Genomic DNA, 144,179 nt, shown 5'->3' with positions numbered 1-144,179 from the left:
GATTGCTGATAAATGTGGTTTTGCGAAGTGTCACTTTTGATGACATGTCCTACACTATAGGTGTTTTTGCCAACTTTTATAACGTCCGCGCCAGACAACGTCGACTCCACGCAAACTAATGATGTTTCATTACTTTGTATCTGTTTGGTTACTGACACGAATTTGCAGCTGCTTCTGTTGTTAATTACATTGCAGTCACTATCGCCATTAGACATAGGGTTTAACCTATTATTGTGATGCAACCGTGTACTTTGAATTCGCACAGCTACTTGTATAGGTATTTCCATCGTTTCATACAAGCTTGTCAATTACTTAATCCTAATAGCTTAGATTCGAATAGATCGTAGGGATGTAAGAAAACAACGATGCATTAAAGATGTAAGAACCCTCTATGAATCGTACATCGACGATGTTTTAACAAGATGCATCGATGTTTTTTTTTGCTTGATATACATTGTCAATCCATCGATGTTTGTCAAAACATTGAACATTTTTGTTCTGTTGGGCGGTCACATTTATTTTGATTTATTTGAGATTGTTATTTGATTTGTATATAATGCCGATGTGTATAAATATGTATAACCACACTTATTATTATTAAAAAGCGTAATTGCGGATTGATTTTTTTTAAAAATACAAATACATTAAAAGTCAGCATAACAATTACTTTAAAAGTTATTCACATTAAATAAAATACTATTACAGTTTATCTTGCATAATACATCGATGCACATCGTCATCGATGTTTTCTCTTCGACTTACATCCCTAAATTTCGCATCGATGGTTAGATTTTTTTATATTATCGATATATATCGTAGATGCATCAATTCTTGCATATTTCATCGGACATTTTCTGCTTTTGTGTTTGTTTCTATATAGAGCTGGGGAAACATCGATGTTTACCAACATCTATGTATCGATGCATCGAAATTCCACTAACAAATTTTCAAACAAAAATTAATTTACAGCATAGGGCACTTCGTTTTGATTTGTCTTATTTATAAAGGCACAAAAGGTTTTAAAATAAACGATATTTTTACAACTTCAAATAATAAACTAAAACAAGAGAAAGTATAACAAAAAAACAAATTATAGCTTTTACCACTAACCATACAACATATACATAGATGCGTCATTTCATACAACGAAAACGTCCTATCAAAATTGTTAGCGACAGCTCCCATAGCTGTTCGGGTATTTGCCGAATGGGAGCTGTCGCACTTCGGCTATGAGCCGACTGGGAGCTGTCGCATTCGTGCACTCTGTGAGCTAATTTCTTTTCATTCGCAGAGAGGCAGTCAACAGAGAAGGTCGGTTCACGCCGCTTTTGCTCTTTGTATGTGTGTTTGCACATATATACATGTATAAATAATTATTTGGATGTATATGTTTTGTTGTTAATTTTGGACATAGTCTGGTTGAATTTTTTGAATCAATTTCAAATAAATCTTCTATTACTTTCCATGAAACAACGCCATTAGGCGTATTTAAATTTCTTTTCAATATTATGTTTCTAAGCGATTTTATAAGATGTGGAACATCTTATATCGCAAATATTTCTTTTTGGTTTACATGGAAACTGGGATTATTTATCTCAAATCCCTATCTTTTAAATACAGCTCTATTGTTTGAGCCTTGGTCGCAAATAGCAAATACAATATTAGATCGGTAACAAATTTGAGCGGCGAATTAAAAAAAAACATATGTACATACATACATATAAACATATATGTATTTTTGTTTATTTGATTACACTTGTTTTACAAATTTTACCACATTTTGCGACCCTTAAATGTACTTATTTTCATATTAAATATCGGCTAATTTGCCAACCGACATTTTTACCAAGAACATAAATAAAATAAAATATTTTTAAACTAATATTTTTGAATTAATTTGATTTAAATGCCAACTGACATTTTTACCAAATATTTTGTAATTAATATGCAAGTCAAACAAAAATAAGAAATAGCCTATCAACAAAATTGCTTGTGCATAAATACATATATGTAAGTTGAGGCAGGTCATGACAATGTCAAGGCTACTGCCACACGTTCATATATGAAGTGTCTGCATATGAACACAACATTTGCACACATACATATGTATGTATGTGATTGTATGTATGTGTGCTTTTATAGGCATTATGAGAAACCCATACACTATTGACAAACTTCACTTGCATACGCATCCCAAAATACAATGCGACAGAAATATGGAAACAGTGTATGAAATTCTCATGCCCATGTAGCAGGTAAAATCTGAAAACGAAATTGAAGCTGCTGCTCGCAAACAGCAAAAGACCAAATGCACAAATACATATAAGCATATACATGTATATATGTGCACGCACACATACAAAGAGCATAAGCGGCGTGAACCGACCTTCTCTGTTGACTGCCTCTCTGCGAATGAAAAGAAATTAGCTCACAGAGTGCACGAATGCGACAGCTCCCAGTCGGCTCATAGCCGAAGTGCGACAGCTCCCATTCGGCAAATACCCGAACAGCTATGGGAGCTGTCGCTAACAATGGTGGTGATGGGACGTTTTCGTTGTATGAAATGACGCATCTATATGTTGTATGGTTCAGTGCTGCCATTTTAGCTTGTTTCCCGCTAGATCTGGCTTTATATTTAATGCCAGTGCGGGAAAAATTCAATAATTTCGGGTTGCGGGAATTCTAGCTTTAAAAAAAATTTTTTAGCATTTTTCTAGCTTTACTTTTTTTTCACCATATATTTTGTCCCTTTATCTTTGTCAACACTGAAAATCATGAATATAAAAAGCGATAAGCGACTTTCGATAATAAACTCGATTAAAATCACCTTGATGCTCGATTATCAACTGTTTTTGTGCAAATTTGTCTTCATTGAATTAAGAAATGTCTAAATTATACAAACAAAATGTTCGCGAGGTGTGGCTGCAGAGCGCCGAGTTTAAAGAGTGGCTCCGCAAAGATATTACGAATTCCACAAGGGCTTACTGCAGCTACTGCAAGTGCGGGTTAACTGCAAAGCTTTGCAACCTGCGTGTCCACGCGGCAACCAAAAAACATAGGGGTGCACGAAGTGGCTTTGCACAAAAAGAAAAAATTGGTTTTGGGCAAACGCCAACAAAAACAATCGAGCAAGAGATAGCACTTTGCCTCTTTGTAACAAAGCACACTGCAATTGCTCCCATCGACCATCAAGGCACCCTTTGCGACCGCGATACCGCGTCTAGAATTAAGCTGCATCGCACTAAATGTACATACATTATTAAAAATGTATTGGCTCCTCATTTTCGTGAGGACCTCAGAAACGACGTTGGAAACGCTAAATTTAGTTTGATTTACCAGGTAAACTTGGTAAAATCAAAATTAAGGAATGGAATGAATTTAAATACGCTTAACTCCATTTTAAGCGTAAGGTAAGGGTTTTTATAAACAAAATAAAATATTGTCATAAATATATCAATTTATTTTCCATTAAAGATAGGGACTAAATCGTAAAAACAAATGCTGTTTTGAGTATTCATTGCCTCAAAAATGGTTGCGAGCAGTAGGCAACCGAATTTATTACCCTGACGAAGAGGCAGTGAGCTTAGATGAACTAATCGAGTTATAGAAGAGAATTATAGAATTGAACATTTTCAATTTTAATTTATTGTGAATCTTCTATAATTTTTTTACATTACAAGAATCTCATGTTTTATTATAAGCTATAAAATAAGAATATATATAGAATTAATATGAAAACTTTAAAACAGATATTTCCTTAAATTTAATCAAGAAAAAATTGTTTTTAAAACCGGTTTTTTTTAGCTTAATTTGCCTTGGATTTAGATTTTTTTAGCTTTAATTTTTTGACGATCTAGCTACTTTTGCTCAGAAAATTATGGCAGCTCTGGTATGGTTAGTGCTTTTACTTACCTAGCTTTTCCCGAGATTTTTTTTCAAGTAGTAAAAATTATCGAAAATCGGAAATAAAACATCGATGTTTGGAAAAAATTACAAAACATCGATGTATCGATTTTACATTGATGTTTCGCCCAGCACTAATCGTATTGTTGTAATACGATCTAGATGAATTGGTTAGATTTGTTTAATATTTAAACTTACCTACCCTAGTTCATTAGCCTACCAGATACAAGCGAAAATATACACCCCTTTAGGCGGTGTTGGGCATTATGGCGTAAATTTTCCGAAATATGTACATATGTATGTAAATTCATCATACATATGTTTAATGGGGTAGTAGTTATATTTATTCTCTTTTTTTTGAAACTTAAAAATACAATTTTTATGCACATAACGAATGAGTTTCAAACATTAATATTTTTATACTCTGTACATGAAATGTACAAGAGTATATTAGGTTTGCAGGAACTGAAAAATGTAAGACGCAAAAGGAGGCGTGGCAGACCCCACAAAGTATAACTATTCTAGACGAACATGACAAGACGAGTCGATCTATGTCTGTCGGTCTGTCTGGCGGACGGTCGGACCGTATGAACTCCTGGATCTCAGAGTCTATAAAGCTAGGTACACACGATGCAAACAATTTGCAGCAAGTTGATTGCTGCAATCAAATTTGCACGTATAAACACGAGTGCAACCATTTTGCTGCAAACAAAGAACTTGCAAAAATTGTTTGCAGCAATATTTTTTGCTTGTCGTCTGTATACATTATTTTACCGTTTCTTGGTTGCGTCAGTTGCTTGCTTGCTTGCATGTGCTGTTTGCTTTCAGTCGCAATATTGCAGCAAGCAAAGCAACATGTGGGATCGCGAGGAAACGATAAAATTAATTGAATTTTACGAGAATTATTCTGTTTTATGGGATGTCTCGGCAGCAGAATAGATAGAACGCTACAGTCGAGCAAGCCCGACAGTAAAATAGCCTGTACTCTCCACAAAAAGGAAAAATTAAAAAAAAAAAAATTTAAAAAAAATTAAATTATTAAAAAAAATGAATGATTTAATTAATTACAAATCGAAAAAAAAACTCAAACTCGTACTTTCTCGGTCTTAGGAGAATATGGAAACCAAGTTTGGTTATTCTAGCTCTTATACTTTCTGAGATCCTTGCGTTCATATGGACAGACAGACGGACGGACGGACAATGCTCTGCATCTCATCCTGATCAAGAATATATATACTTTGTGGGGTCTGCCACGCCTCCTTCTGTGTGTTACATACATGCGCACAAAACTAGTATAGCCTTTCACCCAAATGAGTGTCACTTGCAAGCACTGCAAACAAGAAATGAAAACACGTGTAGACATTGACGCAATATATTGCACGAAATAGCCATGCAAAAGTTTGCATGCAAAACAAAAATTGATTGCAGCAAGAAATTTTCTTGCAATATTTGCATAGGTGTAAACATTGGTGCAAACTTTTGCTGCAAATTATTTTTAACTTGCTGCAAATTGTTTGCATCGTGTGTACCTAGCTTAAGAGCTAGAGACACCAAATTTTGCACAAAGATTAAGTGTGTGTTTTATGTGTGTACACTGTGCAAGTTTGTTTAATTTTTTTGATTACATTATCTATTTATATAATCGCCTATGTCTCAGGTACTATGAGCGCTTGGAACACCAAATTTTGGAATTTACCTCCTTCCCTCACTATCAGTGATTGTCCATAGCTCCTGTATTTCTTCTAATATTTAATTGAAATTCAGAAAATACCTCCAGGCAGGTCAAGTTTGTTTTTTTATTCTGATACACCTCGCACTCCTCCGTTATTTGTGATTTTTTTTATAACTTCCGTAATTCATGGAATAAGGAAAAAAATTGGTAGTTTCATCTAGTTAGTGCTTATGCGTCCTTCCGCATTATGCCTTCAAATTCTATATTTGCTCCAATAATTAAAGATTCTTGTATTTTATCTAATATACAATCTGTAAAAGCTTCATTCTCTCCTGGGCCTGACAACATTCCTAGTTGTGTGGTTAAAGAGTGTATTACTTCCCTCTGCAAACCGTTGCTTAGGCTTTTTAATCTATCCCTTGGGAGCAGAATCTTTCCTGCTTCTTGGAAAGAATCGTTCATTATACCACTCCACAAAAAGGGCTGTAAGTCAGACATTTCCAACTATACAGCCATTGCTAAACATTCTGCCCTTCCTAAATTATTTGAAACAAGTAGAAAAGCTAAAGTCGGGTGTCCCGACTTTTAAATATTCTGTACACATGTTTAGATTAATTAAATAATAAATAAAATAATAAATAATAAGAAATTAAAAAATTAAGATAATTACAAAAAAATGTTTGATCAATTTTACCTCTCTTGGTATTCGAACTCACGTAAATTGAAAATTTACATACCAATTGCGTCTATGTGAGTGTATGTATGTCTATGCGCGTCTATTCGTGTCTGTGTTGTCAGTGAAAGACGTGTTTTCTTGAGCTCTGTGTTTTCTATTATTTTTGCCTTTTAAAGCAGCTTTTAATTTGTAATTATTGTTTTACTTTGTGAAGTTAATGTCTATTTGGCCCGTATTGTGCTCAGTTTAGTGGTTGTGCATTTAACAGGTATTTATTTTATAATTTTATAGTTTCGGCGTCAGTGCACTGCATTTTGTTTTTGCAATTATTTTGCTTTAAGCAGCTCCCTTTGCGTGCAAAAGGTTTGTGTGAGTGTTCGCGGTAGCCCTCTCATTGTGCACTTGGCTCTCACTCAGCCTTCTTGTTGTTGTTTGCTGTTTGTCGCAGTACCTAAAAGCTCATCTTAGTGCCGTTCAGTTTTTTGTTCAGTTTTTGCTTACAGCATTCTTCTTAAGCTTTGCGCTAACTACGTTATTTAGGTCATTCATCCTTATATTTATTCTGCCCACAATGTTTTTAAAAATGCAATTGATTCGGATCAGCTTCGATTTGTTAACTGTTGGTTGCGCGAGAATTTTATGCATATTAAATGTGCAGGATTAAGTGGTCGTGACCTCGGCAAAGTTTACTCACCTAAAAAAGGCTGTGGTGGTTTGAGGTGATCATGCCCTTTATGCATTGACGTGCGAAATAAATTTTCTGGAGAACAGTTGCTAAGTCAATATAAGTTTGTGTCTCCGCCCAAACGTAGTTTAGAGCCTCAATTTCTTGAGGTACCGCCTTGCTCGGCGCCGTCAACCTCATTACGCCCAAGTTCTCCAGTAGATCTTGGTCTATCGCCAGCAATCTCGTTGTCTGCTTCCCCTGGAAATTTGTTTGAAATTTCCCCTGTGCCTTCTCCTGCTCAGGTCACCTTAGCCCCGTTGATAGAACCTCCTGCAGTAAGCAAGACAGTAGTGGCCTCGAAAGCTCCTAAGAAAGCTTCCTCTATAAAATTTTGTGCAATTTCCCCCGCAGTCTCATCACGAGCTGCAGAAAGTGCGTCAGTTGTTGCTCTGGCTCAGCCCCCGGCTCTTACTGTTATAGCTCCCACAAGACAAGTTTTTGTATCAAGATTATCTTCCGATACCACTTGTGAATCTATAGCAGCCTATATTGCCAGTAAATCGACGGTTAGTGTATCTATTTCGAAGTTAAGTTTTTCTGAGCCCAGTGAAATAGCCTCGTTTAAAATAAGTGTTCCGCCTGGGGCTTTTACAATTATATGTGATCCAAAATTTTGGCCACATATGATTGTTCATGAGTTGAGGCAGAAAAAACGAGTTTCGTCACTGCCTGTCGTCGAGGCGGAGGGGTACTGATTGCAGTCAAATCCAACCTTCGGTCGGAAATCATTGATGGTGATGTGCCAAATGATGTTGAATTTGTTGCTGTTAAAGTAACTTTTCCTTTTGCTCTTTACATCACTTACTCGCAGAAGAGGTGGGAAACTGTTTCCTCCTCTTCTTCGTCTCTGCAACTTCTACAGAAGTCGTTGTATTTAAGACCTAGTCTGGCGACATGGGAGCCCATCAGCCAGTGCCCCGTGATGGCTCTGATTACGGCAGAGCATTGGCTTCTGCTCAGCCTACAGAGTTCTAAAGTCCGTTTCCTATCGCGGATGGGCCACGTTTGACGTGAGATTTTGTAGTTGCTTGTGTCATTGGTCCACATTTGATTTGCCATGAAATCGAAGTGGTTCCGAATGGACAGTTTACAGCTGGCCATATACCGATGCTCTCCTTGTCTGAAAGGAGGGGAACGGTGGTACCTTCTCTTGCCAGTTCGTCGGCTATGCAGTTTCCCAGCGAAGGTTCGATGCAGAGTCTGCGGAGGCCGTGTTCGCTTCGCTGGTTGTGGCGGCGTGTCTTCTGCCGACCCCTGCCTTTTCGGGGTATTTTTGTATCTTCTTACCGGAGTTGCCTTGAAATCCGGTAAGATTTTCTTTGCCCATTCTACCATCATCCGACCATCTGGTGACGACTAGGGGGCAGAATGGTTCTTTTGCAGTATGTCTGCTGCGCGTCTCTTGTCTAGAAACGACGTTTGTGTTTTCGGTGGTAGCATCGCCGAAGTGCCTGGCTCTGCAGAGTTACCAGCAATCTCCCCTTCGACTGCTGGCTTAGCTGCTTCGCATTCGAGGTGGAGGGTGTCTGATGCTCTCCAGATTCTGAGACAACCGATTGTCGGGTTGTCAATCCTGGGAATTCAAATCCTGGTGACAGTCAAGTCTGTGACCGTTTGGTTTGAGGGATTAGAAATCCCGTCCGGTTTATGACGAGTTCCGGTCTCAGTGTTTTTGTTTGTTTTTGTTTTCTTTGAAGGTCCCACGAGTAGACGGGAAGGGGTGGGTCACCCGTGGCATAGCCCGGGTACCACGGGAAGCCTGACTTAAAACTGGAGGTCGGCAGGTATTCAGAGTTCGCATAGTAGCCGCTGAGCACCCCCTCAGCCACGCATCTATCAGCCTACGCTGTTCCGCCTTGGATTGGGGAAAGTTTATAGAGCTTTCAGCTCTTGCCCGACTTCCATTAGTCAGCACCACGAGGCAGAGAGATGACCGTGCCAAGGGCCTGCTTCCAGCCGCGCTCGCGAGGAGAGTATTGTCGCACTTCCACTGGTGTATCACAATTACGGCGCGTACCACCTGGCTTGGTGATTACATGTTGATCTCCTTGTGATACCCATTGGCTGACGGCCCTGTTGGAGCTTTCTTTGTTTCAAATTAATTCTATACCTAATCACCTGAGCAAAATGCTTGATCTCGTCTATGTCACTGACCCTAGTAGCGCTGTAGTCTCTAGGTCTCTACCCCTGTCAGTGCCTGAAGATACTTACCACCCTACTTTAGAAATCTCCCTATCATTTTCAAATCACACCTTTATTCCTACACTTAATTCTAATTCTTAATTCTTTCGTAAAGGAAATTTGCCTTTGCTTAACGAATTTATTTTAGCAACTAATTGGTCATTTTTGTATAGTGCGGTTGATATCAACATATCCGTCAAGTTTTTCTCTTTTTGATGTCTGTATGCCAAATAGTGTCATATCGTCTGGTCATCAAAACCTCCTTGGTTTACACCAAGACTTTCAAACTTTAAAAATGTTAGATCTAGATGCTTTAAAAAGTATAAGCAGTCGGGCCTATCTCTTGACTTCTATAAATACTCTATAGCGAAATCAAATTTTGTTCTTCTTAATTCACGATATTATAATAATTACCTTGCCCGATGCAAGATGCAATTTGCACAGGATCCTAAACAATTCTATAAGTTCGTTAATTCTAAACGTAAAACTGCTTCTCTACCTTCATCATTTTTCCTTGGTGACAAAAAAAGCCAGCAACGATTCTGAAGCTGCTGACTTGTTTGCCAACTTCTTCCAGTGAACTTATTTCTCTGTCTCTATTAGTAATACCTCTTATCCTTATAGCATATCATCTTCCCACACTATTTACGCTCCCATAATTTCTACTCTCTGCTATCAAATCCTTAAAATCTTCATACTCTCCTGGAGCAGACAACATTCCTAGTTGTGTTCTCAAGGAGTGTTCTAGTTCCCTTTTACAACCATTACTTAAACTTTTTAATCTGTCACTTGGTTCCTCAATATTTCCAACTATTTGGAGAGAATCTTTTATTATTCCTCTTCATAAAAAGGGTGGTAAGTCTGATATTTCAAACTACGGAGGAATTGCAAAGTTGTCTGCCATACCGAAATTATTTGCAGCACCTCTGCAAATCTGTCATATCTCCGGCTCAACATGGTTTCATAAAGAGACGGTCTACTACGACCAATTTGCTGGAATTTACTTCCTTGGTAAATGAAGCATTTACTCTTAAAATGCAGACTGATGTCGTTTACACTGACTTCAGTAAAGCATTTGACTCTGTGAACCATGATCTTCTGTTCTTTGAGCTAAGTCGTATAGGATTTCCCTCCGCTTTTTTGTGTTGGATTTCATCCTATCTAAAAGACAGATCCCAACGGATCTAGCTTAGGTCGCACATTTCTAAACCTGTGTTTGCATCATCAGGTATGCCTCAAGGTAGCCATCTTGGCCCCTTACTTTTTACATTATTTTTTAATGACCTCCCCGCTACCTTGTCACACTCTCATATTCTTATGTATGCTGATGATGTGAAACTTATTCTCACTTACAAAGACCCTTCTCATTTTCATCGCCTGCAGGATGATCTGAACTGCATGCAATCTTGGTGCTTAGCTAACCACTTCCACCTCAATTGCTCAAAATGTAAGTTCATGACATTTCACTGAACCTTGCCTCATTTAGGGACGTATACGATTGACAATGTACCATTGAAACGTATATCGACTGTTGAAGACCTTGGGGTTCTTTTTGATTCCAAATTGAACTTTAACCTTCACATATCTAGTATTGTCAATAAGGCCAAGGGATTACTTGGACTCATTAAACGTTGGTCCAAGGAATTTAATGACCCTTATACCACTAAGCTTCTTTACACTGCTCTAGTACGCCCTGTGCTTGAATACTGCTCATGAGTTTGGTCTCCGCAGTATAGAACGCATCAGGAAAGTATTGAGTCTGTTCAGAAGCAATTCCTTCTTTTTGCTCTACGTGGTTTAAGCTGGGATCCCAATCTCTGCTTGCCATCGTACTCTAGTAGACTGATGCTTATAAACCTTCCTTCCTTAGTAAATCGTAGGACGGTTCTTGGAGTAGTTTTTCTCCACAAGTTGGTTATCGGTGAGGTTGACTCCTTTGCCCTCTTAGGTCGCCTTAATTTTTCAGTTCCTTGTAGACCAACAAGGAATTATTTGCCGTTCATATTGGCAAGATGCACAACTGATTACGCTTTGCACAATCGTTTTCGGGTCATGTGCAGACATTATAATGATCTTTCACATTTACTTTCGACAGGGCTCTCTCTATCAAATCTATTCTTTATAATTATCTTCTTATCTTCTGACCACTTACTGCTGTGAGTTGGGGCATAGTTTGCCGGACTGCCATTTAAAATTTCCCCCACTGGGTTGGAGATTTCCCTCTTTTTCTTTTCGTCTCTCTTCCACCTTTATCTTTCCCGGTTTCTATATCTCTCTTTCCTTCTTTTTTTCTCTTTTTCTCTTTCTCGTTCTACTTCGTACTTTTTCTAATTAGTTCTTAAATAGAATAAATTTTCCTCCTATATACTTTTTGTGTAGTTTTTTAGGTCTATAATGTAGAGACCACATATGGCTGTGAATCGGGGCATAGCTGGCCAACTGGCAAATAAAATTCCCCCAACGTGTCGGAGGCATTAATAGATGTTATTGTACAGCTTTGTGTTAGGCTTTCTTATCTTTTAAGTTTAGTTTAAATTGATATATTAAGTTATATTATATATTCGACAGAATTATTGCTGATATTCTGAATAAAAAATAAAATAAATGTTTGCAGTCAACCACAGCATCAGCATCAACAACAGCTGCAGTGCTTGGGCAGCAAATATATTTATGGTTATAACTTTCTGCTAAATCGGTCTATCATGATGAAACTTGGCATACGGACACATAATCACTAAGTGGAGTGCCAAATTTGAGTACAAAATTCCAGAAAAATTCCGGCATCGAACACAAACTGGATGTCTTCATATTTATGCAACAGAACTCAACGCGTATTATATCAAAATGCACTGTCCAAAGTCGTTAACGTCACCTCTGGTGTGCCCCAAGGTAGTCATGGTTTTTGGTTGACCTTTTTATAAATGACCTGCCGCAGGTAGTATCCTATTAAAATATTCTAATGTATGCCGACGACGTAAAAAATTTCATGCCGTACTTTAGCCTATCATCACATCTAAATCTTCAAGCTGACCTAAATGAATTGCATTTATAGTTTTCTAATAAGCTTCTGTCGCCTAAGCTTTCGCAATGCAACTCTATGACCTTCCACCGTTCTGCTGCCTATTTCGTTTCCTATACTCTTAGGAATTCTACTTCAAATCAAATAACCACAGTTAATGTAATTAACTGTACTTTTTGATAATAAATTATGATTTACCAGCCACATTTCAGTTATATTGCGAAAGCAAGAGGACTTCTAGCTTTTATAAGACGTTGGTCGAAAGAGTTTGACGATCTTACACTACGAAATCATCGTACATATTGCCCTATCTTAGAATATTGCTCTGGTGTATGGAGCCCACAATACAATGAACAAAAAATGTTGATTGATTCTGTCCAAAAACAATTCTTACTGTTTGCTCTTTGAAGTCTAAATTGAGACCCGCGCAGCTGTTTGCCTTCTTATATATCTAGGTTAAAACTTACAGCACCGTAGAATTTGTTCAGGAGTCACACCTTCACAAACTTCTTTCTGGTGATATTGACTCCCCTTTCCTTCTTAGCCTCGTAGACTTGGAAGTTCCCTTAAGATTTACTCGTGCATTTCGCACCCTTCGATTGCCTATTTGTAAATCTAAATGTCCTTCACATGAACCCTTTCATGTGTTGTGTCCTAATTACAATTATTTTTCACACAACATATCCTTCGAACACTCCATTAAGACTATTTCATCAATAATATACTTGCAACTTGATACCGACAGTCTCAAATCCTATCTTACTCTACTACTTGTTTCACTTGCTGAATTTTATTTAAAGTTATAATATTAAATATTTTGAATTCTTTTGTATATTTATAAACATTTTTTCTTTCCTTCTTTTTCTTATTATTTTATATTCTGTGAATCACGACCTCCTCTTGAATTGGATTTCCTCGTACTTAAAAAATGGAACACAGAAGGTACTACTCAGGTCAAATATTTATAAACCTGTTCTCGTAACTTCTGGTGTACCTCAAGGTTGGCCCCCCAATATTCACTCTATTTATTAATGACCTTCCGTCTATCCTGCTGCATTCCCGCATACTAATGTATGCCGATGATGTGAAGCTAATCTTAATGCAAGTTTATGACTTTTCACCGGTCAGACCATATCTAGGTACTTATGTGATTGACAATATACCATTGCAATGTATATTTACAGTTGAAAATCTTGGAGTTCTTTTTGACCCCAAATTGAATTTCAATCTTCACATGTCCACTTTCGATAACAAAGCTAAGGGTGTTCTTGGTTTTATTAAACATTGGTCCAGAGAATTTAACGACCCCTACACCACCAAGTTACTGTACAGTTCTCTAGTACGGCCAGTGCTAGAATACTGCTCATGTGTTTGGTGTCCTCAGTATAAATTGTATCAGGATCGCATTGAGTCGGTTCAGAAACAATTTCTTCTTTTTGCTTTTCGTGGTATAAGCTGGGATCCTAATCTGCGAGTAGGATGGTTACTCCAGTAGACTTCTCCTTATTAACCTGGCTTCTTCAGCTTCCAGGAGAACAAGGAACTTTCTGCCTCTTCTACTTAACAGATTCACTAGTGATTACGCCATGCACAATCCTTTTCGAGTATTATGCGCTAATATAATACTTTTCACTTTTTAATCTCAAGTGAGCTTTCTCTCCCCTCACTAAAATCTTCTATTTTCAGCTACCTCAGGCAGAATCACTGATCACTACTGCTGTGAGTAGGACTTGCCGGACTGGCTAATAAATTTTCCGCCAACGGGTCAGTGATTCTTCACCTTTAATTTTTAATTATATTTTATCTTTTAGTATTTCAGTATTTTAATTTTAATTTGTTTTCTTCTATCTTTTTTTGCTATATTTTTTCATCTCCACTTCTTTTTTCATAGGTCTAATAACCTATCTGACTACTCTCTGCTGTGAATCGGGGCATAACTGGCAGTTTGGCAAATAAAAATTCCCCCATGTCGGATTTGTTATTAGATATTTTTGTCCTTTTTATACGCTTTTTTATTGCTTTAGTTTTATTTAGTTTAAGTCAAGTTGAAATAAATAAATATTTATTTGTATGTTGTTCTTGTTTTGCAAAGTTAGCAGTTCTTTGTTGACTATAAATAAATAAATAAACATTTTCGTGACCGAACCCCACTAAAAAACCGTATATTGACGAGAAGAACAAACGTATACTTCTAAATATGCTATTTCTCTTGCGACACTCTGTAAAGTTTGTAATCAAATTTCTTTGGTATATAATATGTATAAAATTATTTGATAATGAGCTTAAATGAAACTTTGAAATAAGTCGTCGCCTTAAAATAACGTTGTAATCGTCTGTATCCCCTTTATCCCGTCTTTTCGTCTTTAGCTCTTCTTTTCCACTCCTCTCAGCTCACTTCGCTTTTAACTTTGAATCTAACGATACTTCTCTTAACGTCTTTTCAGGGATGTGGCGGACTAGCTGTGCATAGTTCCCAGACCAATCCCACAACTCAGCCACCCTCCTATGCATTCGTCCGGATGTTGCGTCGTCGTTGTCAATGTTAAACAAGGACTTCATGAACTCTGCCCAAGTGGATGTGCGCCGATGATCATCGCCGGCTAGCGACTCCTTGACCACATCGTAGGTATCGTTAGAATTGACTTTGATGCGGTATGTCGTAGCAGTGGGCTCTTGCATATTTACACATAAACGGTTTTGCTCACGATACCTTTAATCATAACAAGAAAGGAATGCTCAAGTCGAGCAGGCTCAACTCTTAAATACCCTGTACCACCCCACAAAAAAATATATTAATTTAGTTAATTAACTAAATTAAATATAAAATATTACATACATGCATACATACATTTACATTTACATCAGAATCGTGTCTATGCGTGTTTGTGTACTTGTACATATGTATGTATGTGTGCATTGGGCATGGTTATATGGCTATAACTTTCTTTCTGACCAACCCATCATAATGAAACTCGGTATACGGATATATAATTACTAACTGGATGTGTCTACATTACAATTTTAGTTTAAAATTCCAAGAATTACGGGAGGTCCAGAAAATCTTGAATAGGGGGAGAGTGGGGGGGCGCATCGGAAAAAATGAACAAACTCGTCCTTTCTCGGGCTCAGGAGAATCTGTATACCAAGTTTGGTTATTCTAGCTCTTATACTTTCTGAGATCCTTGCGTTCATACAGACGGACGGACGGACGGCCGGACAGACGGACATGGCTATATCGACTCGTCTTCTCATCCTGATCAAGAATATATATACTTTGTGGGGTCTGCCACGCCTCATTCTGCCTGTTACATACATTCGCACAAAACTAGTATACCCTTTTACCCTTTGGGTACAGGGTATAAAAAGTGGGACCGACACCAGTATATGAAAAACAAGTAGGTTTAGCCGTCTTTGTGTATTTACTCTATGATATTTCTCTTCCGACACTCTCTAAAGTTTCTAAAGAGTTCATTTCCCAAATAGCAAGTATAGTACAATAAATACTAAATATGGCTATACGTACATACAAACTGCCAGTCCTAACTTATCTGTACGCTTCCTTAGCACGCTGCCACAAATTCCACCACAATACCACCGTTCGACGGACGATACGTGAACTGGCCCGCATTCAGTGATCTGTTTCAAGAGATGATCCATGGGACCACTTTACCAGAAGATGTGGTATCTAAAATCCTGCGTATCTGGAGATGCAGCTGAACTCATCAACCATATATGCGGAACAGCTTCAAACTATTCAGTGGCCTGGGAGACATTAGTGCAACCCTATCAAAACCCATTCACAACAGCTGTCTTGGAGAGATTTATGGAGCAGCCCGTGGGGGCAAACGACACAAAGGCCATACGGTCACTGCACAAGTAGGCCTAGATCCCGTCAAACTTCAGGACAGCATGCTCCTGTATGTCCTGCGTAAGAAGATGGATAAGTTCAACCTGGCGCTACTAGAACAGGAAACGCAAGACTCAACTGAGTTCCAATCGGTCAACGCGTTTCTGGATTTCCTCAACCGTCGCTTTCGAGCACTGGAGGTAAAAGGAACAAAAACAGACCTGCCATGTAAGTAAAGGCTCTGGTTCTAAACACAATTGTGCCCGACCAACCGTCAACGACGATCACCAGAGATGAAGTACAAATTCCGATGGGAATAGAGTTAGCTGATCCTGAGTTCTACCGGTCAACCGAAATTGACTTGTTGATTGGAGCCGAATTTTACCACCGTCTGATGCAGCCTCATCAGATACCACTAGGAATTGGCCAACCCATATTACAAAGTACTGTACTCAGATGGATTCTGTCGGGACCAGTAAACGTTCGGGAAACATCCAAGACAGTCTGCGTTGGCGCTGTTACAAAGGGTCAATCAGAGCAGGCTGTCACAGTAGCAGAACATTCAGGGAAATGCTCCAAGAAGCCTAAACGGACATCTACACCGACCATCCCTAAATGAATCTATGAGCCACGCATCCTATAAACGTGGATCGCTCCACCAGAAGCCGTCGACCGGTCATCAAAACCGACAAATCAAGACCGAAATCGACCAATAATGAACCTGCAAACGATGACAACATGAGAGTCAGACTGACCGCACCAATCAGTTTATCACCCATAAGATGGATCAACGTAATGCTGTTGGCTAGTTATTAGAATCAAATGCAATTGACAGACAATGTCTATATATGCCTCATGCATAGCCAAAAGTGATTGCGAAAGAATCCGGAATTGGGGTAGTGGGGGGGGGGGGGGTGAGAGAATGTTGCGCGATATAAACAGTGCCGGCAATTCAGTGCACCTGTAGGTACATGAATTGACCGTCCAGGGCACATGAAATTGTATAATAAGCACAAGAAATGCGATTGACAAGCCATATTCACGCACCATGCTTAATAAGTTCATAAATTGCGAAAGGTCGCAATTTAGGGGGGGAGAATGTCTGTTTGCGTCGTGTCATATATGTCATATACTCATATATATATATATATATATATATATATATATATATATATATATATATATATATATATATATATATATATATATATATATATATATATATATATATATATATATATATATATAATAAGCAAGAATAACCACATATTATTCTGCTCAGCATAAGCAATAATAATCAAGAATAAGACACATATTATTCTGCTACCTCAGCATAAGACCAACAATCAGGTCATAGTCTACGAACCAAATTGGGCTGACACCAGCATACTTAACCTAATAATATATTTTTGGGCTTCATTATTGTGAAACCACCAACAAATACAAATAGTAAATATAAATATTTATAAGCTAGTTTTAAGCATGGCTATATAAGCCATGATTTGTAAAAATAAAATCAATGTGCAAATTATCAAGGAACGGCCTGTTACTTTGGGTCAGGAACCGCTAATCTTTATCACGCCGACTACCACGTTGACTACATGCTCCCAAGGATTGTCATCCGGTATCCTTGGTCACTACAAACGTCCTGCGTCGTTCTCTAATATGTTCATCTCGCATCGGATTTTTGGTACACTTGGTCTTGCTGCATTAACATAATTGTTTTCTAAAAGTCGCGTGAGCTTGCATCTGGTTTCGTACCCAACATTTTCGCCAATGTTGTAGAGCTTATCGTTCTCATCTAAATGGTATATTCTCAGCATATCTGACGCGAAACAATCTTCTTCTAAACTAATCTCTCTCGATTTTCCTAACATCAGCAGCATCCGCACGCTGCCAAAACTCATACTCTCTGTCTACTGTTATTAGCTTCAACTCATTTGAGTCAAAGCTCAAGTTACATGCATTGATAAAATTTCTACCAAGTACTGCATCATACCCCATAGACATATCTGGATAAATAATAAATCAAATTAACATTTATTGTTTCCTTCTTAAAAAAATTTGGTTTTTAAAAAAATTTTAATAGGCTTCCATTGAGCCCCCAATACCAACTTAAGGCACTCTGAAGTTCCACTTCAATAGGAACGAATGTTTTTTTAAACAAGTAAAAAATCTAAAGACGTGTGTATGCCACCTCCACATCCACATCCGCGAAAAAATATCCAAGTGGATTTGTCACCTTGTTTCCCAAGCCACGTAAATTATGGTCAGATCTCCAGTGTCGACCAAACACTCCACTCGCTGGTTAAATTTAACATTTCTCATACGCGTACTGTTTATAACGATTATTGCGGCGTCTACCATAGGTCATTTTGTCGAAATGTGCCCGCTCTTCTTGCAACTAAAACACTTCGCCAAATCTTTACTTTATTTTCCCCATATGATCCGGTGACCCACAATTAAAGCAACCTCTCTTTTTTCCAATGATTTGCCGCACGTAACGTTGTCGCAGTAACGTTGTTACTCTGCCGCGGGTATACTCGCCGGCCAGAGTTTGCTGAAATAAATTAGGCACCCCAAAGTGCCAAGGTGTCCACCAAATAAAAGAGGGCGGTACGCCAAGTGAATAAATTCCACGTGTTTTAATTCCAAAATGTACCCAAAAAGGTGGGTGCGCTTCAGTACGACTATCTCTCCCTCTCAGAACTAACTCAAAACTCCTCTCCAACTCCAATTTCAAACTACTTATTTCTTCTAATACTTAAACTACTTCTTAAAACTACTCGCCTACTCAGGTATCGTGACGACGCACAGCTGGTTGCTGCGCAACGCGTCGTTACACCTCCCCCCTTTCCCCAAGGGGTGTAGTGTACAGGTTTCAGTAGTGATGTTAACTAGCTGAAGAGAGGTGTTAATGGTGCTGTTAAGCTCAGAGGGTGTGCACTCTTGCTATACTCGGTATTAGCTCGTCGGAAATGTCGGGGTTCTTTTCTGGCCTAAACAACAGGAACTACTACATTTAATTAAGTGCACTGTATATATATTGGTATATTTAACGGGAGGGGAATTTAAATTGGAAGCAATTCGTAAAACGCGCATCAAGAGCAATTTGGTGAAAACCTTAGCGCCGACACGCCGATTCGGTGCATACTGGGAAGACTACCTATCTGAGGGAACTAGGTGAAGTCGTCCCTCGTCTTTACCCACCCTACCATGGCAATGTGGAGTTTATGTTGGCATTGCCCCTTATCTTGCTACAATTTACCTATGTTATTTTACATCGTTCCGGCAAAGATAATCGACAGACCATTAGTTACACTTTAGAAATTCATCTTACTAATTTATATTTACCAAAATTTTCATAAAAGTTCAGGGTTTTAGTCATCATTCAAAATACAAATATTCAACTTATTATACATCGGAGCATTTTAACTGAGTACATTTAAATTATCAAATTAGGAATTCTTTTAAACAAAATTAATTTCAAGTTCATTTTTCTTAATGAGTGTAGCAATTGTGAACCATAATTTGTTTATATGTATGTATATATATAGGTGATTTTAACATAATTTACAATCATTTTCTAATTTGTTTATAAATGGTCTTTTCTTTTCTTTTTAAATTCCAACATATATAGTTTTAAATTCGGTTTGTTGTATTTTAACCATTTTATACTTTTACTTTTTTTTTTTTTTTTATTGTTTTGATTTACTCACGCAGCTTTACCTGTATCCTGTATTCGTAGTTATCGTTGGGCCCAATGATGACGTAGACGGCGGCATTAAGCTGTATGTTAGCGCACAAAAATCAAATATAAGTTGGAATTCAATAATATATACATATATAATTCCTATGAGGTTCACTTACAAGCCAGAAGAACTTAAATTAGTTAAGCATTTACTTTTAAATTGATTTAAGTAAATTTTATGTATGTCTAATTAAAATTTGGGATTATTAACATTTTCATTTTTTTTTTCTTTTTTTTTTTTTTTTTTCACTGTGCCTGGGGCTACTTAAAGCTCTTTCTTTTTTTGTTTTTAGCAATAGACTACATTAGAGTATCAGAATATGGGGTGGTTCAGTCACTGGCTGGTATGTAAAACTCTGTACTTATCCCAAATTCCTTCGGTCTGCTCAAACTATACCCAAATAAGGGGTGTGGTCAACTGGGTGCAGATTACGAAGATCCGCTTCCCAAGTGGTTTGGAAGCTTCGCATCTGGTCTCGATCGGGGCGTGTTCTGTGGCGGCGTTACACCTGACCAAAAGGCGTCTCCCAATTCTTGGCCGTTCGCCCGTGTTTTGGGGACTGTGCCGTGGTGCGAGTTGCAGCGGTTGGACAGTTGTCCGTGAAGTGGCGAATGTGGTTAAATAATAATGTTGCCGGAACGGCAGATGTTGCGGACAACTATGGCTATTACATCCATGGTTTCCGGCTCAAACATCGCCAGTTGCCTTGGCCAGTGCTTCTCAAAAAAATAAGCCTTTTTCTTCTTTTTAAATAATGAACACTTTCACTTATAACCCTCTCTGGGTCAACACTCGCGTGGTTGAGGAATTCTTAGTCGTTGTCAGATTTTCTAATAAGTTACGTTCCCCGTCACTGACGTCTTGTTGGTTTTTATTTCTTCGACTGAATGAACTAAAAAGTTCTGCAACCAAGCATATGTATAGCTGCACGCATAAAGCTTTTAACGGCATTATCGTACGATGCTTAGATCAAGGGCTTACAAGGTCAGGCTTCCAATGAAAGCTCGACTTACACGAGGGTGTGTCATGCATATGCCAAATTTATTTTATATATATTTTTATAGCATATTTTCAAAAAAAAATAGTTGGTAAACGGACACTACAGCGCAGATAATGGAACAAGACATGTTCGAAGAGGCATTATCTGAAGACTTTTGTTATTTCCTGACTTGAATATCTTTAAGGTGGAATACTCCTAAATGTTTATTTTGTTCATCCACCAATTCGTAATAATAAGAGCTTCGTTTTTTATGAACTCGAGCCGGGATAAATACTGGTGCTAGCTTTGAATTAAACCTTTTAAATGCATTGCTTTGAATGAAATTCCTCGCATAAACTGTATCTCCTACTTTCAGTTGAATACTTCGACAACGTAGGTTATAACTATGTGCGTTCGCGTCATGTGCTTTATTTATGTTTTCTTTTGCTATTTGACGGGCTAATTGCAAATTATCTGCCTTGTCTAATCGAGTGTTATCATTTAACAGATCTAAGCTCCGCAAAAGATTAAAATCTTTGCCATTTAAAATCATATTTTGCCCGAAAGTTAGAAAATAGGGAGAATATCCTGTGCTTCTATGAAGAGTGGCTCTCAAAGCTCCACTAATAGCATTTAAGTTTACGTCCCAATTAGTGTGTTCGCTCCCGATATAAGCTCGTATCGCCGCTAATACTGATCTATTTAGTCTCTCACTTGCGTTAGCTTGCGGAGAATAAATGGCAGTACACTTATGCGCGATACCAAAACTAGCTAGGAAGCTTCCAAAATGACTGGATTTGAATTGTGAGCCATTGTCGGTTAGTATCTCCTCTGGTACTCCAAATGTATAGAAGATGGATCCTTCCAGGTACTCACAAATTCTAGGTGCAGTAAACTTTTTCAAAGGACATAAAAAGTGGAATTTAGTGTTGTGGTCGACCACTATTAGCAAGCCTATGTTTCCTTTCTTCGAACGCGGGTAAGGTCCTAACAAATCTATGTATAGTTTTTGGAATGGTCTATCCGAGGTAAGTGGTTTCCCCATAGGTGGTTTTAAAACACTGTTTGGACTTTTGGTAGTTCGACACACTTGGCATTCAGATATATATTCACGTATCTGACTGACCATGCGTGGCCAAAAGAAATATCTTTTCACTTTTTCCACCATGAGGAGTCTTCTTGGCTTGCATCACCAGATGCGAATTGGGTCCTCTTATAAACATATTTATCTACTACCTTTAAGTCAGGCAGCCTATCCTGGTTGTGATTGATCTTTTCAATTAAGTTCTGATATTCGAGTGAAGTAAATTCGTCTGATTCCAAATCGATTATCGGGGATACTTTATCTATAGATTCAATTTCCAGTTCATTTTGTCTCGACAAAGTATCTGCGACTACATTCTGAGAACCACTGCGATGCAAAATTTCAAAAGTGAAAGAACGGAGTTTCATTGACCACCTGGCCAATCTGCCAGACAAATCTTTTTGGCGCATGAGCCATTTTAAAGATGCGTGGTCGGTTATTACCGTGAATTCTTGCCCTTCTATATAAGAACGAAATTTCTTAATGCCTTTAATCACTGCCAAGCACTCTAGCTCCGTAACTGAGTAGTTCCGTTGTGCTTTTGACAATTTTTCGGACATATAAGCGATTGGCAGTTCGACTCCATATCGCTTTTGTGCTAAAACGCAACCGATGCCATACGTACTAGCATCGCAAAGTAAAACAAATGGTTCTGCGAAATTAGGAGTAATTAGAATTGGTGCAGCAGTTAAACTGGATTTAAGAGTTTCAAAGGATTTCTGAGCATTTTCATTCCAGGAGAAATTCTTCTTCTGCTTAAGCAGCTCTGTCAAGGCGAAACTTACAGTAGCGTAATTTTCAATGAAGCGCCTATACCATCCTGAAAGACCTAAAAATCTGCGTAATTGCTTCACTGTAGTGGGTACTGGGAACTCGGTTATGGCTTTTATTTTATCTGGATTTGTTCTGATTTGCCCATTGCCGATAATAAATCCTAGATATGTAATTTCTTTCATGCAAAATTTGGATTTACTAATGTTAATCGTGAGATTGGCTTTGCGAAGACATAATGCAATTTCACGTAATAACACTAAGTGTGAACTGAAATCGTCAGACAGAACAAGCAGGTCATCAAGATATATGAAAACGCGTGAACGCAAATTGGCTGGTATAACAAGATCCATCAAACGACATAAAGTTTGAGCAGCATTACATAAGCCGAATGGCATCATTTTATACTGATACAAAGGTCTATTTGGTACCGTAAAAGCTGTGTATTGCCTTGATTTTTCATCTAAAGGTATCTGCCAATACGCGTGTTTCATGTCCAATCCTGTGATGAAACGTGCTGGTGGTAGTCTGCTTAGAATACCGTCAATATGTGGAAGAGGGTAAGCGTCACGTCTAGTAACTTTATTGACTTCTCTAGAGTCGAGACATAAACGATATTTTTCCCCTTTCTTGACCAAGACACAATTACTACTCCACGGGCTTGTGGATTCCTCTATGACGTCAAGTGCTAGCATATTGTCCACTTCAGCAAACATTAATTTTTCAATGGCTGGTGAAACTGGCCAATGCCGTTGCTTAACCGGAATTGCATCACCAACGTCTATAGAGTGAGTTGCCAAGCTCGTTCGACCTAAGCCTTCGGAAGCAAATGATGGAAAAGTAGCTATAACTTCCTGCAGACGTTGTCTTTCTTCTGATGACAGAACATGGAGTTTATGCAAATCCCGATCTTCCTCATTAGTGCCAACGTCAAGTTCAGAAATATGTGCGGAAGACCTAATTCTGTCTGAAAGTCCGGCTTTATCCCAGAAATCCATTCCAAAAATGATTTCTTGTTTAATTCCAGGGATGATAAATAATTCTATGTCAAATATGCGGTCATTATATTTAATTTTGCCGCTCGCACGACTCCACAACACTTACGTCTTCGGGGGTTTTCTAACAAATCTATGGCTGCTATACCGCCACTGCAGCTAATTGTAGCGCCTGAATCTAATAAAGCCACATATTCTTTGTTTTCAATCTGAACGTTAGTAAATATTCTGTTATCAGACTCATGGAAAATAGCGGAAATAAATTTCTTCCTGTCCTTACAGACTCGTTTCCAAAAAGTACGTAGCCGTCTCGTTGATCGTTTAGGCTTCGTAATTAAATTAAAGCTAGAAATTTCATTAAAAATCTTATTACGAATAAAGTTATAGTTCTCCAATCTTTTATGTAATGGTATAAATGAAAAATGTTTTGTATTATCTAAATGGGTTTCAACAGTCTGTGTACTAGTGTGACAACTGCGTGAGTGACTTTTATCTGTCACGACAACATCTGGTTCAATAATGGAAGTTTGTGTTGTTATGGATGTGCCTAGCTGTGGTGACTCGACACATCCCTCTTGTGGTTTCCCGATTGGGTACATTTAGTACAAACTGGCTTATAGGTATCTTTGGCTCCACAGCCGTAACAAAAGATGCTACGTGGACCTACACAATCTATAAATTTGTGACCTTTAATGTCACAATTCCAGCAAGTTGGAGTTGAAACACGTTGAAGTTGCAAAACTTCTTCTGTCATTTCTCCTGGCTCTGTGCTACTATCAATATCGTTAGAGCTGATTAACTCTGAAACATGTGGACGTAAAGCTCTCGGTTTGAAAAATTTCAAATCATTATAAAACTTTTCATGTTTGCGAATCTCCCTTCGGAGCTGTGAACGATTTGAAATTGGCAAATGGAGTAATTCATGGTGAACGGTAGGTTTGGCATTTCTAATTAACAATTCTACTAATTCATTCTCCGATACTGGATTTTGAAGTCTGTCTATAAGGTCTTCTATGGCATATTGGTAGTCATCGAAAGATTCACTTTCGCCCTGGCGACGTTTTCTAACCTTTTCCCATATGTCATAGTCAGTTTCAACTTCTTCGAACCGTCGCCTGAATTCTTCACAAAAAGTATTCCAAGTGAAATTCGAGTGAGTACGGTGGAATTTCCAATACCAATCGTTGGCTTTTCCAGCGAACAAAAGATACAAATGGTCGCAAAGCAAATCATAATCGTTGTTCAGATTTTGCTTTGTTAGCGAACGAACACGATAAATAAATTCATCCATTCTCATGCAATTTCTGGTGCCATCAAACTTGATGTGCCAACTCTGCATGATGTTGGGTACTTTTTCTGGTGCTACTCGAGAATTTGTGTTACCACGGGAAGCACTAGTTCTCGGAGATGACAAAGGTAAATCTAGGTGGACTTCCTGCGATCCTTCATTGTCTCTATTAGCCGACTGACTTGGTTGCGGCGTACTTTTACGTTGTCCCAAGTTCAACGTGGCTAACTGATTTTGAATTGAGGTTTCTAAGGACCTACTTAAAAATGATGTGAGGCTTTCAAATAAGGCCGATTGATGTGCGCTCACAGTAGATTGGACGTAATTTGCTATCTCTACCGGAGTACTAAGAGAAAGGTTTGAACTTTGTGGAGGTTCGCAAAGGACACGATCTAATCTACCACGATATGTGGATCTAGTGGACATGCCTGGTTTAGGACTGGCTCCTCGAGATCGGACGGTTTTCTGACCTCTTTTGGATATATTCTGTCTATTGTCGGAAGTGCGACTACGCCAAGATTCATTCACACTAACAGGTCGTTCTTGATCTGCCGTAAGCTCAGCAAACAAAGTGTTGTTTGAAAATGTAAGGGCCATGGCTGTGCAATCGCCTTGACAGATCGGACATGCTGGGTTTGTTTTTAACTGCTCTAGTATACAAAGTTTGTGGAAACTATGTTGACAGGGAGTTTTAGCTATAAGGTGTGTGCATGACATTACTTCATTACAAATACCGCAAAATGGATCTGCCGCTTCTAAAGCTGACGTAATGTCTTCTGTACTGTGTCTTACAGACATTTTCGTAACTACAATTTAGTTTTACAACTCAGAATTTATGTGAAATAGATACAACTGGGTTTTACTCACACTATATAGAAATAATTCGATTCTGATTATATAAATATTAAGGTCTGTCTTTCTCTATTGCCGAAACAAGATATAAAATAACGATAGATAGGGTCTCAGTATGACTCGCTATTGTACTAAGTGTGGTTAGAACGGATTTAAGCATGCTTTGGATTATTGGACAAAATCCGCAAGCCTGCAGTATTTTGTAATCCAAACAATCCGAATACAATGCTAAAGTTTATTTTCATACAGCTATATCAGTGAATCGTCTAGTTCTATTTTGGTCGGTCAATCCCAATGGAAAGAATTGTAACCGCAAGATCCTAAAATAGAGTCAAGCACGTTTACTTTATAACCTTTTGAAATGTGTAACCAAAAAAAAAATTGTTGTAGAACGATGGATTATCTAGCCGAAAATTGGAGAGCGAAGCCAGCTTAAGTTTTTTTTTTCCAGGAAAATCGGATCCTGCTTAAATAGTTCAACAACTACAAGCAACCGTGTTTTCTTATAAGCTGTTTCGGGCCTCTTATGTTGGGCGCCATAAATGTGTAGTGTACAGGTTTCAGTAGTGATGTTAACTAGCTGAAGAGAGGTGTTAATGGTGCTGTTAAGCTCAGAGGGTGTGCACTCTTGCTATACTCGGTATTAGCTCGTCGGAAATGTCGGGGTTCTTTTCTGGCCTAAACAACAGGAACTACTACATTTAATTAAGTGCACTGTATATATATTGGTATATTTAACGGGAGGGGAATTTAAATTGGAAGCAATTCGTAAAACGCGCATCAAGAGCAATTTGGTGAAAACCTTAGCGCCGACACGCCGATTCGGTGCATACTGGGAAGACTACCTATCTGAGGGAACTAGGTGAAGTCGTCCCTCGTCTTTACCCACCCTACCATGGCAATGTGGAGTTTATGTTGGCATTGCCCCTTATCTTGCTACAATTTACCTATGTTATTTTACATCGTTCCGGCAAAGATAATCGACAGACCATTAGTTACATTTTAGAAATTCATCTTACTAATTTATATTTACCAAAATTTTCATAAAAGTTCAGGGTTTTAGTCATCATTCAAAATACAAATATTCAACTTATTATACATCGGAGCATTTTAACTGAGTACATTTAAATTATCAAATTAGGAATTCTTTTAAACAAAATTAATTTCAAGTTCATTTTTCTTAATGAGTGTAGCAATTGTGAACCATAATTTGTTTATATGTATGTATATATATAGGTAATTTTAACATAATTTACAATCATTTTCTAATTTGTTTATAAATGGTCTTTTCTTTTCTTTTTAAATTCCAACATATATAGTTTTAAATTCGGTTTGTTGTATTTTAACCATTTTATACTTTTACTTTTTTTTTTTTTATTATTTTGATTTACTCACGCAGCTTTACCTGTATCCTGTATTCGTAGTTATCGTTGGGCCCAATGATGACGTAGACGGCGGCATTAAGCTGTATGTTAGCGCACAAAAATCAAATATAAGTTGGAATTCAATAATATATACATATATAATTCCTATGAGGTTCACTTACAAGCCAGAAGAACTTAAATTAGTTAAGCATTTACTTTTAAATTGATTTAAGTAAATTTTATGTATGTCTAATTAAAATTTGGGATTATTAACATTTTCATTTTTTTTTTCTTTTTTTTTTTTTTTCACTGTGCCTGGGGCCACTTAAAGCTCTTTCTTTTTTTGTTTTTAGCAATAGACTACATTAGAGTATCAGAATATGGGGTGGTTCAGTCACTGGCTGGTATGTAAAACTCTGTACTTATCCCAAATTCCTTCGGTCTGCTCAAACTATACCCAAATAAGGGGTGTGGTCAACTGGGTGCAGATTACGAAGATCCGCTTCCCAAGTGGTTTGGAAGCTTCGCATCTGGTCTCGATCGGGGCGTGTTCTGTGGCGGCGTTACACCTGACCAAAAGGCGTCTCCCAATTCTTGGCCGTTCGCCCGTGTTTTGGGGACTGTGCCGTGGTGCGAGTTGCAGCGGTTGGACAGTTGTCCGTGAAGTGGCGAATGTGGTTAAATAATAATGTTGCCGGAACGGCAGATGTTGCGGACAACTATGGCTATTACATCCATGGTTTCCGGCTCAAACATCGCCAGTTGCCTTGGCCAGTGCTTCTCAAAAAAATAAGCCTTTTTCTTCTTTTTAAATAATGAACACTTTCACTTATAACCCTCTCTGGGTCAACACTCGCGTGGTTGAGGAATTCTTAGTCGTTGTCAGATTTTCTAATAAGTTACGTTCCCCGTCACTGACGTCTTGTTGGTTTTTATTTCTTCGACTGAATGAACTAAAAAGTTCTGCAACCAAGCATATGTATAGCTGCACGCATAAAGCTTTTAACGGCATTATCGTACGATGCTTAGATCAAGGGCTTACAAGGTCAGGCTTCCAATGAAAGCTCGACTTACACGAGGGTGTGTCATGCATATGCCAAATTTATTTTATATATATTTTTATAGCATATTTTCAAAAAAAAATGGTTGGTAAACGGACACTACAGGGGTCGAACGGCCCGATCCGTGGTGTTTTCGAATTTTTCTAGCACCGCACCATAATCGAAAGGCAGATGTGTAGCAGCTGGGTGGCAGCGCTGCCACCCCTCGCGTTTGGCCACCTGTCAAAGCCACCTGTACCTTCACAGTCAGCTGCTCGCGCTGTCATTCTGTCGCCTCGTTGTTTTCGCTCTCCATTTCCGCCGCGTGTTGCTGGCGTGTCGTCATCCTCTGGATTCTGTTGCTACTGATGCTCGCGCCTTGCTGCTGGGCTTGTTGTTGCATCCGCTGTCGTGGCCGTTGTAAAGGCCGTTGCGGAATTGGCCGCTGTCGTCGTAGCGGTTGTACCGCCAATGGCACGGTCGCGGTACTGGTATATTCGGCGCTGTGTGTGTATCTCAGGCGGTGTGGTAATCGACATCGCTTTACGTGGCCTGAAACAACAAACAACAACAAACTTCGTTTAATTATGTTTCTAGGCTTACATGGCCATCTTCTTCGACTAGAACGGCAGCTTTGCTGTTCCCGCTGTGGTGGACGCCGGTTGGGTTCCTGTTGTTGGTGACGGTGTGGCTGCTAGGGGCCTGGTTGCTGTTGCTGCTGTTGTGTCTGCTGTGCGGCTGCTGCGAAACTGTCGGTGGTGTGGCCCTGGTGATCATACTAACGCTGCCTCTGTCGTCGCTGCCTTCGTCGGCTTCGCTGTCTTCTGCGTTCACAGCTTTTAGATCTCGCACATGTGCCGTTCTACCTCTGCCGCCCGCTACTGGTCGCACACGCACTATAACTGGGGATATGAATGCTCGCACCGTGAATGGTCCATCGAAACGAGGCGCCAGTTTGGCCGCAAACTGCTCGGCTGCGTTGGACAGGTGATGTTGTCGCACGAGCACCTCGTCGCCCAGTTTGGGTCGCCACTCGCGTCTCCGCAGATCGTACTGGCGTGCCTGATCCTCGCTGGCCACCCCTTGGTTTCTTCTTGCTATACGGGCAACAAACTGTAGCAGCGTCGCGTGTGTTTCTGGGCTACCTGGTACTGCCTCAGGGGCGTCAGGATCCCTGCCGTACAGTGTGTGTGGATGCCTTGGTTCTCTCCCAAATAGGATGAAAGCCGGTGATTAGCCCGTTGCGTCTGAAATTGGTGTATTAATAGCCAATTGTGCTTCCGGCAGTTGTTCGTCCCACGTGTTGTGCTGCCCGTCCGCCAGCTGAGCGATCATTGATTTGACCGTTCTATTGGTCCGCTCCGTAGGATTCTCCTGAGGTGTATATGGTGCCGTCAGTTGTTGCTGTACGCCTGCCTCAGCGAGGAACTGTTTCAGCGCGCGACTTGTAAACTGGGCTCCATTGTCTGTGATGAGTTTTCGCGGCGTCCCAAACCGCGCCAGGATCCGCTCTCGTAGGGCCAGCTTCACTGCCGCTGCCGTCGCCTTGCGGATGGGGACCAGTTCTGCCCATTTACTGAACTAATTCACCAGGACCAGTAGATACGCGTTGCCTTGTTTGGACCGCGGCAGCGGCCCACAAATCGGCGCTGGTTTGAAGTGCATCTTGCCGGCTGTCAGTTGTTCCTGCGCTTTGTAACGTTGGCACAGCAAGCATTGGCGCACATACTTTGCGACATCACGATACAGCCCAGGCCAGTGGTAACGGTCTGCGACACGCGCTAATGTTCGACGCACTCCCATATGGCCGGCTGTGGCGTCGTCGTGGCACTCTCTCAGCACCTCCTGACGTAAAGGCGTGGCCACGCACAGCCTCCACGGTGACACCTCATCTTCTCTCAGCACGTGGGCGATGCGGCTGTATAGCCTTTCATTCTGCATGGCGTAATCGGGATATTTGCTGGGGTTCTCCAACACCGCTGGCGTCGCCTCTGGCTCCACGCGTGCGCGACCTGCCACCTCGCGCGGCTGCCGGGACAGCGCGTCGGCCACCACGTTCAAGGATCCTTTTCGGTACTGGACATCGAAGGTGTACTGCTGTAGCTCCAAGGCCCAGCGTGCGATGCGGCCGGTGGGGCTCTCGATCAAGTTGAGCCAACGCAACGCCAAGTGGTCGGTCACGACGGTAAAACGATAGCCCTCCAGATAGTGTCGCAGCTTTCGGATTCCCCAAACATTGGCCAGGCACTCCTTCTCGGTGGCGCTGTAGTTGACCTCTGCCTTCTGCAGTTTCCTACTGGCGTAGGAAATCACGAGCTCCTGGCCGTCGACGTTCTGCGTCAGCACCGCGCCCAGCCCATGCTCGCTGGCGTCAGTCTGTAGGCAGAAGCGTTGCGTGAAATCGGGGCACGCTAACACCGGCGCTTCTATGAGCTGTGTTTGGATGCATTCAAATGCCTCCTGCTGCGGTGTTCCCCAACTCCACTTGCGGCCCTTTTTCAACAGTTTGGTGAGTGGGCCGACCGTTGTGGCGAAATTTGGCACAAAGCGTCGGTACCACGAGGCCATCCCGATGTACTGCCGCAGTTGTACAGGTGCCATGTCCGGGCCGATGACGCTGTCCAACGCCCTCTGGAATGTCGCGGGAGCCGAATGCAGGCCAAACGGCATCACTCGCCACTGGAACAGCCCGCGTCCTGGCACCGTGAACGCTGTGTATCGCTGGCTTTCGCGCTCCATTGGAATCTGCCAATATCCATTCCGCAAATCGATGCTGCTTATGTATCTGGCCTGGCGCAGCTGCTCCAAAATGTGCTGGATCCGCGGAATTGGGTACGCATCTGGTTCTGAGCGTTCGTTCAGCTGTCGATAGTCGATGCACATCCTCCAGGCGCCTGTCTTCTTGCGCACCAACACAATGGGTGCGCTGTAGGCACTGTCGGAGCGCTCGATGCAGCCCTTTGCCAGAAATTCGTCGACTTCTTGGTTGATCACTGCTTGCATGGCCGGATTCCGGGGGTAATACCGCTGCTTGATGGGACGCTCGTCTTTCATCCGGATTTTGTGCACCGCCGCCGACGAGACTCCTGTGACGCTCTCGAAGCTCGCCAGTTCCCCCTCGAGGAACCTGGTTACCGTCTGGGCCTGCTGCTCCGTTAGGTGGGCAGCTATAGTGGGCCCCGCCTGCGCATTGGTCACCAAAGCTGCATGCCGGGCCCTGCGGTTCTGCCTCCGCCGCCTGCGTGGCCGGTGATCGTCCGCTCGCAGTTCTACAGTTTGGCCGCCCACAGTCACCGCCCCGTTGGCCATATGGACGTAATCTAATCCCAGTGTGAGCTCGTCTACGCATCCGGGGAGTGTGAGCAGCGGCAGTACTACGCGAATGTCGCCCGCCATGATCGTTGCCTTCATCTCTTCACGGACCGTCTTCTGTGTCCGGTCAGCCATGGACACAGTCACGCTCACGGACCGTACATTTTTTCCATCTGGCGCCCGCAGGCGTTGCGCCAGCCTCGGACTCACGAAGCTACGTGTCGCTCCGGTGTCCACGACCGCCTCTACTAGTACACCATCACAGTCTACTGATAGCGCGGCCGCTAACCTGCGTGTTGTTGTTAGTTGGAATTTGCCTGCGTGGGCTCGCCGGCTGTATGCTTCCCGCCGGCGCTCTTCTATATGCAGCTGCCACTCGTTGGCATATTTCATACTATCATTCCAACTCTTTGTATGTTTTATAGTTATACAAGTTGTATTTAAAATCGCTTTTAAAATTAAGCTCATCAATTACGACCGAGGTAGTGTCCACTTTCCCAAGCGAAGCAATTTTTTTTATTTGCAAAATATATTCTTTGAATGTCTCCTTTCAGTTTTTACGTCCGGGAAAATCAGCATTTACATCGGCGCTGCACACTAATCTACCTCCTCTTCCAATAACTCCTCATAATTATAAATATTTCCAGACTCAAGTACAAGTTTTGCCGTTTGCGTTATTTTTGCCCGAGTTACCATGTCGACCCTTTCCGCAAAGTAGGTTTATTTTTACCAAGTACGAATAGCAGCTCGTTAATTCAGCTTCACCTTAAACGTAGAATGGAATACAGTCATAATTTGTTGGCTGAACCATTAAGCCTTCCAAAATTGAAAGTGCACTCAGATATTTGATTAATACAGATCTTTATCGAAAGCATAATGTAAAAATTAATGTGCAGTGGATGATTACAATTACAATAAGTTGGAGTTGATTAACATACGTAATACAGACGGACATGGCTAGTGATTTTCCACAAATCCCGTAATTCTTGGAATTTGGTAATTACTTCGCGTTGGTGATTATGAGTCCGTATGCCAAGTTTCATTACGATAGGTTTATTATGAAGAAATTAATAGCCATAAATTTAATCTCTGCTCAAGCTCTGTCCGCGGCTGTTGTTGTTGTTACTGCGTTGACTTAATTAAACACGCATAGAAACGATTCTGGTGTAAATGTATGCTGGTGAAACTGTAAATAAACATATGTCTCCACCTCAGTATGTAGTTGTATGTATTGAAAATTGTAATTAATAAAAATAGTTTTTTTTTTATCTATTTTTACTTTTTTGGTGTGGGTAGAGTTGAGCCCGCTCGACTCTAGCATTCCTTTCTTAATTAACAACAATTTATGTCCCAACGAAAATAAAATGAAGCCTGAATGAAAATAAATGGGTTCAAGACTACAAATCTATCATACTAAGGAATTATTTTATACTATCGTTTCCGGCTTGTGTTGCAGCGCCACTGAATTGTAGTGCTTTTTAAGATTTCCGACGTCACATCTCTCCCAATACGTCTTTCGCATTTTATGGCTTTGATTAGGTCCTTGAGTATAGTTGAGTACCTACTGTTGACCACCTTTCTTTGTCTGTACAAAGGATATACATCGCTTTCGGTTTGTGTTTCTTGGGTCAGATGTGGATACACTTTCTCGCATTTGGCGAAACCACGACTCCCGTTCTTCTTCCGTTTATACAAGGTGTTTTCCAAAGTAAACAGGACTTTAAAAAAAAAAACAGAACAAACGGTTTTTTGGCAAAATCAATTTACTTTATTCAAATAGTCTCCTTCTGCTTCAATACAGCTTTTTCGACGATCCAAAAGCATGTCGAAATGCATAGGCAAATGCATTTTTCCGAAAAAGTAGAAATCGCACGGTGCCATATCAGGTGAATTCGGCGAGTGTGATTTTTGGTCAAATAATCGGTCACAAGCGTAGATCGATTCGATTCTGAGCAATTTTTGGTCTTCAGTCAATTTGTGCGGAACAAACCGTGCACACACCATTCGTAAGCCCAAATGTTCGGTCAAAATACGATAAATCGATGTTTTGAGATGTTCAATTCGATTTCCATCAATGATGATTTCGGCTGATTTTCGATGAATTAACGCACAGTTTCGATGGAATTTTCGGTGATCACGAATTTTAATTGGCCCACATGTTGATCGTCATTTATGTCCTCACGACCACTTTGAAGACGTTGAAACCACTCGTGCACTCTGCTACGGGATATGCAATCATCGCCATAAACTTGTGCCATCAATTGAAACGTTTCGGTAAAAGTTTTACCAATTTTAAAACAAAATTTAATGTTGGCTTCTTGTTCGAAGCTCATTTTCGCACCGATAACACAAACATACTGACACTTAAAACGCAATAACTTCACTTCCAATCGATGAAATGTCATGAAATTCTCACTGGAAAATCGATAAAGATAGCAGATTCTAACGCACCAGTCGACATATAGAGAGCGCCACCAGGGGGCGCTAGATTCAAAAAGTCCTGTTTACATTCGAACACACCTTGTATATCCATGGTTCTCGATGTAGATTCCCTTTCGCGCATTTACCGAAGCCGCGACTCACGTTCTTGTTCCGTTTCTATGGCTCTAGACGTAGATGCTCTTTCGCTCTTTCTTTTGCCGTTCATCGGCATTTTTAGCTGCTATTTTTTCGCTCAGCTTTTTTGATTTTGTGGTTTTTTTACCAATAGATGTTTTTTGGTGGCATTGTTTTGTATTCAATTTTAAAATTTTATTTATTACGAAATCGCCACGAAACTTCACAGGTCACCCATTGACCTATTTTGAATATTGCCACAAAATTTTATCAAAATCGGTATAGAGGTTTCGGAGTCTATACGGAACATATATACAACAGTGGACAAAACTATTTTGACAACACATTGCAAAATTTAATACCGCTTATTTCTGCAAACTTAGAATAGTAACGTTATCCATTCAATTTTTAAGAGAGAAAAGATATTAAAAGCTTTAAGAGAATAAGAGATCGCACTAATCCAAGAATCACCAACAAGGGGTGACGGACATTATTTGTACAGACGACGAAAGGTGGACGTTATCGAAACCATAAAAAGCGAACGACGAATTCGGAAAGATATGACGTCGGAAAGATTATAAAGCACTACAGTTCAATGGCGCAGCAACGCAAGCCGAAACGCTAGGACATACATATATATTTGTGTACTAACCTGAGATCTGCAACGAGTATGTTCAATCAGCTCCAAAGGGGGGACAACAGGTCTTACGTTTGTATGAAGAATCTACAAATTTCATCTGATCAACTTCAAACTTAGTTTGTACACTCTTAGAAAAAATCCAAAATCTATACTAGTTTTGTGCGCATGTACGTAACACACAGAAGGAGGCGTGGCAAACCCCACAAAGTATATATATTATTAATCAGGATGACAAGACAAATCGATATAGTCATGTCCGTCTGTCTTGGTATCGAGGTTCCCCTAAGCCCTAGGCATGTAAAGTTTGTTTTTTTATTTTGATACACCCCCCCCCCCCCATTCCAACGCAATTCGTGTTTTTTTATAACTTCCGTATTTCTTGGAATTTTGAATTTTGTTAGTTACATCCAAAATTCTGTAGCGGGGGAAGGGGGGGGGGGGGGGAATTAAAAAAAATAAAATAAACTCGTCCTTTCTCGGACCTAGGAGAATCTGGATGCCAACTTTGGTTATTCTAGCTTTTATAGTTTCTGAGACCCTTGCGTTCATCCAGACGGACGGACAGACGGACGGACAGACGGACGGACAGACGGACGGACATGTCTAGATCGATTTCTCTCGTCATGCTGATTCAAGATATATATACTTTATGGGGTCGGAGATGCTTCCTTCTGCATGTTACATACTTTGCACAAACCTAATATACCCTTTTTACCCTACGGGTACAGGGTATAAAAAAAAAAATTTTTTTTAATTTTCCTTTTTTTGTGGAGAGTGCAGGCTATTTTACTGTCGGACTTGCTCGACTGTATCGTTCTCTCTTGTTTTAAATAAAGAGGTGCATAATTGAAATGAAACATATTTATACTCTGTACATAAAATGTACAAAATTATATTAGGTTTGCGGGATCTGAAAATGTAACAGACAGAAGGAGGCGTGGCAGACCCCACAAAGTATACTTGTATATATTCTTGATCAGCATGACGAGACGAGTCGATCTAGCCCTGTCCGTATGAACACCTGGATCTCAGAGACTATAAGAGGTAGAGGCACAAAGATGAGTTATGTGTGTGTGTGCTGCTCAAGCGCTGCCAGCGGCTGTTGTTGATGTTGCAGTTTGGTTGACTGCACACATGTTTACACAGACACGAATAGATGCGCATAGGCATACATACACTCACACAGACGCAATTGCTATGTAAATGTGCAATTATGCACCCTTTACGTGAGTTCGAATACAAAGAAAGGTAAAATCGATCAAATTTTTTGTTTTTTTTTTTTAATTTTCTTAATTTCTTTTTATTTTCTATAATTATTGTAAACGTGTGTACAGAGTATTTCTAAGTCGGGACACCCGCCTTTTAGATTTTTTACTTGTTTTGTAAAAAGTAAAAAATCTAAAAGGCGGGTGTCCCGACTTAGAAATACTCTGTACATACGTTTACAATAATTATAGAAAATATATATATATATATATATATATATATATATATATAAAGTAAAAAATCTAAAAGGCGGGTGTCCCGACTTAGAAATACTCTGTACATACGTTTACAATAATTATAGAAAATATATATATATATATATATATATATATATATATATATATATATATATATATATATATATATATATATATATATATATATAATTTATTTATTTATTAAATAAACAAATTAATACAAATTAAAATTTCATAACTATTTTTAATTTTAATAAAAAGGAAAGTATTTCTTTTTGCTAATAGTTTTGTTGGTTTGTTCCTATTCTTTTCCCTATTCATCGATCGTCAATAAGTCTGTTTCGTTCGCTACTTTGATTGGTCATTGGGTCAGAGCCAGCGCTTACGCTGCAAGTCAAATGGCGCACTTAGAGCGTTGACACTTGCCTTGCAGGAAGTCAGTGGGCTGTAATCCTAAACCTTTCTTTCGCGTTCGTTGCTTGTGACAGTGGGCACTAGGTATTGATGAACCGTGGCTATGCTACAAAAAGGTCATGCTGTTTAATTTTGTACATATATTTTTGGAAACCGCGCCATTTACTGATTTCCGGGCAGTGCGACGGCTGATGGGCGACGCGGAGATGTCTGCGGAGGAGCAGCTGGCTGGTGAAGAGGTACACACGCTCGACGAATACGCACATGCGGCGAAGTGTGTACAGAAATCAATCCTGACAAGGGCGCAGTCGAGCACCACGCTCCCCGCGCAGGTCACACTGGGGCTGGATTATATCCATAGAGCCAGCGGTGCAGTGATCGTGGGTGGCCAAACACTGGAACTGGGGACGAGCGGCAGCCACGTGAGGTGATTGCTCGAGTCCACGGGAAGCAGAAGGCAGAATTGGAGAGACTGACTGCAGCAGTGATGGAGAGCGCCGGCAAATATCCCAATTACGCTATGCAGAATGGCCGACTGTACGGACGTAGCGCGCAAGTACTGGGAGAGAAGATTGTGTCACCATGGAGACTGTGCGTGGCCGCGCCACTACGACAGAAGGTGTAGGGAGAATGCCACGCCGACGGTCATATGGGAGTGCGTCGAACATGTGCGCGCGTCGCAGACCAATATCACTGGCCTGGTCTGTATCGCGACGTCGCAAAGTGCCGCCAGTGCCGGATGTGCAGGCGATACCAGGCCCAGCAGCAGCTGGAAGAGAGGGCAAGAGGCACTTCAGGCCAGCGGAGGCAGCTTAGGACGTCATAGTGCGCTTGCGACCATTAGTGCGGCGATGCACCAGCAGCAGCAGAACAGAAGAAGTGGTAGTGGCGAAACCCAAAGGGTGGTGAAGCATCCAGCAGCGGCGTCTGGTACAGGGACAGACCAGCAGCAGCGGGAACAGCGTTGACAGAGGCAGCGGCGAATTGGAATTCAAATACGCGGCGGAAATGGCGAGTTGCCAGAGTAAAGACAATGAAGCGACAGAGCAGCTGGCCGTGAAGTTACAGATGGCGTCCACAGGTGCAAAAACGCGAGGGGTGGCAGCGATACACCCAGCTGTTAGACATCTGCCTTTCGATTGTGGCGCGATGCTGGCAGAAATTCGAAAACACCACCGATCGTGCCCGTTCGGCCCTTTGGGTTAAGGGGGAGGCGTGACGACGCGCTAGCTGGATGCTTCGACACGCAGGGCATCGTTACGAGCGAGATGGCTGTAGGCGCATAAGGCGTGGATGTATTTGTAAGTAGTAGTGTAAGTAAGAAACGTGGCTTGAGTTTAGTTTTAGGTTAGTCGGAGTCTGAAGGCGGTCAAGAGTGGACGTGGAGAAAAAGGTCATGCTGTTTTAAAGTACATATATTTTTGGAAATCGCGCCTTTCAATGATTGCACTTTGGAGTGTCCATGCCCCATTCCCGCGGCAGAGTACAATCGTTACAGGTTTTTTCAATATATATGCATATTCTTGTATATGAAGTAGCTATTGAACTAATAGCCGAAAAAAGGAGGTAGGACCCGTTGCAGTGCTCTGACACATACTGGACATCTGCATAGCTCCACTCATAAGCTACGTTTAAAAGAATGGAATCGAATTGAGTTAAGTAGAACGCACAAAATGAAATGAAATTGGATCAATATGAGTGCGTCTTGTGTCATACGACATTCAGTTGAATGAGTGAGAATACAACAAGATAGAACGCTACAGTCGAGCAAGCCCGACTGTTAAATTTGAATTTTAAAGAAGCAAAACGTTTATGTTTATCGATTTAATGTATCGAACTATTCAAAGAACATTTCATTTTTGATTTAGAAGTTCAGTTCACACAAGATCGCTGTGCAAAAGCTAATTTAAAAATAGTTACATTTAAACACTGCAAATAAAGTTAATCATTGAGTAATTAATTATTAGTGTTTTTATTGTGAATGTTGTTATTGTGAGGTGACGAAAGAATTACAAAGGAGATTGTCACTTGTGCGTCCGAGTGCAACATGGTCCCTCAAGCCGGATCAATTGTTAATTAATATTTCGCAGGTAAAGTGCAACATGGTCCCTCAAGCCGGATCAATTGTTAATTAATATTTCGCAGGTAAAGTGCAACATGGTCCTTCGCAGCCTTTTTTGAACGGCTCTATGATTGCACAAGTTCGACAATTCCGGGAATACACAAAAGACTCTCACATTTAAAAAAGTTTTCAGTGTGCGTATTAAAAAATTCAGGCATACACAGAACACGACGACCAACGGTAAAATATTAGTACGGTAATATGGCACCACCAAGCACAGCAAAGAAGAGGAATCAAAGTGAGAACAAAATTCCAATGAATTCGTCGCTATTCGATGACGAGACAATTCTGCCAAATGCGTCGACGCCGTTGGAATTTAAGCAATGCATAAAGGTGCTATTTAAGAGACACTCATTTGTAAAGGCGCCATCTGAGAGACACTCATTTGTAAATGCGCCTTCTGAGAGACACTTAATTTTAAAGGCACCATTCGTAACGGCACCATCTACTCACTCGGCAAGAGTGAAAAAACTGGAAGGTGAATTAGAGATCATGAAGAAACAAAAAGATCTGCGACAACAACGTGCCTTATTGGAAATTCAAGAGAAACAGCTGGAACTAGAACTGACAATGTCTCGTGACGTCGAGAGATTTATGGAAAACAGCAACAACGACGACGACATCTCGGAAGGAGTAAATGATGCAGTTCAGAGAACTGAAGAATGGGTACAGGAGCCACGTAAGTTGTTCAATGAGGCCAAGAACAATGAAAAGTTGGTAACTCAATGGCTAGACAAACTATTAGTCAGGACTTGCCCACTTTCTCTGGCGACCCAATAGAGTGGCCAATTTTTTAAGCTGAATTCGTCAATAGCTCTGAAATGTGCAACTTCAATAATTATGAAAACATTAATAGACTAAGAAAAGCATTGGCAGGTCGTGCCAGAGAATGTGTACAGGCTTTGTTAATATTGCCACAAAACGTAAATTGCATAATGGAAATATTAAAAGACAGATTTGGCAATTCAGATCACACAATTAAGTTATTAATCAATAAGATCAAAGTATTTCCAAGTATGACAAGCTTGAAAATTTAATAGCCTTTTACGATACAATTACAAACCTCATTGACACATTATTATCATTTGAGGGCGTAGATCACATTCGCAACCCACTTTTATTTAACGATATATTGGAGAAGATTCCTTTGTCTTGCATTTGTGAAGCATGCTCAGGAGTCAAAAAGTAATGAACCTAAGTTGATCATGTTTCATAAATGGCTTGGAAAAACCGCTAAAGCCGCTCAACTACTGGGTTTTGGCCAAAACAAATCAAAGGTGTCTGCTCTAATAATATCTAGCCAACAAGATTATTCAACAAAAGAAAAATCAAAATCCTTTTGTAACTACTTGTATTGTAAGACATCTGGTCACTTTGTAACAAATTGTGAAAAATTTAAAAACCTAAATATTGACGAACGTTGGCAACATGTTTCAAAATATACAAGTAGTTTGTGCATATCATGTTTAGGTAAAAATAACAGAATGAGGAATGGCAAACGAAAAAAGAAATGTAACGTAACCAACTGCACACAATTGCACAATAGCTTATTGCACAAAGATAGGCCAGAAGAACAGACAAAAATCGATACAGCACTAAGCTCAGATCCAAACAAACAGAACTCAGACACAAACAACAACTTGAATATAAACATAAAACAAAGTAGAGTATTATTAAAAATAATACCGGTTTGCTTATAGGACCCAAACAAAAGATTGACACTTATGCATTGTTGGATGAAGCCTCGACCGTGTCTTTAATATATCAGAATTTGGCCAATGACTTAGGACTAGACGGACCCTGCAATCCTTTGCGGATGCAATGGACAAACAATGAAGTTTATGAGCAGGAAAATTCCAAAACTGTTAGCGTCCAAATTCAAGGCAAGTCCATGTCTAAAAAAGTTTTTAACTTGCGACGAGTCAAAACAATTTCAAACCTTAATTTGCCAGTACAATCAGTATGCATTGACGACATGATTAGAGACTTCAAGTTTTTAGAACAATTTAAAGAGTGTTCATATGCAAATGCCCAACCAAAAATATTGATCGGACAGGATCATTGGTCCCTGATAGTGTCTCGCGGGTTCCACTATTCATCAATTTATGGCCCGGTTGTCAGCAAGACATTGTTAGGACATGTCATTCATGGATTGGCAGATATGAAGAATAGTTACTCTTTAACAGGCTTCTCTTTCACATACACGACAAAGGTATTGAAAATAAAGATGATTTAGCTATTTTGCATAATCTCGTAAAGTCCTATTGGTCCGTTGAAAATGAATTGACTATAACAAGCAACCCTCTAATGTCCATTGAGGATAAACGATGCATGGAAATCATAGAAAAAACTTTAAAAAGAGTAGGAAAACAATTTGAATGTGGACTTTTTTGGAAAAAAGACAATTTTACCCTACCTGAAAGCTATAATAATACATATTCAAGAATGTTATTATGTGAAAGGAAAATCGATAAAGACCCTAGTTATCTTATATTAAAAAAGGATATATAAAAAAGTTAACTGACATAGGCTTACAAGTTGAATCAGCACTCACTTATTATTTGTCTCAACCCAAACAAACCTGATAAACTCAGAATTGTTTTTGACGCAGCAGCAATAAGCAACGGATGTTGTTTAAATGATTTCCTATTGCCCGGACCTGACTTATACAATCAGCTTTCTTCTGCCCTAATGAATTTTAGAGAACATAGGATAGTATTTATAGGAGATATTAGGGAAATGTTCCTTCAGATTAAGGTAAAAGAATCAGACAGATTTGCCCAAAGAATCCTATGGCGAGAGGATCGCAATAGTAGCCCGGACGTACATGAAATTCAGGTATTATTTTTCGGCGCAAATGCAGCCCTAGTATTGCTGAACATGTAAGAAATAAAAATGCACTAGATTTCAAAGATAAATTTCCCATTGCAGCCAGTGACATTATTAACAAACATTATATGGCCGATTATTTGGGAGGAGCTGACGACATAATTAGTGCTGTGAAATTAATAAATGAAATTACACAAATACACAAACTTGCCAGGATTGATTTGGGATTATGATAAAGACACCTTCAGTTATAACTTGAGATTTTCAAAAGTCTATGATGACATTTTCAATCTGACAAAACGTCCCACTAAACGTGAATTATTAAAAATCACAATGTCTATTTTCGATCCTTTAGGATTCGTTGCACATATGCTCATAGCCAACAAGATTTTATTACAAGCGATTTGGGACAGTGGTATCCATTGGGATGACCAAATAAATGACGAACATTTTGAAATCTGGAAAACTGCGTCACCAATTCTATTAAAAATCAGGGAGTTTAGTATAAACAGAAAAATGACGACACTGCCCATTGACAAATGTAACGTTCAATTGCATATTTTCTGCGATGCATCCAAGCTCGCATACGCCGCTTGTGCCTATTTACGATTTGAATACAACAATCAAATCGAGAGTACTAATCACTGCAAAGTCGCGAGTAGCACCCTTAAAACCAATTACACTACCCCGATTAGAGTTGCAAGGAGCATTATTAGGAGCTCGACTTAGTAAAATGACATCAGATACTTTAAACATTAAAATACATCAAACCTACTTGCGGACAGACTCGGAGATTATCTTGTATTGGTTAAAATCGAGTAGTAGCGTTTTAAAGTATTTGTAGCTCAAAGATAAGGTGAAATTCAAGAACTCACAAACACCACTGACTGGAGATATGTGCCGTCAGCCTTAAACCCCGCTGATAAAGCAACTAAGATTTTCAATATTGATCCTTTGTTAAATTCTTTTTGGTTGACAGGGCCTTCCTTTTTGAGCGAAGATGTTTCACATTGGCTGAAGGAAAAAATTATTTTGAGTAAAGTCAACAACGAAACTGTTTTAAAAAAATATGTTAATATTGTAACAGAATTAAAAGATTTAGTTGTCGTACCAGATTTTATTAGAACTATGGCTTGGGTCTTAAGATACATTTCACAATTAAAATCGAACAAATCCACAAGCAATGAATTGACGACTGTTGAAATTAGAAAAGCTGAAATTCTTATTATTAAAAGGATCCAATCAGATAGCTTCGCTTCAGAATTAAATTCACTAGTCAAAGAATATCCAATTGACAAGACAAGCAATCTTAAATCACTTCCATTAATACTTTCGGATGACGGATTACTGAGAGTAAAAGGTAGATTAGATAATATAACTGACCAAACTTATTGTTTTGATGCGAAAAACCCTATAATTCTCAGCAAAAATAATCCAATTACAGAGCTATTAGTCCAACATTTTCATGTAAAATATTCGTCATCGAATGTTGAGCGACGTCGTGTAACAAATTTAAAGTGCAATTAACTCCAATTTAATTCGCGAAAAGACGCTTAGGGTACGCATGAGCACCTGTGATCGTGTGACCCATATAAATTATCTGTTAAAGGGTGGAATATTGCTTAAAATAAAGCAATGCTGATGAGTAAGAACGCAATGCTGTTGAGTAAGAGCACAAGCTCGGTAAACACCAAAGAAAAAATGAGAAAAACTCGTGCTCAGCAGCAACAACAACAAAACGACCGTCGACTTTCGGCTGTTCATACCAACAACGCATACTTCACCATACGCTCACCAAAGGTAACGGCACCTGAATCAACTGCATCACTGCAAGTTGACTCGGAGAGAGCACGCTCTCTCTCTCTATAATATGCTCAGTCACCACATTGCAAAGTGAGTCATGGAGTGCCCAGTGCCCGTCCCCAGACCCCTGCACCCTTACCAACGAGCTTCTGATAACAACAACGACCAGTACATTGCCTTCGCTTACAACTGTGTCTTCGACTGTAACAACGACAACTACAACAACAACAACGGCAGTCTCTCAGCGCCCGGTATTGTCAACTTAGTGCGACCAGCTCCCCCTCTTTAAACCGAAAAGTACAAAGAGCGCAAGCAGAACGCTAATACAGGCCGGGCTCGATCGCTATGTCCAAATTAAAAGAAGGTTAAGCCCACAATCAACTAAAAAAACCAACGCACCTAAAATAACAAAAACATCGGAAAACACTGTGCCAAATGAAGCGCTGAAAAACAATAGATTCGCGATTCTCAGCGAAGCCGAAGAAAATAGCGTTGAAACACCAAAGGCCAAGCAACTAAAGCCGCCACCTATTTATGTGCGTCAAGCAAATTGTACAGATTTGGTTAAAAAACTCAGTAATAAAATTGGCGAAAACAAATGCTATGTTACGTCGATAAGAAGAGGTAACATCAATGAAATTAAAATACAAGTCAACGACGAAAAAAACTATGGATCAGTGGCCAAATACCTCAACGATGACAAAATGAGTTACTACACGTACCAACTTAAAAGTAGCAAGGTGGTACAAGTGGTCATCAAAGGAATAGAGCCAACCGTTCCAGTCGAAGAGATAAAAGATGCACTAAAAGATAAGGGCTTTGAAGTCAAAATAGCCATGAACATAATAAACAAAAATAAAATTCCCCAACCAATGTTCAAGGTAGAATTGACACCTGACTTCATGCCTAAAGGTAACAACTAAGTTCACCAAATTTATAAGCTGCAATATCTACTGCACCGTAGAATTACAGTTGAGGAACCGCATAAGCGAAATAGACGTGTCCAATGCACAAACTGCCAGGAATATGGGCATACAAAAACCTATTGTACCCTACGTGCAGTCTGCGTTGCCTGCGGGGATGTACACCCCTCTGAGCCCTGCCCCGTAAAAAAGGAGGACCCATCTGCGAAGAAATGTAGCAATTGTGGGGGAAACCATACTGCCAACTATAGAGGTTGCCCTGTGTACAAAGAGTTAAAAAGTCGCATAAGCCAACAAAAAACCGCAGCTCGAAACCCTGTCATCCGACAAAACTTGCCGTATATACCACCAACTACGATTCCAGGAGTATCTTTTGCTCAGGCGTTAAGTAACACTAACGTCGTATGCCTCAGTTTCTAAACCGAAACTTCAACAAACCACTGCAGGAATAATGCACCATCAGGTACCGCAACATAGGCCAGAAATGACTGCTCAGCAGCCCAATGCGAATCCATCCCAATTGCCTAGTGGAATTGAATCAATTCTGGCAACTCTCACCAATACAATGGTAGCAATACAACAAACGATGCAGGAAATTATGCGCAATCAAAATCTCCTCCTGGAATTACTTATCAAACAGAAATCTAATTATATGGTCTCTCTAAAAATGTGTTTCTGGAATGCAAATGGCATTTCACAGCACAAATGCGAGCTCTTGCAGTTCCTCGATCATCATGACATTGACGCCATGCTCATATCAGAGACTCACCTAACAAACAAAAATTATTTTCATCTCAATGGCTTCAATGGTAAGGCTTATGGAGGTACTGGCATTCTTATAAATCATCGCATCAGACACTATCCGCTGCCATCATTTACTACAACTTATTTACAGGCCACAACAATTCAAATCGAAACTCAAAGCGGCTACTTAAGCATATCCGCAGTATACTGCCCACCGCGCTTCTCTGTTTCTGAAGCAGAATTTGTTAAATTCTTCGATCTGTTAGGTGACCGGTTTATAGCAGCTGGTGACTACAATGCCAAACACACCCATTGGGGATCCCGACTCATCACCCCGAAAGGAAGACAACTATATAACGCCATAATAACAACAAGAAACAAGCTTGATTTTATTTCTCCAGGCTGGCCTACATATTGGCCCACAGATCCAAAGAAGCAACCCGACTTGATAGATTTTGCTGTTACAAGAAGAGTGCCACAGGCTCAGATTCGTGTGGAGCACTTATCAGACCTATCATCGGATCACTCGCCGATCCTTCTGCACCTTTGTGACCATCCACAGTTATTGGAACGCCCACATTTTCTAACTTCTAGAAAAACAGATTGGCTTAAATACAGGAAGTACGTAAGTTCCCATATTGATGACTGCCCTAGCATTTATTGTAAAAATGACATAGATACCTCAGTTGAAGCATTAGTGTCTGTAATGTCACTGGCGGCAAAACATTCGACTCCAATAACTACAGCTAATAAACTTCACAAATGCAGCCGTGTCCCCAGGCACGTTGAAGAGCTGCTTCGCAATAAGAGAAAACTTCGGCGGGAGTGGCAAGCCCACAGATCACCTGAATCAAAGGAGCGGTTAAAAATAGCCGACCATCTACTACGCAAAGCCCTAGAAGATGAAAAACACCGAGCTCAAATGGATTATATGGAGCAACTCTCCCCAAACAGCAAACGATTCCCATTGTGGAAAGCTAAATCAGGAGTATGTCCTCCAATCGAAAGTGAAACACCATTACGTACACAAAGAGGAAAGTGGGCTCGCAGCAACGAAGAGAAGGCAAATGTATTTGCCGCCCATTTAGAAAAAGTCTTCAAACCACATCCAGCAACAAATAGCTTTGTGCTCCCACCAACCAATTATCTTGAAACTACCACACCTATCGTATTTCAAGTTGGAGAAGTTACAAGTGTCATTAAGGACCAAGTTTCAAAGCAAAAAAAAGCGCCGGGCCACGATTTAATTTCCCCCAAAATGATCATCGAATTGCCGAGCTGTGCAGTATATCTTCTCACCATTATTTTCAACAGCATGATGAAATGGGGCTATTTTCCTCAACAATGGAGAAAATCGGTCATCAAAATGATCCATAAAGTTGGAAAGGACAAGTCTCAGCCATCACCATATAGACCTATCAGTTTCCTGCCGTGTCTATCAAAGATATTCGAAAAACTGATCCTGAATCGCATCAAACAGCACCTACACACCAACAGTGCAATCCCATTGCACCAAGAGATACGAAATGCATTTGAAAAACGAGAGTATTGCTCCGCTGTTTTTCTGGATGTCGCCCAAGACTTCGACCGCGTTTGGCTGGATGGCTTAATTCACAAAATCAAAATATTACTTCCACAGAACATCCACAAAATACTGGAGTCATACCTACAGCAAAGAAGTTTCGCAGTTAGATGCAAAGATTTCCTCTCCAAATACCATCCAATTGAAGCTGGCGTACCCCAAGAGAGCGTGCTTGGACCAACACTGTATATTATATACACAGCAGATATACCGACAAACAGTCGTACAACAATTTCGACATTTGCTGATGATACTGCCATCCTAAGTCGCTCCAAGTGCCCAAAAAGAGCTACAGAACTTTTAGCATCTCACCTCGTGGCCATTGTCGCTAAACAACATCAATATTCCACAAGAAACCGAAGTATCATACCTTGGTATCCATTTGGATAGACGGCTTACTTGGCGTGATCTAAAAGAAAAGAGATCAACTAAAACTAAAAGCTATTAATCTACATTGGCTGATAAACGTCCGTTCACGACTAAAACTGGAGTACAAAGTACTCTTGTACAATGCTGTTCTCAAACCAATTTGGACATATGGCTCTGTATTATGGGGAAACGCTTCCATTAGTAATTTAGAGTTAATCGAGAGAGCTCAATTGAGTATACTGAGAACCATCACTGGGGCACCCAGGTACATAAGAAGTGATAATATCCGCGAAGATTTAAATGTGGGATCTGTTAAAGATGAAATCGCCAAGGTGAAAGCAAAGTACCAGCTTAAGCTTCGGAACCATCCGAACAGACTTGCACAGAATTTAACTTGTCAGGCTAGCCATACACAACTCCGGCGAAGAGACCTCCCCACCCAGCAATAACACTTAGGGCCATAAAAAAAAAAAATTAAATTGTAATAAATTAAATAACTGTATTAGATTAAGATTTTACTACTTATCGCAAGTCTCCTAGAGAAAAGATCAGATAAATAAAGAAAGCTCAAAAAAAAAAAAATGTCATGTAAAAAGCTGCCACATTGGATTGGACACAGTAATTTCAAACATAAGACAGCGTTTTTGGATTACAAAATGTCGAAGTACTGTGAAAAGAATTGTTAATAAGTGTCAGTTTTGTAAAAACAAAAAGGCCAGTCCAAAAGTACCTATGATGGGTCAGTTGCCAAAATGTCGTGTCGAGCCAACAAAGAGAGCCTTTCTAAAAGTAGGAGTAGGTTACTTTGGGCCGATATTTATAACAGTTAATCGAAGTCATGTTAAGCGATATGAAGTAATTTTTACATGTATGGCTTCCAGAGCTGTACATTTAGAGATAGCTGAAGACCTTTCTTGTAATGCATTCATGCATGTATTTCGCCAGTTTGGTTGCCGACGACGATTTCCGACTGAAATTTATTCGGACAATGGCACAAATTTTAGAAAAGCAAACAAAGATATCATTGAAATAATTTCAAATTGGCCAAAGGACGAATTAAATCAATTTTTTACCCAGAAAAACTGCAAGTGGTATTTTAACCCACCATTAACACCCCACATGGGAGGAGCTTGGGAGAGGCTTATTCGGATTGCTAGACAAGCTATTACCAAATTACCCACCTTCGGGCCGAAACACAGTCGAGTTCACCTCGACTCTAATTACCATATTCACTACTGCATGTGGAATAGCGCTGCAGAAGTCATGCCCTATTGGGAAACCAAGAGGCAAACTCAAGCCTTCCTGGTGGACTCCACAAGTAAATGAGTCAAGGAAATAGGCCAGGAAACTTTTCAATGCAGCCAGATCCCAGGGAGGGGAGCTACACTGGTGTGCGTACAAACAAAGTCTGTCAGAGTATAAGAAAATACTCAGGCAGGCTAAACGCTCGTCTTGGCAGGACTTCTGCTCTGACATTGAGAACACCACTGACGCCGCAAGGCTTCGAAAGGTTTTCTCGAAAACACCTTCAACGCTGGGTTACCTTCAGAAGCCAGATAAGTCATGGACAACTTCAAGTAAAGAGTCACTTGGTCTGCTTCTAGGAATCCATTTTCCCAGCTCCACTAGCGTTAAACCATCCAGCAGCGCGCCAAGTGCGTATTATCTAAAAATAATATCAGCTGGGCAAATAAAAGCCATACAAATCAGCCGGATAACATCATTCCGGCACAGCTTTTCCACGCAAGAGATACAGCCATCAGATGGCTGACCGAATTCTTTAATAAAATAATCCTAACAGGAAGTATATCTGAAACGTGGTGTGCTGTATGTTTATTGGTACATCGAAATTAAGTTTTTTAAGCAACGACTTATGCGCACATTTATTTTGTTCTTCCCAACTTCTTCTTCTCGATCAGAGTGACCAAAAGGGCTAAACTCAAAATACAAATCAATAACGATAAATTTCTTAATACTAGTTTTCGCAGCGACATATGCCGGCCCCTAGTGCTGAGTCTCGGCACGATCTTCTCTGTCGCAGCGTTGAACTCCAATTTTGCACAAGCGGCTCACTGGACGACGATAGGTGTTTCTGGCCGTTTTAACTCCATACACGCACTATTCCGTCTTCGCTAGGGAAAACCTTCTGCACATAGCCCAATGGCCATTCTCCTCGAGGCGTGTTGTCCTTCAGTAAAACCAGTTCGCCCACTTTGAGGTTTTCTACTTGTTTATGCCATTTGGAGCGATGAATGAGAGTTGGTAGATACTCCTTAATAAACCGTTTCCAGAGTGCGTCTATTAAGAATTGAGATACTCTCCAAATACGCTTCTCTTTCGACATTTCAAGGAATACACCCGGGCTGCGAATGGCGCAGCTCTGTTGGATGCAGACATCATTTGGACAGAAACCAATTCCGTCGTCGGGATTGTCCGATTCAAGTATATACGGCCGAATGTTGACAAGATGTTCTACCTCTGCAATTATGGTTTGAATGTTGCATCATTTGGGTTTGAGTTAACCGACATCACTGCTTCGATCGCTCTTTTTTAAAAGTCGCTCCCAGCATCCGCCAAAATTAGGCGCATTAGCCGGAATAAAGTTCCAGACAATTTTACTGCTGGCCAATGTGGACCTTATCTGTTGAGCATCCATTTCTTCGAAGGCCTCCAGTAATTCTCGTGATGCACCTCTAAAGTTGGTACCATTGTCAGACCAGATTGTTTGTACTTCACCGCGTCATGCCATCATTCTTCGTAACGCCATTATGCAAGTCTGTATTCAAGGAATGCGCTATTTCTACGTTGATCGCTCGGGTTGTCAGGCACCTGAAGATGACACCATAGCGTTTGTAAAGAGACTTTTACGCTCTGTTATATTGTGACGTTTTGACATAGAAGGGCCCAAAATAATCCACTCCTTTTTCGAATGTGAGAAACCTCTCTTTTGGTAAATTACCCATTTGTGGTTGGATAGGTCGCGCCTTTTTGCGTTTGCACCAAACATAGGCCTGTATTATTGATCGAATGACGTAGTTTAATTTTGGCATCCAGAACTTTGTCTTGAATTTGTGTACGACGACTTGCATGCCCACGTGTTGTGAATCGACATGCAGTTTAAATATTAACATATTGGTAAATTGGTGCTTACCATCCAGAACTACTGGATTTTTTGTTATTGATGGAATTGTGGCGGTTACATGCAGTCGGCCAATATATACACCCCAATCGATAGCAAGCTATCGAAAGCATAGAGGCACTTGGTGACTGATCGATATACAGCAGCGTCGTCCACCATCTCCGCACGTTAATTTCACATATTGTATAATTTAAAGTTATTAAATAAAGTGGTTATTGTTACAAATATTATTATTATCACAACAAGATCCCACATTGGTGACCCCGACGTGATTTAACTCTGCGGAGACGTCAACTTTTAAAGAATATAAACTATCAAATGCTACGACTTTTTCTCTGGAATTACACACATACACACAAGCGCAAACACATTAAATGCCCGCGTCACTCATACATACATATATACACACGTTTCAAATAATTTCACAATTTAATGAAACATCGAACCATGAGTGATTGTTCTTCAGACGACACAGTAATTGAAGGTACAAGTACGTCCTCTGCTGATCCAACTCCGATTGAACCAAACATGGATTCAAACAACATAGTTAACCGTGTGGCAGTGAAAGTCCCACCATTTTGGGCCGAACGTCCCGAGACCTGGTTCGCTCAAATTGAATCGCAATTTTGCATCGCAGGAATTTCAGCTGACCAAACAAAGTTTCACACTGTTGTGGCTTCAATGGAATCAAACGTAATTGCTCAAATTACCGACGCTGTGCTCAATCCGCCCGCAAATGACAAATACGAGAATCTCAAGCGCAGTGTTATAGAGCGATTTTGTGAGAGTGAACAGATGAAGATTCGCAAACTTCTTTCTGACATTGACTTGGGTGATCGCCGCCCGACGCAGCTCCTAAATGAACTTCGTGGACTGGCCACAGACCGCATAAGTGAAGATTTTCTCAAATCTTTGTGGATGCAACGTCTGCCACCACATGCACGTGCCATTCTTCAAGCATCAGGCGATGATTTACAAGGTTTGGCGAAATTAGCTGACAAGGTCCTCGAAGTTGGAGGATTCGGCCAAGTCAACGTTACTTCTAGTACCGCAACGCCATCTAACCCAATAGACAAAATAATTGCTCGCTTGGATAATTTGGAGAAATGCATTCGTTCTCGTTCCCGTTCTCGAAACCGTTCACCAGGAATTAATACCCGTAACGCTTCTTCCTCAGTTTGCTGGTTCCATGAGAAATTTGGCAACAAGGCTAAAAAATGCAAACCACCCTGCTCATTTAACGATCCAAAAAACTAAAAACTACTAATCAACACAAATTTTTAATTGACACAGGTGCTGACGTTTCAGTTCTGCCGGCTTTGCCCAAAGATAAATTTAATCCAACAAACTCTTTCAGTTTATTCGCAGCAAACGGCACGCCTATCAAAACGTTTGGTGAAAGGCGCCTCAAACTGTCACTTAGACAGAGACGCGATTTTGTTTGGACATTCATATTGGCAAACGTTTCCATGCCAATCATTGGGTCAGATTTTCTGAGCCATTTCGACCTGTTGGTTGATGTTAAGCGGCGCACATTGATCGACACAAAAACATCGCTGCAATCAGGAGGCATCGTTGTCCAAGCGTGCGACCCGACGATAGTATCGCATATCACTAACGACGATGTTGCTGACTTACTTGTTGAATTCAAACAACTGGCAATTCACAACCATAACACACAGCCGTCACCTTCCGACGTAACACACGTTATCGAGACCAATGGACCAGCAGTTTTTTCCCGACCACGGAGGCTCACTGGCGACAAACTGGCTGCCGCTAAGAAAGAGTTTGCTTACATGGTAGAACGGGGCATTTGTCGTCCCTCCAGCAGTAGTTGGGCAAGTCCATTACACATGGTTCGAAAAGCTAACGGCGAATGGAGACCTTGTGGCGATTATAGATCACTAAATGCAAAGACAGTGCCTGATCGCTACCCACTACCATTCGTTCATGATGTCACAAACATTTTGTTCAACAAATCGATATTCTCAGTCATCGACTTGCAGCGAGCGTATCACCACATTTCAGTCGAGCCAAAGGACATACCAAAGACCGCAATTACCACACCTTTCGGATTGTTTGAATTTTGTTACATGACCTTTGGTTTGCGCAATGCAGCCCAAACATTTCAAAGATTTATGCACAACGTATTGCGTGATCTCTAATTCGCATTCGTTTATGTCGACGACATTCTCATCGCTTCTAACAGTATGGAGGAACATAAGCAACATTTACGAACAGTGTTTGGACGACTTCAGCACAACAAGTTAACAATCAACGCTGACAAATGCCAGTTTGCAAAGAATGAGGTCCAATTCCTTGGTCATAAAATTAATGCAAATGCATTTCTACCATTGGAAGCACGAGTCTCAGCCATACGAGATTTTCAGCAACCTACAACAGCATGCCAACTGAAGAAATTCTTAGGCATGATAAACTATTACCGCCCATTTATACCGAATGCGGTAAATAGTCAAAGCAAACTGCAATCGCTGATAAAGGGAAATAAGAGAAACGATAAAACTCCAGTGGAATGGACTCCTGACACTGTAACAGCATTCCAGGAATGTAAGGACCAACTTGCTACTTTATTGACACTTCTCGCCCCAAATGCAAAACTCTCGTTAAGCACAGATGCCTCTGACACCGCTGTTGGAGCTGTAGCACACCAACTAGTGGATGCCAAACTTCAGCCGCTTGGATTTTTTTCAAAAAAACTGAATCCTGCACAAACTAGGTATGGAACCTACGACCGCGAACTGCTGGCAATATTTTTGGCAATACGCCATTTTCAATATATTCTAGAAGGCAGACAATTTACTGTTTACACAGATCACAAACCACTTATCTACGCATTCTCTCAAAAATTGGACAAAACTCCACCCGTAAGAGGAAGACATCTGGAATTCATAAGCCAATTCACCACTGACATCAAACATGTGTCTGGTAGAGATAATGAAGTTCCGGATTTACTCTCTCGCATTAATGCAATTACCGAAATAAATTTCGACGCCATTGCTACTGCCCAAGAATCTGATCCGGAACTGATGCAAATGCTGAAGGATAACAAAACCTCATTAAATATAAAGAAGATCGCCTTGCCGAACACGTCGTTTTCCCTCTACTGGGACGTTAGCACAGGCATAGCTCGACCATTCATACCACAGCAGCTTCGGCAGAAGGTGCTGCAAAAAATACATGGTCTATCACATCCAGGACGGAATGCTACACAAAAGCTCATCTCAACACGATTTGTTTGGCCGTCATTGTCAAAAGACGTTGGCAATTTTGTACTCACATGCACGCAATGCCAGAGATGCAAAGTTCAACGTCACAACAAAACAGCAACCGGGAGCTATGGACCAACATATCAACGTTTTGATCACATAAACATCGATATCATCGGACCATTGCCAACCTCACGAGGAAACCGATGCTGCTTGACTTGCATCGATCGATTTTCCAGATGGCCCACAGCAATTCCAATTCCCGACATATCAGCTGAAACTGTAGCCACAACGCTGATAAATGGATTGATTTCTTTATTTGGCGTTCCACTTCAAATCACTAGCGATCTTGGACGCCAGTTCGAGTCAGCCGTTTTTTCTGGATTGATGCGAATTTTGGGTATTAACCATTTACGCACAACAGCCTACCACCCACAGTCAAATGGTTTGGTGGAGCGCTGGCACCGAACTCTTAAAGCAGCCATAAAATGTTACAGGACCAACGACTGGTGCGACGTCCTGCCTCTAGTCCTGCTTGGATTACGTACCACGTGGAAAGAAGACTTAGGAGCCCGCCCAGCCGAAATGCTTTTTGGTTCACAACTTCGCATTCCCGGCGAGTTCGTCACACATGGGAAGAACGAGCCAAACGAAACTGAATTTATAAAAATGTTTCGAGAGAAAATTAGATCTCTCCGACAAAGCAGCACTTCCTGCCATAGCTCCAATGAAACCTTCCTGCAGCCCGATATTAAAAAAGCAACACACGTATTTGTTCGTCTTGATCGTGTTCGTACTCCATTGGAAGCTCCATACGAGGGCCCATTCGAGGTTCTAAGCAGAAACGATAAATAAAACACCGACTCCATCCTTTACCACCACAAAATCGGGTCGAACCGTCCGGTTCCCTCCAAGATACCGATAGGTTCCCATCTAACGGCGGAGCACTGTGGCGGTTACATGCAGTCGGCCAATGTATACACCCCTAATCGATAGCAAGCTATCGAAAGCATAGAGGCACTTGGTGACTGATCGATATACAGCAGCGTCGTCCACCATCTCCGCACGTTAATTTCACATATTGTATAATTTAAAGTTATTAAATAAAGTGGTTATTGTTACAAATATTATTATTATCACAACAAGATCCCACAGAATCTCCTTTGCACGTTCAATTCGACCAGCCACTCGCATAATTTGATTCTCATCTAAGTATATGTTGTACTTTGTAAGACGTAGATTAGGTGACGCTTTACCACATTGAACTCTTACAATGTCATTTGGGAAGGATTGAAGCTGCACAATTTTATGTCAAGTTGGGCCGGTAAGCAAATTTCTTTTTAGCGACGTACCGTTACACTCAGCAGCCGCTTCGAATACGAGTCGTAGTTTCCCTGGTTTGCTTGAGTTGCAAACTGCGAAGGAAGCTTTATATCGTTTATTAGCCATACATCATTTAATTTGTGTGTTGTGCCTCTGGTATCACTTAGCTTGATATTTGCTCGCTCTCCTGTTGACTCGTATCTATATACTCCACCTGTCCAGCTAAAGCAAAAGGGCTCATTGATTCCTTTTAAACCGATTTCATGAGCCAAACTCATATCCATGATTGTGGATGTACTTCCTTCATCCAAAAAGGCAATTATCTGTTTGGAATGTTTTTCTCCGTGAACTGTGACTGGTACCATTGGTTCTGCAATGACTCCGCTAAAATTTTGCGGTGCCACTACCGTTGCCCCGCTTGCCTGTTTGTGTAGCAGTTTGTTGTGAAATTTCTCGCAATTATCAATTTTGCAAGCCTCTCGTAGATTGCATTGACCTTTATGAAATTTCAAGCAGCAATAACACGCTTTATGGCGGTTTGCAAGATCCCAGCGTTTTTTTACAGTAGAGTTGAGAAAGACGTTGCATTTGATGAGGTCGTGTTTATCCTCGTTGCAAATAGAACAAGTTGCTGTACAGCAGTAAGCGCGCATGCCTTTGTAGTTTAAGAATGCGCCCCATTCTCGTAAGTAGTTTTCAGCCAATTTTCCAATCATCGTAGCTAGAAGCCTTTGAGTGTCGATTAGAGTTCCATTTGTATACTCCAGTTCAGAATTTATGTTGCTGAGCCTTTTAGCGCCTTGGATAATCGAGGTACGTCTTCTTCGCCAGAAAATCCACAGTTCCTGCTTGAAGTTTCAAATTGGTGTATGAAGTGCTTCCAGGTTAGCGCAGATGATCCGTCGAACTCTAAGTTTTTGCCGTCGAAAGCTTGTCGTGCTAGCATTTTTGTCATTATAGCTTGCATGGATTCATCGTGTGGTGTTTCCGAATTGCGTTGCTGGTGTACCCAATCGGACGTTTGCTCATTTGACATTGAGCGTGCGTGTTTTTCGTTGGACCGTGCAGAATTTGAAGAAGAGCATTTTGTCAGTAAAGCTTTGGTTTTCAGAACATTTCTCTTACTTACCAATGCTTCTTCTTCCGCTTGAAAAAGATCCAACTTAGGCGTGCACCTTTCGATTCCATTCTTAATTTTCGCTATACCTTGGTCGTCGTTTGCAGTGACGTCACTATGTGCTTCTGCCAATGCGTTTTGCAGTTGAGTGAGTTCCTCCTGCTTTTGTATTTTTTGGCGTTTTAAGTTTACATTTTCCGCATCTATATTTCCGGTTTGTTCGTTGACGTCTAGTTTCAGCTCCAAATCCGATGCATTTGACCCATCGCCGCTTTCGATGCCGCCAACTGATATAGCTTCCTCAATTTTGGCCGCCATGACAGTTTTTGGCGTGTTTGCATCGACGCCGATGTCAAGAAAATCACAGACGCGCAATCAAGCGTTTTCGCCTAGTTCCTTGATAATTGCCAGCTCGTGATTTTCTTTTGCTGTATGCCTATTTTTGTGATTCTGAGTATACTTACTGAAAAGCGGTGTGATCGCCACCGCATACTATTTTGTCAATTCAGTGACCTACTCAAAAGGCATTTTTGTATTGCTATGACTGGATCACTTTCGTACTCGATCATGGGTGTATACGGTTTCTGCTTTACTTTTTCATCGCACATTCTTGTTGTCGTTTTCTGCAATCGTACTTATACTCATACGCGTACAATACAAATATTGCGTGCGCAAGAAACGATGAGAGAAGAGTTGACAAAATCAATGTGATGATTAGCAAAGCAAAGACCAAGTACTGAAAACAACGCATGTGCATAACGGCGTTTTTTATGTATGCTCATAATGCACTGTAAATAATTTTTTTCTGCATTCTGCTTCATATGGAAGGGTATAGTTAATTGCTGCATAAGACTCATTAGTGTTGAATCGATCATAGAGGAACGTATTCATAAGACCAAAAAAATGAATTAAATAAATCCTTTTAATATTGTACACATCTTTTTTTTACCTTGCCTTGTTTATGTTTGTATTCTTAGCGATATAGCCAAAACAAAATCGTAGCCGAATATGTACAGTGTACACACAAATGAACATACTGTAATAACATACGTACTTTTTATTATGAGTTTTTATTAATTATTTATTAACTTTTATGACACTCAATCTTAAAACTTGAACTTATACTGATTTCTTACATTTTACTTAAAATGAACTTAGCTAAGGCCTCGTAGCTGCGCTGCCAGAGACGCCGGCAGCGGAGCGGCCGCATTATGTATTTTACTTATGTATTTGTACTCAGCGCTGTTGGCAGCGAGAGCGCGAGGGAGAATGTTATGTGCACTTGAGGTGGCTGACACTAGTTGCACTGACGCTGCACTTATGTCGCCCAATGCATGTGCGATCATATTACATCGCGTCCGAATTATGCTTGGCTTTTTGAATTAATTTATTCACTGCAATAAAGTGTTACAGTGTATACTCCTTATGTATGCACACTACATCTCCCTCCTTTTGAAAAATAACGTAATATTATGAAGTTATTTTCTAAATTATTTATCTATTAATTTCATGTATATCTAGTTATGAAATATGTTTATATCTTTATGATTCGTTTCTTATTAATCTATTTGTTTTGTTTGTTTAATAATGTTTTTAAAAGGAAAATTGATATATGTATGTATATACTTATTTGTATGTATAAATTTTGTTTTTTTTTTTTATCTTATTTTTATTTTATTTTAATTTTTTTTTTTTTATATGTATATGTATATATATATATATTTTTTTTTCTATTATTATTTTTTTTTTCGATGGAATCATAGAAAATTGATGTATATTTTTTTTTTTTTTATTTTTTGATATTTATATATATGTATTTATGCTTGTGTATGGCCATACTTCAAGTTACGAATTAAAAATCTTTAACCTATCCTTATGTACTGTTTGTTTTTTGTCTTTATTATTTGATATTATTATGTTATTATTTTCTTCTACTTTTTCTACCTTATATGGTCCTGTATATTTAAAATCTAGCTTGTGACCTGTTTCATTTTTCAATAGAACCTGGTCTCCTATTTTTAACTTCAGATCTAAACTATTCTTGTCATAACTAATTTTCTGTTTATGTTTATTTGACTCTAGCATTAATCTTGCTCTTTTCAAAGCTTGTTCTATCCTAAACTTAGATTCCTTAGCATAATCTTCTATATTGTAAAGTGGTTCTATTCTATCTATGCTATTGAAATACTCTGGTAAATTTGAGGTTCTACCAAAAACTAGCTCATATGGACAGTAATCATGTGCCATTGAGGGTGTAGTATTAAAAGAATATACGAAGTACTGTAACCACACATCCCAATCTGATTTGTCGACTGAGATGTATGACCTGATGAACTCATTAAATGTTCTGTGGCTTCGCTCCACGGTTCCTACAGTCTGGTGATGATGTGCAGTAGATGTTATGTTTTTAATATTTAGATTTTTACATAAATCTTCAATTATTGAATTCTTATACTCTGTTCCCATGTCCGTAATGAACGTCTTCATTGGACCGTACTTCAGAATAAAATGTTCAAATATAGCCTTGGCTACTGTCTTTGCACTTTTGTTCTCTATTGGTATGGCTACAAGGTATTTTGTTAAATCGCAGATTAAAGTTACTGCGTATTCATTTCCTTTTTCTGACCTAGGTAGTGGACCGATCGTATCCACAATTACCCTATCGAAAGCCTTTATTGGCGTATCTGTTATTATCAATGGGGCTCTGGTATGTTTAGTCGATTTCGACTTTTGACATTTTCGACATTTTTTTATATAATTTGTAATGTCTCTTGTTATATTTTTCCAGTAATAATGCCTTTTTATTTTTGCCATTGTTCTTGCTATACCCGTATGGCCTCCTTGTATTGGATCGTCATGGAATGTAAACAGTATTGCTTCTTTTTCTTTTTCTTTATTTATTTGGGTCACCGGCTTGAGTAGCGCTACTCTTAATGATTTCAATATTTTATTGCCCATTTCTTTAAAAGATTCTATTGAAGTTGTTTCAAAAATCTTTTCGCTCGGTGCCACTTTGAGTCGGCTGATATTAAGCACACCGGCTTGCCTTTCAAGCCTTTGGAAGAACTGACCTAAGTCGAGAATTCCATTGGAGTACATATCGCTAACATCAATTCTTGCTATGACTTTTTTTCCATGCTTTAGTAAACATGTTGAATCTGTCGTACGCAAGGTCACTACTTTTCGTACCTCGTCATTTATAATGACTTCGTATACGTTGGGCTTTGAAGCTTTATTTTTAGTTTGCTTATGCAAATCTACTTTGTCTTTCTCTGCGCAGAGACTTTTCTGTTTACTTTGATTTCTTGTAGTGACTTTTAGTATTTTGTTTCCTTTATGTATATCTTTTAAGTCTGTTATAGTTATTCTCGACAACGCATCTGCTATATGGTTGTCTTTTCCCTTGAGGTATTCAACTGTGAAATCATACTCCTCTAAGTCAAGTCTCATGCGCGTCAGTTTTGAGCTCGGGTTCGTCATTGAAAACAAGTAAGTTAAGGGCCTATGATCGGTTTTGACTGTGAAGTGTCTGCCATAAATATATGGTCGAAAATGGTTTATTGCCCAATGGATGGCTGCCAGTTCTTGCTCCGTTGTATTTTTGTTACTTTCCCCTTTTGTAAACGATCTTGATGCATACGCTACTGGCAGTTGTGTCCCATTATGATTTTGGGTCAGTACAGCTCCACAAGCTTGTTTACTCGCATCCGTCGTTATGCAAAATTCTTTGCTAAAATCTGGGTACTGCAACAACGTAGGCTTCATCAACTGGACTTTTAAATATTCGAATGCTTTTTGACATTCACCGGTCCACTCAAACTTAACATTCTTTCTACATAATCTTGTTATGTGCCGCGAATAATCGGCGAAATTTTTTATAAAACGTCTATAATAATTGCAGAATGCAACGAATCTTCTAGCGCTATCAGCGTCCGTTGGGACTGGGTACCTTTCTATGACATCATATTTCTTGCTGTCTGGCAAAATACCCTTATCAGTACACTTATGGCCCAAAAAGGTTACCTCGTGCCTGAAGAATGAGCACTTTTCGGGGTGCAATTTAAGGTTGTGTTTTCTACACAAATCAAAAACGCTTGTAAGATTCTTAATCATATGTTTTTCTGAACACCCGATGACAATCAGGTCATCCATATATAAGAATGCCTGAGTAGGTTCTATACCCGAAAATGCGATTGTCATCATTCTTTGAAATGAATTTGGTGCTATTTTTAAACCATATGGTAATCGCGTGAAGCGATAAGAGCCATTGCTCGTGGAAAAAGACGTTATGTTTCTGGAGCTTTCCTCAAGCTCTATCTGATGAAATCCTGACATCAGATCCAAACATGAGAAGTACTTAGCTCTACCCAATTGATCGAGAATATCATCAATTCTGGGCAACGGAAACTTGTCGGATAAGATTTTTTTATTGATCTGGCGATAGTCAATCACCAAACGCCATCTTTTACTATCAGAACCCGGCAATGACTTTTTTGGAACTATCAATAATGGGCTATTATATTCTGAGACTGACGGTTCTACTATTTTGTCTTTTATTAGCTTCTCGACTTGCTTGTCTACCTCTTCTTTTTGGCTATGTGGAATTCTATAGTTCTTAATATAAACTGGTTCATCATCTTTCATTCTTATCTTTTGTTTGTAGAAATTATTGGTTGATATCGATTCGGTTTCTATTCCGAATACGTCAATGTACTTGGTGCATATCTCCGTAAGAGCGTGTTCGAACTGTGGTGGGAAATTTTTACTTAGTTTGTCCAAGACCTCAATGTGACTGCTGTTCATATTTGTTTCTATTATTTCATAATCACTCAATGGTTCAAAATTTACTTCGTTTAACCGAATGATTGCATTTTTATCTGTGGTATTCAAAATTCGGACAAAAATATTTTTAGAGTCTGCAATGGAGTTCCCAATGTATACTCCGTTTTGAATTTCTTGATTTGGTATGAATATATACTTGCTTGTAGTATTTATGGAAATTTTTCGGACGACTTCGGATCTTGCTGGCAAAATTGTGTAACTATTTTGAAGTGTATGATGTATTGGGATTTTTATTGAGTGATCAATATTATTAGGTCTCAGTATGAGCCAATCACTCTCCTGATTTAAGTCTATTTGACAATTATATTTCTTCATAAAATCTATACCTATTATTCCATTACATGGAAGCGGAAAGTCTGAATCTACTATATGAAAGTCATGAGGGATGGCATAGCATGTTGATAGGAGTTCTATCATTGCCGATCCTTTGGAATTGGTTGTTCCCTCACCTATACCGGACAATTGAGTAATATTATTATAATTGACGTTATCAAACGAGTCCGTATCTTCCTTTATTAAAGACACATCTGCACCTGTATCAACCAGCAATGTGTACAACTTATGTGTTGTTTCATTTTTTAGTGTAACATAAAGATTGAAATTAAGGTTTATTGCGTGAACCGTTTGTTCCACAGTTTTCTTTATCCCAAGGGTTTTTACTGGTTTTCCGACGTGGTTTGCACCAGTCGGACTTGGTTATAATTGCTGTTATTTCGTTGGTAGCCATTCTGGTAGTTTCTACCACCACGATGGTTATCTCCACCGCGATAGTTATTTCCACCGCGATAGTTATTTCCACCGCGATAGTTATTTCCACCACGATAGCTATTTCCAACGCGATGGTTATTATTACCTCTGGCTCTATGATTATTACTGAAGCGTCTGTCTATTTGCTGGTTTTTATAATACAAAATTGTATCTGTTCGTCCAGTTGCATCGGTACAACTATTGACAAACTTGGAGACAGCCTCATTCATATTGTTGAATTGGCCGGCCTCCATTACCAGCTTTACCCTGTCAATGTTACAATTCTTCATCATTGATTTTACAGCATGTTGCGTACTGTATTTAGCGGCTATCTCCAATGAAAGTCCATCGTTTATGTATGCACTCTCTAGAGACTTTGTCAGTTTTTCTACCTCTTGGGTATACTGATTAGCCGTCTTGCTCTTCTGTTGAAGATTCATCAGTTTGGCTGTAATAACCTCAACCGAGTCACCTTTTACAGTGGCAGAAAGTTTGCAAACAATTTCAGCAATTGAGTTCTCAGTGCTAATTAAATTGCGTGCGTTGCCTTTGAGCTTTGTTTTTATTAATTGGACTGCCGTTGACTCGTGCGTCTCTTTAATTGAGTCCACCAACTGCAACGCGTCCAAGAAGCTTCTCAAATTTTCGGCTTTGCCATCAAACTCCGGTATCAGAGATGACGCCGTTTTTAAGAATTGTATCTGTGTCTGCGACATTTTTCGCAACTGCGGGCTGTTTACTATTGCGTTGAGGCTGTCAGCCGGTTCGCTTCTTGCGGGGCTGTTATTGGGAGTAAGTCCGCTTTTGGAATCTTCTTCCGAAATTATGCTGACATATGCCGTATTTGGCGATTTTGACCTGGGACTTATAGACATTACTTCATCTTCGTCCACAGCTATATATGTCGCCGCGCTACTTATGACATTTGGCAAGTGTATATCCAAGCCATGTCTTTCCCTAACAGCGAGCAGCTGTTCTCTTAGACGTTTGACAACGTCTGAAGCCTGAGTCCAATGGAGATCCGTGAGCCTAGGTTTGTTTTCTAGGAATATCTCTCGGATCTCGTTATAATAATGCACCAATTTGATGGTGTGCTTATTCAATGTACCAATCTGTATTGGCCTATTTTGAGTGAGGCTTTTGTATGATTTATCAAATTCAGCTCTCAGCTCTTGCACTCTCCCGCATATAGCATTCCAGTCCATGTATTATGGATAATTTTGATGCTCAGCAAGATTTTTTTTTCATTGGACTCCTAGGTAATTAAGTTGAACACCCTTTCTTTTTTTTTACTTTTAATTTTTATGTTTTATTTATTATTTATTAATTTTTATTTATTTATGTTTCTTCTATTCTATTCCTATATTTCATAATTATTATTTACTGTTTAAATCTATTGTCCTGGTCATCTACCCATTGTGCATAGTGGTTGGTTCTACCTAGGTGTGGATTTCTTTCCACTCTTGGGCATACCTGATATTATAATTTTACATTGGTGAAAAATGTCCTTTTTTTATTTATATTTATTTATTAATAATTTTTTTTTGCTGCTGGCAGTAATCGCTGTATATTTTTTTTATATTTTATCTAAGTCATTTGCCTTACTCAGAATTCTTTTTTTTAGGCATTTATTGTGTAGCTTATACAGCTTAAAAAACAAATTCGCACTCATTAACACAACGATTACTACCAACAGGATATTTATCATTTCTACATCTACTTTCTGTGATTCCACCTTATTGACAATTCCTGCAGTGGAATCTACTACCTTAGTGTCTATCAAACCCATTTTGGGTATATTACTTATTTTATCGGTAACTATGCCACTTTTATATGGCTTATATATTTCTATCTGATCTATCTTACTTATACTATTGCTCCTCATTCATACTATTAAAAGATTGACAATTTTCCTGCCTATTTGTTCGTACAGCTTTACGGGCTGTACTTCTAATCGGGCAGAAAAGGTTCCGCTCAATTTTACAATTTTCCTTATTAATTATTTTACAATTTTCTTATTGGCTATTTTTTTTTACAATTTTTCTTACATATATATATTTTAACTTAAATATGCATTACAAATTTTGCATTATAAGTTTTTATCTTTGCTTAATCATTAAATTTTCCTCTGGTGTCCCTTTTTGGGATTGTCGTCTTGTGGCGTCCGCATCAGCTGGACGTCGCCGGTGTGGCACGCTGATGCTCCCTCGTTGTCGCTGGTGGTGGTTTGCCTCCCGCACTTGTCGCTATTTGATGTGGTGTATTCCCGCATCAGCTGGGCGTCGCCGGTGTGGCACGCTGATGCTCCCTCGTTGGTGCAAGGGGCGGCCTGCCTCCCGCACTTACAGTTGTCGTCGGCGTTTTTCCAGCGGTGGTGCAAAAGGCGGTCCTATGCCTTTCACACTTACTGCTCCTAATTGCGTATCGTGCAGTGGCGGCACGTGTACTCGCAGTGTGGGGTGTGCAATGGTCCCTCGCAGTCCGTTGGGCAGCTTTTTGCGTTCCTTGGCAGTTGCTTGGGTGAAGGCGGTAAAATTATTTCACGTTTATTTATATTTTCAATACGAGTGGAGCGAGTTGCGGAGTCGGGTTTCGCATTTTTGCTTATTGACTTTAAATAGTCAAGTTCTGCCTGCAATTTTTGGGCCGTTGTCCACGCGGGTGGTGTTGCAGTTGAGAATAAAAGCCACTTTAAATGTGCTATTCTCTTATTAATTTTATTGTGCACACCTCCGCGTTTACCCATCACTCGCGCACTCTACTCACTCAGTATTTTTATTGTGTTGATGTCCATGCCAAGCTCCGTCTTCCGAATTTTAAAGTTGTCCTCCTGCCGTTATTATGGTCGTTTTTATGGTATATCAGCTCCTCTGTCCTTGGTCCTCCAGGACCACTATCACGGTCCTATGTAGGTCCTGTCATGGTCGCCATGTAATAACATACGTACTTTTTATTATGAGTTTTTATTAATTATTTATTAACTTTTATGACACTCAATCTTAAAACTTGAACTTATACTGATTTCTTACATTTTACTTAAAATGAACTTAGCTAAGGCCTCGTAGCTGCGCTGCCAGAGACGCCGGCAGCGGAGCGGCCGCATTATGTATTTTACTTATGTATTTGTACTCAGCGCTGTTGGCAGCGAGAGCGCGAGGGAGAATGTTATGTGCACTTGAGGTGGCTGACACTAGTTGCACTGACGCTGCACTTATGTCGCCCAATGCATGTGCGATCATATTACATCGCGTCCGAATTATGCTTGGCTTTTTGAATTAATTTATTCACTGCAATAAAGTGTTACAGTGTATACTCCTTATGTATGCACACTACAATACATGTTCTACTACATACATATGTACATACGTGTAAACACATGTGCACTGAATATCCAAGGTCAACTTCGCAAATCATACTTTCAGAAGTACAAGTATTGCAGGCACCGCAGCTGAATTGATCGTGCAGAGCGAACACTCAAAAACACCGAGTAAAAAAATTGCCGAGTGCGAGAAAACCCAATACTCAATTGATCACAAAAATTTGGTGGTGGTTTTTACTCTTACAAGTTTCTTTGCAATCACCAACCGCATAAGTACAAAAATGAGTGAAGAGGATAACGAAAAGTCTTGTTGTGATTGCATTGATCTAAGTATAAGAAGGCCATGAGTATAATCAACACCGCATCATTTTTTTATGCGGTGTTTTGTATGATCGTGAGTGAAATATTCTAAGTAGGTATGCAGTGTACTTATTGTTGCGGTGCACCGCTGCAGTTCTCTGATTTGAGTATCTTTCCACTGCCACATTTTTACTTTTTTGTTAAAGTTTATTATTTATAGCGGACTGTATAACTATAGGTGGTATCACTAATATGATCCGGCTTGAAGGACTACTTATGTGTTGTATGTTTATTGGTACATCGTTTAAGTTTTTAAGTTTTTTAAGCAACGACTTATGCGCACATTTATTTTGTTCTTCCCAACTTCTTCTTCTCGATCAGAGTGACCAGAAGGGCCAAACTCAAAATACTAATCAATAACGATAAATTTCTTAATACTAGTTTTCGCAGCGACACGTGGTTTAGATCAAAAGTGGTCTTCATACCCAAAGCGGGTAAAGCCACGCATACTACCCCGAAAGACTTCAGACCTATCAGTATTTCGTCTTTTCTCCTAAAAACGCTCGAGAGACTACTAGGTCTCTACCTAAGAAGCAGGATCCCGCTTTCTGACCTCGCACGCTCACAGCATGCCTACTGCAAAGGCAGATCAACAGAAACGGCACTCCATGGCGTTATCTCGAATATTGAGAGATCTCTCAATATCAAACACTTCACAATCACTGCTTTCCTAGACATAGAAGGCGCTTTTAATAACGTGTCCCCAAACGCTATCATGAACTCACTTACGGACCTGGGAATAGACAACTCCATCGCAGAATTGATAAGACAGCTACTCACCAAGTGGTTTATTAAGGCTAAGCTGGGGTCGTCCACTATATCCAGATACGTAAGTTGCGGAACACCTCAGGGCGGCGTTCTCTCACCATTCCTTTGGAACGTGGCGGTCAACACACTTCTCCGATCCTTGGAGGGAATAGGGGGATGCCAAGCTGTAGCCTACGCAGATGACGTGATCATCTCCTTTTCGGGTAAATTCCCCCAAACACTCTGCGAACGTATGTCTGATGCATTAAGCACACTGTCAACTTGGGCAACGTCAAGTGGCCTAAGTGTAAACTAGTCCTAGCAATACAGAGCTAGTCCTATTCACCAGGAAATACAAAATTCCACAACTTCGTCCCCCACTAGTAAATGGGGTATCATTATCATTCAGCAGCTCAGCCAAATATCTAGGTCTAATACTGGATAGGAAGCGAGTCTGGAGGCTGAATATTGAAGACCGAGTGAGGAAGAGCACAGTCGCGCTCTATACCTGTCGGAAATCCATTGCCCCATTTCAGTGGGCATGGCACCATATGTAGTCCACTGGCTTTATACCACGATAATTAGACCCATACTGTTGTATGGGGTCTCAATTTGGTGGCCATCACTGTCCAAAAATTCATCTCTCCAGAGACTAAATAAGGTTCAACGACAGGCTGAACTAACCATTTCAGCTGCCTTACGCACTACTCCAACCGACGCTCTAGATGCGATCCTAGGAATACTCCCACTAAATCTCATGGCAAAGATGAATGCCATGCTGGTGGCTCTTCGCATGAGAGAAACCAATCAATGGTCAGAGGAACACTTTGGCCATGCCAAAATTGTGAGAGGAAACAACATCATCCCCTCAGTCACTGACTACTGCACCCCCAAGGAGTACCTCCATACTCCTTTTCACACCATCATTCCCTCAAGGGAAGATTGGAATTATGGCCAACTGGATCCCAGCAACTCCATAAAAATATACACAGACGGTTCTAAGCTAGACAGACAATCGCCTAGGCGGTGGCGTCTTCTGCGAAGAACTAGGTATCAAAAAATCGTTCAGGCTTCAGGACCACTGTAGTGTGTTCCAGGCAGAAATCCTAGCCATAAAGGAAGCTCTTACACTGCAATTCTCAGCAGCAAACAACAGAGAAATCTGTATATACTCGGATAGCCAAGCGGCAATAAAATCCCTAAACTCCATCACATCGAACTCGATTTCAGTGCAGAAATGTCGCAAATCTCTTCACGAGATAGCTGCACAGTTCTCTGTTAACCTCATTTGTGTTTCAGGACATAGTGACATTGAGGGAAATTCCACAGCAGATGAGCTGGCAAGACATGGTACCACTGTCTCTCTCCTTCCGGACAAGGAGAGTGTCGGTATACCAATGGCCAGCTGTAGACTATCAGTTAGGAACCACTTTGAATCTCTGGCAGATCAAATGTGGATCTACAGTTCAGACTCCAGAATTACGCGTCTAACGTGGCCAATTCGCAACAAAAAACGCTCCTCAGAACTCCGCAATTTAAGCAGAATCCAATGCTCAACCACAATAAGAGCGTCACTTGTAAAGACGTTGAAGAGGAGGAAACTGATACCCACCTCTTCTGCGACTGTCCAACCCTATTAAGGACGAGACAGCGTTTTCTAGGGGCTAGTACTTTCCCGGACTAATCGGAACTATCTGAAAAGAAACCGAGGGACATTTTCAAATTCATCCAGGCATCTGGATGGATGTAATATAAGCGAAGACACACAGAAGGAGGCGTGGCAGACCCCACAAAGTATATATATTCTTGATCAGGGTGACAAGACTAGTCGATATAACCATGTCCGTCCGTCCGTCCGTCTGTCTGTATGAGCGCAAGGATCTCAGAAGGTACAAGAGCTAGAATAACCAAACTCGGTATCCAGATTCCCATAAGCCCTAGGCAGGTCAAGTTTATTTTTTTTATTCTGATACACCCCCCCACTCCCCCGCAATTCGTGTTTTTTTTCTATAACTCCCAATTTAGTAACTACATCCCGTTAGTGATTATGTGTCTGTCTGCCAAGTTTAATCATGATAGGTCAATTCTGAAGAAAGTAATAGCCATAAATAAAATCGCTGCCCATGCTCTGCTTGTAGCGCTGCCCGCAGCTGTTGTTGTTGTTGCTGCTGGGGTTCAACTTTGTGCTGCATACATACACGCATATAAACACGCCGAGACACGATTCTGATGTAAATGTATGCTGTTGAAACTGTACAAGAACATGTATTTAATTAAATTAAATAATTTAATTAAATTAAATAATTTAATTAAATTAAATAATTTAATTAATTAATTTTTTTCATTTTTTCCTTTTTGGTGGGAGGTACAGGGTATTTAAGAATTGAGCTTGCTCGACTTTAGCATTATTTTCTTGTTTAACTACTTTCATAGATCTCCTGATGAAAAAATTGTGTGTTTTTGGACTGCCGTAAAAGAAGTTTCTAAAATTTTTTAGACTTAGCTTACTTTTTACCTCGTTTCTACCATTTTGATTCAACATGAACCGCAAAAAACACCTAATTTTTAGTTCAGTGCAATAATATTGCAATTACAGCCATTGACTTGCTTTTATTTTTAAGCTTAATTATGATATCCTTTTTCGTAGCTGTGAAATTATATCTCCGACTTATTCTTATCTTTATACCACTATTAAGAGAAAACATTTTTTCCAACCCAAAAACGTAATTACCTAACAAATCAGAGCACACAGCAAATATTTCTGTCAGAATACGCATAAAAACGAAATCACAATGAAGTACCTTTAACCAATTATCGTCCATAGTAGAAAAACCCATATAACTTGCCCAGAAATTGAGGACAGGAGTTTTTAGTGAAAAGTGGAATGTCGTTTCTATTATTTTGTTCTGTACTGTAACTCAGTGGTGTAAGTTAGTCTGGATACAGGGTATTTTGCTGGCGACTTTGACGTTCGACTTTAGCGTTCTCTCTTGTTACATTTGTAATGGGTTAAGAATTTAAAGCAGTTTGAAGTTTGGTATAGCAACTAGTTCAAATAAGATGTGAGCCACTGTAAAAGCAATCAATGTTACTGAAATTTAAGTTTCAAAGGTTTTAATATTGAAGAAATTAAACCTAATACAAGGAAAACTATAGACCATTTGTTTTTTAATCTATATAATTGGTGCAATTACACATATTTGCTTAAAATAAAATAGCAGAAATGGGCAGTTTGTTTGAACCACTTCAACATAAGCCCAACAACGTGCGTAGAAACGCAAAACCAAATGAATCCTCCACATCGAAGCTGACATTCCGGTTCAATCAATATCATCTTGCTCATCATCGTCAAGCTCTAATTTAAAATCACCATCGGTGGTATACTGACCACGTTGTCCAAAACTAAGGGACTCGTTAGTCGTCTCTGGGTACGAATTGAACACGTGGTTTTCATCATCGATGTCATAGATATGGCTGATATTGCCATTTCCGTAAGCTGGTAAGGTATGATCAAATTTTGTAAATAATTCCCTTATGTAATATTCACTAATACAATACCGTCTACATATTTAGCCAGATTTGGTGGAACCCAGGCCTTAACTCTCTCAATGTTCTCCAACGAGGATTCGCCTTTTTCCAGTCCTACAAAGTACAGTGATTTTTTAGTGAGTTATATTCATAAGAAAAATTAATATACTAACCTAATAGCAACCCCATTCGTTTTAAGACCTCGATGTCATCATGCATTTCAAATGTATTATTAAATTTGAAAATATATTCGGATCTGTAGTAAATAAGAAACAAGAAATTGATATACAACTTTAGTGAAAGTAAATTATTTTATATAAGAATCAGAATGGTAAGACTTACTTGTCGTTGGTAACGCTACAATTAATTTTAGTGGATTTGTGAGTATTAACTATTATGAACGGTAATTGTATGGATGAATTTGGTGATGGTACCAATCCTTGGCTCTCTACTTTCTTGTTCCGCTCGACCAGTCCCTTAAATGCCACATGTTGCATTATCATTTCACGCAGCATGTCGTGTTTTTGTTTTATGCGTTCCCGACGTTTCTGATTCTCCTCCTCAAGTGCCAGAAGTTGCTGCATATAATGAAAAATATTACCGAGTAGAAAGTAGAAGTCGCGCGATATGTTTACCCTCAAGGAAATACATACATACATAAGTAGATATATATGTTCATTTTGCTTGTATTTTCTAGTAACAGTAAATTTTTTTAGGGTATGCCCACTTTGTATACCCTGTTTTGTGCAATGTATGTAACAGGCAGAAGGAGGCATCTCGGACCTCATAAGGTATCTAAGGTATATATAAAAAGAGAGAACGATACAGTCGAGCAGGCCCGGCTGAAAAATACCCTGTACCCACTCCCACAAAGAAAAGAATTAAAAAAGTTTTTTGTAAATAAATTTAAGAAATTAAAAATTCAATTAAATTAAATTTAAAAAAAGTAGTAGAAAAGCTAAAGTCGGGTGTCCCGATTTTAAAATACTCTGTACATATGTGTAGAACAAATATATAACTTAAATAAGAGAGAACAGTCGAGCAAGCCGGACAGTAAAATACCCTGTACTCTCTCTCCCACAAAAATAGAAAAACATTAAAAATTACCTTAAAAGAAATTCAATACATACCTCATGGAAAGAAGTATACACTGCGCGACAACCGATTAGCATTCTCTATGCTTCTTCGTTTTGAAGCTTAATATCAGCCAATCTTATAAAGCTACTAAAATTAACTTTCTAGCTAATAAAACTTTATTAAATTATATCTTATTTATAATGTTCAGGTCGAGCGAATTGGCGGCCATGTCAGTAAAGGCAGGTTTTAACGCTCAATCCAAGATTTTACGGCTCTTGCAGTGTGTATGGGCGTTATCGTGCTGGAACTTCCATTCCAAGGATCCAAAAATATCATTGATTGCTTTTTTCAATACCCCAGTGTATGCTGTGGCATTCATACGACTTGTAAGAAATGGCAGTTTTATGGTCCCATAGTACGTAACTGCTCCCCATACCATCACACCAGTGGTTTTAGTTGCAATAAAACCAATCCAGGACTTTCCAGCATATCCAAATGCAGCCCAAATCATTAATGATACGCCACTGAGTTTCCGCTTATGACAGGTTTGCCGTGGTGGCCTGAAATTGCTGCAATATTTATGGCAACCATCTGGGTCGTCTAAATTAAGTTTTTTCGCGTCGGAAAGAATAATATTGCGAAATTTATTTGTCCAAAATTTGTGCTTTTCGGAAAATGCTAAACGAGCCCGACGGAAGTGGAAGTAGCTTAGGTACTGGCTCTCGGGAAGTATATTTAGCGTTAATATTTTCAACCAGAATTTGGTGGACTCGTCTTCCAGTAACATTGAGATCTAATGACCCCTTGTAAACCCCCTTGTAACGAGATACATGACATGTCCTTTTGAACAGCAAGACGCCTAATTCCCGTTTACAACGTTCGTCAATGTTGGTGGGTCTTCCGTAGCGTTGGATCTCACCATAAGAATCAGGTTTCTTAAGAATATTATTTATTGTGTTTCGGTGTCGATTGACTCTGGCAGCTATTTTGTACCTTTTCCTCTTAAATGCATTCCACATGGCATTTTAAGTAAAATCCACATTTCGTATGAACATTCAACGGCAACTCCTAATTATGAGATTTGTTCTCCAGTTTTATCTCTGTCAGCTTCCCCTAATATGGTTCCCCTCTGCCTTCTTCAATTGAAGTTTCATCGACGCTGGTTAACATTCCGCCGGCGAACAATGAAAAATCAGTCCTGCAGTACTCAATGCTTTAAAAAGGTCCGCACCCGTTTCAGACTTAATACCTAAAGTGGCTGAGGTTGCAGCTTCTGCTGCCAATCCTCCTACTCTTAATGTCGTGGCCCCTTGGAAACAAGTGTTTGTATCGAGGTTATCCGCTGATATGAATTGCGAATCCATTAAAACTTATATCGCCAGCAAAACTTCTGCTAGTGTTTCAATTTCTAAATTTAATTTTTCCGAACCTCGCGAAAAAGCGTCGTTCAAAACTAGCGTTTCCGTTGAACTGTTTCCGATCATTTGTGACAATAAATTTTGGCATCCTCAGATTGTTCATGAGTTCTAACAAAGAACAAGAGAGAACGCTACAGTAGAGCAAGCCCGACAGTAAAATAGCCTGTACTCTCCACAAAAAAGGAAAATAAAAAAAACAACTAAGTTATTAAAAATAATTTAATTAATTAATTAAATTAATAAAGAAAATTTATTTAATACATACACAGAAGACATGTTTATGTACAGTTTTAACAGCATATATTTACATCACGTGCCTGTGCGTGTTTATATGCGTGTATGTATAAGATACGGACATCGCTACAGCGCATGGGTAGCGATTTTATTTATGGCTATAACTTTCTTCAGAATTGACCTATCATGATGAAACTTGGCATACAGATACATAATCACTAACGGGATGTAGTTACCAAATTTTAGTTCGAAATCCTAAGAACTACGGGTTAGAAGGATCTCAGAAGGTACAAGAGCTAGAATTACCAAACTTGGTATCCAGGTTCCCCTGAGCCCTAGGCAGGTCAAGATTGTTTTTTTTTATAACTTCCGTAATTCTTGGAATTTTGAAATCAATTTTAGTTACATCCCGTTAGTGCTTATGTGTCCGTATGCCAAGTTTCATTATGATAGGTCAATTCTGAAGAAAGTTATAGCCATAAATAAAATCGCTGCCCATACTCTGCTTGCAGCGCTGCCCGCAGCTGTTGTTGTTGCTGCTGGGGTTCAACTTTGTGCTGCATACAAACACGCATATAAACACGCCGAGACACGATTCTGATGTAAATGTATGCTGTTGAAACTGTACATGAACATGTCTTTAATTTAATTAAATAATTTAATTAATATAATTTTTTTTAGTTATTTAAAAAAAAAATGTTTAATTTTTTCCTTTTTGGTGGGAGGTACAGGGCAATTCTTGTTTTTCCTAACTCCGGTAATTCTTGGAATTTTGAATTTGGCATATACATCTAGTTCATAGTTATTTGTCCGTATGCCAAGTGCCATCATAATAGGTCAATTATGAAGAAAGTTATAGCCATAAATAAATCGCTGCTCATTCGCTGCCTGCAGCACTGCCGGCAGCGCTGCCCGCAGCTGTTGTTGTTGTTGCTGCTTTGGTTCAACTTTATGCTGCATACATACACGCATAGGCACGTGATGTAAATGTAAACTGAACATAAACATGTGTTCTAATTTAATTTAATTAATTAATTCAATTTTTTTTAATAATTTTTTTTCTTTTTTGTGGAGAGTACAGGCAATATCCCGACAGTAAAATAATACTAAAATATTACAAGACGAATGAACATACATACATACATAGATGTGTACATGTAAATAGATGTGTACATATGTATGTGTGTACATTCACACATTAGTGTCTCACATTTTGCTTTGGCTATTTCAATCGTTTGCACGCAACTACACGAACAGCTGCTTGGATGTGTGTGTGTGTGTGTGTGTGTGTATGTATACTTAGTTGCCCCCATTGATATTTTGTATTGTTTGTTCCGCCTGCATTTGTAGAATGCATATTTTGAAAATCCTTGAACGCAAAGTTATAGATTTAGTTATGTAGATTACAGTCCCCAAATTTGAAATCGATCGGAAAAAATTTATAACACATATCACACTAATGTGTGAATGTACAGACATACATATGTACACATCTATGTACACGTACACATCTACAAGGTGCAATTCAAAAGTTCCAGGACTTTTATTAAAAAACGAAAACTATTTTTTTTTTTTGAAAAATTTATTGGTCGCCTTCAAAATAGTCTCCTTCCGCCTGAATACAACGTTTTGCACGTTCAAGAAGGTGATCGAACGACTTTTTTAGGTCATTTGTCGGTATAGCGTTGAGGATGGCGTTAGTGATTATGTATCTGTATGCCAAGTTTCATCATGATAGGTCAATTCTGAAGAAAGTTATAGCCATAAATAAAATCGCTGCCCATACTCTGCTTGCAGCGCTGCCCGCAGCTGTTGTTGTTGCTGCTGGGGTTCAACTTTGTGCTGCATACAAACACGCATATAAACACGCCGAGACACGATTCTGATGTAAATGTATGCTGTTGAAACTGTACATGAACATGTCTTTAATTTAATTAAATAATTTAATTAATATAATTTTTTTTAGTTATTTAAAAAAAAAATGTTTAATTTTTTCCTTTTTGGTGGGAGGTACAGGGCAATTCTTGTTTTTCCTAACTCCGGTAATTCTTGGAATTTTGAATTTGGCATATACATCTAGTTCATAGTTATTTGTCCGTATGCCAAGTGCCATCATAATAGGTCAATTATGAAGAAAGTTATAGCCATAAATAAATCGCTGCTCATTCGCTGCCTGCAGCACTGCCGGCAGCGCTGCCCGCAGCTGTTGTTGTTGTTGCTGCTTTGGTTCAACTTTATGCTGCATACATACACGCATAGGCACGTGATGTAAATGTAAACTGAACATAAACATGTGTTCTAATTTAATTTAATTAATTAATTCAATTTTTTTTAATAATTTTTTTTCTTTTTTGTGGAGAGTACAGGCAATATCCCGACAGTAAAATAATACTAAAATATTACAAGACGAATGAACATACATACATACATAGATGTGTACATGTAAATAGATGTGTACATATGTATGTGTGTACATTCACACATTAGTGTCTCACATTTTGCTTTGGCTATTTCAATCGTTTGCACGCAACTACACGAACAGCTGCTTGGATGTGTGTGTGTGTGTGTGTGTGTGTATGTATACTTAGTTGCCCCCATTGATATTTTGTATTGTTTGTTCCGCCTGCATTTGTAGAATGCATATTTTGAAAATCCTTGAACGCAAAGTTATAGATTTAGTTATGTAGATTACAGTCCCCAAATTTGAAATCGATCGGAAAAAATTTATAACACATATCACACTAATGTGTGAATGTACAGACATACATATGTACACATCTATGTACACGTACACATCTACAAGGTGCAATTCAAAAGTTCCAGGACTTTTATTAAAAAACGAAAACTATTTTTTTTTTTTGAAAAATTTATTGGTCGCCTTCAAAATAGTCTCCTTCCGCCTGAATACAACGTTTTGCACGTTCAAGAAGGTGATCGAACGACTTTTTTAGGTCATTTGTCGGTATAGCGTTGAGGATGGCGGTCGCCGCCTGTTGGATGGCATCAACGTCAGCATAGCGGTTTCCTTTCATGGCCAAATTTAGTTTTCCGAACAAATGAAAAACACACGGTGCCATATCAGGTGAATACGGCGAGTGGTTAATGGTTAAAATGTGATTTTTGATCAAATAATCGGTCACAATCGGTTGATTTTTGAGCAATTTTTGGTCGTCAGTCAATTTGTGCGGAACAAACCGTGCACACACCTTTCGTAAGCCCAAATGTTCGGTAAAATGCGATAAATCTATCGATGTTTTGGAGATGTTTAATTCCATTTCCATCAATTTCAATGATGATTTCGGCTGATTTTTGATGAATTCACGCACTGTTTTGATGGCATTTTTGGTGATCACGAATTTTGTTTGGCCCACATGTTGATCGTCATTTATGTCCTCACGACCACTTTGAAAACGTTGAAACCACTCGTTTTTTTCGAAGCTCATTTTCCGACCGATAACACAAACATACTGACACTTAAAACGCAATAACTTCACTTCCAATCGATGAAATGTCATGAAATTCTCACTGGACAATCGATAAAGATAGCAGATTCTAACGCACCAGTCGACATATAGATAGCGCCACCAGGGGGCGCTAGATTCAAAAAGTCCTGTTTCCTTTGAATTGCACCTTGTATGTCCAAATTTCTGCTTCCTAAATCTTACGGTTTGGGCTGTGCGTTGATTGCACATAGCTTTTCGTGTCCCGATTTCCACGGGATCTCTAGTTCTTCGCTACATTCCTATATTCCAAGACCCTTATAGAATTCCTTATTCTAATTAAAAAGTATCATATCGTCTGCGTCACCAAAACCTCCTTGGTTTTCACGAAGACTTTCAAACTTTAAAAATGTTAGATCTAGATGCTTTAAAAAGTATAAGCAGTCGGGCCTATCTCTTGACTTCTATCTTCTTAATTCACGATGTTATAATAATTACCTTGCCCGTTGCAAGTTCGTTAATTCTAAACGTAAAACTGCTTCTCTACCTTCATCAATTTTCCTTGGTGACAAAAAAGCCAGCAACGATTCTGAAGCTGGTGACTTGTTTGCCAGTGTCTTCCAGTGAACTTATTCCTCTGTCTTTATTAGTAGTACCTCTTATCCTTATATCGTTATGTCGTTTACACTGACTTCAGTAAAGAATTTGACTCTGTGAACCATGATCTTCTGCTCTTTAAGCTAATGCAGTTCCCAACGGATCTTGCTTAGGCCGCACATTTCTAAGCCTGTGTTTGCATCATCAGGTGTGCCTCAAGGTAGCCATCTTGGCCCGTTACTTTTTACATTATTTATTAATGACGTCACCGCTTCCTTGTCACACTCTCATATTCGTATGCTGATGATGTGAAACTTATTTTGACTTACAAAGACCCTTCTCATTTTCATCGCCTGCAGGATGATCTGAACTGCATGCAATCTTGGTGCTTAGCTAACCACTTGCACCTCAAATGCTCTAAATGTAAGTTCACGACATTTCACCGAACTTTGCATCATTTAGGGACGTATACGATTGACAATATGGCATTGCGACGTATATCGACCGTTAAAGACCTTGGGGTTCTTTTTGATTCCAAATTGAACTTTAACCTTCACATATCTAGTATTGTCAATAAGGCCAAGGGATTACTTGGACTCATTAAACGTTGGTCCAAGGAATTTAATGACCCTTATACCACTAAGCTTCTTTACACTGCTCTAGTACGCCCTGTGCTTGAATACTGCTCATGCGCTTGGTCTCCGCAGTATAGAACGCATCAGGAAAGTATTGAGTCTGTTCAGAAGTTTAAGCTGGGATCCCAATCTTTGCTTGCCATCGTACTCTAGTAGACTGATGCTTATAAACCTTCCTTCCTTAGTAAATCGTAGGACGGTTCTTGGAGTAGTTTTTCTCCACAAGTTGGTTATCGGTGAGGTTGACTCCTTTGCCCTCTTAGGTCGCCTTAATTTTTCAGTTCCACCACTGAAATCCAAGGATATCATGCAGTGCTATCGATGCCAAGGCTTCGGGCACTCCCAAAAATACTGCCGGCTTCCACCTAAATGCGTTAAGTGCGGCGAAGACCACTGCTCTATCGAGTGCACCAAATCTAAAGAGATTCCCGCCTGTTGCGCCCACTGTAAGGGCAATCATGCAGCCTCCTATAAAGGCTGTAAGGTGTATCAGAAGGCCAAGCAGTTCCATTCACCTAAACCAAGGCCCTTGTTACCGACCTCAAGCCGCGTGATATCCACAGTTGTTCCTGGCATTAGTTTCGCCAGTACGCTACGTGGATCCCAACAACCCCCGCATCAGTCTGATACCACGCCCTCTGCCCCGAATGCAATAAACTCCAGAATGGACCGTCTGGAAGCCATGATGGAGAAAATGCTAGATGAATTTGCTGCCATGATGCAATTGCTCACGTCACTCGAGGTCGAACATTACCTCAAGACAAGCCACGTTGACATACTCCTCGTGTCGGAAACTCACTTCTCCCCCAGGTCCTTCTTCATCATTAGCGGCTATGATGTCATAGCCGTGAACCATCCCAGCGGCAATGCCCGAGGCGGAGCGGCTGTAATCATCAGGAGCGGGATTAAATATATCGAACTCCCGGCATACCAGGAGCCATGGGCACAGTGTGCCAAGATAAGAGTACTCAGTCCAACAACAATTGCGGCCGTGTACTGTCCACCACGACACCTTGTAGGGCATGCTCTATTCCATGGTCTGTTGGACAACCTTGGGTCACGGTTTATTGCTGGAGGTGACTTTAACGCCAAACACATATGGTGGGGTTCCCGCACTATCAACCCCAAAGGCAGAGCCCTCTACAAGTGTATAACTGATTCCAGACTCGACTGCCATTCCACCGGTGACCCTACTTACTGGCCCACTGACAGCAACCAGATTCCCGAAGTGCTGGATATTGCGGTGTCTAAAGGGATCGCAAGGCATAAGTTCGTCACCAGCAACGTGTTAGAGCTGTGTTCTGACCACTGCGCTGTCAAGCTCCTGGTAAACATACCAGCCAGCACCAATTCGGCAAGGAGCAGATTGTTTAGGCGTAACACCAATATCGATCGCTATCAGCACTGGCTGCAGAGCAATTTGGACCCAATGGTTGAGATTGCAACTGGAGACGACTTGGATGAAGTTGTAGAACATCTCAACGTTCAAATCCACAACGCTGTGTCGCATGCCACACCCCCAAGCAGACCCTTCTATAGCGTCGCCCATAGAGATGTCCACCTTTGGTCTCCCGAAGTTGCAGCTTTGGTTGTTGAGAAACGACGTCTACGCCGACTGTGGCATAATTCTCGCAACCCCAGAGACAAAACTGTGTTCAACAGAGCGGTCAAAGCACTCAAAGAGCTGTTATATAATCTTCGAAAGCAATCCCTGGATCAGTTTCTTGAAGATGTGGAGCCAGGCGACCCTCAACACAACCTGTGGCGACTGACCAAGAGCGTCAAAAGACCTATAAGAAGGAAGGAGCCAGTTAAGAACGCCAACGGAGTCTGGTATCGTTCTGACAGCGAAAGGGCAACAGCCTTTGGCGGTTCACTCCAAATTAGTTGAGAGATTATTTTTGCACAGAGTCCGAGCAATCCTTGAGGAGGCCAATTTGATCCCGGATTACCAGTTTGGCTTCAGAGAATGTCATGGCACACCTAAACAATGCCATAGGATTGTTGCAAACATTCTGGATGCAAGGAAAAGAAATATTGCTCGGCAGTCTTCCTGGACGTCAAGCAAGCCTTTGACAGAGTATGGCACACTGGACTGCTCTACAAGCTGAAGATTGCCCTACCTGCACCATACTACTTATTTCTAAAATCTTACGTCGAGGGAAGAATGTTCTTCGTGAAGTGCGGAGATGTAGGCTCCGCCATTAGAGACATTAGAGACGGAGTTCCTCAGGGCAGCGTACTGGGCCCAGTCCTCTATACTCTATATACCGCTGACATGCCTATCATATCGGATAGAAGACTACTGACTGCCACCTATGCTGACGACACGGCCTTCTTGGCAAATGATGTTTCGTCACAGACTGCCTCTGCCATCCTCCAAATGCAGCTTGACTCCACTAACGTCTGGCTAAGGAGATGGAATTTGTTGGTCAACCCCGAGAAGTCCACTCAAACCACTTTTGCCCTAAGAAATGAAGACTGCCCCCCGGTTCAACTGGACGGCTCAACCATCCCTAGCAGCGATACAGCCAAGTATTTGGGTCCTGTGCTAGACAGGAGATTAACCTGGAGACCTCACCTACTCAACAAAAGGTCACAGCTGAACGAAAGGCTGAAAAAGCATATCTGGCTTGTTGGCAAAAGGTCCACCCTGAGGCTGCGCTTTAAGCTATTAATTTATAAGGCTATAATGAAACCCATGTGGACCTATGGGATCTGGGGCACTGCCTGCCGAACCAACTGTAATATCATTCAAAAATTTCAAAACAAAGCGCTCAGAACCATCTCCAATGCGCACCCATTCCACTCAACCGTGGAGATTCAGAACGAACTCGGTGTCCCTTGGGTTCACGAGGAGATTACCAGGCTGAGCAGAGCCCACATAGAGCGACTGGACAGGCACACCAATCCCCTCGCCATTAACCTGCTTAACAACAGCAACTCCACCCTGCGGGCAGCGCTGCCGACAGAGCTGCAGCCAGCGCATGAGCAGCGATTTTACTTATGGCTATAACTTTCTTCAGAATTGACCTATCATGATGAAATTTGGCACACATTAGTACTAACCGGATGTACCTACCAAAATTGATTTTTAAATTCCGAGAATTACGGAAGTTATAAGAAAAAATACGAATTGCGGGGGAGTGGGGGGTGTATCAAAAAAATAAACAAACTCGTTCTGCCTAGGGCTTATAGGAACCTTGATACCAATTTTGGTTATCCTAGCTCTTGTACTTACTGAGATCCTTGCGCTCATACAGACAGACGGACAGACGGACATGGCTATATCGACTCGTCTTCTCATCCTGATCAAGAATATATATACTTTGTGGGGTCTGCCACGCCTCCTTCTGTGTGTTACATACATTCGCACAAAACTAGTATAGCCTTTCACCCTTTGGGTACAGGCTATAAAAAATATATATATATACTCGGTTTTTGAAATCGATCTTGGAGCTTGAATTATTGGGGTTTTAATATTTCTTCACTATTTTTAAAGTTTGTGTTATTAATGTTGTTCGATCGATACCAAATTTGGTATCCGTAATCAACATAAATATATCTACAAATTGGCATTCAACGATTTTCGAAATATAGAAATATTTTTTACTTGCCATATGCAGCAACTACAAATAACAAAGAACGCAAATATCAAATATTTGGGACATCACATACACACAAACAACAAGCAAGAGTTCGTGTCTATGTGTGAGCTTCTCTACGTACGTTGAGAATGTCATGGCACACATGAACAATGCCATAGGATTGTCGTTAAAATTTTGGAAACATTCGAGGAAAAGAAATACGGCTCGGCAGTCTTCTTGGACGTCAAGCAAGCCTTTGACAGATAATGGCACAGTGGACTGCTCTACAAGTTTGGAGTGTGGAAGTGTGGAGATGAAGGTTCTGATATAAGAGACATCAGAGCCGGAGTTCCTCAGAGAAGCGTACTGGACCCAGTCCTACACTATATACCAGCGATGGGCACGTAGTGGCTCTTTGGGCTCCCAGGGCTCTTTCCGTTATGTTTTAGTAACTGGCGACAGCCAGACGCACAAGCAAAGTACCGATCTCGAGCAAACTTACAAAAACAAAATACACGCAGTGTTGTCGCCAGCCAGACGCACAAGTAGATCGATGCAATAACAAAATACACACAGTGTGTGTACTGATGATCGATTTGCAATACCCGCTGACGGTCACTTATGCACTGACATTCAAAGTGTATTGACAAATTATAAATTACTAGCAGGTATTGCCCGTCTTAACCCGGCTCAATATAATGTTTCCAATTGTATTTATTTTGTTCGTGCATAACCTACCCATATGTTTTCACCTTATAAGTTACCAGTAGGATGGCATTTAAGGTATTTAAATGAACATTTTCTGTTCTTGACAAAAAATTGTTCAGTAGTCCGTTACATTTTTGTTCTTGCCAAACTATTTCGTTAAACGAACATGACCACTATAACTAATATTTTTATACTCTGTACATGAAATGTACAGAAGTATATTAGGTTTGCGGGAGCTGAAAAATGTAACAGGCAGAAGGAGGCGTGGCAGACCCCACAAAGTATATATATTCTTGATCAGCATGACGAGACGAGTCGCTCTAGCCCTGTCTGTCTGTCTGTCCGTCTGTCAGTCTGTCCGTCTGTCCGTCCGTATGAACACCTGGATCTCAGAGACTATAAGAGATAGAGACACCAAATTTTGCACAAAGATGCCTTATGTGTGTACGCAGTGCAAGTTTGTTTTATTTTTTTGATTTTCCCTCCCCACTTCCCCCCTATGGGGGTTTTCCCGATTTTCCATTCGTATAATCGCCTATATCTCGGAGACTATAAGACGTACGGACACGAAATTTTAGTCCCAGATGCCAGATGGTGAATACGCAGAAAATGTATATTTTGGAATTTCCCTCCCTCACACCTGTCCACCGCAAATCGTAACTCCCGTAATTCTTGGAATTTCGAACTAAAATTTTGCAAATACCCCCAGTTAGTTATTATGTGTCCGTATGCCAAGTTTCACTATGATAGACCGATTTAACAAGAAGTTATAGCCATAAATATATTTGCTGCTGCAGCGCTGCTCAAGCGCTGCCCGCGGCTATTGTTGATGTTGCTGTTTGGTTGACTGCGAAAATGCTTACACAGACACGAATAGATGCGCATAGGCATACATACACTCACACAGACGCAATTGCTATGTAAATGTGCAATTATAAACCCCTTACGTGAGTTCGAATACCGAGAGAGCTAAAATCGATCAAATTTTTTTTTTATTTTATTAATTTTTTTTATTTTCTATAATTATTGTAAACATATGTACAGAGTATTTCAAAGTCGGGACACCCGACTTTAGCTTTTTTACTTGTTTAAAGCTCGTTTTCCCCCCTTTGGAGCTAGAATTTTCCAAAAGCCTTTCTTAGTGTGTTCCTACACTATGATGGATACTATGAAAGGATACTTAAGTCCAAATTTCATCTTTTACCGTTTGGGCTGTGCGTTGATCACCAATTAGTCAGGACAAGCTGTTTTATATATAGAGATAACGCAACGTTTTAAGATAGCCGATTTGCAAAAAAGGGAGAATAATTATAAGGGTATATCCTAATTTTAAATGCACATTTGAGCCTTTTCGTGCCATATTGAGTCAATACGGTCACGCACAAACTCGGAATATCTCTCATCTCAATTTGCTAGAGTAAAACTTTCGATAGTTGAAGCCACCGATACCATCAAAATATCGAAGTTTGAATGCAATAAGCAGAATATTTAAATAACAAAATCTAATTATTTATTGACATCAATAAGAACAAATCATATACATACATACATCTGCCCGCAATGCGAAGCAGAATATGCGTAGCTCCGTTATTCAGTTTCTGCTTTACTATCGCTTACGCAGTCGTTGCCTAGCGACGGTAACTGTTAACTTTTGGCGTTTTGCCTTTGCAATTAACATTAAATGGTCACAACGAAAGAAGAAGAGCGAGCCAATGACTTGCAGTTGTTGTTGTTGTTTTGTATGTACATGCTACATACATATACAGGCATACATACATATGCTTGTATAGTACATATGTATGTATGCATGCGCATTTTTCATACAAACGTTGGAGCTCGTTTTCCCCCCTTTGGAGCTCGAATTTTCCGAAACCCCTTCTTAGTGCTCACTTTCACTATAAGAGGGATCTTGTGTCCAAATTTCAGCTTCCTAGCTCTTACCGTTTGGGCTGTGCGTTGATTGCCAATCAGTCAGTCAGGACAAACTGTTTTATATATATAGAGATAGAGATAGTGTTTCAGTAAAACTTTTATGATTTTCGTCAAGTTATTTACTTATAATCTTACTTATATTTGATTTAAAACTGAACAATGGCTAATGAAATTAATATTTCCGAGATTGAGACGCGGTATTTTTTTTCGCTATGAACTGTGAGAGTACATCAGTGTCTTATTTGCGGAACTGTGGTATGCTCAAAAAAAAACAGTATCCATTATTAACATCTTCAATGCTTCAATTAGAAGCAAGTTTTGCCAGCACTTATGTGTGCGAAGCTGCATTTTCAAACATTAAATATATTAAAAATGTTTATAGGAATAAATTAAGTGACATAAATTTATCAGATTTATTACGAATTGCTTTAAGTGAAGAGGGAATAGACTTCGAAAAATTATTAAATGAATGTTCATAAATGTGATCAACATTTTTTTCGGTGTACTTTCTTTCCCTAATTTTTTGCTCGCAGTTTATGATCATAACCCAAACGGTAGTTTTTGTTGTAGATGTTGTTGTAGGACTCCCAAACTATATACTGCTGACATGCCTATCATATCATAGGAGATTACTGGCTGCCACCTATGCCGACGACACGGCCTTCTTGGCAAACGATGTCTCGTCACAGACTGCCACTGACATCCTCCAAATGCAGCTTGACACCACTAACATCTGGCTAAAGAGATGGAACATGATGGTCAATCCCCTGGTCCATCAGAATGGCTCAACTATCCCTAGCAGTGATACAGCCTAGTATTTGGGTCCTGTGCTAGACAGGAGATTAACCTGGAGACCTCACCTACTCAGCAAAAGGTCACAGCTGAAAAGCTGAAAAAGCATCTCTGGTTTGTTGGCAAAAGGTCCACCCTGAGGCTGCGCTTCAAGCTTTTAATTTATAAGGCTATAATGAAACCCATGTGGACCTATGGGATCTGGGGCACTGTCTGCCGAACCAACTGTAATATCATACAAAAATTTCAAAACAAAGCGCTCAGAATCATCTCCAACGCGCACCCATTCCACTCAAGCGTGGAGATTTAGAACGAGCTCGGAGTCTCATGGGTTGACGAGGAGATAACCAGGCTGAGCAGAGCCCACATGGAGCGATTGGACAGGCACACCAATCCCCTCGCCATTACCCTGCTTGACAGGAGGTGCCGTCTAAGAAAAAACCACTCACTTGACCTACCTCATAGCACTAAATAAACTTCCGTACTCCTATCTACTCATCTCTCTACTAAGCCACACATAATACAAAACCCTAATGCCAATATGTTCCTTCATTATAATTTGCTGATTGTCCATTAGGACAGATTGCAAATATAAAACATCTGTTTTTAAAAACAAGTAAAAAAGCTAAAGTCGGGTGTCCCGACTTTGAAATACTCTGTACATATATTTACAATAATTATTGAAAATAAAAAAAAAAAATAAATAAAAAAAAAATTGGATCGATTTTACCTCTCTCGGTATTCGAACTCACGTAAAGGGTGTATAATTGCACATTTACATAGCAATTGCGTCTGTGTGAGTGTATGTATGCCTATGCGCATCAATTCGTGTCTGTGTAAGCATTTTCGCAGTCAACCAAACAGCAACATCAACAACAGCCGCGGGCAGCGCTTGAGCAGCGCTTGAGCAGCGCTGCAGCAGCAAATATATTTATGGCTATAACTTCTTGGTAAATCGGTCTATCATAGTGAAACTTGGCATACGGACACATAATTACTAACTGGGGGTATTTGCAAAATTTTAGTTCGAAATTCCAAGAATTACGGGAGTTAGAGAAAATCGCATTTGCGGGGTAGAGGGGGGAGGGAGGGAAATTCCAAAATATACATTTTCTGCGTATTCGCACAAGGCATCTTGGACTAAAATTTGGTGTGCCTAGGTCTTATAGTCCTTAAAATTGGACTACCATATACACATTTATACAATCATAAATTAAATATCGACATTTTCCTAATTATTCGACTTACAAAGAAAATTGTATGTATCCATTCACGGATACATATGGATTCGTGAATTTTTGCAGATGTGACGGGTCGAAAAAAGCCGACACATGCCCTTCTCTAGCATCTCAGATGATCGCATATTTACAAGCGATTTACCGTTTGTGTTAAACGGTTTCGTCAGCTAACAACGCTACAAATGTATTCTGCAGAATTCTGGGAGATATTAAGCGTTAAGCTTATTCCGTGAATGTATTCTTGCGATTTACAGAAGCAGAAACATGCATTTCACATTCACAACATTCATATTCAAAAAACATATGAATATACAAGGTGTGTAAAAAGGACTTTAAAAAAAAAAACAGAACAAATGGTTTTTTCGGCAAAATCAATTCATTTTATTCAAAATAGTCTCCTTCTGCTTCAATACAGCTTTTTGCACGATCCAAAAGCATGTCGAACGAGTGTCTTAGCTCGTTGGCCGCTATGGCCGCCAGTGAAGGTAGAAGTCGCATGGTGCCATATCAGGTGAATACGGCGAGTGGTTAATGGTTAAAATGTGATTTTTGGTCAAATAATCGGTCACAAGCGTCGATCAATGAGACGGCGCATTATCGCGCAACAAACGCCAACTTTCATCTTCGCGATATTCGGGCCGAACACGTCGAACACGTCGTTCAAAACTCCAAGGTAGAATACCGTATTAACGTTTTGGCCGGTTGGAATAAATTCTTTGTTGACAATACCCTTGGAATCATAAAAACAAATCAGCATTGTCTTCACTTTAGACTTCTCCATGCGCGATTTTTTGGGTGAGCTAGTTCTTGTACCTTCTGAGACGCATATATGTTCATGCAGACGGACAGACAGACATACGGACATGGCTGTATCGACTCGGCTTGTCACCTTGATCAATAATATATTATATAGATTGTGGGGTCTACCATGCCTCCTTCTGTATGTTACATACATTCTCACAAAACTAGTACTCTTTTACCCTTTGGGTACACGGTTTAATAATTTAGGGTCATGTTTCTCCGCATATGTTCTTTAAGTGCGAGGACGTACATTTTAAATGCGCACTATAAGAAGCTTACGTATGTGTTTTTGCTTACTCCATTTACATATGAATTTTACCTACCTCTGTAGAGTTTGCGGGCAAGCCAATCCAGCGTATTTCCTTTTTATCTTTGGAAATCACATTGATAGCCATCAGTACGTTAAGGGCGTCGTAAACACGACGTCGGATATTTTTTTGATCACAGTTAGTATCATAAGAATGGTTCTTTAATTCTTCATTCACCAAATCATCTGCTACCTCATTATATGTGGTTTTGCCTTTCTCCTCAACTTTTTCACATACCTTCATGGAGAAGTGACGCAAGCCCTTCCCAGCTTTGTCTGGCTTGCGCTTCCTTTGAACTGACGATGTAGATGAGGACAATGAGTGTTGGGGGATGCTTTGTATGGCATGGCTGTATGTATTCAAAATAAGGAATATATAAAAATATCTATTTATTAATATGAAACACGTTGAATGATGGAGTCAGAAGTGGGTCGGAGAAAAATAAAAAACTCGACACTTTCACAGACTAGAAGAAACCCCATGTCAAATTTTGAGGTTTTAGCTTATATACACTGTCGCTCAACTGAATAGGTTCAGTAACTTAAAAACTAAAAAAGCAAATAATAAACGCATTTTTCATGGCTTTAGTAACTTAAATCATAAAAATAAACTAATTACGAGTAAATTAGTATTTAGTACTTCCACCTTCCGCAATAACTTCAAAGATTCGACATCTTAAGGACTTATAATAATTTTCTAGTCGATATAGTATCCCACGATTTTTTGTATGGCGTCAATTAGGCTCTCAGTGTCGTTAAACAATCGCGTTGTATACTTACGAAATGCCTTTTGGATCACAGTTTTGTACACATTTGCATTCAGTTTTGTTGACAAAAACTGAAGCTCACACGTCTCATAGTACGAAATCGGACCCCACACCATTACGCCGCCTACACAACTGTGATTTCGACTCAAATCATATTATTCCTTTCGTAAGTCGTGATAGTAGAAGTTATAGCCATCCGGTCCGTCCAGGCTTGCGGTTACACCGCATTCTTCCCTGATTTTAGCCGCAGAACGTTGAGAATTAGAGGCGGTTCTAAGGATTAGTTTCCTGTCAGCTGGAGTTGTCGCATGTGGAGGCCCTCCTTTCATATTTTTCCCGTAAAATTTTTCATTGCGCACAAAATTACCAATAACATTTTGACTTTTTCCAATTATCAGTGCAATTTGGCGCTGAATTATGCCGGAATTTAGGGAATAAGGGTTGTACTGGCGAGAATTTGTTTTGCTAATAACTTTTCTTAGAATTGACCGAATTGAATAAAAACAACAGTAGATACCTATATATAAATTATGTGTGCAAAGTTAAGTTTAGGTAGCATTTGAAATGTGGACACTATTGACGAAATTCTGTACCGGGGGAAGGGGGGGGAAAATTAAAAAAAAATAAATAAACTCGTCCTTTCTCGGACCAAGGAGAGTCTGGATGCCAACATTGGTTATTCTAGCTTTTATAGTTTCAGAGATCCTTGCGTTCATCCAGACGGACGGACAGACGGACGGACATGTCTAGATCGATTTCTCTCGTCATGCTGATCAAGAATATACAAGTATATACTTTATGGGGTCGGAGATGCTTCTTTCTGCATGTTACATACTTTGCACAAACCTAATATACCCTTTTTACCCTACGGGTACAGGGTATAAAAAGTTGACACTATTAACTTCACGCTGTCGATCACAATCAAAACTGAAGTAATTGAACCTATTCTGATGAGCCAAAAAAAAATCCTGTTACTTTTTTATGCTTTATTAAATGTAAACAAATAAAGGTTCACAACATATAATTTAAACAAGAGAGAACGCTACAGTCGAGCAAGCCCGACAGTGTAATACCCTGTACCCAGGTAATCTTCCGTCACTGAGTTATATGCGCCCAAAGCAGCAGCAAAAAGAGGAAGAAGAAGAGCGAACTTGTTGCTGCAGTTTGTGGGGGTTGTACTGGCGAGAATTTGTTTCGCTAATAACTTTTCTTAGAATTGACCAAATTGAATAAAATTTTAAACAACAGTAGACAATTATATATAAATTATGTGTGCAAAGTTTGGTTTAGGTAGCAATTGAAATGTGGACGCTATTGACGAAATTCTGCAGCGGGGGAAGGGGGGGGAAATTAAAAAAAAAAAAATAAAAATAAACTCGTCCTTACCCGGATCTAGGAGAATCTGGATGCCAACTTTGGTTATTCTAGCTTTTTTAGTTTCTGAGATCCTCGCGTTCATCCAGACGGACGGACGGACGGACAGACGGACGGACATGTCTAGATCGATTTCTGTCGTCATGATGATCAAGAATATATATACTTTATGGGGTCGGAGATGCTTCCTTCTGTATGTTACATACTTTGCACAAACCTAATATACCCTTTTTACCCTACGGGTACAGGGTATAAAAATTTATGTACAGTACAAGCTGAAATATTGGACGAAATTAAGGCAGCATTCTTTGAACCTATTCAGTTGAGCTGCAGTGTATATGTAAGTATTTTAAAATCATTGCGAAATGTAAGTCAGAATAATAGACGCAAAGATGTTACTAAATAAGTACATTTATTTTGTGAAGGTTACACTTTATAATTTTCAGAGAATAAAATATAAGTTGAACTGGAAAAAGATAATGTGCCCTTGGGATATTGCTTAAGTATTACAAAACCCACAACTGAGAATTATAATAAACTATTTATTACTTTTGGAGCTTTCAGAACTTGATTAGTCCATTGATTGTATACAGTATGACTTACAGTTTCGATTTTAATTTTACGCTCGGGTTAGGTGTGAAGCGTTCCACTTTTATCTGCAAATAAAAGTACCCACTATAATCGGTAAAGCGATGTAATATTCTTACTTTTACTTACAGTTTCATGCAAAGCGTTGTCGCATTTAGCTGATGGCGTACTTGAATATACAGTATCTGTGAAGAAATAAATGGAAATTTTTTTTATATCATTTTATTTTTGTTTTTCTTTTTATAGCCTGTACTCAAAGGGTGAAAGCCTATACTAGTTTTTTACGAATGTATATAACAGGCAGAAGGAGGCGTGGCAGACCCCACAAAATATATATATTTTTGATCAGGGTGACAAGTAGATATAGCAATGGCCGTCCGTCTGACCGTCTGTATAAACGAAAGGATCTCAGAAGGTACAAGAGCTATAATTACCAAATTTGGTATCCAAAAAATGAACAAACTCGTCCTTTCTCGGGCTTAGGAGAATCTGGATATAGACAGATGGACAGACAGACGGACATGGCTATATCGACTCGGCTTGTCATCCTGATCAAGATTATATATACTTTGTGGGGTCTGCCACGCCTCCTTCTGTGTCTTCCACTCGCACAAAACTAATATACCCTTTTACCTTTTGGGTACAAGGTATAAAAAGTAAAGGGTGTATTATTGCACATTTACATAGCAATTGCGTCTATGTGAGTGTATGTATGGCTATGCGCGTCTATTCGTGTCTGTTTAAATATGTTTATGTCATCCAATGCCCCAGCATCAAAAATAGCTACGGACAGCGCTTGGGCAGCAAATATATTTATGGCTATAACTTCTTGTTAAATCGGTCTATCACAGTGGCAAACAGACACATAATCACTAACTGGGGGTATTTGCCAAATTGGAGTTCGAAATTCCAAGAATTACGGGAGTTACAATTTGCGTGGAGAACGGAGGGAAATTCCAAAATACACATTTTCTGCGTATTCACATAAGGCATTTTTGACTAAAATTTGTTGTCCCTAGGTCTTATAGGCTCCGAGATATAGGTGGTTATACGAATGGAAAATCGGAAAAAGCCCCATTAGGTGGAAGTGCGGAGGGAAAATCAAAAAAATAAAACAAACTTGCACTGCGTACACACATAAGGCATCTTTGTGCAAAATTTGGTGTCTCTATCTCTTATAGTCTCTGAGATACAGGTGCTCATACGGACGCACAGGCGGACAGATAGACAGAGCTAGATCGACTCGTCTTGTCATTCTGATCAATAATATATATACTTTGTGGGGTCTGCCACGCCTCCTTCTGTGTGTTACATACATGCGCACAAAACTAATATAGCCTTCTACCCTTTGGGTACAGGCTATAAAAAAAGCAAGCTATTTCAGAATTGGTAAGGGAAACAAGAGAGTACGCTATAGTCGAGCAATCCCGACAGTATAAACTTCCGTTATATGCGCCCAAAGCAGCAGCAAAAAGAGGAAGAGCGAACTTGTTGCTGCAGTTTGGGGGGGTTGCACTGGAGAGACTTTTTTCGTTAATAACTTCTTAGAATTGACCGAATTGAATAAAATTTTAAACAACAGTAGATACCTATATATAAATTATGTGTGAAAAGTTTAGTTTAGGTAGCATTTGAAATGTGGATGCTATTGACGAAATTCTGTAGCGGGGGAAGGGGGGAAATTAAAAAAAAAAATAAACTCGTCCTTTCTCGGACCTAGGAGAATCTGGATGCCAACTTTGGTTATTCTAGCTTTTATAGTTTCTGAGATCCTTGCGTTCATCCAGACGGACGGACGGACATGTCTAGATCGATTTCTCTCGTCATGCTGATTCAGAATATATATACTTTATGGGGTCGGAAATGCTTCGTTCTGCATGTTACATACTTTGCAAAAACCTAATATACCCTTTTTACCCTACGGGTACAGGGTATGAAAATTTCACCTAATCAAAACAAGTAGGGAAGCTAAAGTCGGGTGTCCCGACACGCATAGACACGTGATGGCAATGTATGCTGTTAAAACTGTAGATAAACATGTCTTCTGTGTATGTATGAAATAAATTTTCTTAATTCAATTTTTTTTTTTATATCTTAATTTTTTTCCCCTTTTTTGTGGAGAGTACAGGCTATTTTACTGTCGGGATTGCTCGACTGTAGCGTTCTCTCTTGTTTAAAAATAAGTATGTATTATAAATAATAATTATTCAGGCATGAACATACGGAATCGTTGAAGGACTAGCTCAAGTGTCCCACGACTGCCTTAAAGACCAACGGACGTTACATTGCTGCCTGCGTTATGTAAACGCGATCCCTGCAGCTGCATACAACACTGTGCTAGTTAAGATAGGCTAACCAATAGAATTACACGTCCTCATGCGGCGCCCTACAAACGCAGCATGCGGACCATCCTTATTATAGATATTGTCCAATAGAAATCAAGTTCCACACGCTGCTGCCCTACAACACAGCGTGGGTTTTGAATAAAAGGACAGATCGTGCAACAGCACTAGTAGTACAAATCAAAGAACCGACGTGTATTCATTTCAAGTGTAAAAGTATCTACATTTTTTGACCCTTCGAGCCGGATAGCCTTATTCTTGTGAATATAAGGTGATAATTAAAAGTAATCAGTACTTTATAATAGACTAGCAGGTATTGCCCGTCTTAACCCGGCTCAATATGTTTCCAATTGTATTTATTTTGTGTGTGCATAACCTACCCATATGTTTTCACCTTAAAGGTTACCAGTAGGAAGGCATTTAAGGTATTTAAATGAACATTTTCTGTTCTTGACAAAAAATTGTTCAGTAGTCCGTTACATTTTTGTTCTTGACAAACTATTTCGTTAAACGAACATGACCACTATAACTAATATTTTTTAAAGCTCGTTTTCCCCCCGTTGGAGCTAGAATTTTCCAAAAGCCTTTCTTAGTGTGCTCCTACACTATGATGGATACTATGAAACGATACTTGAGTCCAAATTTAAATTCACATTTGAGTCTTTTCGTGCCATATTGAGTCAATACGGCCACGCACAAACTCGGAATATGAAACACGGCACTCGTGTCAATGCCGTGCAGCGATGAGCCACGATCAAAAAGCACTGGCACCGATACCATCAAAATATCGAAGTTTGAATGCAATAAGCAGAATATTTAAATAACAAAATCTAATTATTTATTGACATCAATAAGAACAACTCATATACATACATACATCTGCCCGCAATGCGAAGCAGAATATGCGTAGCTCCGTTATTCGGTTTCTGCTTTACTATCGCTTACGCAGTCGTTGCCTAGCGACGGTAACTGTAACATTTTGGCGTTTTGCCTTTGCAATTAACATTAAATGGTCAAAACGAAAGAAGAAGAGCGAGCTAATGACTTGCAGTTGTTGTTGTTTTTAGAGCATTATTTTTTTTTACAATCAAACAACTGTGTTCGATTGCCCAATGTATACATTAATACGAATGTACATACATGCTGTATTCATACACAGGCATACATACATACATATGTATGTACATGTTTCTTTTTACTTTTTCAGCCGCACGTAGAGAACCGCACACATAGACACGAACTGTTGCTTGTTGTGCGTGTGAGTCTGTGTATGTGATGTCCCCAACTATTTGATATTTGTTGTTGCTGCATAAAGCTATTAATGAAACCCCTAATGCCAAATGCACTAAACAAAGAAAAAATTACTTTTAAAAATGTTAAATAATTTTCAATTAATTAACATTTCTTGCTCTGTCAGTGCAAGACGAATGTACATACATACATACATATGTAGATACATATGTACATACATAGATGTGCACATATGTATCTATGGACATTCCCACATTAGTGTCTCACATTTTGCTTTGGCTATTTCAATCGTTTGCACGCAACCACACGAACAGCTGTTTGCATGTGTGTGTGTGTGTGTATGTATACTTAGTTGTCCCCAACTGTTTGATATTTTGTATCGTTTGTTCTGCCTGCTTTTGTAAAATGCATATTTTGAAAATCCTTGAATGCAAAGTTGTAGATTTACTTACGTAGATTACATTATCCAAATTTTAAATCGATCGGACTAAATTTATAACACAAACTTTTCATTTGAAATAGTGAATAAATATTAAAACCCCAATAATTCAAGGTCCAACACAAATTTCGAAAACCCGAGTATGCAGTTTTGTTTGTATTCTTTAATTGATTTTAGAAACTAAGTTTTAAGTCGATCGGTTGAAAAATGCGGATTTTTCAAACAAACTTTGGAGCTACTTTTTTTCCCTTTGGAGCTCGAATTTTCCAAAATCCCTTCTTAGTGCTCATCTACACCATGATAGGATACTTGAGCCCAAATTTCAGCATCCTAGCTTTTACCGTGTGGGCTGTGGGCATTTGACGCGGTTTCCTTTTGTGCCCCAAGAAAACCCCAATAATTCAAGCTCCAACAAAAAATTTAAAAAACCGAGTATGCAGTTTTGTTTGTATTCTTTAATTGATTTTAGAAACTAAGTTTTAAGTCGATCGGTTGAAAAATGCGGATTTTTCAAACAAACTTTGGAGCTAATTTTCCCCCCTTTGGAGCTCGAATTTTCCAAAATCCCTTCTTAGTGCTCATCTACACCATGATAGGATACTTGAGCCCAAATTTCAGCATCCTAGCTTTTACCGTGTGGGCTGTTGACGCGGTTTGCTTTTGGGCCCCAACATTTTTTTTACAGGAAAACTCCTATATTTTACGCCCCAAAAAAAATATCAAAAAACCAAGTATACAGTTTTTCTTGGAATTGTTCTGAGAGTATACAAACTAAGTTTAAAGTTAATCAGATGAAAACTGTAGATTTTTCATACAAACGTTGGAGCCTGTTTTCCCCCCTTTGGAGCTCGAGTTTTCCAAAATCCCTTCTTAGTGGGGACTTAGACTATGAAAGGATACTTGAGTCCAAATTTCAGCTTCCTAGCCTTTACCGTTTGGGCTGTGCGTTGATCACCAATCAGTCAGTCAGTCAGGACAAACTGTTTTATATATATAGATTAAAGTGTTACCTGATTATTATAAGCATTTCTGTGGCTTTAACAACAGAAGATAGTGCCTTAATAAGTGATTTGGGGTGATCCACTAGCGAAAGCAAATTAGTTAAATAAAGAGTTAAGTGTGAATTGGTAGAGTCAGATGTGAGTCGAGGCACAGCAAGGTTAACCATGCGACTAAACTAAATTTCCTCTAAAGATTCTACCAATTTTTACACCAAAACCTTTAAAAACAAATAATAATCGCAATGCTGTCAGATAAAGTGGTTCAGCTTTTCCAAAGGCAGGCAGATCTCCATAGAGAAATATTAGAAATAGTATCTCTAAAAGGAGACCTGTCTAAGATTGAGTCGAAAACGACGGAGTTCGTTTCAAACAACTCAGCCCTCGTCAAAGGTGGAGTGATCGACCACCAGTATTTCAACGAGAGGATCTTCGACACCACCATGGCTTGCATCAAACAATACTTATAGGGAGTCACTGAAGTCGAAGAGATGAGTCAGCCCAAAACCTCTGTCAGAGAAATTCCAACCGCTTAAAAAGTACCTGAAGTGGAGTCTGGAATTCCACCCGTTTCAAAAGTACCTGAAGGAGAGGTTGAAATTGCACGCGAATCAAAACTACCTGAAGTGCAGTTTGAATTTGCATCTCGTAATTCAAGCCCAGTTGATCAACTGGTTGAGATAGCAGATAATTGGGCAGAGCGCGTCAGGCAATACCTTACACAGGTGCACCAATGCCTAATGGGTAATGACATGGATGAGCTTCTAGATGCCAAGGACCGGATGCAAATTTTATGGTCAACTGTTCAAAGCACGCTCGACAAATTGGAAAGCAAATATGAAAGTTGCGCCTTTAATATAGACGAAATCGATTTGCTAAGGAGGAAGTTAGCCTTGTTTCCCGGAAAATTGACAGGAAGGCAAGTAACCTCAAGATGCAGAAAGAAGAGATCCCAGAATTGCCCAAAATAGAGCTTCCCAATTTCAACGGGAACTCGAAAGACTGGCCAATATTTTTCGAGCTGTTCAAGGAGGTCATACACGAAAGGAAAGATCTCAGCAACGCAAGGAAAAAATTCAAGATAAGGTTATTGATCTACTTATAAACGTGAACCACGGGAAAATCAACCCTCTTCTCATAAAGCCTGGCCAAATGTAGGAAGAGATCCAAAAGATTCATCAATCGCTACCACGAAATCACATTCTACCTGGCAGAAACTCGGAACACCGGTTACAAGCAATCTACAAACTTCTCACAGCGCAAGGAATATTCAAAGATGGTGTTATTATCGAAGCAACTATACCACTGTACCTGCACCAACATTCGGACATATTTAAAATAATTCCCAAGCCGGTAGTTAAAGCTGGACACAAAATGATCCCAGTGCTCAAAGCGAGCTATGTAATATACAACGTTATAAATGCCGTCAAGAGGACGATGAAGTAATGGTTTGCGAGGGAAACTGGCAATGGGAAGATGCTATCAACAATATGTGTGAGATATTGCCACTCAAACCGCATACCGATCTGTCATGCACCATGGTTGACTACAAGGAGCAATCGTTTTGGATGAGGCTGGATATTCCCAATCGCAGGCTCTACACACTTTTTGCTGAGACGACTGGCCACTTACAATGCAGTGACTGGTTGCACAGTATGACTGAGTGGAATATCAATGCCAGCACCGAAAGCAATTCAGTCATCCGCAACACTGCATTATCCTGCACATTTCGTCAAATGAGAAAAATTCATTCGAGCTCGGACCAGTGAGCCATATAGTGGTAAACAACACAAAGGCGCTCAACCAGCTTCACCAACAGATAAAGCAATTGGAGGAGCATAAAATACGCCTTACAAAACTCCAATTTTACACTAGTTTTAGTAATAATAGTAATTATAATCATAACAATGTATGCTAGATTAAGATGTATGCAACATAGGCAATTGTTAGCTGTAACTTTTTCTGGCCCCCGGAGAATCTTCAGGCATGAACATACGACATCGTTGAAGGACTAGCTCAAGTGTCCCACGACTGCCTTAAAGACCAACGGACGTTACATTGCTGCCTGCGTTATGTAAACGCGATCCCACGCTTGCACACACATTGCGGTTCAAGTGTTAAGTGACAAGGATCGCGCAGCTACATCGTTTTGAATTACACTTATAGATTAAGGTTTACACAGCTGCATACAACACTGTGCTAGTTAAGATAGGCTAACCAATAGAATTACACGTCCTCATGCGGCGCCTTACAAACGCAGCATGCGGACCATCCTTATTATAGATATTGTCCAATAGAAATCAAGTTCCATACGCTGCTGCCCTACAACACAGCGTGAGTTTTGAATAAAAGGTCAGATCGTGCGACAGCATGAGTATTACAAATCAAATAACCGACGCGTATTCATTTCAAGTGTAAAAGTATCTACAATAATTGCTCATTTGGATTCAAAATTTTTTGATTCTATTAAATAACCGCGAAGATATAGACCATTAAAGTCAAAAGTAAAAGTGTACAAATAATTGCTGGTTACACTGTATGTAAGTACATACAGTCCTCATTCATATGTGCAACCCGTCCGAAATTTTTTTTAAATTTTGATGTAAAAATCGGGACGCCCCGCCAAAATCGGGAAGTCTGGCAACGCCGATATGTACATACATTTTATTTTGTACATACATACATACGTACATATATGTTTTTAATTTTGCAATTCAACAAGGATCGATACGTGTTTTCAATTTTAAATATAAATATTATGAGTTTAAAAGGCGTGTATCGTATTCTTGCGATTTACAATAGCAGAGAATACATTCACGGAAAAAAGCTTAATACTAAATGCCTCCCAGAATTCTTCAGAATACATTTGTAGCGTTGAATTCTTCAGAATACATTTATAGCGTTGTTAGCTGATGTAACCTTTTAACACAAACGGTAAATTGACTGGAAATATGCGATCAGCTGAAACGCTAGAGACCCGTCACAGCACGATCATGTAATTGGCTTTAAAAATACATGAATCCGTATGCACAGTGAATGGATACATAAATTTTTCTTTGTACAAGATGCGTTCGAAAGTAAACAGGACTTTTTGAATCTAGCGCCTCCTGGTGGCGCTATCTGGTGCGATAGAATCTGCTATCTTTATCGATTGTCCAGTGAGAATTTCATGAAATTTCATCGATTGGAAGTGAAGTTATTGCGTTTGAAGTGTCGAACAAAGAGTCAACATTAAATTTTGTTTTAAAATTGGTAAAACTTTTACCGAAACGTTTCAATTAATGAAACAAGTTTATGGCGATGATTGCCTATCCCGTAGCAGAGTGCACGAGTCGTTTGATCGTTTTCAAAGTGGTCGTGAGGACATAAATGACGATCAACATGTGGGCCAATCAAAATTCGTGATCACCGAAAATTCCATCGAAACTGTGCGTGAATTCATCGAAAATCACCCGAAATCATCATTGAAATTGATGGAAATGGAATTAAACATCTCCAAAATATCGATTTATCTTACGAAAGGTGTGTGCACGATTTGTTCCGCACAAATTGGCTGACGACCAAAAATTGCTCAGAATCGATCGACGCTTGTGACCGATTATTTGACCAAAAATTACATTTTAACCATTAACCACTCGCACCTGATCTGGCACCGTGCGACTTCAACCTTTTCGGAAAAATGCATTTGCCCATGAAAGGAAAGCGTTATGCAGACGTAGAGGCCATTCAAAAGGCTTGCACCGGCATACTGGCGGCCATAGCGGCCAACGAGCTAAAACACTCGTTCGACATGCTTTTGGATCGTGCAAAAAGCTGTATTGAAGCAGAAGGAGACTATTTTGAATAAAATAAATTGATTTTGCTAAAAAAAACCATATGTTCTGTTTTTTTTTTTTTAAGGTTGTTGTTTACTTTGGAACACACCTTGTAAATTTAATAATTAGGAGAATGATGGGCATCCGACATCGCACACAAGGTGGTAACGCTGCACTTTCATGGGAGCGGCGGCGGCGACTCTGCAGCAGCTACTCTGCAGCGGCGACGGCGACGCTGCAACCTTAGCTTATTATAATTTAAAATTGTATTCTTTAGTCTAAATCTGGAAACAATAAAAGCGCGACGTACCGTCCGTACAATTTCCATTTTAGTTAACTCGTCTTTGATTTGCAAGTGTATTGCAAAGGCAAACCAAATTCATAAATGCACTAATTTATACATGTGTATATGGTGGTCCAATTTTAAAGATCGACATATGTACATAATATTACTTTTTCTTAAAATATTAATTTATTTTTGCAAATTTGGCTAACATTAACATTGTTATTTTTTGGATATGCGTTCCAAATCCCTTGCCTTTTTTTTTTAAAATAAAATACATACTTGTATATGTACATAACACAATGTTTTAAGATAGACTTGTGCAAAAAACTGGAATAAATATTAGAATACTTGTATTTCATAACTTTAAATTATATTTTGGTCGTGTTGTTTTTGTTTCCATCAAGAAAACAAGATAGAACGCTACAGTCCCGCTACAAACCCGACAGTAAAATAGCCTGTACTCTCCACAAAAAAGAAAAATTAAAAAAAAAAAAAATTAAATTAAAAAAAAATGAATGAATTAATTAATTAAATAAATTAAATTAGAATACATGTTTATGTTCAGTTTTAACAGCATACATTTACATCACGTACCTATGCGTGTTTATATGCGTGTATGTATGCAGCACATTCTTAGACACCATGCTACTGGGCCTATTGAGGCAGGACAGGCATCGGAGGAAACGCGAAATTCCGCGAGGATATTGAATGGTGCTGCCCAACTTTACGGTTAACTATAAAGTCAACCAGCCAGCCAAGCGATAGCGATCGAAGGAAGACTCAAATACGGGGTCAAAAAACAAAAGACCCAAGAGAAAGAACGGCCGCGATCATTTGCGGAGGTGGCCAAATGGCATAATGTCATTGGAGTCATCGACCAGCAGCAATGAGGACGGCAGGATCCCCAAACATCAGTCAAGATGGGTTCCAACTAAAGATGGGCATGGGCCGGCTATTTTCGGCCCGACACGACACGGCCACGAAATGAACCTTTGGAAACACGCACGCGCGCGCACGACGAAAATATTTCTAAACACGGCCCAACACGAACATGTCATTAAATGTAAAAACGAAAAATATATCCATATTAAGCACTTTGTATTAAAGACTATGAAAGGATACTTGAGTCCAAATTTCAGCTTCCTAGCCTTTACCGTTTGGGCTGTGCGTTGATCACCAATCAGTCAGTCAGTCAGGACAAACTGTTTTATATATATAGATTAAAGTGTTACCTGATTATTATAAGCATTTCTGTGGCTTTAACAACAGAAGATAGTGCCTTAATAAGTGATTTGGGGTGATCCACTAGCGAAAGCAAATTAGTTAAATAAAGAGTTAAGTGTGAATTGGTAGAGTCAGATGTGAGTCGAGGCACAGCAAGGTTAACCATGCGACTAAACTAAATTTCCTCTAAAGATTCTACCAATTTTTACACCAAAACCTTTAAAAACAAATAATAATCGCAATGCTGTCAGATAAAGTGGTTCAGCTTTTCCAAAGGCAGGCAGATCTCCATAGAGAAATATTAGAAATAGTATCTCTAAAAGGAGACCTGTCTAAGATTGAGTCGAAAACGACGGAGTTCGTTTCAAACAACTCAGCCCTCGTCAAAGGTGGAGTGATCGACCACCAGTATTTCAACGAGAGGATCTTCGACACCACCATGGCTTGCATCAAACAATACTTATAGGGAGTCACTGAAGTCGAAGAGATGAGTCAGCCCAAAACCTCTGTCAGAGAAATTCCAACCGCTTAAAAAGTACCTGAAGTGGAGTCTGGAATTCCACCCGTTTCAAAAGTACCTGAAGGAGAGGTTGAAATTGCACGCGAATCAAAACTACCTGAAGTGCAGTTTGAATTTGCATCTCGTAATTCAAGCCCAGTTGATCAACTGGTTGAGATAGCAGATAATTGGGCAGAGCGCGTCAGGCAATACCTTACACAGGTGCACCAATGCCTAATGGGTAATGACATGGATGAGCTTCTAGATGCCAAGGACCGGATGCAAATTTTATGGTCAACTGTTCAAAGCACGCTCGACAAATTGGAAAGCAAATATGAAAGTTGCGCCTTTAATATAGACGAAATCGATTTGCTAAGGAGGAAGTTAGCCTTGTTTCCCGGAAAATTGACAGGAAGGCAAGTAACCTCAAGATGCAGAAAGAAGAGATCCCAGAATTGCCCAAAATAGAGCTTCCCAATTTCAACGGGAACTCGAAAGACTGGCCAATATTTTTCGAGCTGTTCAAGGAGGTCATACACGAAAGGAAAGATCTCAGCAACGCAAGGAAAAAATTCAAGATAAGGTTATTGATCTACTTATAAACGTGAACCACGGGAAAATCAACCCTCTTCTCATAAAGCCTGGCCAAATGTAGGAAGAGATCCAAAAGATTCATCAATCGCTACCACGAAATCACATTCTACCTGGCAGAAACTCGGAACACCGGTTACAAGCAATCTACAAACTTCTCACAGCGCAAGGAATATTCAAAGATGGTGTTATTATCGAAGCAACTATACCACTGTACCTGCACCAACATTCGGACATATTTAAAATAATTCCCAAGCCGGTAGTTAAAGCTGGACACAAAATGATCCCAGTGCTCAAAGCGAGCTATGTAATATACAACGTTATAAATGCCGTCAAGAGGACGATGAAGTAATGGTTTGCGAGGGAAACTGGCAATGGGAAGATGCTATCAACAATATGTGTGAGATATTGCCACTCAAACCGCATACCGATCTGTCATGCACCATGGTTGACTACAAGGAGCAATCGTTTTGGATGAGGCTGGATATTCCCAATCGCAGGCTCTACACACTTTTTGCTGAGACGACTGGCCACTTACAATGCAGTGACTGGTTGCACAGTATGACTGAGTGGAATATCAATGCCAGCACCGAAAGCAATTCAGTCATCCGCAACACTGCATTATCCTGCACATTTCGTCAAATGAGAAAAATTCATTCGAGCTCGGACCAGTGAGCCATATAGTGGTAAACAACACAAAGGCGCTCAACCAGCTTCACCAACAGATAAAGCAATTGGAGGAGCATAAAATACGCCTTACAAAACTCCAATTTTACACTAGTTTTAGTAATAATAGTAATTATAATCATAACAATGTATGCTAGATTAAGATGTATGCAACATAGGCAATTGTTAGCTGTAACTTTTTCTGGCCCCCGGAGAATCTTCAGGCATGAACATACGACATCGTTGAAGGACTAGCTCAAGTGTCCCACGACTGCCTTAAAGACCAACGGACGTTACATTGCTGCCTGCGTTATGTAAACGCGATCCCACGCTTGCACACACATTGCGGTTCAAGTGTTAAGTGACAAGGATCGCGCAGCTACATCGTTTTGAATTACACTTATAGATTAAGGTTTACACAGCTGCATACAACACTGTGCTAGTTAAGATAGGCTAACCAATAGAATTACACGTCCTCATGCGGCGCCTTACAAACGCAGCATGCGGACCATCCTTATTATAGATATTGTCCAATAGAAATCAAGTTCCATACGCTGCTGCCCTACAACACAGCGTGAGTTTTGAATAAAAGGTCAGATCGTGCGACAGCATGAGTATTACAAATCAAATAACCGACGCGTATTCATTTCAAGTGTAAAAGTATCTACAATAATTGCTCATTTGGATTCAAAATTTTTTGATTCTATTAAATAACCGCGAAGATATAGACCATTAAAGTCAAAAGTAAAAGTGTACAAATAATTGCTGGTTACACTGTATGTAAGTACATACAGTCCTCATTCATATGTGCAACCCGTCCGAAATTTTTTTTAAATTTTGATGTAAAAATCGGGACGCCCCGCCAAAATCGGGAAGTCTGGCAACGCCGATATGTACATACATTTTATTTTGTACATACATACATACGTACATATATGTTTTTAATTTTGCAATTCAACAAGGATCGATACGTGTTTTCAATTTTAAATATAAATATTATGAGTTTAAAAGGCGTGTATCGTATTCTTGCGATTTACAATAGCAGAGAATACATTCACGGAAAAAAGCTTAATACTAAATGCCTCCCAGAATTCTTCAGAATACATTTGTAGCGTTGAATTCTTCAGAATACATTTATAGCGTTGTTAGCTGATGTAACCTTTTAACACAAACGGTAAATTGACTGGAAATATGCGATCAGCTGAAACGCTAGAGACCCGTCACAGCACGATCATGTAATTGGCTTTAAAAATACATGAATCCGTATGCACAGTGAATGGATACATAAATTTTTCTTTGTACAAGATGCGTTCGAAAGTAAACAGGACTTTTTGAATCTAGCGCCTCCTGGTGGCGCTATCTGGTGCGATAGAATCTGCTATCTTTATCGATTGTCCAGTGAGAATTTCATGAAATTTCATCGATTGGAAGTGAAGTTATTGCGTTTGAAGTGTCGAACAAAGAGTCAACATTAAATTTTGTTTTAAAATTGGTAAAACTTTTACCGAAACGTTTCAATTAATGAAACAAGTTTATGGCGATGATTGCCTATCCCGTAGCAGAGTGCACGAGTCGTTTGATCGTTTTCAAAGTGGTCGTGAGGACATAAATGACGATCAACATGTGGGCCAATCAAAATTCGTGATCACCGAAAATTCCATCGAAACTGTGCGTGAATTCATCGAAAATCACCCGAAATCATCATTGAAATTGATGGAAATGGAATTAAACATCTCCAAAATATCGATTTATCTTACGAAAGGTGTGTGCACGATTTGTTCCGCACAAATTGGCTGACGACCAAAAATTGCTCAGAATCGATCGACGCTTGTGACCGATTATTTGACCAAAAATTACATTTTAACCATTAACCACTCGCACCTGATCTGGCACCGTGCGACTTCAACCTTTTCGGAAAAATGCATTTGCCCATGAAAGGAAAGCGTTATGCAGACGTAGAGGCCATTCAAAAGGCTTGCACCGGCATACTGGCGGCCATAGCGGCCAACGAGCTAAAACACTCGTTCGACATGCTTTTGGATCGTGCAAAAAGCTGTATTGAAGCAGAAGGAGACTATTTTGAATAAAATAAATTGATTTTGCTAAAAAAAACCATATGTTCTGTTTTTTTTTTTTTTAAGGTTGTTGTTTACTTTGGAACACACCTTGTAAATTTAATAATTAGGAGAATGATGGGCATCCGACATCGCACACAAGGTGGTAACGCTGCACTTTCATGGGAGCGGCGGCGGCGACTCTGCAGCAGCTACTCTGCAGCGGCGACGGCGACGCTGCAACCTTAGCTTATTATAATTTAAAATTGTATTCTTTAGTCTAAATCTGGAAACAATAAAAGCGCGACGTACCGTCCGTACAATTTCCATTTTAGTTAACTCGTCTTTGATTTGCAAGTGTATTGCAAAGGCAAACCAAATTCATAAATGCACTAATTTATACATGTGTATATGGTGGTCCAATTTTAAAGATCGACATATGTACATAATATTACTTTTTCTTAAAATATTAATTTATTTTTGCAAATTTGGCTAACATTAACATTGTTATTTTTTGGATATGCGTTCCAAATCCCTTGCCTTTTTTTTTTAAAATAAAATACATACTTGTATATGTACATAACACAATGTTTTAAGATAGACTTGTGCAAAAAACTGGAATAAATATTAGAATACTTGTATTTCATAACTTTAAATTATATTTTGGTCGTGTTGTTTTTGTTTCCATCAAGAAAACAAGATAGAACGCTACAGTCCCGCTACAAACCCGACAGTAAAATAGCCTGTACTCTCCACAAAAAAGAAAAATTAAAAAAAAAAAAATTAAATTAAAAAAAAATGAATGAATTAATTAATTAAATAAATTAAATTAGAATACATGTTTATGTTCAGTTTTAACAGCATACATTTACATCACGTACCTATGCGTGTTTATATGCGTGTATGTATGCAGCACATTCTTAGACACCATGCTACTGGGCCTATTGAGGCAGGACAGGCATCGGAGGAAACGCGAAATTCCGCGAGGATATTGAATGGTGCTGCCCAACTTTACGGTTAACTATAAAGTCAACCAGCCAGCCAAGCGATAGCGATCGAAGGAAGACTCAAATACGGGGTCAAAAAACAAAAGACCCAAGAGAAAGAACGGCCGCGATCATTTGCGGAGGTGGCCAAATGGCATAATGTCATTGGAGTCATCGACCAGCAGCAATGAGGACGGCAGGATCCCCAAACATCAGTCAAGATGGGTTCCAACTAAAGATGGGCATGGGCCGGCTATTTTCGGCCCGACACGACACGGCCACGAAATGAACCTTTGGAAACACGCACGCGCGCGCACGACGAAAATATTTCTAAACACGGCCCAACACGAACATGTCATTAAATGTAAAAACGAAAAATATATCCATATTAAGCACTTTGTATTAAAGAATATGTACTCATCTATATTTGAACTAAGAAACGAAAAAAAAACTCCAATAATTATTGGACACTAATTAAAAAAACAAAAGTCGTGTTGACTATTTGTATACCCTGTACCCGTAGGGTAAATTAGGTTTGTGCAATGTATCTAACATGCAGAAGGAAGCATATCCGACCCCATAAAGTATCGTGTCCGTCCGGCCGTCTGGATGAACGCAAGGATCTCAGGAACTATAAGGACGAGAAAGGACTTCTTTTTTTTTAATTCCCCCCCCCCCCCCCCTTCCCCCGCTACAGAATTTCGTCAATAGCGTCCACATTTCAAAAGCTACATAAACCAAACTTTGCATACATACTTTTTATATAATTATCTACTGTTGTTTAAAATGTCCCATTCCGTAAATTCTACGAAAAGTTATGAGCGAAACAAATTCTCTCCAGTACAACCCCCCCCCCCCCCCCCCCCCAAACTGCAGCAACAAGTTCGCTCTTCTTCTTCCTCTTTTTGCTGCTGCTTTCGGCGCATAGTCGGAAGTGTCGGAAGTTTACCTGGGTACAGGGTATTGCACTGTCGAGCTTGCTCGACTGTAGCGTTCTGTGTTGTTTTATTACTTTAGTTGTTAATTTTTGTTCGTGTTATATTCGTGTTTGCTCGTGCGTGTTTTTGTTGTGCCTTTTTAGCTGAACACGCACATCCACGCACGAAATCGGAATTTGCAACACGAACACGCGGGCCTTCGAGTTGCACGAAGTGCCACGACCGAAAAACGGCCCGTGCCCAACTCTAGTTCCAACTAAGCTCACCACAGTAACGTTGAAAGTGCTATTGGCGAATCCCGGCCTCCCCCCGCTGTTCTGATGTAGGGTGGTTCCAGGGCAATGTGAAACTGATCGCGTGCGGTGTGTTTCATTGTTCAGAATGACGATCGAGAAGGTGGGCGAGGCGTATCCGGGAGCCAAGTTGGCAATGGTCGATGCCAAAGATATACTGTTGCCGCCGCAGCACAGCCTAATTTGAAGTCATCGTTAATTTGAATTTTTAATACATCACCTATCTATCTGGCAACACCAAAACTTACCATACGATCAAAAAGCTGGAGGTACGGCAGTTGCAGCACAGAGGCCGACGGAAAGCCACAAGATTTTTTAAAGCTCTCCCTATATCTATTTTCGCGGTAGCGAATAATTTGTATTAATATCCAAAGCTATTGAATAAATAATTACGAATACTTGTAGAAATGAGTGCTATTAGAAGCTTTTAACTTCCTTGACTTAGGTCGGCTGCAACATTTCTTTAAAAAATCTTTATGGCTTTTGCGCGTCGATGAACAGTTAAGTTCCGCGCATTAGTTAAATGTGTAAAGTGAAATTGTGAAATACAAGGCTTGTGTTTAATATTCTGGCAAGGGCGTCGTTAGAACATTAAGTTCCGCGCTTGCAAAACTTAAATATAGCACAATATTTCCACAATATCAGTTTGTGCTTCCAGAAGACTAAGAGCGCCTCTGCAGCTAACTGTAATCTTCTGTATGTAGCACGCTGTATGCGGCACTAACACACACATACAATCAATATTATACCCTTGCATATAGCGTGTGGTGAAATTACAACAGTGTGGTGCGTATAACGCACATCTACAGTCACTAAGCGTGAGTGCAGCGTTGAGATTAGAGTGCTCTGTGTTCTTTGCACGCCTCGAGGAATCTGTGCAATCAAGGCTGTGAGTAGGGGCATAGCTCGCATTAGCAAATAAAATTCCCCCATCGGAACAGAAAACTCGAGTGCCAGAACGCAGATCTTTAATTACCTGCCTCCGCTTGGATATCACCAACCATGATCGGGCACGAGTACAACACAAAGTGCGGCTATTGCAAAAAAGAACGTACTAGCACCGGCCTATCAAGATGGGTGCAATGCGATATATGCAAAGCATGGTACCACTTTTCGTGCGCTCGTGGTAATGAGGAAAAAAACGAAAAGGGATAGGCATGCCTCCACTGTGGGCTCAACGACATTCCATGTTCCCTCGATGAAACTGAAAAAACCTTCACAGTTTCTAAAAAGAAATACGAGTCATGGGTAGCAGTGGAGCCCCTAATTGACCTGGTAGTATCGCAAGCGGATAACGCAACTACACAGGATTCTACCGTTGTGAGGCCATCAAAAGGTTTGGCAGTAAGACACAACGAAGTCCAGTACTCATCTGGCACAGCCACACTTAAGCAAAATACTACAGCTGATGCTCAACTAGAGAAAATGGGTTTGAATGAGGAAAGATCAACAACCGTAAATAATAATGTGAATGTTATTAGATACATTATATTATTACAGATGCTAGAAGAGAAGCGAGAAGCTGAACAAAAGTATATCGAACAAAAATACAATATACTTGCACAACAGAGTGGAGCGAGTTCGCTTGTAATGTCCATATATGTGGGTCCTACTAGCGCACAGTTGGCGGCGCGCCAAGTATTACCAGCGGATTTGCCAACCTTCAGCAGAACAGCAGCGCTGCTGCCGGGTTCTCAAATATTGAAAACATGTTTCGAATACAAATATGCCTCAAAGGGAAGGCGTACGAACTGGTGAGAGAAAAACTTCTTTTACCGTCAATGGTGCCTGAGGTTATAGGCACATTAAAAACATTCTTCGGACGCCCGGAACAAATTATTGAACGCATGATTGAAAAGGCAAAAAATATATACATAAACAAAGACAGCTTAGACGCGCACTTAAATAATCCAATGCTTGTAAAGGAGCTGGTGACCAAACTTCCGAACCAATATAAGTTGAACTGGGCTATGCCAAAAGAAACATACGTGCCAACTGTAAAGGCCTTTAGCGACTGGCTATATAGGATCGCCGAGGCAGCATCAACAGTGATTTCAATATCATCTACAAAACGAAGTACCGTACACACACATTTGGGCCAATGAATGCAATCTCCAGAACGAGCCAATGTGAGACGTGACAATGATCCCCCAGCTGAGAACAATAACAAATGTGCAGCTTGTAACGCAACACATCATCAGGTGACTCAGTGCGAAATGTTTAAAAATCTCACTGGCGAAGAGAAAGAACGTGTAGTTCGCGAAAAAGGACTATGCTACAAATGTCTAAAATGCCACTCCCGTAGGTGCATCTCATAGAAGGTATGCGGAATAGCTGGCTGTGAATCAAGACATCATCCGTTACTCCATAAAGGCAGTCAAACCAGTAATGTCGTCACTTCGCACCAATCCAAATCAAACGCGGATCAATTTTTTCGCATCCTGCCAGTTATGCTACACTATGAGGCGGTAACTTTGGAAACCTTTTCATTTCTGGACGAAGGCTCCTCAGTCTCTCTCATCGATGAATCCATTTTTAAACGTTTGGGACAGCGTGGTTCACCAGATCCTATATGTCTGCAGTGGACAGGCCAAACCACTAGGATGGAAGGAGAATCCGTGCGAGCCAACATACGAATCTCAGCAGCAGAGACCAATAAAACGTATTGGTTGAATAATGTGCACACAGTTAAAAACCTGGCTCTACCGAAGCAGACTGTGGATGTCAATTATTTGAAAACAAAATATAACCACCTGGACGGTATACCTTTAAAATCATACCAGGACGCCATACCCATGGTATTGATCGGCACAGACAACTGGAAATTGGCAGTGCCACCGAAGCTCAGAGAGGGCAAATGGAAAGACCCTATTGCCTCCAAATGTATGCTGGGCTGGGAACTGCAAGGTATGTCAAAGCCACACAACTACAACTCAATGCATCATTGTCAGTGCAACTGGGATGAAATTGACAGAACGATAAAGGAGTGCTTCAGCGTAGACCCAGTCGCACCAAGAAAGATCCGTTCTGTCGACGACGAAACTGCTCTTAAAGTCCTACAGGATAAGTGTATCAAGCGCGAAGGACGCTTCCAAGTGGGACTGCTTTGGCGTCATCAGAATCCAGTATTGCCTGAAAGTTTTAGTACGGCACAAAAGCGATCGAATTGTCTGGATCCGGAATTGTACGAAGCAAATGAAAAGCAAATCAGCAATTTGTTAGAAAAGAGATACCCCATTGAACTGACTGACGACGAAATAATGAAAGGAAATGATCGCACATGGTATCTTCCAATATTTATCACCCGAAATCCTAATAAGCCACAGAAAGTAAGACTAGTGTGGGATGCCGCCGCCCGATCTCACGGAAGATCACTTAATTATTTTATGTATAATGGGCCCGACCTTCTGAACCCACTAACGGATGTCATTTCGGCGTTTCGGGTTGGTAACGTCGCAATATGTTTCGACATTGCTGAGATGTTCCATCAGATCAACATCCAGGAATCTGATATGCACGCTCAATGCTTCCTATGGTTCAGCAAAGACAAAGCTACAAGAGTCTTCGTCATGCGAGCAATGACATTTGGAATATGCTGCGCGCCATGCATTGCACATTATGTGCGCGACAAAAATGCAGAGGAGTACCGCCAAAAAGTTCTCGGTATGTATTGGGACCCATCAGCTGACGTGTTCAAATATATTTTCAGATTTTCGAGATTGAGACGAAATGTTCTTACTAAAGAAACAATTCCGACAAAGCGAGAGGCGCTACAAATTTTAATGTCGATCTTCGATTCATTAGGCCTACTCTCGTGCTACACAATTGGTCTGAAGATGCTACTGCAGAAGGTCTGGCGCTTCGGAATTGGCTGGGATGACAGCTTGCCGGAAACACTCCACAAGTTCTGGGATAAATGAAAAAACTTACAAGCACAAGCCGCGACGGTCAAGATCCCCCGTCAATACTCTCGGATTCTTCGTACAGCCGATTGTGTCGTACTACATCTTCGTGGATGCAAGTGAATACGGATATGCAGCCGTCTGTAACCTACGCGTCAAAAAAGGCGATGAGCTAGCAAGGTTTATGGACAGTCTGTACAGCAAAATGAGGTAAATAATCCAATCCGGGTCGTTGTTTGTAATAAAATGTTTCTGGCTCTATTATTGTCTACACTCTCAATTGGTGGTAAATTGTTAATACCAAAATGATCGGATGAAAAATATTCCTTTACTAAACTTTGCAATTCATCTTCTTCTACGGCTTTGATATACGTCACTATTGTGTTAGTTTTTCCATGCAGTGTTGTTGGTCCATACGCCAACCACCCGAGCTTTGTCTTAATGGCGACTGGATCGACTTTTCCATTTTCAATTATAGTTCTCGATAATCCCAATTGCCAAAAGAGGTTTGGCATCTTTATAGTCCGCTATAGGTAAATTACGAAGGTGATGGAAATTATCTTTAGAAAATGATTGGACTGGCAAATGTAATTCATTGACTGTCTGAACACACTTTAGATCAAATCGACAGCCATTATTACTGTCAGCAATTTCAAGGCAGACATGCTTGGACCCTTCGGTGACTATTCTATTATTGTACCATTGTAAGGACAAAGGTTTTTTAAGACCCTTTAAACCAAGTTTAGACGCAATATTACTTTCGATCATAGTTATGGCACTACCTTCGTCAAACATAGCATACTTTCCATTTGGACCACACAAAACAACTGGCAATATCTTGAACAACTGATTACTATAGACATTATTTGGCATCAATGTCATAATTGGTCTTGGCCTTTCTGATTCTTGTCTCTCGTTATTGGAATTGGCAATCTGACCATTGGCTGATACTTGATGAAGCGTTTGATGGTGCACGCGAGTACAATTTCCAATTCCGCATTTAACTTTCTGTTCACAGTTCCGCATGTTGTGACCTTTAGTAAGACAAGCAAAACAAAGTCGGTGGGCCTTTACAACGTTCCAACGGGCCGACACATCCATACTCTCGATCCATACTTTACATTGGCTCAGGGCGTGCTTATCATTACATAAAGGACATAATAAAATATTAGTAATTATATTTGAATGAAGCATGGGCTTAGGTTTTGTTAAAGTCGGCTGTTTTATAAATGTCTCGGTAATGGCTGGCAAACGGCTGACCACTCTGGCTATATCGGATAGCCATTTTGAACAAATAAAAAAGCTAAAGTCGGGTGTCCCGATTTTGAAATACTCTGTACATATGTTTACAATAATTATAGAACATAAAAAAAGTTAAGAAAATAAAAAAAAAAAAATTTGATCGATTTTACCTCTCTCGGTATTCGAACTCACGTAAAAGGTTTATAATTGCACATTTACATAGCAATTGCGTCTGTGTGAGTGTATGTATGCCTATGCGCATCTATTCGTGTCTGTGTAAGCATTTTCGCAGTCAACCAAACAGCAACATCAACAACAGCCGCGGGCAGCGCTTGAGCAGCGCTGCAGCAGCAAATATATTTATGGCTATATTTTCTCGTTAAATCGGTCTATCATAGTGAAACTTGGCATACGGACACATAATAACCAACTGGGGGTATTTCCAGAATTTTAGTTCGAAATTCCAAGAATTACGGGAGTTACGAGGTAGAGGGGGGAGGGGGGGAAATTCCAAAATATACATTTTCTGCGTATTCACATAAGGCATCTGGGACTAAAATTTCGTGTCCGTACGTCTTATAGTCTCCGAGATATAGGCGATTATACGAATGGAAAATCGGGAAAACCCCCATAGGGGGGAAGTGGGGAGGGAAAATCAAAAAAATAAAACAAACTTGCACTGCGTACACACATAAGGCATCTTTGTGCAAAATTTGGTGTCTCTCTCTTATACAAGGTGCAATTCGAAAGTTCCAGGACTTTTTAAATAGCGCGGCTCCTAGTGGCGCCATGTATTGGAAATTTGTATCCGTCAATTGTATATTCTTCAATGTTGTCGTATGAAACTGTGCGTGAATTCATCAAAAATCAGCCGAAATCATCATTGAAATTGAAATTGGAATTGAACATCTCCAAAACATCGATTCATCGTATTTTGACCGAACATTTAGGCACGGTTTGTTCCGCACAAATTGACTGACGACCAAAAATCGCTAAGACGATCGACGCTTTTGACCGATTATTTGACCAAAAATCACATTTTAACCATTAACCACTCGCCGTATTCACCTGATATGGCACCGAGCAACTTCAACCTTTTCGGAAAAATGCATTTGCCCATGAAAGGAAAGCGTTATGCAGACGTAGAGGCCATTCAAAAGGCTTGCACCGGAATACAGGCGGCCATACCGGCCAACGAGCTAAAACACTGGACATGCTTTTGGATCGTGCAAAAAGCTGTATTGAAGCAGAAGGAGACTATTTTGAATAAAATAAATTGATTTTGCCGAAAAAACCATTTGTTGCTTTTTTTAGAAGTCCTGTTTACTTTGGAACACACCTTGTATTATCATTTCTTATCAATACGCTTACCTTCGGTTTTTTGAGTAATATAATTGTCTTGTAGGCGTATAAATTGTCCCTGGTTCGATGTACTCTAAAATGAAATGGTGAAGGATACAAGGCTTTCGCAATGAAGCTAATTGAGGCTTACCAGATGAAAAGCCCCAATGCGTCCAACAGAGCTGATGTCACCACCACTACTAATGAATTTCTTGATTTCACCCGCTGCATCCTGTTTAACTTGCACTGGTTTAACCATTTTCGCTATTTGACCTGAAAAATGTTTGGTTTTTAATGAGAAACAAATTAAATAATAGGAAATGGCCTTAGATAAGTACTAACTGTAAAGACTCCAAAGTTTGTATTTCCCCCAAAGGGGCGAAATCGAGCTGCAAAGTTTGTGTTGTTAACTTAGCCTAAATTTATACTATCATTTCTAATAAGTTGTCATTTTTTTTAAATTATCAAGGCACTGCAGTTGGCAGGACTTGAATAGCATAAGAGTCAGTATCGTGAGAAACAGCAAGCAATGCACATGTATATACAAGGCACCCAATAATTACGAAAAGTATGAAATGATAGAACGCTACAGTCGAGCAAGCCCGACAGTAAAATAGCCTGTACTCTCCACAAAAAGGAAAAATCTAAAAAAACAAAAAAATTTTTTAAAAATTAAATTATTAAAAAAAATGAATTAATTAATTAATTAAAATAATTCATTAAATTAAATTAGAATACATGTTTATGTTCAGTTTAAACAGCATACATTTACATCACGTACCTATGCGTGTTTATATGCGTGTATGTATGCAGCACAAAGTTGAACAAAAGCAGCAACAACAACAACAGCTGCGGGCAGCGCTGCCGACAGAGCTGCAGGCAGCGCATGAGTAGCGATTTTACTTATGGCTATAACTTTCTTCAGAATTGACCTATCATGATGAAATTTGGCACACGGACACATTAGTACTAACTGGATGTACCTACCAAAATTGATTTTTAAATTCCGAGAATTACGGAAGTTATAAGAAAAAATACGAATTGCGGGGGAGTGGGGGGGTGTATCAGAAAAAATAAACAAACTCGTTCTGCCTAGGGCTTATAGGAACCTTGATACCAATTTTGGTTATCCTAGCTCTTGTACTTACTGAGATCCTTGCGCTCATACAGACAGACGGTCAGACGGACAGACGGACATGGCTATATCGACTCGTCTTCTCATCCTGATCAAGAATATATATACTTTGTGGGGTCTGCCACGCCTACTTCTGTGTGTTACATACATGCGCACAAAACTAGTATAGCCTTTGGGTACAGGCTATAAAAATAAACTGAAAGAATACAAAACAATAAAGTATAAATATCTTAAGCTCAAATAAATAAAGTTTTTAATGAAATGTGCGTACCGAGGTATATTGTGGATAATGAGAGCGAGATTTGGTCGATCGAGCCGGATTCATAATAAAATTACAGGTACGCAACAACATTTATGGTCCTTTGAGCCGCATTCATAATAAAACAAGTAGAGAAGCTAAAGTCGGGTATCCCGACTTTGAAATACTCTGTACATACATATGTGTAGTATAATTATGCGTATCTTTGCTTGCATGTGTGTGTTTGTGTGGGTCTGTGTACCTGTGCAAAGCAGTAACAACAACAACAGCTGCGGTCACTGCTTAGTCATATATACATATATGGCTATAACTTCCTGTTAAATCGGCCTATCATTACAAAACTCGACATAATCACTAACGGGAGGTATTTTTGGAAGTTAAATGAAAAATTCCAAGAATTAAGGGAGTTATGGATTGCGGGGGATAGGGAGGCAAATTCCAAAAAAAAACACATTTTCTGCGTATTCACATAATGCATCTGGGACTATAATTTGGTGTCCCTAGGTCTCATAATCTCCGAGATATACAGTGGGCGCCAAAAGTCTACATACGATCCAATATTTTGCTACCTGGCCGAACCAAAGATATTTATTAAAAAACTAATGATGCAGTTTCGTAGCTTATCTATTCTTATGGAAGAAAACGAAAAATTATTAGCTTATGATGTGTCGTTACAAAGATATAAACGAAAAACCATATTTTTTCCTTGTCAAAAGTGTACGTACAACGTAAAAATTCGTGAGAATTCGTAAAAATTCGTAAAAATTCGGAGATTTAAAGAACTTGACCCCCGCATAATATTTATTTTATTATTTGGTAGGACCTCCACGTGCTTCAATGGCGGTCTGAAGATGCCTCGGCATTGACTCCACCAGATTTCACAGTTCTACAGGTGTTACATCCTACCAAGTAGACTGAAGCCCTTTCTTTAGGCTTGGCGCACTGGTAACGTCATATTTCCTCAGCTTCCAGTCTAAAAGCTCCCATGTGTGTTCAATATTGTTCAAATCCGGGCTTTACGGTGGAATAATCTGACGTGGTGCATTGTAGAGCAACCAAACCCTGGCAACGTAATCCGTACGTTTTGGGTTGACGTCCTGTTGGAACAACCATTAGCCATTTCATTTAAATTTTAAATCAGTCCTAATATAAATTTTCTTAATATTGAGATCTAACATGTCCTTTAATGAAACGAGCTCCTTGCAGCTCCAGAAGAGGTATGGACATTGGTTTCAATGAACATTATAGTTGTTTAGCATAAAACGTAAATAAGCCCAGGCGGCATATGCAGATTTTGAGGCGTCACAGAAAATATGCAATTGAATGTCACATTAAACTTGTTATTTGACGCGGAACTTTAAATTACTGATCTATCCTATATTAGTGCATACACTTTTGCAAATTTCATAGCAATCGTCCCTAATTAATTCATCCCATTCAACACTATTGAATAGATTATTTATTCGCTGCAAAAGGAAGAGTTCATTGGGAGTAAAGTAAAAACAATAGTCGCGGACCGCCGTGCGTCTGTTCGCTTTAGAGTTTTATTGGAGACTGACACTTTTGCTACACATGTTCTTTATGCTTACATTCGTATGCAACAGTGACAGATTACTTGTAGATAACATAAGATTATTATCTGCTTATATTAACATGCGTGCATTGGTACTTATGTTTGTATTGATTTTTAACACCCTTCCTCAATGCAAATATGTTTTACAAAAATTTTCAAATTAAATTTAACAGCTTTGTAAACAGAACATGCTTCGCTTTAGGAAGATTTTTCGTTAAAATATCATCTAACATTTTATTGGTTGATGTATACTGTAAAACAATTTGTTCTTCTTTTACAACCTGTCTTGCAAAATGATATCTAATATCAATATGCTTTGTTCTTTCATGGTGTACAGGATTCTAGGCTAATTGTTGAGCACATGAAGAACAGTTGGAGTATTCGAGTCACCGCAGCCAATCTCCACTATAAGACGCCGCAGGTATGTGCCTCCTTACACGCAGTTGAAAGAGCCATATACTCCGCCTCCGTGCTGGTAAGTGCCACGCTGCGCTGCTTCTCAGATCGCCAGGAAATCGGTCCTCCAGCCAAGTAGTATACATAGCCAGTATACGACTTGCGATCGATGCGCTCGCCACCCCAATCTGCATCCATATAACCGGTAAGGGGTTGTCCACATTCTTTGTAGTGCAACTTCAGGTCCACAGTTGACGCCAGATATCGAAGCACATGTTTTACACCCACTAGGTGCTCTGCATGCGGATCTTGATTCCATTGAGCTAACTTGGCAACGAAATGCAATATGTCTGGCCTTGTTGTAAGCGCCAGTCACATTAACTCGCCAATTGAAGACTGCTAGAATGCAATGTCAACCTTTTGACAATGCTCGCTGGTACACATCACTTGGAAACCAGCATCCAGTGGTGTAGCTGTAGGTCTACAGGTCTCGCATCCATGTTCACGCTATATGTCTTTGATGTATTGCGAATTGCTTAGCGAAATTTCGCCAAGCTCACCGTCGCGCTTCCATGCCAAGGAACAAATGCAGCTCTCCCTTGTCAACACATTCAAACGATGTTGTAATGGCTGACTTGATGTTGGCCAAATCCTCTTTTGATCGGTATGCTATAATTATATCATCAACATAAACAAGGATTAATGATAAGTCACCTCCTCCGTTCCTTTTGTAAAGACACGGTTCATTGTCGCATGCTACAAAACCGATGCCTTGTAGTACACAATCGAGCTTGGAGTTCCACTCGCGCCCCGAATGCTTCAATCCATATATTGCCTTTTTAAGCAATAAAGCCTTGCTTGGATTATTGGGATCTGTGTATCCCTGTGGCTGCTTCGAATAAACAGTTTCATGCAACTCGCTATTCAAATATGCGGTACACACATCTATCCGGTGAAGGTACAGCTTCAATTCCGCTGCTAACGCCAAAATAAACCGCACGGTTTCCAATCTGCAAACGGGTGAGAACGTCTCTGCATAGTTCACGCCATACTTCTGGGAACACCCTTTAGTAACGAATCGTGCCTTGAAACGTTCGAGAGTCAGGTTTCAGGCTGTATACACACTTGCAACCAACTGCACGCTGATCTTTTGGTAAATCAGCCATCTGCCAGGTTTCGTTTTATTGTAGTGCCTGATATTCCTTTTGCATCACATTATCCTCGTCAGAGTCTTCTTTTTCGACTACACTCTCATATGTGTTGGAGCTGCTGCCGTCAGAACTGTGCTCACTGTCATCGTCGTCGATGCTTCTGTCACCAATCGTGTGAGTGACATGCTCTTGAACCTCGCATGCAGGAAAATCTACCGTAACGGTATCTTCATTAGTCTGATCACCACAACGCTCATCAAATAGATTGTCTCCCTTTGGGTTTGAATTTGCCTTTACGGGGACCCTTTGCAAGTGCAACTGCAACGGAACAAAAACTTTTAGATGGCTAACACAGGGTTTCTTACCTGTCCACGCTTCCATTGGAGTCAGGTTGTTCAGAGCACTGGTAGGTGATCTGTTTCTTATGTATACTGTTGTGTTAACTGCTCCGCCCACAAGGACTCGCCTAGTCCCGAGTGCACCGTTAATGTCCGGTTTGCCCTTTCCGGCACGCCGTTCTGCTGCGGAGTATAAGGCACGGTCAATTGCCTTGCAATACCATGGTGTTTCAGGAAACCGTTGAATGTTGTGTTTACAAACTCGCCTCCATTGTCGGTTCGAATACATTTGAGCTTTTTATCTGTTTGCCGTTCAACCAAGTTTTTAAATTCGACGAACTTACTGAACACTTCATCTTTCTTCCGCAGAAAATAAACAAATATGCGCCTGGACTTGTCATCGATGAAGGTCAGAAAGTATTTGGATCCAGCAAGTGACTGTAAATGTATTTTGCTTAGCATACACGTTTTGCAATTCAAGTTGTCTGGGAAAACAGCCTTTCCAATACCACGCACTAGGTGTTTGCTGATCATTTCCTTCAGACTGGTAAAATTTAAATGGCCATAACGCTTATGTCACAATGTACCATCTGATTCAGTTGCGGAATAACAAACCAGCGTCAGCTAAACCGATCATTTCAGTGTGCGCAATAAATTTTGAAAATAACGTCTTATCGCAACACATATGGCTTGTTGCTCCGCTGTCCAGACACCACATGTTGTTCTCTTTCTTTCCAACATCCAACGCATTTAGCAAGCTGCTCTGCTTTTCCATCTCTTTCTTTGTCGATTGCTTTTTCCCTTCTCCGTGCATTTTCTCACGCTTGCACTGTGCCTTGTAGTGCCCTTTTTCGCCGCAGTTGTAACAAATGACGATTTTTCTATTCCTTTTTGAATTCGCTTTGGAATGCGCGATGATCTCTTGCATTTTCGCTCTCTCCATCTGCATTGCCTCTGCGCTCTCCCTCTTCCATCAGCTTGATACATAACACATCAAATGACGGTAAATTATCACTTGTCTCAATGGCAACGACAAAATTTTCGTATGGTTCGGGCAAGCTTGACAACAACACAATTGTTTTGAACTCATCGGTTAATTCGATGCCAACTGTACACAAACCATCCAGAATTTCGTTAAATTCGTGTATTTAACTTGAAATGCTTTGGCCTTGAAACATGCGTTTGCCTAGCAATTTCTTGTACAGCGACATTTTCCGTACAGGTCCACTCGGCTGATGAACGTCCTTTAACTTTTTCCATGCCTCGTACGAAGTGTTACAATTTTTAATGAAGTCCAATTGTGAAGCTTTTACACAGCGTTATAATTGCTAATGCCTTTTCATCTTTTGGCCTTGAACTCTCAGTATTACTAGGTTCAGCACCTGATGCCACACTCCACAATTCCGCTTGCACTAAGACAGATCGCATCTGTATGCTCCATGAGTCATACAAGTAGTTATGCTCTTCCAATTTGTCTATTTGATATAGCGCACTCATTTTTAAATGTTATATTTCTTGAGTCACCGAACGATTACAATTTCAGAATACTTTGAACTTCTCCTATCAGCCTATATGCCCTAGGCCCATAACCTATTGAATAGATTATATATTCGCTGCAAAAGGAAGGGCTGTTACTGATCAATAAATTCGCAAGAAGTCCCAATGGGTCGAATGGTTTTCTTTAATTTTTTTTTATGAAAGTATACAAAAAGAGCTTGACTTAAATTTGGTCATCAGGATAGCGCCCCCTACAGTAAATTCATTTTTATACTCTGTACATAAAATGTACAAGAATATATTAGGTTTGCGGGAGCTGAAAATGTAACAGGCAGAAGGATCAGCATGACGAGACGAGTCGATCTAGCCATGTCTGTCTGTCTGTCCGTCCGTATGAACACCTGGATCTAAGAGACTATAAGAGCTAGGACACCAAATTTTGCACAAAGATGCGTTATGTGTGTACGCTGTGCAAGTTTGTTTTATAATTTTTGGGGACACCAAATTTTAGTCCAAGATGTCTGATGTTAATACGCAGAAAATGCGTTTTTGGAATTTCCCTCCCTCCCCCCTCCCCATACAAATCGCGATTTTCTCTTTTTACACAGCCACGAATAGATGCGCATAGGCATTCATACACTCACATAGACGCAATTGCTATGTAAATGTGAGTTCGAATACCAAGAGAGGTAAAATCGTTAAAAAATTTTTTTTTTTTTTTAATTCACTTACTTTTTTTTATGTCTATAATTATTCTAAACAGAGTATTTCAAAGTCGGGACACCCGACTTTAGCTTTACTTGTTTTCAAATGGAAAATTTGTGTCATTAATGTTGTCCGATCAATTTCAAATTTGGCATCCGTAATCAACATAACTATATCTACAAAGTGGCATTCAACGATTTTCGAAATATAGAAATATATTTTTTACTTGCCTATGCAGCAACAATAAATCCTAACACTACATACTAATCACAATAAATAACAAACAATTAAACTGATCACAATTTTTCTCCCTCCCATAACTCATCTATTGGCCTAATGCTGTTGTTGGACCTGCTGACGAATAATAATACGATTCTGGACTGACAGAGGGCACCAGGAGGATGCCCTCCATCTCCACTGTAGATACTTAAATCCATTAAACTTAAAATGTCTAATATTAATACTTAACTCTAATTTACATTGTTAAAAATCACTGTTATTATCAAAAACGGTTACGATTACTAATTGTACAACATACAAGTATGTTTATTTTATAGTAATGGAACCGAAGTAGATAAATAAAAACACGCATGTGCAAAAATGTAAGTGTATGCCCAATCATAAATGCATAAATGTAAACGTGCATGGAAGTACACTAGCGACTGCGTGATTTAATATTGTAAAAAAATTAATACACAAGCTCCTTCCTACTCCCATAACACCCAGATACATATTCCCAAACTAATAAATAATAGAGCTCTACATAGAGACACCCTGCTACCTTTAACTGCAAATAATCCATTAATGCTCTCTAGCCCTTAATCATTGAAAAAGAACGTTAGTGGGTTGCATTTTCTCCATTTCTACCTAAATTTCCCTTACACCAATACTTAAAAATCTTTTTGAGAAACTCTGGCCTTAAAACTGGCTAAGATACTCAAACTGAAGGTTTTAATTCCCTTACACTAATACACTCAAACCTCTTGTGTACTCTGACTTATAAGATAGCAAAGGTACACAAGCTGGTTGTATTAAATCAAGGACTATGTCCTAGTGATAAATGGAATATACACCATGTGAATACTGAAACAAACCATCTGATTATTGAAATAAACTTCTATGAAGCCTAAACATTCAACTGAATACTCTTTTGATTTACTCTGAATACACTAACTTTTTGCTCATAATAATAATTAGCTGCATTATTTGCAACTACTAACACACAGTGTTACCTGGCCTATGGCCGATCTAAAAACCTACCTGAAAAAATATCAATATCTGAAGATTCAAGCCATCTTCCCTTGCCACCAATCCAATCCCAAACTAACCGGTGATACCTTAAAGGGCACCCATTACTTGAAACAAATCTTGTGATAAAAATAGTTGGGCCAGTGAGGCTATACTAAAACACTGCTCTGCTGCCCAAACATTAGTGTGAAGGTATGGTTGACCTGGCTTTCAGCTTTCCCAATACTGCTTGAAAAGTCTGTCTTTAACAACAGGTTTTGGGGAAGAAGAAGTGGGTCTCACGTTATTAAACCCGTGATTGTTCCCCTGCAACCGACGGATAAAGTTCAAGTTAAGAGGTACATGCCGCGGCAACCAACCGAATGGGCACCCGAAACCAAGAAAAAAAAAAACAATAAATCACAAAGAACGCACATATCAAACAGGTCTGGACATAAACACACCTACAAGTCACACACTCACAAACCGAGATGGGCAAAGTCGGTGCTTTTTATTTTTCGTGGCACATCGCTGCACTGCGTGGACACGAGTGCCGTGTTTCATATTCCAATTTCGTGCGTGTTCTTGTTGACTAAATATAGCACAAAAACCCGCAAACGTGTAAATGCTATAGAAACAAAAACAACACGACCAAAATATAATTATAGCCTGTACCCAAAGGGTGAAAGGTTATTCTAGTTTTGTTCGCATGTATGTAACACACAGAAAGAGGCGTGGCAGTCCCCACAAAGTATATATATTATTGATTAGGATGACAAGACAAGCCATGTGCGTGTGTCAGTCCGTCCGTCTGTCTGTATGAGCGCAAGGATCTCAAAAGGTACAAGAGCTACAGTTACAAAATTTGGTATCCATGTGCCCATAAGCCCTAGGCGGGTCAAGTTTTTTTTTTTTATTCTGATACAGCCCCCCCAGTGCTGTCATAATTTTTTGATCAAAAACAGCTATATTACAAAAAAAATAAAGCTAAAAAAGCTAAATCCAAGGCGAAATAAGCTAAAAAACAAGTAAAAAAGCTAAAGTCGGGTGTCCCGATTTTGAAATACTCTGTACATATGTTTACAATAATTATAGAAAATAAAAAAAATTAAGAAATTAAAAAAAAAATGTGATCGATTTTACCTCTCTCGGTATTCGAACTCACGTAAAGGGTTTATAATTGCACATTTACATAGCAATTGCGTCTGTGTGAGTGTATGTATGCCTATGTGCATCTATTCGTGTCTGTGTAAGCATTTTCGCAGTCAACCAAACAGCAACATCAACAACAGCCGCGGGCAGCGCTTGAGCAGCGCTGCAGCAGCAAATATATTTATGGCTATAACTTCTCGTTAAATCGGTCTATCATAGTGAAACTTGGCATACGGACACATAATAACCAACTGGGGTATTTCCAAAATTTTAGTTCGAAATTCCAAGAATTACGGGAGTTAGAGAAAATCGCATTTGCGGGGTAGAGGGGGGAGGGAGGGAAATTCCAAAATATACATTTTCTGCGTAAACACATAAGGCATCTGGGACTAAAATTTGGGACACACATTTGGTGTCTCTATCTCTTATAGTCTCTGAGATCCAGGTGTTCATACTGCTTATATTCATGATTTTAAGTTCCCATCGCTACCCATAGCTCTGCCAGCAGCTGTTGTTGTTGTAGACACACACGTAGACACATGATGTAAATGTATGCTGCTAAAACTGTACATACAACATGTCTTCTATGTATGTATTAAATACATTTTCTTTATTATTTTTATAGCCTGTACCCAAAGGGTAAAAGGCTATACTAGTTTTGTGCACATGTATGTAACACACAGAAGCAGGCGTGGCAGACCCCACAAAGTATATATATTATTGATCAGGATGACAAGACGAGTCGATATAGCCATGTCCGTCTGTCCGTCCGTCTGTCTGTATGAGCGCAAGGATCTCAGGAAGTACTAGAGCTAGAATAAGCAAACTTGGTATCGAGGTTCCCCTAAGTCCTAGGTAGGTCAAGTTTATTTTTTTATTCTGTTACCCCCCACTGCCATGCAATTCGTGTTTGTTTTATAAATTCTGTAATTCATGGAATTTTGGTAGGTACATCCAGTTAGTACTAATGTGTCCGTGTGCCAAGTTTCATCATGATAGGTCAATTGTGAAGAAAGTTATAGCCATAAATAAAATCGCTGCCGGCAGCTGTTGTTGTTGCTGCTTGGGTTCAACTTTGTGCTGCATACATACACACATATAAACACGCCGAGGCACGATTCTGATGTAAATGTATGCTGTTGAAACTGTACATGAACATGTCTTTAATTTAATTAAATAATTTAATTAATATAATTTTTATACCCTGTACCCGTAGGGTAAAAAGGGTATATTAGGTTTGTGCAAAGTATGTAACATACAGAAGGAAGCATCTCCGACCCGAGTATATATATTCTGAATCAGCATGACGAGAGAAATCGATCTAGACATGTCCGTCCGTCCGTCCGTCTGGATGAACGCGAGGATCTCAGAAACTATAAAAGCTGGTATAACCAAAGTTGGCATCCAGATTCTCCTAGGTCCGAGTAAGGACGAGTTTATTTTATTTTTTTTAATTTTCCCCCCCTTCCCCCGCTACAGAATTTCGTCAATAGCATCCACATTTCAAATGCTACCTAAACCAAACTTTTCACACATAATTTATATATAATTGTCTATTGTTGTTTAATTTTTATTCAATTCGGTCAATTCTAAGAAAAGTTATTAGCAAAACAAATTTTCGCCAGTACAACCCCCACAAACTGCAGCAACAAGATCGCTCTTCTTCTTCCTCTTTTTGCTGCTGCTATGAGCGCATATAACTCAGTGACGCAAGTTTACATGGGCACAGGGTATTACACTGTCGGGCTTGCTCGACTGTAGCGTTCTCTCTTGTTTTAAATATTTAAAAAAATCTTTTTTCATTTTTTCCTTTTTGATGGGAGGTTCAGGTTATTTAAGAGTTGAGCGTGCTCGATCTTAGGTTTCTTTTCTTGTTTTAAAATAATTTAAATTTTTTAAAATATTTTATTTTTTTAATTTTTCTTTTTTGTGGAGAGTACAGGCTATTTTACTGTCGGGCTTGCTCGACTGTAGCGTTCTCTCTTGTGTTATGTTACGAAATACTCTAATATTTATTCCAGTTTTTTGCATAAAGTCTATCTAAACAAGTAGAGAAGCTAAAGTCGGGTGTACCCACTTTGAAAAACTCTGTACATATGTGTTGAATAATTATAGAGGGTGCGCCATCTTTTATGTCGGTATGTAGATATTGAATACCTTTGTCATTAGTGAACCGATTGACTTGAGTAGACCAGTGTTGAAAATCTCAGTTCAAGAAATTCTACAGAACCAAATTAAATAAAAATATCTCATACTTGAAAATCGGTTGTTTATTTTCAAGGATATTCATACCGACATAAAAGATGGCGCACCCGTAAAAACTACAAAAAAATTAATAAAATTAAAAAAAAAATTACAAAACAAGTAAAAAAGCTAAGGTCGGAAGTCCCGACTATGAAATACTCTGCACATATGTTTACAATAATTATAGAAAATAAAAAAATTAAGAAAATTAAAAAAAAAAATTTAAATCGATTTTACCTCTCTCGATATTTGAACTCACGTAAAGGGTGTATAATTGCACACATACAAAGCAATTGCGTCTACACTCAGTATGAATGCCTATACGCATCTATTCGTGTCTCGCATGAACATGCGGACAGACAGACAGCCATAGATCGACTCGTCAATACTCAAGAATATCATATAAAAAGCCGAGGGTAATTTCGTTAGCATTTTCGTTTTTCTTTTGAATTTGTCGTGAAGAACCGAATGTAACGAACCTTTTTAAGTTTGCTTTTTGTTTAATGGAATTCATGTGCTAAAATTGCATCAATTTGAAAAGAATTAGAAGATCGCGTTCTGAGAAAAGTCATTTTGTAGCGAAAGCGATGATTTTATCATAAATTCAAAAAATTGATATTATTAGTTTTAAAAAACAAAACTTATGTAGTAGGATGAATATAAGTACGAATGCATATGTGATATCGAATGATCGTAGACTAAAGCATAACGATTTTGAATACCATAAGTCAGTATTAAGCAGATTGGCAAACGGAGCGGACGTGTGTTTTACTTGTGGTGCAAACCCCACCACAATTTCAGAATATTACTCCGGGATAATACTCAACAAGGCTTTCAAATTTTCTGTCCAATGTGTGAGAGTTTGCTTAATGCAAATAAAAGTACATTTTAAATCGACAAGAGTGATAAAAATCATTAAAACATATACAACTTCCATCCAAAGTGCGTGAATTTGTTAAATGCATCGTCATAAATGATATTTCAATAAGCGACTACAGCGCTGAGCAATTGCGAAATTGGACGCCGCTGCGTCAGCTACGAACAGTAAACGATTCTCGCGAAAATCCAAGCGAGTGCGAAAGAGAAACCGATGATGCCGAAGACGTTGCTGTGTGTGTCACAGAACGTACAGTTCGAAAGCAACAACAACAATGATCGCGAACATTCCAAGACAGACGCCAACGGCCAAGCTGACAACATAACAACCATTGCAGCTCTGTACAAAAAATTGACCTTCTAGAAAAAGAAAATGAAGCATTGAATAAGCAAGAACGCGAAAAAAACGATAACTCAATATAAAATTGTCGTGTTCAACGTTCCTGCCGATGCTGTGAAAGAGTACGATGGGAATGACGCAGCACATGCTTGGATTTAGCAAGTCAGAAATATCACAAAAATTTGTAAACTCTACGATGGACTGCAACGTGAAGTCATACTCTGCAAGTTAAAGGGAAGAGCATACGATTGGTTACATGCTGGTGACAACACTAGTGTTTCGGTGGACCAACTTCTGCAAAATATAAGATACATGTTTGGCGTAAAAGAAAGCAAAAGTGGTTTGCGCCACAAGTTCGAGCAACGGGAGTGGCTACCTCCCATGTATTTTAACACCTACTTTAGCAGCAAGATCTCACTTTTCAAAGGCTTCCAGATCGGTGAAGAGGAAATGGTCGAACATGTCATTGCTGGTATACCAAGTGAACAACTGCGGACGCAAGCAGATCTCCAGAGAATCACGACCACGACCCAACTGCGTATTTTCAGTGGTACAAGCCTACCCAAACGATCGGCAACTCAAGATGCAGCGAGAAAACAACCATGTGCGCTGCTACAATTGCAACTCTCGCGGCCACATGACCGCAGAATGCCGAAAACCCAAATGCCACTACGGTGCATGTTATAGTTGTGGCAGTATACTACACAAGGTCGTCGAGTGCCCTAATAGAAAGAAACTGTCCAAAAGAAATAAGAGTCTAAATAAATCCGTAACATGCTTAATGGATTCTGGCAGCCCGATAAGTTTTTTGAAGCGCTCTTTTCTACCGTCTGCAATTACATATGAAGTTGAAAATGATAGTAATGAAAACTATATTGAAATAAATAAAAGCAAATTAAACGTTCTTGGGAAAGTTGATTGTTTTGTCATTTTGTCACGCGTGCAATTTAGATTACTTGTCGTGGCTGATTGTACCATGAACTACAATGTTGTGTTAGGCAGAGATTTCCTAAGTGCAAGTAATATTGAACTAAGATGCAAAAATAATTATGTAGGTAGTAAATTGATAGATATTGAAAATGAGAATGATATTTTTAAAATTGATTTAACTATTGACTGCCAAGAGCCAGAATACAATGTTGATAACAGAGTCGGCGTAGAAAACATTAAGCGATTTGAAAGCCCTATTAGAAATTGTTATATAAAGCCCAACAGACCTGTTATAAAGTGAGAAATTAAATGAAATTTGAGCGAAATTAAACCGTTCAATTGCCCTCCAAGAAACTTAGCATTTACTGAAAAGAATAAACTCCCAGAACTGATCGATGAGTATATAAGCAAAAATTATATTAGGGCAAGTGAATCCGAATTTGTTTCTCCAATAGTTTTAGTTAAGAAAAAGACCGGGGATATAAGAATGTGTGTAGACTACAGAACAATAAACAAGGTTACTCTAAAAGATAGCTATCCTATTCCACTGATCGATGACTTGATAGATAGGTTGGCAAATAAACATATATTTACCAAATTAGATTTGAAAAATGTTTTTTTTTCTTGTTTTCATGCATGATGAATCTGTAAAATATACATCGTTTATAACGCCCCGTCAATTTTTCAAAGATTTGTCCACAAAGTTTTTCAAGATATGATTAAAATTGTTGAGTAATTATATATTTAGACAATATAATGATAGCGACTGACAATATAGAATATCATTTTCGAATTTTAACAAAAGTACTCAAAAGATTGGTGGATAATAGATTGCAACTAAGACTAGACAAGTGTGAGTTTTTAAAAACGGTCGTAAATTATTTAGGTTATGTTATAAGTGGAGATGGCATCAGACCAGGTGAAAAAGGCTTACAATGTGTACGTGATTTTCCAGGTGCCCAAGAAGGTGCATGAAGTCGAAAGTTTGCTAGGACTGTGTTCCCACTTTCGCAGAGTCGTGAAAGGTTTTTCTACTTTGGCAAAGCCTTTACATGATCTAACTAAGACAAAAAGTTCGAGTTTGCAGAAAAAGATTTGGTAAGTTTTAATATCCTAAAAAGCAAATTGTTGGCAGACCCAGTCCTAGCTTTGTATAGTCACACGGATCCATCGCAATTGCATTGTGTTTTGGAACAGGCAACCGCATTGTTGACCAGATGTACAAATACAAGTATACTGACAATTGATACAAATACGTTCGAGGAGAATTTAATAATATTCCAAGGAAAAGACGAAACACTAAACAAGAGAAAACGCTACTGTCGAGCAAGCACGACAGTAAAATAGCCTGTACTCTCCACAAAAAAGGAAAATTAAAAAAAAAAATTAAATGATTAAAAAAAATTGAATTAATTAATTAAATTAAATTAGAAGACATGTTTGTGTTCAGTTTTAACAGCATACATTTACATCACGTACCTATGCGTGTTTATATGCGTGTATGTATGCAGCACAAAGTTGAACAAAAGCAGCAACAAAAACAACAGCTGCGGGCAGTGCTACAAGCAGAGCATGGGCAGCGATTTTATTAATAGCTATAACTTTCTTCATAATTGACCTATCATGAAGACACTTGACATACGAACAAATAACCACGAACTGGATGAATATGCCGAATTTGAGTTCAAAATTCCAAGAATTACCGGAGTTAGGAAAAACATGAATTGCGGGGGAGTGGGGTGTGTATCAGAAAAAAAAAACACAAACTAGATCTGCCTGGGGCTTAGGGGAACCTGACATGTCGACATGTCATGCCCATGCCTCCTTCTGTATGTTACATACATTCGCACAAAACTAGTATAGCCTTTCACCCTTTGGGTACATGAATATGAGGACAGCACTGCAAAATAAAATCGGATTTTTTTATGAGCGCGAGTGTATATACTTTGTGGGATATGCCACGCCTCCTTCTGCCAGTTACATTTTTCACCTCCCGCAAACCTAATATACTCTTGTACATTTCTTGTACAGAGTATAATTAACGAAAAAGTAATATTATGTACTTATATCGGTCCTTAAAATTGGACTACCATATACACATGTATCTCTATATATATAAAACAGTTTGTCCTGACTGACTGACTGATTGGCAATCAACGCACAGCCCAAACGGTAAGAGCTAGGAAGCTGAAATTTGGACACAAGATCCCTCTTATAGTGAAAGTGAGCACTAAGAAGGGGTTTCGGAAAATTCGAGCTCCAAAGGGGGGAAAACGAGCTCCAACGTTTGTATGAAAAATCTACAATTTTTATCCGATTAACTTCAAACTTAGTTTGTATATTCTCAAAAAGAATACAAAAAAACTGTATACTTGGATTTTCAATATTTTTCCTGCGGCCTGAATAATAATGATTTTCCGGTGGAAAATTCGGTAAACGAAAAGCTATGTGCAATCAACGCACAGCCCAAACGGTAAGAGCTAAGAGGCTGAAAATTTGACACATGTTGTCTTCAGTGGTGTAGGTGAGCACTAAGAAGCGGTTTTGGAAAATTCGAACGCCAAAGGGGGGAAAACGGGCTCCAACGTTTGTATGAAAAATCTACAATTTTCATCCAATTAACTTCAAACTTAGTTTGTATACTCTCAAAAGGGGGGAAAACGAGCTCCAACGTTTGTATGAAAAATCTACAATTTTTATCCGATTAACTTCAAACTTAGTTTGTATATTCTCAAAAAGAATACAAGAAAAACTGTATACTTGGTTTTTCACCATTTTTCCTGGGGCATGAAAAAAGGGGGGTTTTCCGTGGAAAAATTGAAACACAATCAACACCCCACAGCCCAAACGGTAAAAGCTAGGAAACTGAAATTTGGGCTCAAGTATCCTATCATGGTGTAGATGCGCACTAAGAAGGGATTTTGGAAAATTCGAGCTCCAAAGAGGGGAAAAGTAGCTCCAAAGTTTGTTTGAAAATTCTGCATTTTTGAATCGATCAACTTTAAATTTAGGTTTTATAATCTATAAAAGAATACAAACAAAACTGCATACTCGGTTTTTCAAAATTTGTGTTGGAGCTTGAATTATTGGGGTTTTAATATTTATTCATTTTTTCAAATGAAAAGTTTGTGTTATAAATTTTGTCAGATCGATTTCAAATTTGGGTAATATAATCTACGTAACTAAAATTACAACTTTGCATTTAACGATTTTTAAAATATGCATTTTACAAATGCAGGTAGAACAAACAATACAAAATATCAAACAGTTGGGGACAACTAAGTATACATACACACACACACACATACATACATACAAGCAGCTGTTCGTGTAGTTGCGTGTAAACGGTTGAAGTAGCCAAAGCAAAATGTGAGACACTAATGTGTGAATGTTCATTTGTACACATGTATGTACATACATACATACATATGTATGTACAAAAGTACATTCGTCTTGCACTGACAGGGCAAGAAATGTTAATTAATTAAAAATTATTAACATTATAACATAAACATTTTTATGCTATTTTTTCTTTGTTTAGTACATTTGGCATAAGGAGTTTTTAGGACAACGGACTACAAGGGCGTACGCAGGTTGGGCAGGGGGGACATTTCTCCCCTTAGAAAGAATTTCGCATTATGAATTACGCCAGCACCATATGTATTACATACGTACATACGTCTGTATGTATAGCATGTACATATGTATGTATGTACATCAATAAGTATGTATGTACGTTCATACATTCCTATATACATATATAGGTTTGTATGTACAAGTATGCAGTGGGCTATCGAACACTGTTGTTTAATTGTAAAAAATAGTTTTCTATGGTTTCAAATCAAAATTTTTAAAACAACAACAACAACAAGTTATTGGCTCGCAAATCTTCTTTCGTTTTGATAATTTACGCCTGTTCATTACATACGCAAAATGCCAAAAGTTTACAGTTACAGTACACATACAAATAAATTTGTATGTATGTATGTGTACAGTGTACAATCGAATACAGTATTATAATCAATAACTCTCAAACGATGTTTTTCGATGTATTTGTATTCGACATGTATTACGATATATCAACACAAGTATCGATATTTTCGATATATCGCATTTAATTTTATTATTGGGGTTTTAATATTTATTCACTTTTTCAAATGAATAGTTTGTGTTATAAATTTTGTCCGATCGATTTCAAATTTGGGTAATGTAATCAACATAACTATATCAACAAATTGGCATTCAACGATTAAAATATAGCAATATGTTTTTTACTTGCCATATATCAAATAGTTGGGAACAGTTCGTGTCTATGTGTGCCCATGCATACATACATATGTACAAGCATATGTATCTATGCCTCTATATGTATGAAGCATGTAAATACAAAACAACAACAACAACTTCAAGTTGTTGGCTCGCTCATCTTCTTTCGTTTTGACCATTTAATGTTAATTGCAAAGGCAAAACGCCAAAAGTTTACAGTTACCGTCGCTAAGCAACGACTGCTTATGCGATAGTAAAGCAGAAACCGAATAACGGAGCTACGCATATTCTGCTTCGCATTGCGGGCAGATGTATGTATGTATATGATTTGTTCTTATCGATCTCAATAAATAATTAGATTTTATTATTTAAATATTCTGCTTATTGCATTCAAACTTCGATATTTTGATGGTATCGGTGGCTTCAACTATCGAAAGTTTTACTCTAGCAAATTGAGATGAGAATTGTCAGTGCTTTTTGATCGTGGCTCATCGCTGCACGGCATTGACACGAGTGCCGTGTTTCATATTCCGAGTTTGTGCGTGACCGTATTGACTCAAATGTGAATTTAAAATTAGGATATACCCTTATAATTATTCCCCTTTTTTGCACATAGTCTATCTTAAAACGTTGCGTTATCTCTATATATAAAACAGTTTGTCCTGACTAATTGGTGATCAACGCACAGCCCAAACGGTAAAAGATGAAATTTGGACTCAAGTATCCTTTCATAGTATCCATCATAGTGTAGGAGCACACTAAGAAAGGCTTTTGGAAAATTCTAGCTCCAAAGGGGGGAAAACGAGCTTTATAAAATATTAGTGGTCATGTTCGTTTAACGAAATAGTTTGTCAAGAACAAAAATGTAACGGACTACTGAACAATTTTTTGTCAAGAACAGAAAATGTTCAATTAAATACCTTAAATGCCTTCCTACTGGTAACTTATAAGGTGAAAACATATGGGTAGGTTATGCACACACAAAATAAATACAATTGGAAACATTATATTGAGCCGGGTTAAGACGGGCAATATCTGCTAGTACAATCATAAATTAAATATCGATATTCTTCTAATTATTCGATTTACAAAGAAAAATGTGTGTATCCATTCACCTCCAATTACGTGATCATGCTGTGACGGGTCGAAAAAAGCGGACACATGCCCATCATCTAGCTAGCATCTCAGCTGATCGCATATTTACAAGCAATTTACCGTTTGTGTTAAACGGTTTCGTCAGCTAACAACGCTACAAATTTATTCTGAAGAATTCTGGGAGTCATTTAGAGTTAAGCTTATTCCGTGAATGTATTCTTGGAGTGACGTCCCGATTTTTACATCACAATTAAATGTCCCTCGTGGCACAGGCGCAGTCCCGATTTTTGGGTATAACTCAACCGCACGTGCAGCATGCTGAGGAATTTCGCACTTTGCACTTATAAATGAGGACTGTATGTATGTCGTTGTTAAATTTTACAGTGTTTAATTCTAGAAACTACTAGCCCTCAATGTCACAATCTATATATTTATGCATATGTATGTGTTTGGATTGGGGCTTTATTGGTGCACGAACATTTTTTATTTATTTATGTACATATATACAAGTATGTACATGTATGAGGGTATTCGAACTCACGTAAAGGGTGTATAATTGCATATTTCCATAGGAATTGTGTCTAAGCGTGACTGTGTATGTATGCATGTATTCACCACAAAGATCAAGCAAAGCAGCGGCAACATCAGCAGCTGCGGGCAGCGCTTGAGCAGAGAGAATCTATCAGGGGTGCAACAGAAATGTCTTTCGCCCAAGTTTCGCCTCCTGCTAGGAGTTTTGATTAAAAACACTAACAAAGACATTTTTCCAAAAAAAAAATAAACATCTAAAATAAGCATCTAACTAACTGATTGTTGATCAACGGTCAGCCCAAACGGTAAAAGCTAGGAACCTGAAAACCTGACTCAAGTATCCTTTCATAGCGTATTTTGGAAAATTCGAGCTCCAAAGGGGGGAAACCAAGCAGGTTTTTCGAGATTTTGGGGCACAAAAGGAAACCGCGTCAACAGCCCACAGCTCAAACCGTAAAAGCTAGGAAGCTGATATTTGGACTCAAGTATCCTATTATAGTGTAAGTGTGCACTAAGAAGGGATTTTTCAAAATTCGAGTTCCAAAGTTTGTTCGAAAAATCCACATTTTTCAACCGATCGACTTAAAAGTGGTTTTTAAAATCAATAAAAGAATACAAATAAAACTGCATACTTGGTCTGGGGGCTTGAATTATTTGGTTTCTTATATTTCTTCACTTTTTTTTAAATGAAAAGTTTGTGTTATTAATGTTGTCCGATCGATTTTGTATCCCTAATCAACATAACTATATCTACAAATTGGCATTCAACGATTTTCGAAATATAGAAATATGTTTTTTACTTGCCATATGCAGCAACAATAAATAACAAAGAGCGCAAAATATCAAACACACTAACAGAGATGGGCAAAATCGGTGCTCTTTATTGTTAGTGGCACATCGCTGCACTGCGTGGACACGAGTGCCGTGTTTCATATTTCAATCGAGTGCCGTGTTTCATATTTTAATTTAGTGCGTGTACGTGTTGACACAATAAAGCACGAAAAGACACAAACGTGAAAATGCGATAGAAACAAAAACAACACGACCAAAATATAATTTTAAGTTTGGAAATACTCTTATATTTATTCCAGTTTTTGCACAAGTATCTTAAAACATTGTGTTATATACATATATGTATTTTATTGTTAAAAAAAGTATGGAATTTGGAGCGCATATCCAAAAAGAACAATGTTAATGTTAGCCACATTTGCATAAAATAAATTAATATTTTACGAAAAAGTAATATTATGTACATATATCGGTCCTTGGAAATTGGACTACCAGATACATATGTATACAAAAATAAATTAAATATCAACATTCTCCTAAATATTCGAATTACAAAGAAAAATTTGTGTATCCATTCTCCGTGCACGGATTCGTGATTTTTTACAGCCAATTCCGTGATCGCGCTGTGACGGGCCGAAAAAAGCCGACACATGCCCATCTCTAGCATCTCAGCTGATCGCATATTTCCATATTTTACCGTTCGTGTTAAAAGGTTGCGTCAGCTAACAACGCTACAAATGTGTTCTGAAAAATTCTGGGAGACATTAAGCGTTAAGCCTATTCCGTGAATGTATTCTTGCGATTTACAAAAGCAGACACACGCCTTTTACACTCACAACATTCATATTCAAAAAAACACATATGGATAAGTGTTCAACTGTACAATTGAGTACATACACTTACATATATGTTTGTACATATAGATATGTATGTACATATAGATATGTATGTACATATAGATATGTATGTACATATAGATATGTATGTACATATAGATATGTATGTACATATAGATATGTATGTACATTCATATAGGGATACATAGCGCCTGTATTAAAAAATACGTTCTATCTTGTATTTTCGGGCAAGCCTGATAGTAAAATAGCCTGTACTCTCCACAAAAAAGGAAAACTTAAAAATTTTTTAATTATATAAAAAACAAGTAGAGAAGCTAAAGTCGGGTATCCAGACTTTGAAATACTCTGTACATATGTGTAGAATAATTATGCCTGTATTTGTGTGCCTGAGCAAAGCAGTAACAACAACAACAGGCTATATTTAAGGCTATAGCTTCTTGTACACACACATTATTCACATAAGGTATCTTGGACTAAAATTTGGTGTTCCTAAGTCTTATAATCTCCTAGATATAGGCGATTATACGAATAGGAAAACGGGAAAATACCCATAGGGGGAAAACAAAAAAATAAAGTAAACTTGCACAGCGTAAACACAGAAGGCATCTGTGTGCAAAATTTGGTGTCTCTAACTCTCTGAGATCCAGGTGTTCATACGGACAGACAGGGTTAAATCGACTCGTCTTGTCATGCTGATCAAGAATATACATATATACTTTGTGGGGTCTGCGTCCTTCTGCCTGTTACATTTTCAGCTCCCGCGAACCTAATATACTCTTGTACATTTTATGTACAGAGTATAAAAAGTAAAAAGCACAACACCTATAATAATACATTTACATTCAGTAGGCAACATTATGTACTAACTAGCAGGTATTGGCTGTCTTATCCCGGCTCAATATAATGTTTCAAATTGTATTTATTTTGTGTGTGCATGATCTACCCAAATTGGATTGAAATACTCTGTAACTATGAGTAGAATAATGATACAAATTAAAAACATGAGATAACGCTGCAGTCGAGAAAGACTGTTTGTTAAATACACTGTACCAAACAAGCTTCCTTCATTGAGTTATGTGCCATAGCAGAAGTAACAAGAGAGAACGCTACAGTCGAGCAAGCCCGACAGTGGAATACCCTGTACCCAGGTAAACTTCCGTCACTCAGTTATATGAGCCCATAGCAGCAGCAAAAAGAAGAAGAAGGAGAGCGAACTTGTTGCGGGAGTTTGGGGGGGTTGTACTGGCGAGAATTTGTTTCACTAATAACTTTTCTTAGAATTGACCGAATTGAATAAAATTTTATGCGTGCAGTTTGATTTAGGTAGCATTTGAAATGAGGACGCTATTGACGAAATTCTGTAGCGGGGGAAGGGGCGGAAAATTAAAAAAAAAATAAACTCGTCCTTTCTCGGACCTAGGAGAATCTGGATGCCAACTTTGGTTATTCTAGCTTTTATAGTTTCTGAGATCCTTGCGTTCATCCAGACGGACGGACGGACATGTCTAGATCGATTTCTCTCGTCATGCTGATTCAGAATATATATACTTTATGGGGTCGGAGATGCTTCCTTTTGTATGTTACATACTTTGCACAAACCTAATATACCCTTTTTACCCTATGGGTACAGGGTATAAAAAGAAGAAGAGCGAAATTGAAGCTGCATGTTGTGGCGGTAGTACTGCAGTGAAATTGTTTCGCTAATAATATTTCTTAGAGTTGACCGATTTGGATAAAATGAGATACAAAAGTAGATTTATATAGATTTCGTGAGCAGTTTGGTTTACACTGCAGCTAACTGAATAGGTTCAACGATTCTCAAAAGTTAAAATTGTTATATCTTTTCAACAAAATAGTCGATTTTGTTCAAATAAAATTTTGTTGGAAGACTAGTTTATTGTTAAAAAAAATAGCAAAGTTTGGGGCTTAAAGAAAATTGTTTTCCAATTTTTAATTTATTTAAACATAACATTAAATGCCTATTTTTTTGGATCAATTGAATAGGTTCAGTAACTTAAAAACTAAAAAAGCAAATAATAAACGCATTTTTCATGGCTTTAGTAATTTAAATCATAAAAATAAACTAATCACGAGTAAATTAGTATTTAGTACTTCCACCTTTGGTTGCAATAACTTCAAAGATTCGATCTCTTAAGGACTTATAATAATTTTCTAGGACTGTAATCGATATACTTGTAGTAGCCCAGGATTTTTGTATGGCGTCAATTAGGCTCTCAGTGTCGTTATTGTCGCCCGCCTTCGTATACTTTTCGAGACAACAATCCCCAAGCGTTTTCGATAGTGTTTAGGTCAGGTAGCGACCACTCGAGCAACTCAACATTTTGGTCCTTCATTCACTGTTTTACCACTTTTGCGGTATGAATGGGACCGTTGTCTTATTGATACAACCATGGAATCGGTCCAAAAATATTAGAAAAATGTGGAAATGCCTTTTGAATCACAGTTTTGTACATATTTGCATTTATTTTTGTTGACACAAACTGAAGCTCACATGTCTCATAGTACGAAATCGCACCCCACACCATTACGCCGCCTACACAACTGTGATTTCGACTCAAAACATATTATTCCTTTCATAAGTCGTGATAATAGAAGTTATAGCCATCCGGTACTTCCAGGCTGAATTTCTTTCCATCGTTAAAACTACCTTCTACCATTAATTGTCCCAGGACATGTGCTTTCTTGCAAATCGTAAGCGTGCCGCCTCACGTGTGTCATTGAGAGGTGGTTTTCTTTTTATTTTTAGTCTCTTCAAATGCTTGGCACTCCGAATAATCCGTTTTACCGTTGCCAAACTTGCGGTTACACCGCATTCTTCCCTGATTTTAGCCGCAGAACGTTGGGAATTAGAGGCGGTTCTAAGGATTAGTCTCCTGTCAGCTGGAGTTGTCGCATGTGGAGACTCTCCTTTCATATTTTTCCCGTAAAATTCTTCATTGCGCACAAAATTACCAACAACATTTTGACTTCTTCCAATTATCAGTGCAATTTCGCGCTGATTTAGGCCGGAATTGAGCTAACCTTTTCTTTGACCTTTTTCAAAGTCATTCAATTGTTTTCCGCGAACCATTCCACCAAAAAACAACGGTAAATACTTCTAATTACAATTAGAAAAAAAGTTGACACCATTAACTTCACGCTGTCGATCACAAAGTAAAACTGAAGTAATTGAACCTATTCTGATGAGCGAAAAAAATGCAGCGTTTTTAGCCAATGTAAAACGTAAGAAAAATTCCTCAACTACCGTTTAAAAAATCCCGTTACTTTTTTATATTCACAACATATAATTTTAAAAAATGTATGTGCAGTACAAGCTGAAATATTGGACGAAATTAAGGCAGCATTCTTTGAACCTATTCAGTTGAGCGGCAGTGTATGTATATTTTGAAATGTGGACAGTATTCTGTAGCGGGGAATTTGGTCGCTGGAAGTGATCACAGAAATAAAATAAACTCATCTTGCCAAAGGACCAGGAGCGTCCACATTCCAAGTTTGGTTAATGTACGATCAGCCGCTTCCGAAATCCAGGCGTTTATCCAGACAGACAGACATGACTAGACCGATTCGTCCCGTCATGCTGATTAACAATATACGTACATAAACTTGATGGGGTCGGAGATGCCTCCTTCTGCCTAAAACAGTAAACCTAATATGTATACAATTTTTACCGTTCGGTTACAGGGTATACAAAATAATCAAATTGAAAAAATAAATGTTAAATTGTGAGCAGATACTGAAAGTAATTGCAAAATTGTATTAGGAGTATAGTATTGTATTAGTGTATTAGGGAGTGGGGGAAGGAAGGAGGGTATGCACTGCGTGTGCATACTGATCAAGAATTTATATACTTTGGCGGTCTGCCACTCCTGTTCTGTGTGTTACTCACATTCTTACTAAACAGGTATACTCCTTTACCATTTGGGTACAGGCTATAAAAATTAAATCATTAACATATGTATACACTAGCAGGTCTTGCCCGTCTTTGCTGGGCTAAGTAAAATGTGCTTAAAATTATAAGTTTATTTACTATATGATATTCTTCTTTCGACGCTCTCTAAAGTTTTTTCAAGAGATCATTTTCCAAATAGCAAATATAGTACAATAAGTACTATGTATGGTTATACGTACATACATACATATGTACATATCATCGTTACGCACCGGGTGGACTGCCAGTCCTGACTTAACTGTGTGCTTTCTCAGCATGTTGTACGCACGGCCGAGTTATCCCCGAAAAGTCCGACGCGGGACATTTAATTTTGATTTATAAATCGGGACGTCCCGCCAAAATTGGAGCGTTCGGCAACGCTGATATGTACATACATTTAAATTTGTCATCCAGGCGTTATCCGCCTCTATACATACATACATACATATACATGTTTGTATTGAATTTTTTAATTCAACACTAATTTGTGTCTTCAATTCCAAATATGATTATTGTGAATGTAAAAGGTGTGTTTCTGCTTTTGTAAATCGCATGAACAAACTCACAAAATAGGCTGAACGATAAATGCAGGGTTCGTAAAATGTGCTCGCAACCCGTTTGGGCCCGCGGGAAATTCTGCTGCGGGTTTTTTCGGGTCGCTGCCGACAGAGGCGGCGGGTACGATCGGGTCGTGCGGGTACGCCGTGCTTCGCCGCGGGTCGCTGCCGACAGCAGCAGTGTCGCACGAGCCGGTCTGCAGTAGCAGAGCGCTCGTTCGTGGTAGGCAGGCATATGTATGTGTGATGTGTGAAATTTGTATGATGGTATGCTTGTGTGTATATATTTTTTTAAGGCGAAATGTGCGCGATCTCTTTCACTCTGTACCTACTGCCTACTCCGTTTCAGCTTGACGCAGCTGTTTTTCCTACGTTTGCACAGTGGTACCTGATACTATTTTTAAGGATCCGTGGCGTTGCAACTTAGCGTAATTTAAAGGGACTTTTTTACCTATATACTCCTATACCAATAAAACCTACAGTCAATTCGTATACTTCATTCACATAACATATTTTAGTAACAAGTTTATTTATTTGCAAATGATCTTTTTATTTCCTATAGCCAAAAAAATCGAAAGACATTCATTCAGAAATCTAGTATCAGGTACCACTATGCAAACGCAGACAAATCTGCTGAGTGAGGCTATAAGGGATGAAATGCATCGCGCACATTTTGCCTTGAAATATATACACACAAGCATACCATCATACAAGTTTCACACATCACACATACATATGTACGACCCGATCGTACCCGCGGCCTCTGTCGGCAGCGATCCGAAAATACCCGCGGCAGAATTTCTCGCGGGCCCGAACGGGTTTTGCCCGCATTTTACGAACCCTGGATAAATGACTCTTAGATTTGTTCAGAGTATATTTGTAGCGTTGTTAGCTAACACTAAAACGGTAAGTCGCTGTAAATATGCGATCAGCTGAGATGCTAGAGATGGGCATGTGTCGGATGCTCTATGTGTTAGAGCATCAAAACTATCGATAGTTGAATCCGTCGATACAATCAATAATTCCATCGAAGTTTGAATGCAATTAACAGAAAATTTAAAAATTAACATCTTATAATTTATGGAGATCAATTAGAACAAATCATATACAAACATACATATGTACATCTGCCCGCAACGTGAAGAAGAATATGCGTAGGTCCGCTTTCGGTTTCTGCTTTACTATCGCTTACGCAGTCGTTGCCTAGCGACGGTAACTGTAAATTTTTGACATTTTGCCTAAGAAATCAACAGGCGTAAATGATCAAAAGAAGAAGCGCGAGCCAATGACTTGCAGTTGTTGTTGTTTTTAGTTTTAAAAATTTGAATTAAAACCATAGAACATTATTTATTACAATCAAACAACAGTGCTCGATTGTCCAATGTATACATACATACGAATGTACATACATGCCATATATGTACGTACACAGGCATACATACATACATATGTATGTACATATGCATGCATGTTTCTCTTTACTTTTTCAACCGTACGTAGAGAACCGACACATAGATACGAACTGTTGCTTGTTCTGTGTGTGAGTGTGTGTATATGATGTCCCCAACTATTTGATATTTGCGTTCTTTGTAATTTGTTGTTGCTGCATAAAGTTACTAATGAAAACCCTAATGCCAAATGTACTAAACAACGAAAAAATTACTTATAAAAATGTTAAATAATTTTTTAATTAATTAACATTTCTTGCTCTGTCAGTGCAAGACGAATGAACACACATACATACATAGATGTGTACATGCACATAGATGTGTACATGCACATAGATGTGTACATATGTATGTCTGTACATTCACACAGTGTCTCACATTTTGCTTTGGCTATTTCAATCGTTTGCACGCAACTACACGAACAGCTGCTTGTATGTGTGTGTAATACTTAGTTATGCCCAACTGGTTGATATTTTGTATTGTTTGTTCTGCCTGCATTTGTAGAATGCATATTTTGAAAATCCTTGAACGCAAAGTTATAGATTTAGTTACGTAGATTACAGTCCCCAAATTTGAAATCGATCGGAAAAAATTTATAACACAAACTTTTCATTTGAAAAGGTGAATAAATATTAAAACCCCAATAATTCAAGCTCCACCACAAATTTCGAAAATCCGAGTATGCAGTTTTGTTTGTATTCTTTTATAGATTATAAAAGTCAAATTTAAAGTTGATCGGTGCAGAAATGCAGAATTTTCAAACAAACTTTGGAGCTCGTTTTCCCCCTTTTGGAGCTTCTCAGTGGGCACCTTCACTATGAAAGGATGCTTAAGTCCAAATTTCAGCATCCTAGCTTTTACCGTTTGGGCTGTACGTTGATCACCAATCAGTCAGTCAGTCAGGACAAACTGTTTTATATACATACAATATAGAGATTTTATAAACACGGTACACTGGTTGAGTGCGAGGGTAACACACAGGGAGCGTAGTACACATTTCCATTCGTTCACACAGATCAAGAATATTTGTAGTTGCATATGCCTCCCCTCCTTCGAAGTGTTAAATACATTCAAACTGAACTAGTATACCCTTTCCTCTTCTCTTAGTAAGCCCTACATACTTTCAAATATTCATACGTTCTTTGAAATACTTTTGTATGTATATACACATACATATACAAACATACATACAATATACTGTAATGTGTGGCGACTTGAACTGTTACACATTGTAATAACTTTATTTTAAAATCTTACATCATACATACATTTTTGCATGATAGAAAGAACGTAAGAACTTACCATGTTCATCACGAAAGAAAAAGTTAATTTCTTTAGCCTTCGTCGGTTCAGTCGACATTTTTTCCCTTTAATGTATGTACAAATTGGGTTATGACAAGATTGTAGAATGTTCACTTTAAGGCGCACACAACGATTGATGTAACACTTTATATTAAATTATTATTTCTACTGCAACTACCTCACATACAAATGGGTCTTAATGGAGTTATAGCCGTATATTCATATTAATGTTCGTGCATATGTATGTATATATGGATGCCTGTATTTAATAGCGCGGTACGTATTAACACGATTCTGTAATTACTACTCAATTGTAGTAGAAATATTTTATGTACTTGTACTTTCACTTTACCCCTGAAACAATTTTACCCTATGACAGTGTATGACATATTACGTACATGCCTAAGTTGATTATAGCGGCCGAAAAATATGTCGTTTGACTCAAAATGGCGAGCGAAATTGTACTTCTTGCATGCACAACAAATGCGATCTTTTATTATTAGTTATTTCTGTTGTAAATTGGTTTGCTTGTGCACTTCAATGTTAAACGGATTTCGAAGTGAGACAGTTAAATAATGCGCGTTTTTGATACAATTGTTTCCCATGTAACACAAAAAAATTCCCAAAAACAGTTTATCCTACGCTTTGTTTCACACTACAATGAGAGATGGAACGAAATAGAAAACATCGAACGGGCCAGCTGTTTCGGCCCGCCAAAAATAGCATCAATGTTGGTTAACGAGTAATCTGTACTAATGGTATTCTTGCAACTGCTTTCAATTTATGATGGACTCTAATATTTTTTAAGTCAGTGCACATATGGCCCTACAATTTGTGAACAGAAAATAAACTTCATTGGAGATTATAATTTTAACATTTGGATGGCCAACATTTCGCATAAAAATAAATAAATTAGTTCCTAGGTTATTTGATTACCTTTAAACAAATTATTCTGCAGAGTATATTACAGGAATACCACTCAACACTGAATTAAGACATCGGCTTACGTTGTTTTTCTAAATTCTAAATGTTTACTATGCCAAATGGGTTTCGCCCACCGATAACTTACCCTTACTCATAAAACGAACAAAAATATACTACAAAGGAAAATATATTCCTGAATGCTCGATTTTAATAAAGCGTGGCATGTTTAATGAGGTAAAATATCGATCTATTTGAAACATCGATTTATCGATGCATCGAAAAGTCTACTAACCAATTTAAAAAAAAATACACATAGGGCACTTCGTTTGATTTTTCTTATTTATTTAAAGGTAGAAAATGTTTGAAAACGAACGATATTTTTAAAAATTCAAATAATAAACTAATAAAAAACAATTTACAACAAAAAACCGACTTCAAACAATTCTAACACAAATTAATAAGCGCTTAAAAGTAAACAAATAATGGTGTATTTCTTCTACAATAATGTAGGCAGAATTATTGTTATTTTTGGAGTCGGTGTCAGCCAAAGAGACTCTACAATATACCTAGCAATAATAATATAAGAATACTTAATTCCATTTAAAATGATTCAAATATCTCATTTAAATTTGACACCTATCTACCGGGTGCCTTCGCATATTATCCGAAACTCATGAACATTTCGTATGTTTTAAGAATTATATGGTTTTCTCATGGATGCTATTGTCAGAACTGGACTAAATTGAAATGGGACCATTCGGGAAGTACCAGCTTTCGAATGGTACAAGAATCTTCAAAAACGGTTTAACCAGTTGAGTGTACCGAGGTAACAAACATAAAAAAAAAAAACAGACGAATTGATAACCTCCTCCTTTTTTGAAGTCGGTTAGTTAATGACTAATTTGATCCTTATAAATAGGGCACTTTATTTTGTATTGTCATCTTATTCATCTGTTTTCAACTCTTTTTCCTACCTGATGATGCTTCGTATTTTTTGTCTATAAGCGACAAAGTATAGCTTGAGATCGTTAGTAGTTCTTCAATTGTCAACGTAGGATGCATACTTTTGAAATGTCCAGATAAATTGGTGGTATTGACACATGTTTGATACACTTTACCACATTTAAGGAATTTAGCAGACTTGCCATCCTTAGACTTATTGAAGAAATTCCACACAGTTACCTTTGCAATTAAATTCGTTTAAAAACTTCTCTATTTCGAAGCACTGCCAACACCAATATTCAAAAATGCAAATAATAGCTTTTTACTTACCTGGCATTTCCCGCAATACTTTTTCTCAAGTATAAAAACATCGAACATCGAAAATAAAACATCGATGTTTGGAAGGAATTACAAAACATCGATGTTTTGAAGAAATTACAAAACATCGATGTATCGATTTTCCATCCATGTTTCGCCCAGCTCTAGTACATACTAAAACTGCAGAAAAAATCTATGCAGATTCTATTTAATCGATGCCAGTTACCAAATAATATACATATGTATATGTAGATGTGTCATTTCATACAACGAAAACATCCCATCAAAATTGTGAGCAGTGTTGCCAATCTGTCTTTTTTCCCGTCAAATCTGGTTGTTATACTCTGTACATGAAATGTACAAGAGTATAATAGGTTTGCGGGAGCTGAAAAATTTAACAGGCAGAAGAAGGCGTGGCAGACCCCACAAAGTGTATATATTCTTGATCAAGGTGACAAGACGAGTCGATTTATGTCTGTCTGTCTGTCCGTCCGTCCGTCTGTCTGTCCATCTGTCCGTATGAACAGCTAGATCTCAGAGACTATAAGAGCTAGAGACACCAAATTTTGCTGTGCAAGTTTGTTTTATTTTTTTTGATTTTCCTCCCCACTTTGGGGGTTTCCCCGATTTTCTATTCATATAATCGCCTATATCTCAGAGACTATAAGAGACTATAATTTCTATAATTATTCTAAAGATATGTACAGAGTATTTCAAGGTCGGGACATCCGACTTTGCCTATTTTACTTGTTTTTGAAATGAAATGAAAATATTCGAAATTGTGGGAAGTCTTGCTATTTATACTCTGTACATGAAATGTACAAGAGTATATTATTAAAATAAAACATTTATGTAAAAAATTGAAACGAGGCACCTTTACCATTATTTTGTTATTAACCTTTGTCTAATTGTGGTAAATGATTGTAGTTTATGGAGTTATTTTTATGCAAAAAGTGACTTACAATTACTAATTACTAAGTATGTTTATAATGCTGCCCATTCATGACAGTAGTAGCGCTCACTTGTGAAAGTAGACCCTACGTATTGACAAACAGACTGCTGTGGTTATACACACTACTACACATGACATAACTTGTTTAAACCATCTTTATCTCAAAAATGCGCTTTATTTGTAAAGGTGCGAATGCATTCATGCTGAAAGAATAAGAAAAAATGCCGAGATGTTTTGCTCACTTATAAAGAAACACAGACGTTCTATGGGGAAAAACAAAATTGATTTTGAGAAGCTACCGAAGCAAGAATCCGCGCTGTGCCTAATTGTTGCTCGGCATACAGCAATAGCGCAGATTAACATTTTTGAAGGTGCATAGCAGCTTGGCTATGCGCTGACTGGGAGCTATCGCATTCGTGCTCTCTGTGAGCGAATTTCAATTCGGTGAGGCAGTCAACAGAGATAGGTCCGTCCGCGCCGTTTCTGCGGTTTGAATATATGTGGCCATGCATACATGGGCATGAGTATTTCATACCCTGTTGCCACCTTCTGTCGCATTATGTGTTTTAAGATGCGAATGCAAGTGAACTTTGTCAAAAGTGTATGGGTTTCTAATAATCCTCCCAGCAGTACGGCATACCGGTCTAAAACCGTTCAAATTACCGGCCACAGCGCACTACCACTAATCCGAACTTCATGCCATGCTCCCTTCGTTTTTTTCACACGATGTCATACGAAGCGGACAATTCTTCCCGGTTCACCAACATCGAACTGGTAAGTGGACCGGTCCATTTTTATATTTTATATT

General features: G+C 39.2%; 2 protein-coding genes across 4 annotated transcripts in view; both read right to left on the bottom strand.

The window, feature by feature from the left end:
• Positions 1-392, bottom strand: part of LOC115629403 (kinesin-like protein costa) — a 4,483-nt gene extending 4,091 nt beyond the window's left edge. For 2 of the 3 annotated variants that reach the window (XM_030525863.1, XM_030525862.1), the window contains exon 1: positions 1-392. This exon is cut by the window's left edge and continues 188 nt beyond it. In XM_030525863.1, coding sequence (XP_030381723.1) covers positions 1-287 — 287 coding nt within the window. In that variant the 5' untranslated portion in view covers positions 288-392. The other variant, XM_030525861.1, reaches the window with a different exon arrangement.
• A 68,496-nt stretch (positions 393-68,888) lies between these two features.
• LOC115629401 (transcription factor Dp) lies at positions 68,889-140,873 on the bottom strand. Its single transcript, XM_030525859.1, has 10 exons — positions 140,236-140,873; positions 111,770-111,891; positions 111,649-111,712; positions 88,881-88,936; positions 88,767-88,819; positions 86,039-86,372; positions 69,599-69,834; positions 69,430-69,512; positions 69,287-69,370; positions 68,889-69,224 (listed from the first exon to the last, which is right to left on the bottom strand). The coding sequence occupies exons 1-10, from the start codon at positions 140,291-140,293 to the stop codon at positions 69,049-69,051; spliced, it is 1,266 nt and encodes a 421-aa protein (XP_030381719.1). The 5' UTR covers positions 140,294-140,873; the 3' UTR covers positions 68,889-69,048.
• Between the last annotated feature and the right edge of the window lie 3,306 nt (positions 140,874-144,179).

Source organism: Scaptodrosophila lebanonensis, unplaced genomic scaffold (assembly GCF_003285725.1).
Source record: "Scaptodrosophila lebanonensis strain 11010-0011.00,11010-0021.00 unplaced genomic scaffold, SlebRS2 tig00000145-arrow-arrow-pilon, whole genome shotgun sequence".
Taxonomy (NCBI): domain Eukaryota; kingdom Metazoa; phylum Arthropoda; class Insecta; order Diptera; family Drosophilidae; genus Scaptodrosophila; species Scaptodrosophila lebanonensis.
Note: the sequence above shows the minus strand (reverse complement) of the source record. Positions and strands in the feature narration are given on the sequence as shown.

Bases quoted from the DNA above. Each gene is read 5' to 3' on its own strand.
- LOC115629401 (XM_030525859.1), bottom strand. From the start codon at position 140,293: ATGTCGACTGAACCGACGAAGGCTAAAGAAATTAACTTTTTCTTTCGT. The intron at 86,373-88,766 runs GTAAGTCATACT...GAATACATACAG, and splicing joins GTAAAATTAAAATCGAAACT to CCATGCCATACAAAGCATCC. The intron at 69,225-69,286 runs GTATTGTATTAG...ATACCTTACCAG, and splicing joins TCTGGCTAAATATGTAGACG to CTTACGGAAATGGCAATATC.